Source organism: Lygodium microphyllum, chromosome 5 (assembly GCF_053477565.2).
Source record: "Lygodium microphyllum isolate KBCC chromosome 5, Lygodium_microphyllum_v1.1.10, whole genome shotgun sequence".
Classification (NCBI taxonomy): Eukaryota; Viridiplantae; Streptophyta; class Polypodiopsida; order Schizaeales; family Lygodiaceae; genus Lygodium; species Lygodium microphyllum.
This window is the reverse complement of record NC_141139.1, coordinates 79,634,527-79,778,705: the sequence shown is the minus strand read 5'-3', so window position 1 is coordinate 79,778,705 and position 144,179 is coordinate 79,634,527. Positions and strand designations below refer to the sequence as shown.

Here is a 144,179-nt window from a genome sequence, read left to right as displayed (position 1 = left end):
TCCATCCAAGGTGTCGAATGCTAAATGAGGAGAGGAAGAAAAAAATAAGTATTCACAAGTTGAACACTAGAGAAAACCTCAAGATCTCTGCAAACATTTTACGAAGTTCAAGAAAGAAGATCACATGGGTTTCTCAATGCTAAAAGACGAGGACAAGTTAGTGAACCAATTAAAAAAACCCACCAAGTTTAAGAGAGGCAACTTGGTTAGAGAAGGGTAAAAGCCTTCAACTTAGTTTACTTTACACCACTTTAATGTCACATGTGTAAGATAGAGTATTGCCTTAATTTTGATGTATCCTTGGTAGGCATATATCTTCATGGATTAACTTCACCATTGCACCTTTCAATGATTCTAATAGGCATGATTGTGTGTGTATATTTATGATATATGGATTCTACCTATGTTTCCAATCTGATGGGTAACTCCCCATCAGAAGACTCACACATGGAGGCATGATGCCATTCCTTATGGAGCCATCAATTTCATTGACAATTTTTGGAGGAAAAGGATATGCTTTCATGTACAAGTTTCAAAAAAAATTATGTGGCATTTCCAATGCCATCTATCAAACGTTATTGTGGGGGGAATAGGTGTAATCCAAGTGTATATTCCATAATACTGATGTGGATGCCTATTGACATGATGATGGATTTAGACAAACGGACAAACAAACAAAGGAGTGAGAGAGTGTGGTTTTAATGGCATGTACTTATCCATTATCCTTGGCTTTACTACCAGTTTGGAGTTTCCCTTGTAGCATCACATAGACAAGTGATTGCTTAATTAGGATCTCCCATAGAAAAAAATATCTACAACTACTGCTTAAGGTAGATCAAAACATAGCTCGTGAACATAATCTATCGGATGGTTGAATATGTTGTACTATCTTATCAAGCCATCTCTTAGTATTGTTCTTACTAATTTCCTCATCTTGAGCATAAAAGCATAGGAAAAAAAGTTTCATAGCACTAAAGAGTGGAAGATCTAGTGCCCCATCATATGCCAAGCTAATCATTCTATGCTTATATAGGCCTATTCCATTAAGAGAGTGCATCAAAACATCATATATGGTCCTTCCTTTTCCATTTGTTAGTGTCATAATACCCATAAAACTTATCTACTTACCCCCTATACCTTTGTATGCAAGATAAGTAACATATACTATCAAATGTATCTCATGTACTCTATCTATACTCTTATCCCACATCACTAAGGAGTATGGAGATTCTAGCATAGGTACAATCTACATTTCCAATAGTTGACTTGACATTGCCAAAAGGAACTCAGTGTTCTGCATATTGACTTGTGTAGGAATAATACTCTGTAGTCCTTGGCATATTTGCAACATTTAGAGACATCCAAGTCAAAATGATGTTCAAATGAATCAATTGAGTTGTCCTTCTTTGCAACAAAATATATTAGTTTTCATAGTGGTAACGATCCTTGCATTATTTGCATCATGTATTGATGGAATTTGCATTAGAATTGGCTTTGCTTTCTTTTCTACTTCACAAATGTAGTTAGACATTGCCATTTTATGACAGTTAAGCAAAGCACGTACCTTGATTGCATCATGTTGCATAGTAATACATCCATCTCCCATACTCGATGGACCATGTACTTCATACATTTTGCACCATTCACATTTCATTACTCCTTTTTTGCTATCCCATAAAACATATTTGAGCCAAAGAGACTTTGCTTTCCATTGGGCTCTAAATTTTCTTACTAAACCTTGCCCTTTCTTTTCTTAGGCACATACAACATGTCTTGTGTTTTCCAAAGAATTTCCCCTTCCAAGCCATGAATATTACTTGAATTTTGTGTGGAACTTGACCCTTCCAAGCCATACATTAACATGGTAATCTATACCCCTCTACGTTCTTGGCCTATGACTTACATCAATACCTATAGCTTTAAGGAGTCTCTTCATGACTGCACAATGAGGCAAGTTTCTTACTTCTCTAGTTTATTTCCCATGTCTCCCCTCTTTTGAATTTTCTTTGGTGTGTGTGCTAAACTTTGCCTCATCAATTCCATCTAGTGAACCCTTATTAGATGCTTTTGTATGGCTTTGTAATCACACCACACTTAACATATGTATACAAACACAAACATGAACACACACATAGAGGTGGAGGCACACATACACATCAAGGGAACACTACCTTGGACCATGCTATGGCCAAGAAGCCTAGAGTTAGTACGCAGCCATGGCTAGCCTGTCATCTCGACTGTCGTCTCATCATCTGCACCCCCCCTCAACACTATCTCCCATGGGGTCTTTAAGACCACGGGGAGTTGGGATCAACGGATGTGGTTGAGGCCCATCCTCCCGACCACATTGCTAACGTTGATCCATACACAAGTAAACCCATCCCAAATTTGTGAACCAACCCACAATTTTAAACTTGTCCAGTCGAAAAAGGGCGGGTTTTATTGATTATAGCCAAAAGCTAGAGACGCCTTAACTCCCTATAATTGGTGTCATCCCAGAGAATATAGCACTGCCAACGAACTATAGATATGTTTTTTTCTCGAAAAGCGAAGGTTATTTTTTGGCTTTGTTCTCTGTGTTTGTTATCTGCATTTCTCCTTTGCTTCGTCCATCTCTACGCCCTGTGTTTCGACAGGAGGAGTTGTGGTGTCTCTACGTTCTTCTTCACCTTCTCCTCGTGTTGAGGTGGAGCCTGCGCACATCCTCACTGCACAGAAGGAGCTACGTGTTTTGCAAGAGAAGACCTGTGGGAGAAAATGTATTCTTATATGGTGAGTATCTTTAGTGTTAAACAAAGGTGGTCTCTTTAGATGCAAACGATGTCTAATGTTGTAGTAGAGTGGTTGATGGAGCTTTGAGCACAGAGTTGGACCTTGTGGTAAGAGAAGATATGGAATTTGAACTTTTTGAAGCAATGAATTAGCAAGGGACAAGTAAGTGCTCATCTCTATCTTGATTTTGATTTGTTGTTGAGCCTTCATGGCTGTGATGATAACCAGGTATGATCATAAAGTTTCTACTTGATAGTCATACTGGTGAGGATTCAAGTGCAAGTGGGTATTGATATGAGGAAACTCTTACAATGATATACAATTGGACATTTGCATGCGTCTATGGGCATCTTAAACATTAGTGTTGTTCTTGTATAATCTAGTGATCTAGGCAAAGAATTTTATTTTATGCATGATGCTTATGTTGTGAAACTTCCCCAAGGTCTCTCCCCTCATTCAAAGAGGTAGAGATTCATGTTGACCATTTAGCATTAATACATAGAATAGTAGAGGTTGATGCAATTTCTAGCATTTCTCACAAAGCATTGATTGTTCATCAAGAGGAGAACCCAATACAATGGATCTTGATTATGTAGTGGATGTGAATGGCGTTGATAGTGAAGTTGCCTACAATTATTATGTGTGGCATCAAAGACCACTTCAATTGTTGTTGAAGGATGCCAAAGGGTGTTCATCTTACATTAATCAAATTGGCTTATTTGAATCTGCATCGTACACCTATTATGTTTTTCTTTTCATTTAAATAAGCTCTTTTACTTTGATTGTGGAGAAAGTAAGTTGTTTAGGTGAGGGGTTACTAAAAAAATCTCCCCATATTTATTGGCTAGATGTTGCAAGAAGGGTTGTTTTTAAGTAGGCACAATAGACTAACTTGTAGAAGGGGGGCTCCATAATCAATGAAGGCTATTGGAAAGAGAGGGCTACGATAGATGATATAGAGGTGTCGATTCCCCTATGTTTGGAGGACACAATAGGTGAGGAGAACAGTGAAGAATGGGATCAATTGGGTGGTTTGAAAGGAGGCTCAATGGCCTGATTGGATCTAAGCACATCTGCATGTAGGACTACTATCATAGGTGTATTCAAGGAGAGTGTTGAATCAAAAGGGCTGTGGACATCATCCTTTTAGAAATGGAATTGAGGCAATAAATGAACAATATGTGAGTGGAACAATAGTAGAGCAAGTTTGCAGGTTTCTTGGAGTATCTCATTGAATCTTAGATTAGAAGTAATGTTTAAGCATATGTACTAATAATTATTCTTGGTTTCTCACTTGAAAATATTGGCAGTTGCATAAGAATGTTGGCAACATGCTATAGAGTGGACAATAGAGCAAAAAGCAAATAACAAAACTTGTGGATGAAGATGACTATCGAAAATAGGATAAGAATGGTTGCAACAACAAGGAGTTGGTATCTTGTATGTATCCAGAAGGAAAAATGTACAACATGCTACGTAATGAAGACTATTGCAACTCATGACATCAGCCTCCACAAGCCACAAGCAAGTGACCCAAAAAAAAAAAGAAGTCATGTTCCCTCGACTTTTTGGTTGCGTTTCTTCTCTTCTCTCTTTTCTAAAATTGTTGTCTCTTCTTATAACATAATCACTTTAAAGGAGGGTGTGTTACAACAATATCTTTTCTAGATGAAACCACATAGGTTTGTTGCATGATATAACCTTGAGAAATTATGTGAGTATCTTGCATTTCATATGCCACACTTGATGATACCATAGGACAATATATCAATGCTAGATTTACCTGCTCAAGTCATTGTTTCAACATGACCAAGGGGATCTTAATATACCCATGACTTTGCATTGGCCTCCTATATATGCTAGGGAAGAGCTTTGTGGTGGTTTGCCAATGCTTGATGTTTGAGTTGGGCCAACATTGTCTTTATCCACCAGGTTTTTCTCCTTCCAAGTGAACAAAATGAGCCTCTTGATTCTCTCTTAGTAGCAAAAAATGATGTAGGAGTTGCTAGCTTGAAGTGTAACTAATTATGGCTTAGGACTTTACACCACTAGTTTGTGAGATTTAGCTAGGCCTCACAATAATTTCTTTAGTGCACTATAATAAGGAGAGCATTGGGCATTAGTGTGTTTCTAAGAGGTGCAATCTTTTAAATAATTAAAGTATCTATTTTGACCATGTTAATGACTAGATTATTTTCCTTGGATGCATGTGTTCTATCCCCCATGCAATCTATATGTTAATGACAATATTATTTTCCTTGGATGCACTTGTTCTATCCCCAATGCAATCTATATGTTGTCCAAGCTTTGTGGCTATAGTGCATTATAGTGTGGTAAATAGATTTGCCATGTTTCTATCTTGTTTAACCTTGCCTTTTGCACAATAAGAATTAGTAAAAATGTTACTCTTGATGTGTTTTTAGCTAGACCATTGCATGCTACTATCTCGCTTTGTCCTTGGAAGTCTCTTTGTGTCTTGAAAGGTTTTTGAAATATTTGAGCTATAGGCAAGGGCACAAAATTGCAAAATTTATAAGCCAAGAAGCCACTAATGTAGAGATTCATATGTAAAGGCCAAAGCAAAGGATCCAATGATGTATAGGTCCATTGCCTCAATAGGTAACAAGAGGTAGTCCCTTAAACACAATTGATGCAACAAGCTAGATTTGTTAATGTAGCTAAGGATGTTTCCATAGGGAGCTTGTATAAAGACTAGGTAAGGAGTGTACCTTGTAGAGTAGTTGTTTAGGAAAGACCTCAGTGCTTAATGGCTTTGATCGATTGAAGGACCAGTAGATATATGGTGAAAGACAAGGTGCAATACATATGGGCCTCTACTGGAGACATTGGTTGCACTCAAGAACTATTTTTTGCAACAGCAACAAATGACGATAGAAATCTCCTAGCAACAATACATTTTCTTTCTAGTTTTCGTATTTTCCATGTGATGAAGATTGCATGGCCATTCCTCACTGTAGCAAAGTTGCTCCGAGTGATGTTGGCATAATCAATAAAGGTAGGAATACAACCAGTCCTCATGAATGCCCTTTATTGAGCGCTCTACTTAGAGCACATGCATATGAAGTATGCCCATGAGTGCAAATAGCTAGATTTCCTATGTGATTCCCTAGTTTCTCTAACTAGGAAATGTTCCATTTTTATTATTATTTACTTTCCCTACTTATCTGTATTTTTAACTAGGCAATAGATAGGGAATTTCTTTTTTTTTCCTATGTAGGGAATGATTAAAAAGTTCATTGTGTAGTATTTTGTGCAGCTTGTAGTGCATGAGTTAAATCCATGCATAAATGAAATTTATGTAAAAGATGCAGGATGGGATGAGTTCAAGAAAGCTATAAAGGAGAAGTTTTTTTATTGAAGATACATATTTGATGACTTGTGGGATAGGGTGAGGGGAGTAAGTGATTCACGTCGCTCCTCATCTCACCTCGACCCACCTCAATCATCATCTCCTCCCCTCTTGAGTATCCAAGCAACGCGCCCCATTGCATATTCACGATTGGATATAGTTCGGTTGACATATTTAAGAATGGCTCTCATGTTAAGACGAGGGGGCAAAAAAGTGCCACCTCAATGTGTGTTCTTATTAATTGTAATGCTTTCTATGTGTTGTATTTCTTGTAGTTGTGCTTGGTTGCATTGTGTGTGGTTGCTTTATGGTATCATTTTAGATTAGAGAGTTCCGTACATACCGACTTCATGGCTTTATATTCAAAACTCTGTGTGGATGTCGACTGGGCTTTGTTGGATGCATTGCGGTGCGTAGAGGAAGCATCCACCCGTACTATGAATTTGTTTGCCATGTAAGTTTACTAAACTGATTACATCTTTCTTGGTGGTTGCTTGATGATTAGGGCTTGGGGTTTTATTATTTTACTAAACTAATTTTGGCTTTCATTCATAGTTGGATGGAGTATGTGATTCCAAGAGAGCATGTGCGTGATGTGTGTTTCGTGGATAGTTTGTGGTTTCCATACATCAATATAGTCGAGCCACAAGACGATGATGTGTCATTGAGAAATTACTTTGATGGTTGCGATCCCAGGAGGGCCACATTTATATTTCTTCTAGTGCTTGTGAGGTTTGTAGTTCTTGCATGCATACTTAATGGAAATGACAAATCATAGCCCTTTGATGCGCTGAGTTTAATAGCAATCTTTGATGTACAGGTCCCATTGGTGCTGCCTATTTGTGGTCTTCAATCCTATGTTAAAAATGCTTGACAAATTACCTGGTGATCAAGGTGTCATCCTGTGCCTTGACTCATTGGGATGCACTGATTTCACGGAGTGTCTATCCTATGTACACAGGTATCTTAACAATCTATATGCATCCATGTAATATGTTGTGTCATATGTGTATTCTGTTCATTGCTTTTGTGTGTGTGTTTCAGGGCCATGTTTGCATTATTGAGGCGTTGTACAGACCTTGAGTGTGCCAAGTTTCTATCGGATGTGGATAAAATGAAGCTCGTCCACATTAAGGTGTGCCACTATAGTGTTAAAGTAATATTGTCACTTAGAAATGTAACATAGGATTGTTCACATAAAGATGAAGCAGTTGTTCACATAAAGATGAAGTGTTTCTTTTCACAAGCCCCTCAACAAACAAATGCAGTAGACTGTGGATTCTAAGTGATGGCTTACATAATACTACTCATCGAGGGTAGCATGGTTGGGAAACCAACCAAGATTTGTGTAAGCCTACACTGATATAATTGCCTTTTGCTATGCGACTTTGAATAGTCTAGTGTGCATTTGGCAATCCATAATCAACTTATCATATTGCAATTAACAAGAAAATGGTTCAATGCCGCATATGTTACATCTTTGAAGGAGAACCTCCACCAGTGGGCACTTGGAGTGTTGGAGAGGTGATCTTGTGTGGATTATTCGATTGTGGACGTGTACTTGGTTTGTGGCAGTCATGGACTACTCACTTGTCATGGGTTATGAGTACTAAATGTGGATTATGTTATGGATTATGTTATGGTTATGATTACTTTTTGTTTTCATGTACTTGTCATGGATTATGAATACTTGATGTGGATTATGCCATGGATTATGTTATGCGACATGGATTACATAAGACTACTCATCAAACTACTTATTGTCATGTTGTTGTGACAGATTTTGGTTGTTGTGGTGTACTTGGTTAAGGCTTTATGGTCTCTTATATAAGGATACTTATGCAAGGTTTCTTATGTTAAATTTTTTTATGTCAAGGTTTCTTATGGATCTTGGTTAAGGCTTTATGGTTTGGATTTAATGCTTTATGGTTTGAGAATAGTGCAAAAATGGTTTCTTATGTTAATGCTTTATGGTTTCTTGGGTTATGCTTTATGGTTATTGCAATGAATAGAATGAAGGGTCCATGCTAGCAACGAAATTCCTTACATCCTTACGCAATGAGCACGCAGTTTAGGGTTAATGCTTTGGGGTTAATGCTTTAGGGTTAATGCTTTAGGATCTTGGTTAATAAGGCTTTAGTATTTGGATTCCTGTTTCTTATGTTAAGATTTTTTATGTCAAGGTTTATTATGAATGCAATGAAAGCAACGAACATCCTCACATCCTTATGTAACGAGCACGTGGTTAATGCTTAAGGATATTATGATATGGTTTAGGGTTAATTCTTTGGGGTTAATGGTTTAGGGTTAATGCTTTAGGATCTTGGTTTAGGCTTTAGTATTTGGATTCCACCAGGTCTTATGTTAAGGTTTTTTATGTCAAGGTTTCTTATGTCAATGAATAGAACAAATGCAACGAAAGCAACAAACATCCTCACATCCTTACGGAATGAGGTTAGTTTTCTCTGTCTTTTTTCCATTATCCTCATTTTTCTTTTTTCCCTTTTTATTTTTCTTCCACTGGTATTAGTCCTTTAAGATGTGTCCCTTTTTATTATACAAGAAGTATTTTACCTCCTTTTTGCTATGTAACTTGCTTCTTAACTTGCCTCTCTCCCATGAGAGTTCTCCTTGGCATTTGACCTTCCTCTCACCATAAATATACTAGAGATCTTTGATCTTGCATTGTTCTTTCTATTCACCTCCCCAATGAGTAAGATGCTCTCAACATTAGCACTTATAAGACCACCTACGAGTGCAGAGTTACCAATAGCAGTCTTGAAAGTGTTCTAACTCTAAGGCAAGGTGACTAACAAGAACATGGCCTTCGGTGAATTGTGAAAGACAATCTTTTGATATGTCAATTGGTTCAAAATAGTATTCAACTCATTGAGGTGAGAAGCTCCTCCTCCACATCAAGATAAATGAGTTTTTGCAATCATAAACCTCTGAGGCTACACTTTTTTTTCACATACATCACCAAGATTTTTCCATATACTATATGCACCTTCTATGTTTTTCATATTAAGATACATGGACTTTGAGAGTGTTATGATAATAGTGGAGAATGCTAACTCATCTATTTCCTCATCTATGTTTGGATTCATGTCCCTAGGCTCATAAACAAGACACCAAAACCAAGATCTCAATCTCTCTCTATTGAACAAACATAAAACTCGGTTTACCTTTCAACAATAGAGAACAATCTAATTTCTCTCTATTGAAGAGACGTAAAGCCCAACTTAGCTTCTAGCAAGTATGCCTCCTACTTTTCCACTTAAGATGACCCCTTGCTTCTCGAAAACAAGCTGCCCTTGTGCTTAAGAAAGCCATTTGCTTGCATACATCAAAACCTTGTACCAAGATCTCTTCTTGAAAGTCCAAAGTCCAAAGCTATTTTTCTTCAATCCCACCCACTAATGGCTACCCAAATCAATGTGAAAATTGGTTTTTTCTACCCCAAATTGAGCCTTGGTTGCTCAAGCATCTATTGACTTAGATCTAGATCTTGACAATGAGAATAGTACCTTTATTAATGTGCGAGTAGCAAGCATCAATGTTGAAGAAGAAACTTGAATCCTCAACCTTTATAATAAAGCTTCACTCCTCATCCTTCTTGCTCCAAGCATAAGCTTCCACAAACATCGAATGTCGCTTTCATGCTAGTTGAGAGGGAAACAATGGTGAGATGCAAGTTATAAGCTATGGAGAGCAAGAGGGTTGAGAGAGAGAAGAACACAAGAGAGTTATGTGGGTACAAAATGAATGGTACCCTTATTCTTTGTTATTTTCACTTCTATATGATTGCATAGGGTGTACATGTACATGGGGTGCCTACTAGGCTATTGGTAATTGTCATTTACCCTAACATACTTATTTGTTCTTCCATAAATCCCATAGTAGTCTCCATAAGGCTATAAAAGAATATATAATTACAAGAGGCTATCTCCATGCAGACTACATCCCCTCCTTGACTAATGGAATTTAACTTGCATTATTTATTCAAAAAGCAACAAAAAATTTGAAAAAAGGGAAATAAAAGAAAGAGAAATGGAAGAGATAAGCTAAAGAAGAAGAGAGGCTGAACACATGCACGACACCTAGGGAGTTACCAAACCCTAGCCTCTCCCCATACTTCACCACCTTAGGCACCTCAAGGGTAGGATTCCTTCATTGTAACTAAAGACTTGTCATCCTAAGATGCTCTAGCAATACATTGCACAAATATTCACGCAATTGGGTCCTCAAGTGTGAAAGAATACCGTATGCTAGTTTGATCCAACTTCCTATTGCACTATACATGTACTTCACACTACTAGTAAGGGAGTGCACATGATTACTACTATAGGTACATCACCACCCATGAAGAAAACCCAAGGACTTTAGTGATTACCTATACTTCTTCCATCTCCCATCCATTCTATAGCAACACTCTACCATATGAATCCATCACTTGCATCCTCAAGTGCCATCCTCCATGAAAATGAAGACAACCCTAATTCCTACACCCAAAATGCTACCACCCCTTTGACAAGACACCACATCAAGTGCATTCCTAGCAAGAAGCATCCCATTGTCGTGTTGAGTACTAAGGGACTGGCATTCATCTTGGAGGGGGTGATATTAGCCATTGAGAGCAACAAAGCAAGAGCAATGAGAAATCCCAATACTAGAATTCTATGGATTATTTTTTTGGGAATATCACCCAACTTTGACAGCTAATGATTAATTGGCTACAATGTAGTTCATTGTAAAATTCTTTCAAAGAGAGAGGGCTCACTCCCGTGAGAGTTGTCAAATAACTCCCATAGAACTTTAGACAATAGAATTTGTAGTCCATGAAGGCAAGTGCTTAGAAAGAATGAGCTAGAGAAGTGGATGCCTACCAAAGGCTATAGTAGCCCATATATACAAAAATTTACATGTTTTGGCTTGAAATTCACTCAAAAATAGGGTTTTCTCTTAACATTCACCCAATTTTCTAAACTCTTCATTGTTAATCAACCAAGCATCACCTATCTACAAACTAGAAACCATGGGTCCCTTATTTTTTACCTTTGTGCCAGGAGGACATGCAAAAAAGAGAGTCCATATATAAGCCAAAGAAATTAAAATAAAGGCATTCTTGGGTATATGCCAGTTGCTTCCATGGATAGAGAGTGAGTGAGTTGTGGGGGGGGGGGGGATTTGAGGTTGAGATTGCGAGGCACAAAAGTGGACAACTTGTTGACTTCTCCATCTCCTTCTCCATCATCATCATCTTTGTCTCCTTCTTATCCTTATTTTGCAATGGTGGCTAAAGCATGGAATCGTTATGTCATAGATCAAGCACTTGGAGCGAGAGGACCATGCAAGGATCATGAGACTACATCAAGCTATGGATTAGTGGATTAACTACAATGAGATAGAGAACAAATATTGCTAATTTAACCAAGGTGTGTCTACTACAACCTTGGAAACACTTAGTCTCTTACTTGCTTGAAGGGGTAAACTTGATCATTTGGAGAGTGGAAAAAAGCAATTAGGTGAGAGCTAGTCCATTGAAGTAGCTTGAACTCTTGCAAGAATAAGATCTCTGCTCACATCCCATTGTTCATTGTGTGGGAAGGTCAATGGTACTCTAGTGATGTTCTTGCAACATTGAGATTATATTCTCCTTCATTCCATGTAGATTGTTGATGTGATTCCTGCACAAGTCTTGGACTCTCCTTAGGAATCACTACAACAACCTTCATTCCCATGTAGGTTGTTGTAGTGATTTCTACACAAGTCTTGGACTCTCCTTTGGTTTGTTATCTAGTCACATCATCATCCATTTGCACAATGACCAAGTTATCTTTGAGACACTTAATTTTTGAGGTCTCTTATGGACTCCAGGGACATGCAATCTTGGACTTTTTCTAATTCCTTGGCCAAAGCAACTTGTCTCATCATGCATGCACTCTAGATGATTGAACTTCTACATTATCCAACTTCTTGCCTTGCAGAACCCAAGAGCTACTTGAGGATACCATCGTCGAAAGTGAGGTCACTCCTTTCCCTCTCACACAACCACATTCCTTGTATCTTTGTACATTTTTGTATAGAATTCATGAATCTTTCTAGGGGTGATCCAACTTTGAGTTTATATCCTTCTTGAGAGCTTCTATCACCCCTTTAGCCATATATTTGAATTCTACTTGATTAAAGTAGTACTTGATGATGTTGCCACTATGAAGCTCAAAAGAGATGAGATATAACAAAACAAGAATATGATAAGAGAGGAGGAAATCAAAATTTGGCCCTTCACTCTATGAAAGAGATGAGATATAGAAAAATAAGAATATAATAAGAGAAGAGACCATCAAAATCAACTTAACTATTTACCATTAAGTAAGCCATGTGCCACCTCCAAGGCTAGAATAGTGATCAAGTCTAGCCTAGTAGCCAAGAAGGCTAAATGAGTTGAAAGGAAGAGTTGGTAGTCCTTAGCATCATGTAATATCTCCCCCCCGTGCCTCCCCCATGAGAACCCCCCCTTTAATTTTTTTTAAATTTTAATTCAATTGTTTTTACTCTCCCTCTCTCTCCCTACAGACAGCATGTCGGGCAGAGAGAGAGAGAAAGGGAGTAAAGAGAAGGAGAGGGGGGCATGTAGCCCCACAGGTGGAGGGGTGGCGGCCGTTAGACGGCCATAATCCCCCCCATATACCACCCCCCTCCCCATTATAAATGGGAGCCCCTCCCTCCCTAGTGGACAGACAGTGCCCCCCCCTTCGTCGTCAGGAAACGCCCCCCCTGCCTGACAGCAACCCCCCCTCCTCATCATCATCGCAAGGAGATGCCTCGGCACGCTGCTCTGACGGAGAGTGCAAGAATTATATCTCTCATACGTGCATCTTCGAGTATGGCCCCGAAGCGTAGATCTACAAGGATAGCTGAAAACCCCGCAAGAGTGGATGGCGGCTTGAATCAAGATGGTACCACAACCACGAATGGTCTATCATCAGGCGTAAATACCACTAGAATCAAGACATCACTCCAAACCCAGGTTGCTCTATTATTAAATCATAGATTATAATTATCATGGTGAAAATCATATTCACATGCATCACATTGATTGCGCGATTGATGGGTAATTGCCTTGGTATGAATTTAGTTGTGATGTTTGTAACAAACAAGATAAATTTCGTTGTAAGATGACATCATAATAGGTGAAATTCATTAGGTAATTGCATCGTAAATTACCAAAAAAAAATATTGCATGAATTTTGGCATAAAGTGCATTGCTCCTTGCACAAGTCCTTGCAAAATACACTTCAAAAGAAGCAAAGTGCATCTCCCTATCGCAATATGGATTCTAAGGTACATGTAATAAACTATAGAAAAGATTAAAGTGCAACTAGACTCATACAATAATCACATAAAGTTATAAAGATCAGATCATTCACGAAGGTTATAGATCGTGTAAATAATTACATAGAGGATAATGTTAAGATTGCATACATAGAAAGTACCTTTGCATGTGTGGCATAAAATATCGTATGGATTATATCAAAATTGTAAGCATTGAAATGAAGGCATGGCATTACGTTGCGTGCATTAAAGTTGTTGGAAAAATTCAACGTTGTTTGTAATTTACCAAATGGGACTAAGATCCATGAGTCCCATGTCAAAGTCCTTGGTGACTTCAAGAGGGATAGTAGGTAAAAGCTTAGTGCATGTGAGAATTATTAAGAGGGCTTAAGAATATTATACTTAAGACGGAGCAGGAACTGTTCTAAACAGAACCATTTTGACCAACCATGGTCAAGGGGATAGACAATCTTGATCAATTAAGATCAAAGATAAAGGTACATAGGTACTTCAAGGGATCTAGGAGATAACCAGAAAGTTGACCAACCAAGGATGACGGGGTCGTCCATGATCTATTTTACAAGGAGATCTAAGGTAAGGATAATTAGGGTTGGTAGGGTACAAACCCTAACCCAAAGAGAAAGGGAAAACAAGCAACCTAGCTTGCCAAGCCCCTAGAATCTCACCTAGTCGCGAATGATCTTGGACCGAATGCTAGGAGCATTCGGGAAGAAGGAATCACACCTTAGCAGTTGGTCGTACGAACGACCACTGAAATGATCGTGATTGTACACTTAGATACATTGTTTGAATTTCTTTGCTCAAGGAACTAATTCAAGGCAAAACACTTAATGCTTCAAGTTAAAATCTTGGAGGGAGAGGCAGGTTTCATTACCTCCGACTACCTGCCTGGCCCTATCCAAGGGGGTTACTAACCGTGTCGGGTATATGGACCAAACCCACCACGAGAAGTCTATCCGTGGGTGCTGCTTGGAGCGAGAGGATGCTTGGGTGCCAGGAGAGGCTCTGGCTATAAATTCATTGCCTCCGGATCATGCACAAGAGGCCGACATGACTTGAGATGGGATCTCGAGGCCCGTGTACTAGTCTACGGTGAAACTTGGAGCAGCAATCCTGTTGATTGCTGGGATAGCCTTCGGGCATGATACTTGATGTATTCCAAGACTATGATAAATAAAGATCAGATATTTGAAAAAGGAACTTGCTTGATTTTTTTTTTAATGTCAATGCCTAAGTTGCATGAAGAAACATGTGTTTAAATTGATTAATTAAGGAAGCTGCTTTTGCATATCAAACATAATGCGGTAGGTAATTAGATAACTAAGAAACCCGAGGAAAGTGCGGTGGGCGTGACTTGGGTCCGTCCTACGGAAGGGTGGTCCCGGTTAGCTGGAAACTTTTCTCAAAAGACGTGAAAACGATACTATGAAAACCTAGAGTCAGTAGAGTTAGAATCCCGATTTATGTTGTTTTAGGGGAGCGGAATGGGACTATGCCTTATGGGCAGAGAGGTTGAGCTTCGTATCCCTCTCGTTTCCCATTCTCCATGAACCAAGTGCAGCATAAATCCGCTTCGACTTAGTTGTTCCTATGCAAAAAGTGGTTCATCTAGGCTTGACGCTAGCTACTCCCTAGAGACTTGGCTGATAGGAAAGAAACCTTGACTTCAGGTCGGTCCTAAGTGGGAACGGCCGGATACTTCTGCTTCGGGGCAGACTCGAGAAGACCTAGATCGCAAACCCTGTGACATTCCTTGCGAGTGCCAGGTGGTGCTTTCTAGACTCCCCTCCCGATGGGTTGCAAAGATGTTCCCACAAGTGGTCAAGCGGACACATCACAGTTGGTATCGAATCATTGAGATCTAGAGATTACAAGGGAACTTAACAGAGGAAAATAAAGGGGATAAGGGGATAAACAGGGGAGGGCGAGTAGAACAGAGCAATGTTTTCTGTTGAAAATAATTTTTTACTCACTTATGGATGTTGGATTGTAGAGTCACGAAGCATAGAGCAAGTTCTTAGTGTTCCAGGTCATGTTCATGACTGCAATGCATGCTTCGAATTATTGTCAGAGGCTTGGCATGATGAATATTCTGGACCGCATCTATAATCCTTCACCCCTTATGATGAGCGGAGATGAACAGGAGACTCAGGAATATACTACATAGCAGCCCACCGACTCGCGTATCTTCAGACCACCTTGAAGAGAATCAAGTGGATGGAGGATTCAAAGATCGTGAAGCTGTTTATCTTTGTCGAAGCTCGTGTAAACGCAACTTTTCATGTTAGCGGTTGGCAAGTCAAGAAGAACAAGTATGTTTATGAAGGAGTGACCCAGGTAATCTCTGTTGACAAAATCAAAGTGTTAGGGTGCTATGAGAAGAACGGGTATCAAAGGAAGGGATACCCCAAGCTTCCTTTGACTTACCGTTTCCTGAAAATCCATGATCCCACACCATATTATTATTTCGTCCCTATAGCCGATTGTAACACAATCCTAGTTTCCCCAAACTGATGTATCAATCAGCCTATCCTACTTATCCAAATAAATGTACTCAAAGGGTTATGCCCTCATGAATAAATAAGACTTTTTACCATTGTCTACCTTGATCATAAATGTTAACTAAGGTGTTAAGTGATTAAATCACTTAGTTTTAAAAAAAATTGTGCTAGTCATATTAACGTAATATGAGAACGTATGATAAAGATGTTAATGTAAAGAATCTTATTGTTCAGACGCAACCCCAAGTGCAGGTTCCAAATCTGACTCCTGTACTAAGTCCAACTATGGCTCAAGAGAAGAAATTCCTTCTCAAACAAATTAAGCCACCCGAGTTTGATGGCAAGGGAAGGATTGTTCAAGCTAACGTCGAGATCTGGATTGAGTCCATGGAGGACTATTTTGAGGCAGCAGGAATTGCACTTGCTAACCAAGCCATGCTCACCAAACTTAAGCTTACATGCGAAGCGAGACTTTAGTGAAAATAGTGGTGCAGAGACCAACCGATCTGAGAGGGGACAGTCACTTGGGATAAGCTTAAGGAAGCTGTGCGAGGGAGGTATCTGTCACTTGCCTACCGCACACAAAAGATGAATGAATGCTATGACTTAAAGCAGCTAGGATTATCCCTTGAAGCATATTATTCGAAGTCTGTTTCACTCCTAAAGTATGCACTCCTAAAGTATGCACTCCTAAAGTCCAAATCGCCAATTCTTGGTGATTCAAACTCCATCAAAATATCAAGGTAAAAGCTTCAAAACCCTGATTGACTGTGGCAGTACACATTCCTTCATCTCACCAATCTGTGCAAAAAGATTAGGGATGGCCACAATAGATGCACCTACCTTACTTGTGGAATTAGCAAATGGTCGTGAGGTCACTTGTACTAGGAAAACTGCTAAGGTGAAATTCCTACTGGATGGGAAGCCAACTTCTGTGAGATTCAGGGTAATGAACCTAGGTGTCCACGAATTTTTACTCGGAATGGATTGGCTAATACCCAATGATGCCCACATCCACTATGGGAAGGGCCAAGTCTCCTTCCGAAATTCTGAAGGGGAACTAGTCACGACTCAAGGTGAGGCTGGTAAGCCAAAAATACAGTTGGCAAAAGCAACACGGACAATAAAAGGTGTTCAAAAGGGTCTACCTGACTATCTAATTAAACTAAATAAGCTAGATCAGAATCAGGAATCCGAAGAAGAACCTTCATGGTTAAAGGAATACGCAGACGTATTCCTTAAAGATCTAATGGAACTTCCTCCCCAAAGGGAAGTCGACTACGAAATCAAACTTGTGCCAGGAGTTGCAACGATTGCAAAGAGGCCGTATAAGATGTCCATTCCGAAAGCTATCAAACTAAAAGAGCAACTCAAGCAACTGTTAGATCAAGGCTATATCTGACCTAGCAATTCTCCATGGGGAGCTCCAGTGCTGTTCCAAAAGAAGAAAGATGGAACGCTTCACCTATGCATTGACTACAAAGGATTGAATCAAGCAACCATAAAAAATAAATACCCCATTCCAAGAATAGATGAATTACTTGACCGTCTTCAAGGGGCGAAGATCTTCTCAAAGATAAATCTCAGATCTAGATATTATCAGATAAGAATCAAAGAAGAAGATATCATGAAGACTGCGTTTAGTACAAGGTATGGACACTTCAAATTCCTAGTGATGTCATTCGGGCTGACGAATGCTCTTGCTACCTTCAATATAGGTTAATGCAGGATGTCTTTAGGCCCTATCTTGATGACTTTATACTCATCTTTTTTGACGATACCCTAGTCTACTCAAAACAAGGAAAGGATCATGAACCCCAGCTTCGCATTGTTCTTGAAACAATGAGAGCACACAAGCTTTATGCCAAGAAGAAGAAGTGCGCATTTTTCAAGCGACAGATTGAATATCTGGGATTCATTGTATCAGTAGAAGGAATTTCAGTAGATCCAGCTAAGGTCAGAGATGTTCTGGAATGGCCAACACCAGCTTCTGTCAAAGAAATACAAAGTTTTCTTGGGTTGACTGGGTGGTACAGGATTTTCATCAAAGATTATGCTTTGATTGCATCACCTCTGATATGACTGATCTACTAAAGAAACAAGTAGCAATTGTATGGACACCTACTGAACAGACCAACTTTGACAAACTAAAGCAAAGCTTAGTATCAGCACCCATCCTAAAACTTCCTGATCTTAGTAAGGAGTTTGAAGTGGTAACTGATGCTAGTGCACTTGCTTTAGGATGTGTACTTATGCAAGGAGGTCATCCCATAGCATATTCTTCAAGAAAATTGAAGAGCCATGAAAGGAATTATGCTACCCACGACCTGGAGCTGTTGGCTGTCATCCATGCTCTCAAACTTTGGAGACATTACTTGCTACGTAACAAAATTTCTTTAGTAACGGACCACAAGAGTCTTAAATGTATTTTCACTCAGAATGAGCTCAATATGAGGCAATGTCGATGAATCGAAGTGCTGGAAGAATATGATTTTGAAATCAAATATAGGCCTGGAAAAGAGAATGTAGTTGCCAATGCACTCAGTCGCAAGGCATTTCTAAATTCTCTCATTTTCCAAGATCCGTCAACAGCAAGATCTCTAGCCACAAAGATATCAATGTCAAAAAACCCGATTCTTGAGCTAGCAAAAGAAGGGGCATATCATGACCCAGTCTATCAAAAAATGCTAAGGGAAATCCCCATCAAGGATCAAGACCCGAAGCTAAATACGAAGTATGAAGAATTCTCCATCAATAGTGGACTTGTCTACTTTAGGACAAGATTGTGTATCCCTGCAAGCCAAACTCTCAAGCAGAAGATACTTTGGGAAGCCCATGACTCCCCTTTCTTAGGACATCCTGGTTATGCCAAGACCCTTAATACGATCAGAAAGAGCTATTATTGGGAAAGGCTCAAGGGAGACATACTCAAATATGTCACAAAATGTTTGTCTTGTCAACGCATTAAGGCAAAACATGTTAAAATGCCTGGGAAATTGCAACCACTTGACATTCCATAAATGAAATAGGAGTTCATTAGTATGAACTTTATTGTTGGCTTACCCCAAGTTCAGGGAGGATATAACTCTATTTTGGTTGTAGTAGATATGCTCACGAAGGTCGCACATCTCATCCCTGTCAAGACGAACTATAAAGCTTCAGACATCACAAGATTATTCATCAAGGAAATATTCAAACTTCATGGGTTACCCAAAAGAATCATTAGTGATCGTGACTCTCTTTTCACATCACACTTCTGGAGGGCTATCTTTGAGGCTATTGGAACTCAACTTTGTTTCAGTAGAGCATACCATCCCCAAACTGATGGTCAAACAGAACAAGCCAATCAAGTCATTGAAGATATACTTAGGGCATACTACTGTCACGAACCCAAAAAGTGGATTCAATACTTACCCCTGGTTGAGTTTGCCTACAATGCTTCTTACCAACAGAGTATTCAGATGACCCCTTTCCAAGCATTGTATGGGCATGATTGTTGTACCGCTTTGAACTTCTCAGATCCAACTTTGAGGGTAGAAGCTTCAAGACAGATGCTGGAAGACATGGATGATCAACAAGACATTCAAGCTGCCAAGGATAGACAGAAGGCCTACGCTGACTCAAAATAACAAGACAGATCCTTCGTGGAAGGTGATATGGTCTTCATCCATGTACGCCCTAAAAAGAGTTCACTATCCTTGGGAGAGTACAAGAAGCTAAGTCCGAGGTATTGTGGACCTTATAAGATCATCAAGTGCCTAGGGCCTAATTCTTACAGACTACAGCTACCCACAACTCTAAAGATTCATAATGTATTCCACGTTAGCCTATTGAAAAAGTATCTACCTAATCTGAATCATGTACTTGACGATCAGCAAATTGTAATGCCTAGCCAAGGAGTCCTTGAGCTACGGCTTGATAGAATCCTAGATGTTAGGGAGAGGCATTTGAGATCAAGGACCTTGAGAGAATACCTCATCTAGTGGAAAGATTATCCAGAAGAGGAAGCCACTTGGATGGATGAAAATACTCTCATCCAACAATACCCCCAGGTTTTCTCGAGATGAGGACATCTCAATTCCTCTAAGGGCCCTATGCCTCCCCCATGAGAACGCCCCTCTTTAATTTTTTTTAAAATTTTAATTCAATTTTTTTTACTCTCCCTCTCTCTCCCTGTCGATAGCATGTCGGGGAGAGAGAGAGAGAGAGAGAGAGAGGGAGTAAAGAGAAGGAGAGGGGGCATGCAGCCCCCTAGGTGGAGGGGTGGCGACCGTTCAATGGCCATCTCCCCCCCCATATACCACCCCCCTCCCCATTATAAAGGGGAGCCCCCCCCTCCCTCGTGGACAGACAATGCCCCCCCCTCCTCATCATCATTGCAAGGAGACGCCCCGGCACTCTGCTTTGACGGAGAGTGCAAGAATTATATCTCTCGTACGTGCATCTTCGAGTATGGCCCCGAAGCATAGATCTACAAGGACAGCTGAAAACCCCGCAAGAGTGGATGGGGGCTTGAATCAAGACGGTACCGCAACCACGAATGGTCTATCATCAGGCGTAAATACCACTGGAATCAAGACATCACTCCAAACCCAGGTTGCTCTATTATTAAATCATAGATTATAATTATCATGGTGAAAATCATATTCACATGCATCACATTGATTGTGCAATTGATGGGTAATTTCCTTGGTATGAATTTAGTTGTGATGTTTGTAACAAACAAGATAAATTTCGTTGTAAGATGACATCATAATAGGTGAAATTTATTAGGTAATTGCATCATAAATTACCAAAAAAAAACTTGCATGAATTCTAGCATAAAGTGCATTGCTCCTTGCACAAGTTCTTACAAAATACACTTCAGAGGACATCAAAAGAAGTAAAGTGCATCTCCCTATCGCAATATGGATTCTAAGGTACATGTAATAAACTACAAAAAAGATTAAAGTGCAGCTAGACTCATACAATAATCACATAAAGCTATAAAGATCAGATCATTCAAGAAGATTATAGATCGTGTAAATAATTACATACAGGATAATGTTAAGATTGCATGCATAGAAAGTACCTTTGCATGTGTGGCATAAAATATCGTATGGATTATATCAAAATTGTAAGCATTGAAATGAAGGCATGGCATTATGTTGCATGCATTAAAGTTGTTGGGAAAATTCAACGTTGTTTGTAATTTACCAAATGGGACTGAGATCCATGAGTCCCATGTCAAAGTCCTTGGTGACTTCAAGAGGGATAGGTAAAAGCTTAGTGCATGTGAGCATTATTAAGAGGGCTTAAGAAGATTATACTTAAGATGGAGTAGAAACTGTTCTAAACAGAACCATATTGACCAACCATGGTCAAGGGGATAGACAATCTTGATCAATTAATATCAAAGATAAAGGTACATAGGTACTTCAAGGGATCTAGGAGATAACCAGCAACTTGACCAACCGAGGACGACGGGGTCATTCATGATCTATTTTACAAGGAGACCTAAGGTAAGGATAATTAGGGTCGATAGGGTACAAACCCTAACCCAAAGAAAAAGGGGAAACAAGCAACCTAGCTTGCCAAGCCCCTGGAATCTCGCCTAGTGGCGAATGATCCAGGACTAAATGCTGGGAGCATTCGGGAAGAAGGAATCACACCTTAGCAATTGGTCGTACGAACGACCACTAAAATGATCGTGATTGTACACTTAGGTACATTGTTTGAACTTCTTTGCTCAAGGAACTAATTCAAGGCAAAACATTTAATGCTTCAAGTTAAAATCCTGGAGGGAGAGGCAGGTTCAATTACCTCCGACTACCTGCCTGGCCGTATCCAAGGGGGTTATTAACTGCGCTGGGTATATGGACCGAGCCCACCGCGAGAGGTCTCTCAGTGGGTGCTGCTTGGAGTGGGAGGATGCTTGGGTTCCAGGGGAGGCTCTCGCTGTAAATTCCTTGCCTCCAGATGCCGCACAAGAGGCGACATGACTCAAGATGGGATCTCGAGGCCCATGTACTAGTTTATAGGCGAAACTTGGAGCAGCAATCCTGTTGATTGTTGGGATAGCCTTCGGGCATGATACTTGATGTATTCCAAGACTATGATAAATAAAGATCAGATATTTGAAAAATGAACTTTCTTGAAATTGTTTTTTTATGTCATTGCCTAAGTTGCGTGAAGAAACCTATGTTTAAATTGATTAATTAAGGAAGCTGCTTTTGCATGTCAAACATAATGTGGTAGGTAATTAGATAACTAAGCAACCCAAGGAAAGTGCAGTGGGCGTGACTTGGGTCCGTCCTACGAAAGGGTGGTCCTGGTTAGCTGGGAACTTTTCTCAAAAGACGTGAAAACGATACTATGAAAACCTAGAGTTAGTAGAGTTATAATCCCAATTTATGCTGTTTTAGGGGAGCGGAATGGGACTATGCCTTATGGGCAGAGAGGTTGAGCTTCGCATCCCTCTTGTTTTCCATTCTCCATGAACCAAGTGCAGCATAAATCCGCTTCGACTCTGTTGTTCCTACGCAAAGTGGTTCATCTGGGCTTGATACTAGCTACTCCCTAGAGACTTGGCTGATAGGAAAGAAACCTTGACTTCAGGTCGGTCCTAAGTGGGAACGGCTGGATACTTCTGCTTCGGGGCAGACTCGGGAAGACCTAGATCGCAAACCCTGTGACATTCCTTGCGAGTGCCAGGTGGTGCTTTCTAGACTCCCCTCCCGATGGGCTGCTAAGACGTGTCCCACAAGTGGTCAAGCGGACAGGTTACACATCAATTAGGACAAGCTAAACCAATCCCAAGCCTCAAGCTCCACCCTTTATGCTTTAGAAGCTCTAGGAGAAGCATCTAGATCATCTAGAACCATGTTAAAAGTCTCCTCCCAACAAAGATATCTCAGAATAGATATTTTCTTGCATAAAATACTATTTTTTCCTTAATCTCACATTATTATATTCATATATATTGATGACCACCAACAAGGCATCTTCCCAATCCACTACTACCTATAAGAGCTTGCCGTCTTGTGCATTAAATTTTAGTTTAGATTGTCGAAAGCTTTTGACAATAATGATAAAACCAAACTCATTTCCTTATCCTCCTCCAACAAATCAAGTACAACCTTGCTTTGAAAATATTGAGTCACTTTGATGATGAAGTTTATGCTTTTGGATCAACGCTAGATCAAATTGGTGTAGGTAGATCCACTTCAAAAAAAGGAATATTTTAACCTCATATTTAAGTCCCTTACATTGAAGGTTGGCAAGTTAACTTACTCTAGCACCATCACGCTTATTGGATTTGCACATTTTCTCAAAATTGCTTTCTACATTTTCTTGACTTTGTTCTTTGAACCATGAGTTATCTCAAGCCCCATCTTGCTTGCCAACCTTTTCAAATTTAATTTGAGTAGTGAACCAACTATGCTATATTGCCCCATACAATGTTGCACCATCATAACTTGATAACATGTGGAGCTTAGCATCCATCATAGGATATTCTTGCTCCATCTAATCAAGTGGAATTCCTTGCTCTTGAACTTTCTTTGTAGCTTCCCTCTTCCCAAACACTCCTTTGAGGAACCCTTTGGTGATGTAGTATATGTGGTTCATAAAACCTTGATATTTGAGCATTACATTAAACCAAGTCACCACATTTATCAATTTTCTTGTTAAAAAAACTTAACACTACCTTTCTATCAACTCCAAGAATACTTCAAAAACATTTGAACAAAATTTGGCAACATCAAGGGCCACCTTTCTTGATGAAGGCCACCTTTCTTGATGAAACGCATTCCCTCTTCTCCATGTTTCTACAAAGTGATCTTGCCAAGAGTTTAGAGACAAGATGGGGGTTGGCTTCAATTTGGAGCTTGACATCTTCATTAGTTGCAATTGATTGGTCATGGGAATCTTGAGTTCCTTCCAATGGAATACTTTGAGTAGTTCTTCCACCAATACCTTTTTTGTTTCTTGCATCCCATGTAGACATGAGAATTAATCTTGTAATTACATTCCAAAAAGGGATAAAACTCAAACTCATTTTACCTTTAGTTCCTATTAATGCTTGTTTCCATATGAATCTATTATCCAAGGCTATCGTAACTAGCCACTTTCGGGTTTTACTCCAAGTGGCTCTAGAGTGCTTACATTCCCACAATAGGTAATAGACACTCTTATTTTAGGTGACAAATCATGCATACATTCCCACAACAGGTGATAGACTCTTATTTTAGGTGACAAATTGGGCATACATGTAAGACAAATACCCAATTCACTAGCCTACCTTTTGTGGATAATTACTTCACAACCACCTTCTAGAGGAAGAAGTTGATTGTGGTGAAAGGGGTGGCCATCCATGCCTTGTTAACTACTTTCTCCATGGCTTGCATTGACCAATGTGGATCCTACCTCTCCTAAAATTCACATGCAACATGTATTCATCTAACATCCTAACTCTCCAACTTTAGCTTCACCTTTGGGAGTCGAGTCTCATTTTCCTTATAGAACTTCAATCAAATCATGATACGAATCCAAGATGCCAAAGACTTGTGATAGCCATGTGTATTCAAATTCATTCTTTAAAGAGACTTTCTTAGCAAGCACATCATCAATAGCTAGTCCATCTCACTTGGATTCCATAAATCCTTTTGGACTTTGATACCCTTACCAAGAAAAGAACTAGAAAGCTTATAGTATTGACAAGTATCGGCCAACCATATTTGCTTGAAAGAAAATTGCGCCAAATAAATGTTATTAACTACATATAATTGCTTAATCCTTGACAACTAAGATATACATATGATCATGTCCCACCAATTGAAGCACAATCATGTTCCACTAGTAGTAGCTAAAGCATGATCCACATGCACCCACCACCACAGGAACCTTCTTGACCCCCAAAAAAAGTGCAAAGCCATTTGCACCCAAACATTTTATCCCTCTCAACCAATCTTGTAACACCAAAATGGGTTTATACAATACCAAGCCTTCTTCTTCACTTAAGGGGGTATTATTCCAGACATTAAAATTTTGCTTTCAAAAGTAAAAATGAAAAAGAAAATAGTCATTAAGCTTGAATGATGGGGGACTCTTATAAAGTTTATCACTAGTTAGACATATAATCCTTGACAAATTTAGGAAGTGATTAGAAGTCAAAATCTTGGACATCACTTCAACATGATAGCAAGTCTATCCACCACCCCTAGAGAGCTATAAACCTTGTTGAGATAGGTTTCTCTCCATGAATCCCCTCCATATGAGTTTCTTCAAGTAAACTACTTGAGTCATCACCTTCATAAATATTTTTGATAGGTGTACTAGCTCGTGGCTCTACTAAAAATTGAATCATGCATCCAACTCAAATTCCCCTAGTAGATCTTGTTGAGATTTAGGCAATCACACCCAATTGTGTGCATCTTTGTATGGAGTAATGGGCAATGAAAATACTAGCAGTCCAAGAAGAGGTCCTGAATCCCATAAGCAATATGGTGCAGAATGCTACCTATGGAGTTTCTATAAAGCATTGTACTTGACTATCACTTTGATAATTAGTAATGCAATACCATGATGCTTTCCTCTTTCAGTTAGTGTCATTGTCATTGTCAATCCATTACACAAGGTTTGTGTTTATGAGTCCAAGCTTCCATCTTGGAACCTAATTCACTTGTGTAACAATGTCTCTATAGCCTCTATGTCAACATGAATCTAATCTTCATCTTCCATCCTCCATAGCTCTTGCCATGCTCTAGATAGTGCATTTCCACATGGTACCAGAGTGCAATCGAGCATGGCCTAGCTCATCTCACTTCTCTCTCAACTTCTCTTCACTTCTGGTCAGCTAATGACTTCACTTCAAACTCCATTTTCACTTGTATCTTCAATCAAGCCTGTGGCAGCCATAGCCAAAAACCAATACCCTGTCACATTGGAGCTCCTGGATCTCTCAAAGTAAGCCATATCAGCTCATGATTTCTTCTACGAATCTCTTCATCACTTCAGGATGCTCCTCCCCGATACATCACAGTATGACATTGGGCCTCCCTAACTCCAGCATTGCGTGGATTTCCTAATGCTATCTAAAGTGCACTTGTTGGTGGCAGTACCATTGAATCTGTGTTGCCTATGTGCTGCAATCTACCATGCACCTATAGGGCATTTGAAGCCCACCACATGAGCTTCCTCCTAAAAAAACTTGAGCCCAAATGCTTCATTGTAGTTGCTGCAATCAAGAAAAAACAAGTCGCCTCCTGCAAACCCTAAAGGGTAACCATAGCTTTTTTATCACAAGCTAATAAAACTCTTCAATTTCTCATTCCTTTGGACTCAACCAACTCTCTACCACTCTGATCCACTGAGTTACTATAGTTCCAAGAAAGATTTTCCCTCCAATCAACAAGAAAAATATTCAAGAAAAGATCAAGCATCCATAGCCACTAAGCTCAAGTTCTTCTTCACTTCATAATCCATTGTCACTCTGATCTATCTATTTCTTCATTCAAATCAACAAGGGAATGGATAAATCAAGTTGCTCAAAGTCAAGAGTAAGCTCAACAAGAATATCAGCATTAGCAAGTCTCATCAAGAATAGTACCTCTTGATACTACATAGTGTTTTTTTCACACTACCTTCACTTGTGTCTTTTGACACATGGAAGATCAACTTGGTTACCAATTATTCATAGAGTTGAAGCTAATTCCTGGTCACACTAATGCCAAACATGAAGATATTTAAGTGGATGCTTCTCATGAAGAGTAACATGACTCATGTTGCTCATCTATACTACATGGAAGAATTGTTTGTTCCACTTGCAGGGATAGATAGACTTACTTGTTCTAAAGTGCAATCAATTATCTTATTTGAAGATTTTGCAAACATTCCAACTACCTTGGTGATTATGCAAAAACTAAAGATTGTGACCTCTTTGCTTGAGGGGGACATGGACATGAAGACCAATGCAAGCAAAGACCATAAAGAAGAAGATCGAGAAAGAGAAGACTAAGAGGACCATGAAGAAGAGGACTAAATGATCAATACAAGGAAAGAAATGGAGAATGAAGACCAAAATATCTATGCTAAAAGAAAATCCAAAAATGAAGAAAACCACAAGGGCATGTTGATTCTTGACCCTAATTTTAACTAGACTTTTTTATTGAATGTACTTGCCATTGATGCTCCTGTCATAAGCTTTGTAAACTCCTCATGTAACCTAGCATTACAGCCTCTATACACTTTGTGAGGCCCCTATTACAGCCTCTGGATGCCCACCATGTCTTTGGTACCCACACTTAGCTTTTTCTATGATAGCCTCTAGTGTTTACCATGTTTGTGGTGTGCCCACACTTTGCAGGTGGTTGCTCACTAAAGCCTCTACACACTTTGTGCCTTCTTGGTTGTGATTGAGGAGGAGTGTTTAGATTTAGGCAATCACACCCGGTTGTTTGCCTCTTTGTATGGAGCAATGGGCAAGGAAAATATTAGCAGTCTAGGAAGAGGCCCTGAATCCCATAACCACATTGGTGCAGAGTGCTACCTATGGAGCTTCTATAAAGCATTGTACTTGACTATCATTTGATAATGAGTAATGCAATATCATGATGCTTTCCTCTTTCAGTTTGTGTCATTGTCATTGTCAGTCCATTACACAAGGTTGTGTTTATAAGTCCAAGCTTTCATCTTGGAATCTAATTCACTTGTGTGACAGTTGTCACTATAGTCTCTATGTCAACATGAATCTAATCTTCATCTTCCATCCTCCATAGCTCCTGCCATGCTCTAGATCCATGCATTTCCATAGATCTTCTCTTTGTGAGTGACTGTCCTCATTTAATACCCTATTCCAATCTCCCAGGTAAAGTGTCTCCCCCATCCGCATGACTTTAACCAATCTAATCCATCAATCTCCCCTTGCATTGCTTTGATTAGGCACATTAACACGGCTACATGTAATTTGAGGCCATTAGGGTTAATAGTGATTCTAATAAACTCACATATACCATTAATAATTGATAACATTGGTTTAAGAAAAAACTTGCAAAATAAAAATTTATCCCCATCACTACCCCTTATTGGGACATCAGTAAAACACTCATAATCTTGTAGCATCAAATCATGTTGGGGGCCACTTTCCACATCTTGAAGACGCAAAAATTTTGGCTTGTAAATCATGCACAAATTATCCTTCCTCCCAATGGAGCACAAGCCCCTAGCATTCCAAGAACATAGATTGAGCTTACACATGAAAATAGAGTTAAGAGCTAGTTAATTATCAATCTTCTTTTTAGCCTTAGCCTTTCCTTTCTAGTCCTTCTTTGTGAGAAAGAGAAGAATATTTTCTGTGTGTCTTACTCACCTCCCAACCAAATATACCCTCTTCCCACCTTCTAATCGGGGGGCTCTAGGGCTTGTTTTCATGGTGCACCTGACCGGTGTTCCCAAATAGACAAGTCCTGCCCAATTTAGCAGGAAATATGAGGGTATCCCCTGAGCATTGGACCATGGCACTTCTTGCCCTTGTCCGGGACACATTAATTAATGGCCATCTTGGGCTACTTGCCCGGTCGAAGGTTATTATGTATGGCATTCTCTCCCCCTTTCAAAAAATCATTGTCCTCAATGATTAGTGATGGGAAGTGTCATCAAATCAGAGTTTTTGATTCCCGTGTAGATCAGTAATTGGTAGACCCTTCCAGGCAATTAGATACTTGTGGAGAGTACGATTACGCAATTGTTTCTCTCTCCGATCTAGTATCTTGTCTGGTCCATGGTCAACAACTAAATCTTGTTCCTGCAAAGGTAGCATACCATCAATTAGATTATCATCACATGAGATATACTTTCTTAATTTGCTAACATGAAACACTGGATGAACACGGCATCCAGAAGGAAGTTCCAATCGGTAAGCTACATCACTCAGCTTCTGAATAATTTTCCACGATCCACAATATCTTGGAGATAACTTTGGACATTTGCTAGTCAATAAACTAAACGACTTGGCTAGTACTTGGAGAAAAAAAATTTCTCCTGATTCAAAGATCCTACTTGACCTTTTCTCATCTACAAAATGCTTAGCCCTATTAGCAGCTTGCTATAACTTGGCTTGAGCAATTTTAATATTAGCATGTATGTCAATAAGAAATTCTGTCGTAGCTGGGCATTTCTCATCTAACCTTACTGTACTAGGAAAACTTGGATTCATTCCATAATTTATTTCAAAAGGAGACAAACTTGTTGCCTTATGAGGTCTGTTGTTATACGCAAATTCTAACAAATACAAATGCATATCCCAATCTGTTTGTTTATCAAATACATATGCTCTCAGCATGTCTTCTAGTATCTGGTTGACTCTTTCTGTTTGACCATCTGTTTCTAGGTGATCACCACTTGACACGTTTAAAGACACTTTTAAACGACCAAAGACATGATGCCGAAAATGACTAGTAAACATGACATCCCTATCAGACACAATGGACGTAGGTAGACCATGCAACCTAAACACATGATCAATAAACAAATCTGTGACTTGTGGAGCTTCCACACTTTCGTGAGTGGCTATAAAATGAGTCATTTTACTAAAGCGATCCACTATCACTAGGATAGTGTCTTTTTGTCTCTGGGTTCTATGTAAGTCGACAATGAAATCCATGGAAATACTTTTCCAATTAGATTCTGGAATTTGTAATGGCATTAGCAGTGGCATTAGTAGACCTGGTGGCTTCACCCTTCTTGAAGCAATGAGCTTTCTAAAATTATAAAGCTCGTTTGATACATTATATGAGATAATGCATCAACAATAACATTATCCTTACCCTTCTTGTATAGAATTTCCATATGAAATTCTTGCATCATTTCAACCCATCGAACTTGGCGCCCTCGAAGATCTGGTTGACTACAAAAATACTTAAGGGTATGGTGATCTGTATAAACTTTAAAATTTGCACCATATAAATAGTGCCACCAGACTTTAAGGCAATGAACAATATCATAAAGCTCTTCTTCATGAACTGGCCAATTCTGTTGGCTTGGGGAAAGCTTCTTGCTTTCAAAAGCTGCAGGCTGCCTTCTTGGCTAAGGACTGCACCTATCGCGATGCTACTTGCATCTATTTCTAAAACAAATGGTTTCTTAGGATCAACTATCTTGAGAATAAGGGCAGTAGAAACTGCTTGTTTCATAGCCTCAAAACTTTCTTGTTGCACTGATGTCCACACATAGGGCACCATATCTTGCAATAAATCTATCATAGGAGCAGCTATATACGAGTATGCATGTATAAATCTCCTATAGAATCCTGACAATCCCAAAAAGGAATGAAGAGTTGTTTCATTTTGGGGTGTCGGTCAGTTAAGTATCACAACAACCTTCTTGGGGTCCACCTTGATCCCATTGGCAGATACGATATGACCCAAATATTCTATCTCTACTAAACATAGAATCATCTTGTCTGGGTTAGCATAAAGTTTTGCTTCTCGCAAAGTTTCAAAGACTGTCAACAAATGTGACTCATGTTCATGGATACTCTTACTATACACAAGCACATCGTCAATAAAATCTACAACGAACTTGTCTATGTATGGTCTTAGTGTTGAGATATCGAGCTCCACTCGTGATATGCCAGGGTGACTATTATGCATTTATGTCATCGACTTGTTAGCTGTAGATGCGGTTGGTACATGCCCGTGAATAATAGCTAGATGACAGCTATCCTTATCTACTCTAGTTCATGGCTCAGTTAGTATGCCACCTTAGTTAGTTGAGTTTGGTTTGAGACCCATATATAGGGTTCTTCTATTTTTCTGTACTAGAGTTCTTTTTTGCTTACACAACTAGCAAGAGAAAAATTGTTTTCAGCCTCCACCTTTGTGTGAATTCCCCCATTGTGTAAGTAAGAAAGCTACAAGTGATACTCCTTCCTTCTCTCCCACAATCTTGACATGGTATCAAAGCCTGGTTCGTGGTAAGGAGCTCAAGAAAGTAAACCAAGTTCGCAGCATTCTGGTAAGAGGACCAGTGTTGCTTTCTTTTTTCGAGTTTTGGAACCAAGTCTCTGCAGGTAGCACAGCCGAAAAGTGCAAGAGTGCATTGTCTCAGATTGAGAGACCCTTCGTGGTGTAGCAAGAGGGCAGTATATGCTGCGGGACAGGGCTTTAGCTGCATTGTCTCAGATTGAGAGACCCTTCGTGGTGTAGCAAGAGGGCAGTATATGCTGCGGGACAGGGCTTTAGCCCCTTAGTTGCCCTATTTTTTTGATTCGAGGCCATTTCGGTGCCTATTTTGGAGGCGGAAGTTTTTCGCACGCACTAAAAAAAAGGCTCTGTTTTTTGCTGTGTGACCACTTTTCTACAGGTCGGTGAAAAGTCACTGTAGAAATTGCATCATATGCCTATGCGTAGAGACATTGGGAGTTACAGAATCATCATTGTTTCCTGTTGATGCAAAATCGTCACTAGGAAGTGACTGTGTGGTCAAATACCACTTTCATCAGTTTTGCAGATTTGCCCTTGTGAGACTGAAGCTGTGTTTTTTGCAGTGACAGAATTTTTTGCAGTGTTCTGTAATGGTGTCTGATTCTCTATCACAGATTGTCACTGAAAAGCTTGACAAGAACAATTTCCAAGCATGGAAGTTCAGAATGATGAATTTCCTTATGGGAAAATGATATTGGGAATTTATTGCAGGAAATGAAGAAGAATCAGTTCTTCCTGATGTTCCCAATCAACAGCAAATGCATGCATTTAAAGGATGGCATGAGAGAGCCAGAAAAGTTATGTACTGGCTGTCTATCAATATTTCAGACTCTATGATTGTGCATATTCAGGATGCAAGTACGCCAAAGGAGGCATGGGATACTTTGTCAAAAATGTATAGCACAAATACGGAAGCCAGGAAAATGCAGCTCAAGCAAGAGTTGCATAATGTGCAAAGAGAAAGTATGAGCATCAATGACTCCCACATGAAGGTGAAGAAGATTGCAAATGCACTTGCTTCCATTGGGTCGCCAGTGGAAGATGATGATTTAGTTTCTATGACCTTGAATGGTCTAGGAAATGATTATGCACAGTTCCGAACATCCATTTCTGTCCGTGAAAGATTTCCTAATTTTGAGGAGTTGATTGCTCTTCTAATTTCTGAGGAGCAGAGAAATGGTGGTGCATCTTCTTCAGGAGAAACTTCAAAAGAAGCTATCTTCTATGCAAATGCTGGAAGAGGTAGAGGCAGAGATAGAGAAAGCCGATTTGGAGACCGTGGTAGAAATCAGAATATGCAGCAAACTCAAGAAAACCAGTCCTATGGAGGAGGACGTGGTAACTCTAGAGGCAGGGGGAGCCAAAGAGGTCGTGGTGGATGGCAAAGAGGCCAAAATGCAAACAGCAACGTTGAATGCTACTACTATGGTAAAATGGATCATATGGCTAAAGACTGCTATAAAAAGCAGAATGACATCATGAATGAAAAATTGCAACAAGGAAATTATGCATCTTCTAGTAGACAGGGTGATGACAAAAATGAGCATTTGTTTATGGTGCAGCACATGACCAATTTTGTGACAAGTGCAGAAGAAAGCAACGATGTGGTACGTTGACTCAGGTGCATCAAACCACATGACAGGTTATGCAAAATGGATGCAAGATGCAAGGAAAACGGAAAAACCAGGATTTGTGGAGACTGGTGATGATACTGCACATTCTATTGTGCAAATTGGAAAATTTCCTTTGTCTATGCAGGATGGGAAAAAGAAATACTTGTCGGATGTATTTCATGTCCCGAATATCACCAAGAACCTAGTTTCTGTTGGTCAAATGGTTGAGTAGGGCTTGCAGGTCAGATTTAATTCTCATGGATGCTTTGTTGATGATATGAAAAATAAAGGTCGCTTGATTGCAAAAGGAAAGAAGAATGGCAGAATGTTTACGTTGGATGCAGACATGCCTGAATTGAGTGCAGCAATGTTTGCACATGGGACCGGTGTAGTTGCAGATATTGATATCTGGCATAAACACATTGGTCATGTTAATGTACAGCGACTTAAATCAATGCAAGCCCAAAATATTGTTGCAAATTTGCCTAAATTCAAGGTTGCAGAAATGCATAAGGTATGTGAAGCCTATCAATTTGGAAAACAGGCAAGGAAACCATTTCCTAGACATGTTCAAGAGAGTAAGAAGCCATTGGAATTAATCCACTATGATGTGTGGACTACTAAAGCTGCATCTATTAGAGGCTGTCATTATTTTATCACTTTTATTGATGACTATAGCAGAAAAGTTTGGGTGTATTTTATAAAAAAGAAAAGTGAAGTGTTTGGGCATTTCAAAACTCTTAAAGCTATGGTTGAAAAAGAAACAGGCCTGCAAATAAAATGCCTAAGGTCAGATGGAGGGGGAGAGTACCTCTCAAATGAGTTTGCAAGGTTCCTGCAGGAGCATGGCATAAAGCAGCAATATTCATGCAGTCATACTCCACAACAAAATGGAATTGCAGAAAGGAAAAACAGGCATATTGGAGAGGTATCTCGTGCCATGCTCAATGAAAAAGACTTGCCAGATTTTTACTGGGCTGAAGCAGTTGCTACAGCAGTCTACATAATGAATAGAACTCCCACAGCAGCAATACATGGGATGACTCCAAAGGAGAGGTATACTGGTAGGAAACCAAATATTTCTCATTTGGAAATTTTTGGTTGCATTGCCTATGTCCATGTGCCAGATGAGTTGAGATCCAAGTTGGATCCAAAAGCTGAGAAGTGCATCTTTATTGGTTACTCTCTGTAGAGCAGAAAGGGTATAGATGCTATAACCCTTCTACTCGTAAGTTTACAGTGAGCAAAGGTGTTGTTTTTTATGAGATGAGTAGCTGGTATAAACCAGTAAATGTGATTGATAATGTAGATGCACAAAATGGTAATGCTGCACAGAATTGAGATTAGTGGACCTAGAGTCCATGTGTAGATATTAGTGGACCTGGAGTGTTCTCTAGCAGTGGTTCACATTCTTCGCCATGGACAGGAAGATTGACATCAGGAGAATCTTCTCAAAGAAATGCAAATAGTGGTATGCAAGTTTCATGAAAAGGAAAAGAGAAGGTAGATCAGCCCATGTTTGATGTGAATGCAGGTCACTCTTATGTGGATGGTGAATCCAGTGGCTCAGAACAGAGCATTGATGATGAGTTGGGTATTCCTTCTATCGTTACACCTGGAGTAAGGAAGACCATGGATGATTTGAGAGCACCTAGGAGTGAACCTACTTTGCGCAGGTCTACTAGAGCTAGATATCATGTGGATAGGCTGAAATATGATGGATTTACAGCCATTCACTATGCCTATATGGTCAAAGTGATACAGGAACCAGAACCCACTTCTTTTGAGCAAGCCATGGGAAAATAAAAATGGGAGAAAGCCATGGATGAAGAAATGGATACCTTGGAAGCAAATGCTACATGGGAATTGGTACCTTTGTCTAAAGATAAGAATGCAATTGGTTGTAAGTGGGTTTATAAGGTGAAGCACAATGCAGATGGTTCTGTGAATAGATACAAGGCAAGTTTAGTAGTCAAGGGGTATGCACAAACATATGGCATTGATAATGAAGAAACATTCAGTCCGGTTGCAAGGATGGCAACCGTAAGAGCAGTCATTGCTATAGCTACATCAAAGGGATGGTCTTTACATCAGATGGATGTAAAGAATGCTTTCTTGCATGGTGATTTGCAAGAAGAGGTCTATATGGAGCAGCCACCAGGTTATGTGCATGCTGTTCATCCTGAGTTTGTTTTCTGGTTGAAGAAAGACTTGTATGGCTTGAAGCAAGCACCTAAAGCATGGTCTGACAAGATAGGACAGCATCTTGTCACTATTGGCTTTCAGATTTCCAAGGCCAATTTCTCACTTTATGTGAGAAAAACAGAGAAAGGTATTATGCCACTTGTCATTTATGTTGATGATTTGATTATGACAGGTGACAGTGATGAAGATATCCTTCATATGAAAATGCTATTGAAGCAGAAGTTTGAGATGAAGGATTTGGGAGAGCTGCGTTATTTCTTGGGCATTGAGGTGATTAGATCACCAAGTGGGATACGGCTCTTGCAGAGGTAGTATGGATTGGACATGTTGTCCAAATATGGGATGATAGGCGCCTATTTCAGTTCCTTTGGAGCAGAATGTGAAGCTAAGCACAGATGTAGGTGAGCTTCTGAAAGACCCTACTATGTACAGACGCATAGTAGGAAGTTTGATTTATATGACTATTACCAGGCCAGATTTGAACTATACTGTTGGATTGGTAAGTCAGTTTATGCAGGCTCCAAGGAAACTGCATTTGGATGTGGCTAAACGCATACTCAGGTATGTGAAGTCCACATTGCAGTATGGACTACTTTATGAGACTAGGGTTCAGATATAGTTGCATGGATACACTGATGCTGATTGGGCTGGTAGTATTTCTAATAGACGATCTACCAGTGGATATGTGTTCTCTTTATGGAGTGCTGCAGTCACTTGGAGTAGCAAGAAACAGCCTACAGTTGCCTTGTCGAGCACAGAGGCTGAGTACAAGGGTGCAGCAATGGCTGCATGTGAGGTAGCTTGGTTGCATAAGCTACTTTATGATATGCATCAGCCTACAGATGGGCCAGTTGTCATTTATTGTGACAACATGAGCAGTATAAACTTGGCAAATAACCCAGTCTATCATGCTAGAACAAAGCACATTGAGGTGCATTATCACTATGTGCGAGAGAGGGTTTTACTAGGTCTTATTGATCTAGTTTATGTCGGCATAGAGGATCAGGTAGCTGACATATTCATGAAGGCATTGGGCACAAAGAAGCTGCACAAGTTCAGAGACCTGCTTGGTGTGCAGGAATTGGAATTGAGCTCGAGGGGGAGTGTTGAGATATTGAGCTCCACTCGTGATATGCCAGGGTGACCGTTGTGCATTTATGTCATCGACTTGTTAGCTGTAGATGCGGTTGGTACACCGCCCATGAATAATAGCTACATGACAGCTATCCTTATCTACTCTAGTTCGTGGCTCAGTTAGTATGCCACCTTAGTTAGTTGAGTTTGGTTTGAGACCCATATATAGGGTTCTTCTATTTTTCTGTACTAGAATTCTTTTTGGCTTACACAGCTAGCAAGAGGAAAACTGTTTTCAGCCTCCACCTTTGTGTGTATTCTCCCATTGTGTAAGTAAGAAAGCTACAAGTGAGACTCCTTCCTTCTCTCCCACAATATTGACACTTAGTAAATCATTCATTAACATCATAAAAGTAGCAAGAGCATTTGTTAAACCGAAAGGCATAATCAAATACTCATATTGACCAAATCTTGTTCTAAAAGTAGTTTTAGAAATATCTTCATCTCTTACTCTAATCTGGTGATAACCACTTTTTAAATCAATCTTACTAAAGATAGAAGCACCACCTAGAGCATCCAAGAGATCATCAATACGAGGCATAGGATATCTATGTTTGACAATTATTTTATTTAAAGCCCTGTAGTCTACACACATTCAAAAAGAACCATCTTTCTTTTTTAAAGGTAAAACAGGGGCTGCAAAGGGTGAAAAGCTAGGTCTAATCAATCCTTTGCTTAAGTACTCATCCACCACCTTACAAACTTCATTTTCCTCCTGTAGACTCATCCTGAATGGGGGTCTAGCAACTGGATTAGCTCTTGGGATGAGTTCAATCCTATGCTCCACGTTCCTACGAGGAGGTAAACCAAGAGGTAGATCATATTTAAATACATCAAGAAATTGGGATCTTATTTTACTTGATAAGGTCGAAGGGATACTTGTGGAACTTCCACCTTTATCCGTGTCATCCTTTGACAGACATTTAGAAATGTTTAAAATATAACAAAAGTAAAGAGACTTACAATCAATTTGAGCGCCTTGGTCATCGAGAGAATCTTCGCTTCTTGGAGATCTGGTTCTCCGTGAATCAACAATCGTCGGCCCTTGTGCTCAAATTGATAAATATGAGAAGAGAATTCAATGCTAGGCCTCTTCTTTGCGTGCCACTGCTTGCTCAACAGTAGGTCAAATCTTGCAAGCTGTGTAATTTCAAAATCCAATCTATCCTCATAGGACTGGATCTATACAGGGAGATCAACAACTCGTTGATCCCATGTCTTTGTACCCATCCTGTCAGCTAGCTCTATTGAATAACTATATTCTGAAGGGGTAATCTTGATCTTTAGCTTTTTGACGAGATTAGAGCTAATAACATTATGTGAAGAGCCCGTATCAAATAAAATATGCACAGGGCATTCTGCCACTATGCCTTTCATTACAATGAGCTCAATGTTAGCAAATTGGTACCCATTTTGTGCCTCAAGCGATAACACAGGATCTGGTACAATTGGTACTTTCTTTGTTACTGTGACGGCTAGGATCCGTTCATGATAACCAGAGTCATGTGGAGGTGACTCATCTAGGTCATCTCTTGCCTTATCCACATCCTGCATTGGATTAAGCACCATTTGAGCACTAACTCTTGCATTCTTGGGACAAGCCTTAAATTTATGCTGCCCCAAGCATCCGTTAACAGAGTCCTTCTCTCATTGCTTTCTCCCTTTGCTGTGGAGTGAGCATGGATTTATTGTAGGCTCTCTCAGCCATAGCAGATACCTTCCTCTTGGTACCTATCACAGTCTGGATCATATGCACTTCTCTAATGTCCTTTGCACAAGGAGCACTAGGTGCAACTGCAGGAGTAAGGACAGGGCGTGCACCTCTAGTCCAAGGAAATCTCTGGGCCTTCCCATCTTCAAGGACTAATGCAAGCTCCACTGCCTCATTCAAGGTTTTACATCTCTCCTTTCCTGACAAGTGGTCTTAAGGTTTCTTTTAAGCCCATGAAAAATTTATGCACTTGCAAAAAGTCAGGAATATGTTCATGGACCTTTAATAGAATCTCTCTATACTTGTCCGAATATTCATGGACAAAGTAGCTCTTTTGAGCTATGAAGAACCACGCATATAGAGCCCTTGTCTGCTCATCTAGAGGGACAAAATTATTATAAAACAATGGCTTAAATGCAATCCAAGTAGATGGCTCTGCATGATCCTGTTCAATTTTCCGCCACCAACGGTGAGCGGCATCCATGAGATTATATGTAGCTTGCTGTATCTTTAAAGCATCCTCATGAATATGGCATAACTTAAAACACTGCTCCCATTTAGAGAGCCACTGTTCCACTACATCTGCAATCCTTTGTGCTGCCGTGCCATTGAACTTAGGCGGCTTAAGGTCTTTAAGCTTCCACTTAGCTTCTGGCAACGGAGGAACGACTACGGAGGAGTCATGTATAACTTGTGTGTCATCAGGTAAACTCTCATCTAAAGGTCTCTTGCCTTTATCCAAAGCATTTTGAGTTAAATTTTGCATTTGTTCAAGCAAAACTTGCATAGTGCCTTCCAAACTAGAAAGACGATTATGCACATCATTAGATGAAGAGGGCAATTTGTCATCATGCATAAGAGGTTCTTCCTCTACATCAATGTCATTCAAAGGCATATCTTTAGTGCCTAACATGATTGATTAATTGATGTTTTTTTTTTGTTTTTTTTGGATTGATAATTCAAACCAACAAAAGCAAGACAAGCGTAAATATAATGTACTTTCAGAAAACTGCTATGTTTCCGCACAAGTACTATCCACAAAAAGCATACATGTCAAAAGCAAGCCTCTTTGTACATTTCGAAAAAAAGTGCAAAGCTGAATAGGTCAGCAAATCCTCTTTGAAACCATGCATAAACATCCAAATACACAGAATCCACACTCTCAAGTATACATAGACACACTCAAAGTAGTGAATTTTAAGCCCCAAAAGGTAGAGATAAAGCGTATCTGGCACCACGAAAGCAATTTGAAATGTCCTCGCCAGTCAAAACCAAAAGTGAAATATACTGAAATTCGATACTCATCAATGCAAGAATACCACAAAAACTGACAGCACTTGAATCAAAGTCCGTTGGAGCCCAAAAATCCCAATTTTTGTCCACCTCAAGAGGTCACTTTGGCGCGAAATTTTGAAAGTGCTCCCAAGCTCAATTGGCAATGATAATACTTCAGAAGCTTGTTTTCAAATCATTCTCAAAGCTCATGAAATCGGTTTGCAATTTGGATGTTGTACCAAGAAGTTATAGATCTCAGAAAATGTTCTCAAAAAGAGGAGAAAAACACCCTTTTTTTTTACAAGGGGATGGAGGGCTCATAAGCTTGGTAAAAATGGGATTCTATCCCACATGCAGAGTGCCACAAGGAATTTACTAAGGATAAAAGGTGGAAGGGAGATAGTCATTCTCTCAAGTAAAAGAGAGAAAGCTCTCTTGTGTGATGGAGTGTGCCTTGGCCTTGGTGGTGCTATTGGAGTGATTTTGGGCTGCTGCTGGGCCCTTGTGGTGGGTGCCGCCAAAAAGAGGTGTTGCACTATCTTCTATGGTGTGTTGCAGAAATGCCTTCACTCTACCCACTCCTGTGCGCTCTCATGACTGCCGCACGATCTCACCTATGTGGTTGTAACAAAATCCCCCAAATCTTTTTTTGGAAACCCGCTCGCTCTGATACCAAATGTGAGAAAGAGAAGAGAATTTTATGTGTGTCTTACTCACCTCCCAACCAAATATACCCTCTTCCCACCTTCTAATCGGGTCTCTAGGGCTTGTTTTCATGGTGCACCTGACCAGTGTTCCCAAATAGACAAGTCTTGCCCAATTTAGCAAGAAATCTGAGGGTATCCCCCGAGCTTCAGACCTTGGCACTTCTTGCCCTTGTCCAGGACACACTAATTAATGGCCGTCTTGGGCTACTTTCCCAGCCTAAGGTTATTATGTTTGACATTCTTAATGCATTCTTTAGGTGCCATATGTTGCTTGTTGGCCCAACCCAAATCCCTCCTTGCATTACCATCCTTTAGTTGCAAATGTTGCTTCACAACACATCTTGATCCCTCATTGAGATTTGTTTGTGATTATGCAAGAGAGTGCCCAAATAAAGCTAAAGAGAAAAAAATCAAAGGGATCCTAAGTGTGCACCTTCAAGGGCTCAACATACTAATCCAAGAGGATAGATGCATGCCTATTTCCCTCAAATTGATTGTGAGAGGAGATGCATACAAAACCTTACCAAGGGATCTTGCAATTTTTTTTATGTTGATGTCAAAGATTAAAAGAAGACCTATGAAAGATAGGGACCACCTTTGGAAACTCCTCCTGTATCTCTAATCTTCCCATTGAGAACACGAATAAGTCACCATAAGTAGCAAAATTGTAATAGTAGCTAGCACATAGATACTCCATTGGCAAGGTGCAAGAGAATGGCATACTCCTCTTGGCCTCATCAAGCTTTTGCATATTTTGGTTGGGAGTGCTTTAAAGACTACTTGAGTATCAATCCACTTACACATTTTTCACTTGGGGAGCATGTAAATTTCCATGTTGATGCTATTCCCATTAGCTCTCATAGCTTTTTGTACCCTTGTTGAAAAACTATCCCATCCCCCACCTACAAGCACACGCAACAAATGGCATGCTCTTCCTACCCAAATCTAACTCCTTGTCTTCCACACTTTCCCACTCACTCCAAAAGATTTTAGTGCACTCTTTACATTAACAATATCAAATCACTCCACTCTTTTCCAAGTTCAAATTCATTATTCCACCATGCCCAAGCGCAATGACATGGGCATGTAGTAAATAAAGTAAAGGTGTCGTTGCGCCAAACTCTTGTAAACTTAACCTGGATAGGAGGGAGGCATAGGTGAGGGAAAGGAGACTTGAGGAGAGAGAATGCAAAACCGATCAATTAATGACCACCATGTCATTTTAACTCTAGCTACTTCATGGAACAACTCTATTTTTGGAGGTACTCCATCAATTCCAAAAGTTAGGGCACAAAAGTTAAGTGTGGTTGAGTCAACCATCCAAGCATTTTTAAACTTAACTAAAACTTGTGGAAGTAGAATTTGCCTAGACATGTTCTAGTAAGTGGCTTACCATGTGTTGACATTGAAGATTAAAAATTCATGGAAAATTAATGAAAAACAGTCACTCATACAACATCATTGCCATGGAAAATTAATGAAAAATAGCCACTCATACAACATCATTGCCATGGATTTGTCTTCCTACAATGCATTGTTATACAAATAGTAACAAGAACACGACAACAATTAGGAGGAATAAAGGTGTTGTGACTATGTATAATCTTCTTTTTACATTGCAAATACTTATACATTTAATCAAGGATTTGCTACTTGTGAAGGAAGGACTATGTATAAGCTTCTGTTTACATTGCAAATACTTATACATTTAATCAAGGATTTTCCACTTCTGAAGGAAGAACTAGAGGATTATCTTGTTGATTGGGATGAATACTTGGTAAATGTGTTGCTTCTAAGTAAAGGCTCTCTAAAGGTATTACATCTATATATTTCTTGACACGTCGAACTATAAGGTATAAAATGGCAAGAATGTATATTAACATTGCACCAAATCCAATTATCCCAATGAAAACAACCAAACCACGTGCTAAGCCATTGTTAGATGCAAGCCAACCATAAAGGGAACTACCTAAGTAATATACGTTCACTCCACAAATTGCAAACCCAAGTAACCAAGCACATATTGTCACCTGCATGTATCAAGTAAAATCCCGTATGTTGTGAAAGTCGACAAGGATTAGAAAGATGGAAAGTATGAAAATTTTGATGTTATGTATGTTATCAATTGGGAAGAATTACCAAATAATTGAAACTTTTGTACTAGAGAAAGGAAATCCTTATATTACACTACCATTTTACTAGAGAAAGAAAATCTTTATATTACACTACCATTTTAACATTTTAGTAGGGAAAGGAAATCTTTGTATTACGCTACCATTTTAAAGGGCACAAGTGCCTTAGCCCCTTAAAATTGATAACGCACAATTTTGGTAACTATGTGTTATCAATTGGGTATTACCAAACAATTGAAATTGTTGTACTAGAGAAAGGATATATTTATATTATACTACCATTTTAAAGGGCACAAGTGCCTTGTGGGGCTAACATAGATTAATGTTTTGGTAAGAAAAAGGCCCTTACCACAATGTGATTTTTGTGAACTCCCATCTTAGCTTTGCTGCTTGTAAACTTGAGGAGTGGGATAAAAGCAAAGGGCAATTCAAATGATAATACCATCTATGCACAAAAATAAACCTCATAGTGAATAAAAATTGTGATGCAATATTAGAAAATTTGAGATCATGTTGAAATTCTTACCGATGATATGATTATCAAGCTCCCAGCACCATGTGGACCTCCAATTAAGGCAGCTATCAAACTTGGTACAATTGCTACTGATCGAGTTAATAGATTTCTTGCCCATGGAGTCAATCTTATATTTATGAAGCCCTAATACCACAAGAAAACAAAAACATCTAAATCAAAATCTCTCTCAGACCCTCCCACCCTCCCTCCCTCTCTTTCTCTCAATGGCTATAAATGATGAAGATTGGGAAAGTTATATTTAGCTTACCCTAAAATTTGCTATCCTATATATGTAATCAAGCATTTTAATCATCATATTTACAATAATGAATTGATACTTTGATCAAAAAATAATATAATTTGTTTCTTTAAACAAAATCTAAACAAATGAAATAGGGCAATATCATAATCACATTATCTTGGTTAAGTTTTTATTATAGATTCTTCAATTCTTTCTTTTAACATATTTTTTAGATAAAATGAGAAAACAAGAGGGTATGCCACTGTGTTTTTTTCCTCAAAAATTTTCCCCCAAGTTTTTTTGTCTAGACTAAATTGTGGTTTACTTGACACAGTTTATAACATTCAAGAATAGTCTTCTTGAAATACATACAACTTGACCTAGTTTGGAAATCCTTGGGCATAGTAAAATACTTGAAATATAGAGAATACATGAATCATCACATATGTATAAATTTGTTGAAGGTACATTGGCTTGTGGATAGATTTGTGCCAAAATTTCATTGATTTTATAGTCCAACATACCATATTCAATTGTTTCCCTTTATGTAATGTGCACAACACATGTCTCATTTATTGTCTAAGAAATTATTAAATATATATAATCCTATAAGTTTTGTGTTCTTTACTTTAGTAGGGGGGGGAGGGGGGGGGGGGGGGGGGTAATTTTTGTCTTTTAAATATGTTAAGGAGACCATAGGTACATTCTAATGTCGAGTTTATGCAAGTGAAGTAAGCTAGCAATTAGCATTAGGGTGTTGCAATCTAAACCTACATCTCTCACAAGTAATTAGTCATTTCGTAATCTTTGTTTATGATACCAACATTCCAACACTTAACAAATTCCTAGAGGAGAGTCTCCATAGCAAGAGATTGCATTGTCATAATAGTACTAGATCAATGTCTTGGCATCCATTCTATAGGAAAAAGTGACATTTTTCTAAGTCATCATCTTAGGTTCCTAGATATGTGGTGACAAGGTTCGAAAATCTACTTTTGATGCATAGTGTCTCCCCATTTTCACTTTTAAATTGGGATTTTATGTTAGTTGACTAATCACCATTATAGTATAGAAGAACAAGCTTAAACCATAATGAAACAATATTTTTGAGTATGAGTAGGGATATGAATTTCAAACATTAACATACTATTATAGAAATAATATAGAATTGTCCAACATTGAAATATCTTATGAATGCATCCTCTAACAGGATTATCTTGAAATTTGCAAAGCCTTAATTTTATTGCATCATTGTTATTTTGTGTGTGTACTTGACCTAGAGATGTAATTCCATAATAAAGATTCTTAACCTTTTGAAAATCATTGAAATATTTTGTCATGAATAAAAAGACACAAGTGAGGATGTTCTAGATCATTAGCAAGTCCTTCACTTGCTTCCCAAGCTATTTCTTCCATCTTTGCCATAGCATCATTAGTTCAATTTCTCAAGGAATGATTCCTTTAAAAGTGAGGGGGCCCTTGTTTCCAAGGGTTTTGATTTTTGGGGATCTTAGTAAACACTTATTGAGGGGTCACATGCAACCAAAGAGCTAGAGGCAAGGGACTCTTGTTGTATTCTTCACTACTATCATAGGAGGAAGGGTTAAAGTTCTAGAGATCGTTCTCATAAGAAGGGGAGACAATTCTTCCACACCCTTTATATGGATCTCACCTTCACAAGATACATAGCCATCCAACCACTCCTTAACTTCTTTCAACATAGGGGAAAGGCTCCCATGTGGTTTCAATTGATTATTGTAGGTTACAATGATCACACAAATGTTTAGGGCCCAAGTGATTCCATAAAATTTCTCCACACCAACATCAATCATCCTCCTTTCATATGAGACATGCTTATGTTGATGCATTTCATCTATAGAAGACATCATATGAGTGCCTAAGTGGTAATGAGTTGAAAACAAGTCATTGGTAGTTTCATACCATTACATGAGTCTTACTAAAAATATTTTTGCACAAACAAGGCTATCGATGGGTGGATTTTAAAGTAAAATTCAAATTAAATCATACCTTAGAGAGAGAAAAGTTGGTCTTAATGAGCTCAATTCTACACACAATAGTTGTTGGTTGTTTGAAAAACTTTACACCTACAACTCATATGATCATGTAGTTTTGGATAAAGATGAAATAGTTTATGTATATGAACTACTAGAAGATTTTATGATTCCAAGTATATAAAGATAGTCTACCACCTATCAAAGATCTTGTATCTAAAGCAAGTACCTAGTGTTTGGTATCAAATCCTTTGACATTGGCATGAGGATTTCAAAGGTGTCCACTAAACTAAGCTTAATTACTTGGGTACCAATAATGCACTATGTTTTATAAGTTTGTATGTTGCCCAACATCAAAATGAATATTGTTTTTCCATTGATAGTGATTGGCCTAGGCTAGCCAAAAGCAATCTATAGTTTGTGGTATGTTCTTTTATAAAACCACAATATCAAGGACTACATCAAAAGCTCTTTACTAAAGACAATCCTTGGCAAAGTTTAGGTATGTTTTAGTTGGTAGTCCATTATGATCTACCATTGTGCATTCCATTTGCACAAAATAAACCTTTCATTTAAGGACCAAGCATGTCAAAATCCAATATCACGAATTTTAATTTCAAATTTCTTCTTCAAATGATATCACTTATAACTTCACAAAGGCTCTTAACAAAAGAAACCTTCTAAGCTACTCTTTGTTGTTGGGATTGGACCACCACTTCTTTTATCCCTCACTTGTTTTGGATTTTGTGCCATTAATATTGTTAAGAGGGATGAATGTCCAACTTAGTTTGACTCATCAAATCTCGACTTAAGAACAAGAGTGAAGATATTTCCTTGTTTTTAAATTTACAAATAAGACTCAAATCAATAAAACTAGAGCACATTATATTAAAAGAAAAAGTAAATATTTTGTACATGTAGTTTGTGACTATGGAAGTGTCACTATATATTTCTCATGTGCCTATAAAAGAAGGCATTATTCCAAAGTATGTAAAGGGTGTAAAGTCTTAGAAAATCGAACTTTACCTTGCTTCTTCATACAAGAAAGAATTGACAATAGAATAACCTAAGTTTAAGAACATAATATTTTATTTTTCTCAAGACAATAGCACATTAGAGGACGATTGATGCTCAATGGAGACCTTGAAACTTAAAAAATAATTTAAAAACTCCAAATGGGACATCCTTCAACAAAGTTGAATGTGTTATTATGGAAGCTAGTTGTGTATAAGGTTCCCACTAAATACTACTTGGCAAGCATAAAAATGTTTCTCCCATGAGTGTTCTATATCTAGCTAAGGATAAGAATATCAAACATGTACTCTAGGATTGTTAGGAGGTAAAAACTCTTTGGGAGAAGACATATGAACTCATGAGGAACTTAGGTTTCTAGAATCCACTTACATTGAAACAAGATCTCTTTGGGGGTTAGCGGTATATCTGAATAGGACTCTAGGCTCCGATGGAATGTGGTCAGAGCTATGGTGCTAAGGAGAATTTGGAATGTCAAAAAAGGTTATCACAGAAGAGGATATGGCAAAGTTGTGTTAAGGATTGTAAAGATGTGTTCCATGAGCTAAAAGGTGCTACTTACTTTGTTGGGTAAAATAAGGATATCTTTCAAGATTAGTGGCAATATCCTATCCTTTTAGATGATATAAATAGTGTTTTTCTTCTACAATATATTTCACAAGATTTCCATTTAAAAATATAATGATGACTTAGTGATCTTATAGGAATTCTCTAACCATAAGCAAAAGTGAATGGCATAGATAACATGGAGCAATGCATTATAGCTTTAAAATGGCCAAAGTAAACTCAATCCCACAACATATACACCACACATTTGGAGTGGAATAAGTATTTAAGAAGTAAATAACACTATCACATTTGAGTAGAGTTCAAAAAGAGAAAAAAATCACCTTATTATTACAAAGAGTCTCCTAAGCAATATTAAGTGTCTACAAAGGCACATAAGAAGTTTAATTAGTAAGTAAATTTAATATTTAGTTTGATAAATTAATATAGACTTATATTACAAGTCTACATGAACACATACACAAGTGGTGGCTATATATTTATGTGGGGGTATGGATAGCATATAGATCAATGTCTTAAATGATAATAGTTTGTTCAATATTTACATATATGTATGTAATGTGTACATACATATGTATACAAATGCATACATACAAGTTGGGAGACTTAGAAGTTACCAATGCACAACACCACCACCTGTGACAATCCTCCCTTGTGTGTGGAATAGCAGATTTCATGAGTTTATATTAGTATCATTTCAAAAAAGGATAGAATGTGGAGGGTATGAGGTGGCTACAATCCACTAAATACAATGATTAGATACCCGTACATGTATGTGTATATGTACACGTGTAAATGTGTAAATATGATGGTGATGATGATGATGATGTGTGTGAATGTGTACATGTGCATGTCTATATTTGTGTCTCTATGAAATATACAAACTATGTATGTATGCATGCATGCATGCATGCTACGAAATAGTTTGTAAAGTAACAAAAAAGTTGTGAAAGTATATCTATATGAATATTGAAAATAAATAGATATAAATGAAGCACTCTATCAATTATGCTTTATAAAAGGAGAGGAAAATGAGTGCAAAATCACATATGCATGCACACATATATGCAAAGAATTATTGTATTAAAAAGATCATAAAGATGAAAAACAGAAAAGACCATCATTGCTATATAATAAGTGCTTTAAGCATTTCTTTTTCAATAATGCAAATGCAAAAAGAGTTAAGTGTAACCATAATCTCTGACTAGCTTTTAATACACATGTAGAATGCTATAGTTAAGCCACTAAGAAAAACCATATTTCTGAAAATGTAGAAACAAAGGAGAGTACTAATCATGAAAAGTTAAGAAATTGACATTTTTAATTCATAGACTACTGAAGGAAGATAATCACTTTGGTAAAAAGTGACTATTTCATAGTACCTATTTGTGCGATGAGCAACCTATTGTAATTGTGTGTGTGTGTGTGTGTGTGTGTGTGTGTGTGTGTGTGTGTGTGTGTGTGTGTGTGTGTGTGTGTGTGTGTGTGTGTGTGTGTGTGTGTGTGTGTGTGTGTGTGTGTGTGTGTGTGTGTGTGTGTGTGTGTGTGTGTGTGTGTGTGTGTGTGTGTGTGTGTGTGTGTGTGTGTGTGTGTGTGTGTGTGTGTGTGTGTGTGTGTGTGTGTGTGTGTGTGTGTGTGTGTGTGTGTGCACGCAAGTATGCGCACATATGTGTACATATACATATATGTATGTCTATATATGTATGTATATAATACACGTGTGTGTGTGTGTGTGTGTGTGTGCGTGCATGCGTGCGTGTGCGTGCGTGCGTGCGTGCGTGCGTGCGTGCGTGTGTGTGTGTGTGTGTGTGTGTGTGTGTGTGTAATACTTTTCCAAATATTATGATATGGAAAAAACTCCTCCAACCCATTGGAAATATTCAATGTGCTTATCCAATTGAAAGAATTATCAACAAAATATCATAGTTTTCCAAACCGTTTTAGTCCCATGTGTATATGGTTCATATAGTTGGAGAATATCATAAATATGGCAAAATGTATCATTGTAGTAACAAGCTTTAATAAAATTTCCCAAATGCTTAAATATGTTTTACACAATATAGACAATGGTCACTATTATAGAAAAAATATTGTACAATCAATAACATCCATTTGATCATCATGTCTCTCACAAGAAGATCATGGGCTACATATTTGCTCTTTGAAAACAGTGATAAGCAAAGAAGATTCTAAAACTAAGGGTAAGTAACTCCACTAAGGGTAAGAAAAGGTTGTGTTAAAACAACATAAATCAATGCACAAACATTTGCAATGAAACTCAAGCTTTACCATTTGATCTTTACACACATGCCACTAGCCACAAAAACTTACCTTTAAGAAGTGACTTACCTATACACCTATACTATAAATTATAGAGATTATGGCTTAAGGTAATGGCCAAAGCATCAAATTGTCCCAATCCTATGTGGAACTCATTTACTAATCCCAAACTTGTAAACTTTAAAATTTTCTTATCTTTAAATTTTTACTTTTTAATACAAAAGCGTGCCAACATTTGGTCTTTTGGTTCATTTAAAGGGAACGGCTACTAAATACAAATACCACTTTGAATGTGTTAAAACTAGAAACCATACAAACCTTATTATGAGACTCTAAGATTAAAAGGGTTAAATCTCTCTCTCTCTCTCTCTCTCTCTCTCTCTCTCTCTCTCTCTCTCTCTCTCTCTCTCTCTCTCTCTCTCTCTCTCTCTCTCTCTCTCTCTCTCTCTCTCTCTCTCTCTCTCTCTCTCTCTCTCTCTCTCTCTCTCTCTCTCTCTCTCTCTCTCTCTCTCTCTCTCTCTCTCTCCCTCTCTCTCTCTAAGTTCTTGTCCTAACAATGAGATGTACCCAACGACTTTCTCAGCAATCTTGGCATCATTGCCGAAACCAAATCAAGAGTCCATCCCATGAAAAGAATACTTACATTAGCAAGTTCGCAAATTGGAAGTAGAGAATGTGGCTTTGAAAGGCTGGCTAGCCATAGTGTTTATAGAAGCCAAGGAAATAATGACCAAATTGTAAGAGGAAGTATAGAAAGAAATTGGAATAATAATAAAGGAGGCAAATAAGTAAGATATAATAGACACTATCTTCTTAATAGAAGTTGCATTGCAAAAGAAGATTTCATTTGCCAATGGAACCAAAACCTTGATTTGCATCTAACTAAAATCTTTATTTGTGTCTCTTTTTCCTACAGAACTTTGAGGCATCTGGCAATAAGTTAATACAACTCTCTCTCTCTCTCTCTCTCTCTCTCTCTCTCTCTCTCTCTCTCTCTCTCTCTCTCTCTCTCTCTCTCTCTCTCTCTCTCTCTCTCTCTCTCTCTCTCTCTCTCTCTCTCTCTCTCTCTCTCTCTCTCTCTCTCTCTCTCTCTCATATCTAACCTCTTTTGCAATCCACATAACCTTATGTGATGTAGTTCATGTGCAAGCAATGCGGTGAACTCAAACCCAAGCTTCCTTGAAGACATCTAGTACACATACCCATGCCCCCATCCTATGGACATGGTCAACTATAGAACTTCATTCTATGTCCCCTTGAATTGGATGACAATAAAATTATACCATCTAGAAGTGAGGACTAATAATGTTTCCCTTTGGGACTCTTACTACTAGTGGTTGATGCTGATAATATGCAAGGATGCCATGTAGCAGTCTACAATATGAGTGGCAAACCAGTACTTCCCTTAATCAACACCACTAGGTATCAGTCTCCAATTAACAAGGACTATCATCAATTGGACTTGAACTAGAAAAAAAAAACATTGGTATACAAATCAGAATCAAGTGAGGTTCTCCCCAATTGCAACAAACTAGACTTAAGTAATATATGGAGGCATTGCAAAATATCCTTCAAGAGGAAAATTCTAAATGTGATGTACTTCTAATCAACACATTTGACTCAAAAGTCATGTTTGAATTTGGAACTACATATGCCTATGGTGCAATTCTAGTACCACACTCTACTTAGTAGCTTCCAAGCACTTGAATATCACTAACACCAACACCAACATCATCAAGTTGAGTTGCAAGATAACATCCTAGCCACAATACATGACAAGACGATGGCCATCATGTCATGGTTGTAGCCCATGCAATTGCAAAGTCATAGGCCCAATCACACCATCTTGGAATGCACATAGACTATGTCATCTTCTTCCATGATGCATGTGTCCAATACATGTTAAAGTGCAGTGGTTTTTGTTAGGGATTTTCGTGAATAGCTATTGTGTTTATGATTTTACTTGCAACTTACTCTTAGCTAAATCTTCCATTGTGTAGAGAGAGACAAAGACAGAGATTTTGTTTGTGTGCATGCATGCATGTGTGTGTGAGTGTATCATACTATTCATAATGAATTCAATTTTTTTATAATGACCATGATAACCAATAAAACAGAATTTGATGCTTTGATCACTTGGAGTAGAGGAAAGGCCTTCTTGAAAGTGCCTCTCGTATATGAGGAGAGACTCTTGTGTGTGTGCGTGTGCGTGTGTGTGTGCATGTGTGTGTGTGTGGGGGGGGGGGGGGGGGGGGGGGGGCGCACTCGTGCGAGGGTGTGTTTTACTTTGACAATGTTGACAGATTTCACTTTCCTTCTTGTCTTGGGAAGTGTATCACATATCAAGGCATAAATGTTGATTAGTCTTGATCATCCTTTCACTCTTGCTTTAATCCCTTACGTTAGCAAAATTATTAAGCCTTCAAAAGCTATTTGCATTGTGGATATTGAGAACTAGATTTTTACATCTATTGAATGTATTTAGTGATTATGGCTATGAATATACACACTTAATATATGCCTCCAAACCTATGTATATATCCAAACATCCCCAGACAAGCATGTCCCCCAACATGTACATATGGCCGCTATACACTATAGACGAACATCAATCATGCTCCATATGCATCACTGTTTAATGAACCATTATCGCACTTTGTAGATCCAAGGAAAAAGTGTGTGAAGATGAGTGCATTCTATACCCACCTACCAATACTCTTTTCCAGTTTTGGTAACACTATGTCATTCATACGTGTGGTTTTTGAGGAAGCAAAATTTTCTAAGGTTTCATTGAGAAAGAGAAAGCTCTCTTTTGCTTAGAAGAAATAATATATGTTTTCTCTTATAATCCGTTTTTACTACTTTACAATTTATTTTAAGAAAGATGCAAAATGGAGTGATTCTTTGATCTATTTTTTGTTGAACAATGTTTGTCGAACACAAATAATTTATCGTGTGACTAATGTAACTTTGAAATCACTAAGGGTTCTACATTACTTATAATGTGAAATCTCTTCTTATTTTCAAAAGTGTTTGTGCAAATGTGAACGTTCCACGTGTGTGATCACAAAACAATTTCTCTTCCTTTCCTTTTCAAATTATGTGCACTAATCTATACTTCATATGTGTGTGATTATGGAATTTGTTTGCACAAAGGAAGCAAGTTTTCCATGTGAACCATGAAGTTTCCACAAAGCACCAATGTTATCTTTTAATGGTATTTAGCAAAGCATGCCATCACATCAAACAAAGTAACCCCTTTCATTTTTTGTGAGAAAAGGAAAGCATACACATGGGTAACACTTCTCCTTCAATTTGCTCCCAAGAAACATAATGTGAGTGAGGCCCATACTCACAAGCATTGCACATCTACTAGCGCATATAAAGTGCAATAGAGCAGCAAGCTAGCTAATCAACCTAGACACTAGCACACATCATCAATAACTCAAGAGGAAGAATTGGCTCAAGCCAATAGTAAAACCTCTATGTCTAAGAAAAGCATACTTCAATATAACATTCTATTCCATGAAAATAGCAATTTCAAATTGCTTTGTACTAGAACCATAGTGCTTTTTATTTAAAGTTTCCCTAGCCACATAGTAATATCACAATATCATTAAATCCAAAAGATTTGAAATAAAACATTAAATGAAACAATGGAATAATATGTCACTATACTTTCATTCGATCCCCTCTTAAATTGTAATGATATTATTCATAATGATCACAACTCTCCACACAGCATTGCACTAAACAATACCACATAACCTTCATTGAGCATTTCATAACACATTACTTGTTTGACATACAAATATGGACCCCAATTAAGAAATATTTCAAAAGCTTTCTATTGAAGTGGTTTAGGGTGATCACAAGTCAACAACAATGTACATACATAATGACCCATTTAAAAATTGAATTTATTTGATAGATGCTCGAATCCACCCAACTTGGAACATAAGCATGATGTATAACCATGTGAATCAAGAAGAAAATCAAGTTCACAAATAAGTCAATATTGTTTTCTCTTTTAAAACCACTAAGCCTAAGAGAGTCTACTCTGATGATCTCTAATGGGTGAATAATATACAACCCCAAGCACATGAAATAAATGCAACCTAGCCAAATGATGGAGCAAGTATGATCCTCTTAGTGAAAGTAATAGCACCCTAAGAATATAGGGGTAATTATTTTTTATGCTAACTTGTAAGCTTCTACTACAGTTCATGACTTAGCGAAGGCTACATGTTTCTTTATACATTTATCGAAGGCAATTTAAATTTCTTTAAGGCTTTTCATGTGGAGCATAACCACTACAATCTCATGTTGAGAAAGCAACAAAAGTAAGCACAATAGCATAATACAATTTATTCTTTCAAATCCATAATCAATTTTAAGGACCTTATCTTTTTCAAGTTAATTCAATATATTCTTTTTCTAAGAAGTTCTTGAAAATATCCTAAGGATCCATTGACTGCCCTTTTTATTAAGGCAAACATTAAAATAATCAAATTTAAGCAACCAAATTTTTTTTACAATTGTTGACCTTGATTTTCTTTGTCACTAGTTCACATCAAATTATGTAGCTAGGTGGTCCCAATGGACCCCAACCACATATATTTCAAAATAACAAGCATGCCCAACCACATGCCAAGCCAATCCACTTAATTTTAGCAATAAAATCCCCATACAACCTTATAAAACTATAAGTTAAATTTCATACAAAGACCTCCACAAGTACTTGATAAGATAATTTCTTACTTTTTATTAGATTATACAAAAATAATTGAATTGCCTAAGAAACAAAAGTTGCTCCATTTTTTAGATGTAAATGCACCAAACTAACCTCACATAGGCACTAAATTATTAGGCACATGTTCTTTTTTTATAAAAATTAAATAGACAAATATATCCTCACATTTTTACTTTTGTGAAACCAATGTACATTGTCAATTGCTCACTTTGCTTTTAAGAAAAATTTATAACCAAAATTAGTTGAAACAAACACAAAGATCTTAGCAAAGCTTACCTCCATAACAAATTGGCCAGCATATGTACCAGTTATTGTTGAGCTTTGGCCGGCTGCAATAAGTGTAATTCCAAATAGTATGGAGCTCCAATTACCAAGCACATTCTTCAACCAAAACAATTTGTCAAATGTCAAGTATATACTTAAACCAAGACATTATCAATGACTACCATTGAATCCAAGAAATTATCAATACCACCATTGAAGATATAAGAAACAAATATCCCTAAGAATGTTGCATAGTTTAATGTGAAGCCTCTCAAGAGAAAAGTTCCAATTTAGTAACAACAAATCTTTGGGTGATGAGTTGAGAGCACTATATTATGACAAATCAAAGTTGCATTCATCAATTTTATTGGTCATAATATAAAAAGGAACACAAAATCAATGTAATCAAAATTACTAACATAGAAAGTGGAATAGTGGTTGCTATATGTAGGAATTATCTCTATGTCTACTTTGTCAGAGTGTCTAAAGTATCAAATTCTTGCTAGGCTCTTACAAAATCTTGAGGATTTCCTTGAAAAATAGGAAAGATATGTAGTCTAAGAGCTTGGATTCAATTTTGAATAATTGGTTATAATAATGAGTTGCCACAAGTTTCTTTTCAAAATCAGTGTGGGAAAGAGATCTCATGATATTGTCTCTAAAGTAATTGAGAAGCTTGGGGTTACCCAAAATACCTAAGATATATTGTAAGTAGTTATTAGGCATTACAAAGGATGAACATAAAATGAATTGTGCTTATATTTAGCAAGTCACTAAGTTTTATGTAGGATTATTGAACTTGGTAAAGTTATCCTTATGGATAGACTCTTCTCTAAAGGAATAATTAAAAATAGATATTTAAAAGGAAAGGTAATAAAGCAATAGGATGTGATGGATACCCAATGTTGATTTTCCAAACTTTTTGCGATCTTTATAATAACAATAAGTGCAATAGGATCAATGACATTGGAAATATTTATCAACTCTCTTGAGTTGTTAATACTTGGCTAATTAAGCTCATGCATAAGACTCCCCAAAGACATGTCTATAAGGATTGGTACCTATTTACCACATGGTCACATTTACAAAATCTTAGCAAAATCATTGCTCATCCTAAAAAATTCTTGTTTGTACATGGATAAAAAACACAATAGTTATTCTCAAAGTCACACGTGTTATTGATTTGTTGTTAGCCTAGACACTAAGCCATGTTGAATCTACATCTAGACAAAGCTTATGAGCCTCAAAACGTCCACAAGTTAATGCACAAATTTCACTTGCAATGACAGAATGTTTTGATAGCAAAAAGTAATGCTAAGCTTGTTGGTCTAGAAGCTAAATTTGCCATGTTGAATCACGTTTTGACATAAAAAAACAATGCTAAGGTTTATGGAAAATGCATGGACAACAACAAGAATCAGTACCTCAAGTAATTAGGAGTTGTGAAGTAGCAACTAAATGTTGAGAATAGCCACATCTCACTATCTTTAATAATAAAAGGTTGTAAATCCTTTTGGTGAAGAGATAGATTTCTCTTTAACTGTGAAGTTTCTAAGCTATTTTGTAATGTAAAAGTTTTCAGAATGTGAGATTGAAGTCAAGAAAACAATGCTAGATAGGATTTAGAGGGGTTCCTCTATTGTTTCAAGGTCAAATCAAATGGTTTCTTATTTATTATGCTTATAAGATTTGCTGGTTGATCTAATAGTGGAGCTAATTGTACCAAATATAGTATTTGGGTCAATAGTCTCCAAAGGATTGTCATTTAGAATAGTAATTGATTATAAATCAAAAATTTGTAGTTGGAGTAATTTCTTTATTTATCTAAAGAAATATTGCTAGGAGCACCAAGCTTAACGTCAACGAGCATCATTAATCAAGTATGGGAACACTCTAGTTCCACATCTATGACTATCTATTTATTGATTTCTATGTTTTCTTAATTTTATTTGTAATTTAGGTTTTTACTACCCTGTGGTTTCACACAAGGTTAGTTTTATGCTTTTGATTGTGGGAAATAACCATAACTTTAGGAGCCTCTGATTGGCCTAAAAATTCTTATCCTAAAAATAGGGTTGTCATTCTAAAAACGGCTAGTCTATGCCATAATAGTTCTTACTAACTTTCAGTTGTTTCTACTCTTGACAATTTTCTATCAAAGAAGGAAGTCCTCAAGAGACAAGTGGCTAGTAGGACACTTGTCATTCAAGCTTTTAAGTGTTCCACCAACTTTCCCACTTCATGACATGTGGTTGTTTGTACTTTCTCTCTTTGCACTAAGTCTACCTTTTTTCTATAAAAGGAGCTCATTTTCTCCCACTTGACTTTGAATTCCCTTATTATAAACTCATGTGCAACAATTTAAGTTAGCCCCAAAGTTGGTCACAACCATCTCCCTCTTTATTTCCCACCATTTCATCATGAAATCTCTCAATTTCTCCTCTTCTTCCATTACTTTTTTAAAGAAAAGCTGACCTATAAATCCATTTTCAACACTTATTTCCAAGCATTTTCTCTTTCTCTTCATCTTCTTTGAGATTATGAAGAAAGGCATGTTGATGTATGACTCTATAGCTATGCAAAAAGACTAATCTTCTCTCTCTCACTTTCCAATTCATTAAAAGTTGGTTGACTTGTTGCATCATAAATTTATGTATGTTAATATGTGTGCATTTCTACATCTTTACATGATCTATGAGAGTGAGTTGCACTTTTCTCACTTCTCAAGTTGATTGCAACAAAGGTCAATCCTAAGGGACTTGGATTGAGTAGTAATACATTCCTTCGGGGGGGGGGGGGGGGGGGGGGGGGGTTGGGTTTCCATTTTCAACCCTATAAAAATTCCCCTCTCTTTTGTGTGTCCATAGTTATAACTACTTTTGAATAATTTATCATATTCAACTCAAGTATCCATTCCATCCATTTCATTGTCAATTTTAGTCATGAAGATAAGCGAACATTTCCATCATTAATGATACTAAGTTGTAATAGGCAGATACCAGAGCTTTGGCTTGATCCTCACCACTTACACATAAATTTCTCAAAGTTTGAGAAGCCTAAAGAATCCAAGAATGGAAGCTCAACTACTTCCAAGAGAGAAAACCATAGCAACAAAATGAGCTGGTCAAGAAGCCCATCTCCTTTTAGGAGGTGAACTACTTTTGAATCATTTATCATATTCAACTCAAGTATCTCTTCCATTCGTTTCCTTGTCAATTTTAGTCATGAAGTTAAGTGAACATTTCCATCGTTAATGATAATAAGTTGTATTAGGCAAATACAATGGTATTAGAGCTTTGGCTTGATCCTCACCACTTACACATAATTTTCTCAAAGTTTGAGAAGCCTAAAGAATCCAAGAATGGAAGCTCAACTATTTCTAAGAGAGAAAACCATAACAACAAAATGAGCCAGTCAAGAAGCCCATCTCTTTTTAGGAGGTGAACTACATCAAATGAAAGGATAGGTGCTACTTTGAGACAAAGAAAAAGATTGTGACAAAATCCATCCTCTTTATCAAAGTCATTTGGTGCCTTTTTGGATGAACCCTAATTCACTAATAAAGAGACACACCCTTCTTGTTGAAGGTTTCATCATTGACAAAGGCATTGCAATTCTATACCTTCATACCCATCAACAACAATATCTCCTTTAACCTCAAGGGGTGAAGGCATAAGAAGAAGGCCAAGTTGCTATCTAGGCTTCAAAAGAATATGAAATTTGATATGTATGATAATTCACATAATCACAATCTTCTTCTTAAGTTTATTTGTCGATTCCAAATCTTGTATGGTTGAATTTTAGAGTCTCTAGAATTCCCTCTAAATCTTCTCTAAGACACTCCCCACAGACTTCTCCCTGACCTTGTTGGGCACTTCTCCACCTCCACTATGCATTTTAAAGGCATACCAAAAGGTGTTGAGTTCAAAGCAAACATACAAATTTGAGGAACCCAATTGCACCTCACACACATCCCTCACAAATTGGCAACCATAATGAGACATGAAGGCTCTTCAAGGCACTTCATTATTGGAAGTCCATAAGTTTATGCCTACAACTTGATCCTGAAAATCCTCAAAGATAACTCCTATCTCCACTTTGAATTCTCTTGTTTGGGTTGTTAATAGATGTCAAGTTCTAGAAAGCCTTCATCCTCAGCAAACTAGAAGGAAGAGATGACTGGCACTCTAGCTTAGGATCTAGTAGTGGGTCTTGGAAAGGCAATGGGGAGCCTTGAGCCTCTCCACAAAGCATCTAAAAGAATAAGCTTCCCACCTTCAAGGGACTAACCATGGAGGATCCTAAAGACCGCATTCAATGATTCCAAAGCTTATGTCAAAGTAGATGTGTGTAGATAGAGAAGATGTCTTCCTTGTACTCTTCCCTTATACCTTGGAAGATTTTGTATACACATGGTATAGCCAATTTTCCAAAATTCACTTCCTTGCATGGACTTCTCCCAAGGACAAGTTTCTCAAGGCATACCACCCAAGAAATCGCGATGACTGCATCATCCAAGAGTGTAACTCTCTCAAATATACTCATGAAAACACAATTTTCAATCTCATCACCCTACCAAAGTACTAATGGCTCACCTTCCTACCTACTCGAGAGACTTTGTGGTGCATCAACCATGCACTTTCACCAAGCATTCAACAAAAGATTCAAAAGACTTTGAATGCATTTGTTGACCTTGACATATTTGAGCACAACTAGAGGTAAAAATCAAGAATGCATACAAGCGTTCCTTACAAAAAGGTACCTTCTTACACCCATCTTCTTGTATTTATAATGATATTGTTGCATAAGTAGCAACAAGGAATTACAAGACCCAAAAATGGAGAGAAGTTGTTTACCGCAGGACAGAGGAGCGAAAAAATGGAAGAAGGAGATAACCGAAAGGGCACATGACAAAGGAAGGAAAAGGCACCCCGGATGGAGGTCAAACCCTGGAAAATTTGAATGATGACCTCTCCAAAAGGCCTCAATGTCGCCCCAAGAAAAAAAAAGAGTAAAAGCGTGCCATTAAATGTGAAGGCACTCCCGAATACTTGTAAAAGAGTGTCGGGCTCACTTCCATGCAAATTGTATGCATTAGATGGGAATAGGATAAGTTAGAACGGTGGAAAATAGGAAAAGAGGGCCTAGGCTAATGGCCGGCCATGTAAAAAGTAGGGATGACCGCCCAAAAAGTAGGACATGTATATAAAGTTCAAAAGTGAATGAGAAGCTCATTCTTGTGTGTGGCCAAAGCTTCTTCTTCTTCTTCTCTTGTTTCTTGCCTTCTTGCTTGTGCTTGAGTGAGGGATTGAGGGAGTGTGAGGGAGTGAGGGAGTGAGTGTGTGAGAGTGAACGATCGTGGAGAAGAAGCTCCCCATCTTCTTTCTTCATCTTCTCTTCTTCTCTTCTCTTCTCTTTTCTCGCACGGCTATGGAGAATGGAGCTTGACGAAGAGGGCTTGAGGTTTCTTGAGCTTGCGGCAAGGATCGTGGAGCCACCGGAGTGCAAGAGAGAGGAGGGAACTCAATCGAGCATCAAGGTAAGCTCACTACATCCGTAAGGTAGGCATTGCGCGTCGACTATGTGAGAGATAGCCATGGCCACTCGGCTTGAAACGCTTGATCAATAAGCGGTCCGTAGGTCTCGGGGTAGAGCTCTGAAGCTCCCCTCCATTTTGGTTCCGTTGCCAAGATCGACAGAATCGAGCCTTGAGTGCCACACACATCGAATCGAGCATAGAAGTAGGGTTTGCAGCCTGAATTGATGCTCGAGATAGTTAGGAGATTCAGGAGGTTTTAATCCCTCGAGCAAGTAAGTATTTTGATTTGTTGTCGAATATTAGAGTAGGACCATCCATCTCCATCTCTGGTTTTGATTTTGGTTGCATTAGGTTAAGATTAGGATAGGAAAAAGAAGGAAAACAGAAGGGTTCTGTTGTTGCTGGAAACAGGGAAATAGGGGCACAGAGTCAAATTTCTGGCTAGAAGAGTATGAGGGATTAATTTCTGAGGTTACAACAAGCTGGGATGGGGCAATAAGAGACCCATGGAACTAGGAAAGACCACATTTGACATCCTGCCTCCTGAGAAGAGAGTGAGCTTGAGAGCCAGGGAGAGAGCGAGAGAAAGAGAGAGCTGTGGAAAGATCGTTGAAGCGCAGATCGATTCAAGCGTCGCATTGATTCCAGGTATGCCTGGCAGTTCCTTCTATTGTTTTGCACCTATTTGGAAGGCACCGGCACGATTCTGTGGAGTAGGCATTGACCTTGAGGCATCGTGCACAACCTGCGGGCCGTTGTCCGCGCCGTCGGACCAGCCCGTCCGAGTCCCAGAATAGGACCACTCGATTTCTCAACTCGGACCGTCCGACTCCGAAAATCGGATCACTTTTTCTGGGAGTCGGACCGCTCCGAAAATTGTACCACTCCGTTTGACTGTTATAATCGGACCCAGTGTCAAAATCGGACCCAGTGTCAAAATCGGACCACGTGTCCTAGTCCCAGATTTGGACCACTCCACCCATTGCAATAGTCGAACCTCCCCTGTCCGACTAGGAAAATCGAACCAAAGTAGAATTTGACCACTGTTCCTAGTGTGAAACTCGGACCAGCCTGTCCGATTCCCAGGATCGGACCAAACCGTTTGACTCCTAGGATCGGACCAGCCCGTCCAACTCCCAGGATCGGACCACTTCACTAGAATTTTAAATAGAGGGTTTTCAAACCTGCCGTACAGTCCTGGCCACCCTGTTCACATCTCTGATCCCCCAGGAAACCCAATTTAGCCCTTAGAAGCTAGAGGCCAGATAGGATAACTGAGGATTCACCCCGAACAGCTAGACACTGAGCGGACCAAATCTAGAATTTGACTTGACTTTCGGTGACCAACCAACCAACCCTGGAGCAGAATAGAGAATGCAACATGGACTTTTAGTAAAACCTTAGACCAGCCAGAACCTACGCTTAGAGCCATATCAGGCCACGAACGTGAGGGGAAGAGTGGAGTTTGCATTGAGCATTTCTTGTATCTACACCTCACTTTTTGATTTTATCACCAAAGGTGCACTACAAGAAAAGGAAAAGCCTGTTTTCACACTGAGCACTAGAAAGCACGAAGCACAACTTGTGAATAAGATTGACGACTGCTTTCAATAATAAGGAACTCATCAAGAGACATAATAACATCAAGGAACCCACTACTAGGAGAAGATCCCAAAACATAGTTGGCTACCTGAGAGCCCCATCAGTAGGACCCTAAGAGGACACGAAGATCCAAAAGGTGACAACATAAAGGATCAGATGTTGTCGGAGCTACTCAAGTTGATCGATGACCTTGTGGAGCTGGAAGTGGGAACAATGTAAGGATCACGAGGCGGACAAGGAGAGGACTGACTGGACTTGGGAGAATTCCCAGTTTTAGTGCAGGAGTTAGTCAATGAGTATGACTTGTTGACCAGGACAGTAGTTCAGGGCAGACCAGTAGAGGAAGTGGTAGCAAACCTAGAAGAGGAAAGAAATGCGATTAAAAAGGCACTAGAGAGCATAATTGCCTATAACCACGAGCAAAAGGCTAGGAAACTCCAATAGGATGTAGACATCTACGAGGCTCGGCGTATGCTAGCCTTGGCCGGTGCAGCCAAAGTAGGACCAAATGCAGAGAGAGAGAGCGAGCAGCAGAAGCTGACTTGACATTGAGTGAACTTGTAGCCAAGCGGCTCATGGACAATACGTCCGCTGAGCAAAGTGTAACATCCTTGCCATAGAATTACTCTCGAGATTAGGGGTCACGCAAGGGGTAAAGGGGCAATCTAGGATCCCTATCGTAGCAAAGCAGCTAGACAAGTATGAACCTAGCAATGACCCATATAGCTTTATGGAGCAATTTGAACAAGTTTGTGAAGCAAACCGTCTCATGGACCTTGCACAATGCTCTCAAGCTTTCGGGCTATGTTTAGGCGATAAGAGAAGAATTTGATACACTAGTCTAGATGCAGCTGAGTGCACGAACTTTGCCCGTCTTAAGGACCCCTTTATCAAAAGATTCTCTGAGGCAGGGTACTCGGACAATCTCATCGTCCGATTGATGAATGTCAGTCAGAGGGAAAAGGAAGACGTAAGGGACTATGTCACTCATGTGCGTAGCCTCTTCAAGAGGATCCTTGCAAATGAGCGATCTAACGAGAAGGTTGTGTCTACCGGGTTTATAAATGGAATTCGAAGCGAGGAGCTCTACAAGGCTTTGGCTAGTAACTCCACTCTACACAGAGATGTGTTAGCTAGAGTTTTTGAAGAGGCAATAAGGGTGGACGATTAGCTTAGGGAGCGAAGCATGAGGAACACCAGTCGGGACAATACAAGCTAGAGAGCTCTAGAGCGGACAACAGCTTCAGGAGAGAGAGAGAACACTAGCGTACGGGATAAGGGAAAGGGTGTTGACCAAGGTCAGGAGCTGGTTGAGGTAAGAATGGAGCTTGCAAGATTGCAAGAACAAATGAGGAAGCATGTGCGGTCGCATGTGTAGTGTATACACTGTGGTGGAAACCACCTCCCAGCCGAGTGCCAAGATCCTAGATCTAGGCCATGCTCGAACTGCGGTAGGTTCCGTCATGATGCATTACATTGCAGATTGCCAAGGAGATTCCCATACACGCAGCAATACAACCCTCCATACTTAGGCAACAGGCCACCTAACCTCTTTGGCAGGGGAGCCTAGTTGGCGCTTCCAGCACCATGATGCAAGACCAGCCATTCCTAGGCTAGAGATGAACCCAACAAGCATATCCAGACCACCAGAGCCCTATGTAACCCATCCATCGAGTGATGCTCCTATTCACTATGTGGAAGAACCTAGTGAAGAGGAGACCTACATGAACCCATACATATCCTATGACGAGGAAGGCAATCCAGTCCTGATGGACTACCGACCAGTATCGGTAATGGCACTAGGTAGAGGAAGAGGCAGAGGCTTTCGAGGACCAAGCCAAGATCCAATTTCATGCTAGACTTGCGGTCATCCAAGCCATATTTCATCACGTTGCCCAGAAAGGGAACAAGCAAACAAGGACAAAGCTGACCTTCGATGCACCAAATGCGGAATCACACACTTATTTCCTAACTGCCCTAGACAGAAGCCACCAACTAGTTCTTCCATCAGTACCCTTGGGGCTGTTCGGTGTGGAGACCTTTGGCAGTGAGGATACGCCCATCCCACTGCATGTCATGATGCGAGCATAGACAAAACAAATAGGCATCTCATTTCCTGGGCCAAGTAACCTGGATGCAGCCTCGTTGGGAAAGAAAAGCCAAAGGAGAAGGAGAAAGAGAACAGATGCAAAGATTACCCTTAAGACTGAGGAAGCTACAACTCTAGTGACAGGAAAGAGGGTCACTGATGCAAAGGCAGAGACCTCAGCTCCTAAGATAGCAAAACTAGGGAGTGTCAAGGTAGGAGAATACCCCCACCCCAAACAGCAACTCAAGGCTATAGCCAAAGTCAAGGAGTGGGTCAAGGACGCCCAGGAACACCTTAAAGACGTAGAGCCCATACTGGAAGACCGAATAGAAGACCTCTCTAGTGTGAGTACACCCGTTTCACCATCGCGATCTCAATCGAGAAACGTACCCACACCACGTGAGATGCCACAGAGGCAAGACCAGGAAGAAGCATGTCAGTAAGCTAACCATGGCACACGGCCAAAGAATGCTGACCAAGGAGGAAGGCAACCACCCAGCAACCTCCTCACCACTTTAGTAACCACTCTAGTAACCGTGAGCCTAGGAGATTTGCTTCGGCAGCACCTTTCCTTATGGCAAGAATTAAAGTATTGGGTGGAGGGAAAAGAGGAGCATGCTACCGCTGACTTGCAAGAGCAGGACGCAGTCATGAAAATTCCAAGCCTAACGCTATACTCAATTCCAAGGTCACTGCATGTCAATGCTTTCTGGGAAGGCACTGAGATGCATGTAGTCTTACCTATCTTGCCCTTGGGGGATGAAACATGAAAAGGAATCGTAGACACAGGCGCCGATGTCAGTGTCTTGAGTCACGCAGTTCTATAGGCCTGGGGAAATCCACCTGTGGAAACGGCTAGGTTCAATGTCACATTGGCCAACGGAATGAAGGTCAGACCATTCGGGGTCCTAAAGAACTAGCCAGTGAAGGTCGCAGTGGTGCAATTTTCTGTGAACTTCATTGTCATGAAGGGAGTGGACTACGACATACTGCTAGGATGACCCTAGATGAGGAACGCACAAGTTATTGAAGATTGGGGGAATAATCTCATCTTCTTGGGGAATTGAACAGAAGCGGTGAGGGTTGAGATGGATACCTGGAAGACTACCCCAGTCGACCTCGATGTTATCTCAACCATGCTAAAAGGTGATGCACAGGTAAGCAAACCCTATGGGTCATTGATCAAGTACATCCCTTGCCCTGAGGATGAGCGGGATTGGATACATGTCTTGGCAACCGTTGACCTACCGTTCTCAGATGAAGAAGAGCTATATAGGCAAGCTGCTAAATCCCCAAGCATGTCAACAAGGGAGCCCATCGTGCCACTCTGCATGATGGCAAGAAGCTCATGTGATCCAGGGAAACCAGTCTCGTTCCATGTCCCCACCAACAAGCTTGGGCTTCAGGAAATCATAAAGTGCTTGACCGATAAACTAAAGGGCAACATGGCTGCTAATCTAAAACCCCTAAGTGATCTCTTGGCTAGGCCTGAGTGGAAATTGACTAAAATTCACGATCTTAACCTGTTATACAATTGGGCTTTAGTCACTGATGAAGAGGAGATTGGAGAGGAAAACCTAGGGGATGACGAGCAGTCAGAGAGGCAAGACTCTAATGATGAGGAGTACGAGGATTGCCGCTCTATTGGGGACGAGAGTGAAGAAGAGTTAGACACGATAGAATATGACACTGAAGGGAGAGCAATCGAACAGATCAAGGCAGACTCTAGGCCTAGAAGGGAAAGCGCAAGCCGGAATGAAAGAGAAGTCATGCGGATGGAGTGCGATAGATCTTGGTTGGAGCACATGGGAGCCATGGATTACGAGCAGGCAAGGGTGGCGCAGCCATTGGTAGTTCCAATACTGAAGACGAATACACCTATTGAATTACAACCCCCTAGCGAAACTCCTTCCTCAAGCAAGGGATGTGAGTTTAACTCGGAGTTTGAAGTCCATATGTAGAGTGATCCCAAAATACCCCAACCCTCTAAGGTTAGACGCACCATAGAGGACTTGCCAGTCCACCTAAGATGCAGATGGCTAAAGGAGGAGGCATGGAAGTGAACTAAGAACTCAGAATTAGAGAGGCAAAAGAGGCCGTAGGATCTCCCCAAACGCTTCACGAAGTTTAAGAAGGGTGATAGAGTGGTGATTCTGCTAGGAGCAAAGAGACAAGGGCAAGCCAGTGAGCCAATTGAGGGACCCGCCAAGGTCAAGGAAGTCAACTTGGCAAGGGAAGGCGAGAAGCCCCGACTTGTGTTCATCACTGACGACTTGACCAAGGATGAGGACGCTAAACTTGTTGCTCTCCTATGAGAGTATGTCGACGTGTTTGCCTGGTCCTTGGAGGAACTTAAAGGAGTAGATCTTAGGGTTGTGACCCATAATATCGCAATGGTTCTAGATGCGGTGCTAACAAAGCAACGACCTTACCCTATGAACCCCAAACACGCCCATGTGGTGAAGGAAGAAATCGATAAGCTCATGGAGGCGGGATTTATATATGAGATTAAGCACACGGATTGGGTATCGCCCATAGTGATCATTATGAAAAAGAATGGTAAAATTTGAGTGTGCATGAATTACAAGAAAGTTAATGCTGCTACGAAGAGGGACAACTACCCCTTACCGTATACCGAGTACATGTTGGAGAGGGTGGCAAGCAAAGAAGCCTACAGCTTCTTGGATGGCTTCTTTGGCTATAATCAAGTGCAAGTGCACCCTGACGACAGGACGGCCTTCGCCACAAAGTGGGGTGTATTCGCCTACATCGTTATGCCCTTTGGGCTAATGAATGCGTCTGCAACCTTCCAACGATTAATGTGCACCATCTTCAAAGATATGCTCAGGTGCGAGTTAGAGGTGTTCGTCAATGACTTATGCATACACTCTAGTTGAGCCGAACATTTAGAAAAGTTGAGAGTCGTCTATGAACGGTGTCGACTATACAACCTCTCATTGAACCCCTTAAAGTGCCAGTTCTGGGTGAAGCACAGATGTATCCTAGGGCACGTAGTGTCAAGGAATGGCATTGCCACAGACTTCTCAAAAGTCAGGGTCATTGTCAACCTATCACCACCCATTAACTACAAGAGCATTCAGTGTTTCTTAGGCCATACAGGATACTACCGACGCTTTGTACTAAATTACACGTTGATTGCTAGACCATTGTACAAGCTGCTAATCGTATTCGAGTGGACTGAGGAATGCAAGCGTGCATATGAACAATTGAAGAAGGCTCTCACCACTGCACTAATCTTACGAACCCCAGACTGGAGCATAACATTCCATGTACACATAGATGCCTCTAAGTTTGCTATTGGAGCTGTTCTATGCCAGCCTGATGAACATAACCTTGATTACCCCATGAGTTTTGCCAGCAGGCAGCTCACCGAAACGGAGATGAACTATTCCACTACAGAAAAGGGAGGGTTAGCCATGGTGTTTGCTGTAAAGAAATTTAGGCATTATCTGTTGGCCACACCCTTCGTCTTTCTCGTTGACCATCAAGCCTTGCTTTAGCTTGTGAACAAGCCGTGCGCTACAGGTCGCATAGTGAGATGGTTACTCCTCTTGTTGAAATTTGATTTCACTGTGGTTGCACGTAAGGGGAAGTAGCACTACATGGCTGATCACATGTCCCGCATACCCACAGGAGAAGTTGTTGGACAAGGCATACATGACGACCTACCGGACGCTCATCTCTTTGGCCTGTCTAGCGAAGGAGACTTGTTTAGGGCTGATTTGACGCCATATTGGGCCGATAATGTAGTTCAAGTGCTAGAGAACGGTCTACCTAAGAGACCTATTGAGAAAGCCAGGCTAATGAGACTTATCTTAAAAATCCGGCCATACCAACTGATCGCCGGCCAACTCTATAGGTTAGGACAAGACAGTTTGTTGCGTAGATGTGTGTGTGAGCACAAGATGCATGATGTATTGAGAGAAGCGCATGGCGGGATAGCTGGAGGACATTTTAGTGGGGATACGACCGCCCGTAAGGTGCTACAATCCCAATTATGGTGGCCCACCCTATTCTGTGATGCTGCTAAGTTTGTCAAACACTGCGATGAGAGCCAGAGGACTAAGGTGCCCATGCGCAAGGATAAGATGGAATTGACCCCCTGTAATAGCTCGACAACCCTTCGAAAAATGGGGCATTGACTTCATTGGACCTATTAGTCCTGTGGCACAATACTCCCAAGCACGCTACATCATTGTGGCAACTGATTACCTGACGAAGTGGGCGGAGGCAAGAGCCATTAGAAAGAACGATGCTAGAACCACTGCGAAGTTCCTGTGGGAGCAGGTATTTTCACAGTTTGGTTGTCCAATTGAACTAGTGAGTGATCAGGGCACGCACTTCATTAATGAAGTGATATCCCACCTGCTCTCAACCTTTCTAATCATTCATAGAAGGTCCTCGCCCTACTACCCTCAAGCAAATGGCCAAGCAGAGTCCATGAGTAAAATCCTAGTCAACGTGCTTACTAAAATAGTATCCACATCACAAAGAAACAGGGATAATAAATTCATGGCAGCCTTGTGGGCCTATCGTACAGCTTATAAGACGGCTGTAGGACAGGCGCCCTTTAGGCTGACTTATGGAAGGGAGGCCACTCTACCCTTAGAGTTCTTTGTCCCTAGCTTAAGGGTAGCAGCTCATGAGCGTTGGGAGGGAAGATGAGCTTGGACCAACCACTTAGTGGAGTTAGAGCGTCTCACGAAGACCCAACTCTTAGCCACCCACGCTCTGATTTGCGAGAAGGCACGACAAAAGATGTGGTTTGACAAGCATGTCACACAGCGCAACTTTGATTAGGGGGACATCGTTCTACCATACTCTGTGAAATGTCACAAATAGAAAATGAAATTTCGAGGACTGGGACCTTTCCGGATACGTGCAATTAGTAGAACGGGAAATGTTGAGTTGGAGACACTCAAAGGTGAAGGAATAGGCTTCTTCAATGGCAGTCGCATCAAAAAGTACTATCCTTCTTCCCATCCGTTGCACGAGCCACCTATGCTTGAAACCCCTGTCAACGTCTGCCTGGCCACAATTACCGAACTGATAGATCAAGATGAAGAAGCAATAGCACCCGCCTACCTACAAATCACGGTCACTGCAAAACGGACGTATTCTTTTGATACCTTGATCAACGAAGGTGCCAACTGTAATATCTTGATGCATGACCATTGGACACACATTGGTCAACCTAAATTACAGCCCACAAATGCTAAACTCAGTCCATTTGGGGGCAAACACTTACTCACTCTTAGGAAAATGCAAAGTAGTTGTCTCCATCGAGTCTGAAAGTATCCCAGTTTTCTTTTATGTGTTGCCAAACACTGAAGGGGCAGGTAATAAGTCACTACTAGGTCGCACTTTTTAAAAGCAGATGAAGTGCAATGTGGACTACAACCTAGATCGCATCCATCTTGATGTAGGCAATGTGCGCATAGTAACTACTTTCAGAAAGGGTTATCTTGCGCCTCCTACAATTGCAAAGCCACTGATAGAGACCTCTACGGCCATGCCCATGACTAAGCTTAAGGAGAAGGGCAGCGATATCTCACCCCGCGCTCAAACTGCTAGAACCAAGCCCACTCAGGCCATTCACAAGGCCAAAGAGTCCACGCTCATATGGGTGCCAAAACGACAAGGGCCACCTCCTTGTAAACCGCAAAAATGTGCTTCTAAACGCAAAAACTATCAGTCGCAGTCTAAGAGGCAGCTTAGATGCTATCGACATAGGCGCACTACCACGCCACGATGGATCCCCAAAGATCTCTTGCAAACACAAGGATACTATGAGGGCAACCCCTGAATATGTGTGCCTAAGAGTGGACATTCAAGAGACTCAACTCTAAGCAACCCCACTCCAGCTAGACAGGCTGGCACATACAAAGCACAAACTGCAAAGAAAGCTGAACCAGCACCGGTTGTGATTAATGAATCCCAACACATTTATTGTCCCAAGCTGGATGCCCCAGCATCATCCAAGTCAGAGGAGTTGCGCACCCCCATGATGGCTCAAATAGAATGCAGCGCACCTCCTATGCCACTGAAGCCCATTGCAGCATCTCAAAGTGCTCCAGAGTGCAAAGTCCCATCTGTGACGCCAATAATGGAGTCACCACTATCCAGCCCAATTGCACCATCACCACCACCAGGTCTTAGGCCTTCGTACGAAAGACGATCTTTCCTTTCAGTGGCCAAGGATCTCGTTGAGACCTCGGGAGATGATGTAGTGACATGCATCAAGGAGTTGGATGACACCTTCACCACATTCGCTAGGAGCTATGAGAGGCTTGACCTAGGACTTCTTGACGAACCCCTTACTTCTGATGTTTGTGCGTTGCCATGCACTTGGGAAGACTATGAGTTTATGACTATCAAATTTTCCAAAATTGCCGCCGAGTTAATTGCTAATGGAGAAATCTCAAAGAAGCAAGCTGTTCTCAGAAGACTAATCACCTCTTACCGCAAGCTGCTCGCTCTACACCTGAACAAGAACTGGAGGAGCTCACACAGCTTGCCAGCTCTGCTTCTTTGTTTTTATAACTGTGGTATGCCCTACGACTGCAATGGGAGAAAAAAGGTTGTCGTATCATGACCAATGCTAAGCAACGGAGGGTAATCAAAACAATTGAACATGACCCTACTTATGTGGCACCTCTTTCATTTAGGGTTTTGGCCATTACACGCAACATACACTTAGATGACCAGGTGTTGGCCCACCCTTACATTGACCAATTCCTCACGGAAGAGGAGTTGCACGTTGCTAGTCACCTCAACTTCGAGGACATCTTTCATGATGTCTTGACCTATATCACCCAAGCTTCCATACGACCATGCGAACTTGATCGTCATGCCTAGCTTGAATACAAACCTCACCTTTATACTTGGCTATTGGCCAAGTAACTCACCCCAAACAATCCATGCGAACCCTCTTTCTCCCCTTGCTAATCCTAGGAAGGATTCCCTTAAAACTTAAGGAAAAAGGGGGGGAGCAAAGTGAGAGCCAAGGGATGTAGCAAAATGTATAATGGATGAAAATGATCAACGAATTCAAATAGAAAAGAATACAAGAGAAATTAGATGTTGCTTGTGAATTATTTCCAAGTTTATGCCTTTGAATCAGCACTGCAAATTGTCAGATGTATTCTTTTTGGGGGTTTTATTAGTGATGAGTCAATTTATAACGCTAATGTTGGCTTGGTATGATGACAGGCACCTACCATGGCAGGACAAAGTAAACTCCCATTCACTGAAGCAAAGCTGACAAAGTATGGAATCAGTGTCGAGATGCGTGGATTTAGCCAGTTCACATTCAAGCATACCATGAATTTAGATGAAGCCATCCTGGAAGAGCCTATCGTGAGGGAGTTGGTGGACAAATTCAACCTCCAAAAGTACATGGAAAAGGTCGAACATGCTGTGGACTACAGCATGTACGCTGACTTCTTAAGGAGCTTTGATGAAGGGAGGAGTTGTGGCACGGTCACAGTAAGGACTGGTGACCAGGAAAGAAGGGTGCAAGTGCCCCTTAATGCAGATATTGTCGAGAAAGCCCTGGGGCTTGTGTCCAAGAAAGAGAGGCGCCCAAAAAGAGATGTATACGCCATGATGGGAGTAAAAAAGAGGACGTGCACATGGTGGATGGAATTAGTTTGGCTGACATTCTAGACCCTACGATAAGGATGCAAGCTAAAATGGTCCACGCCCTTTTCTCGGGCCACAGATACAACGCATTAATGAACAGAATTGAGGTACCATTGCTGGAAAGCATCGTGGCAGGAGTTCCAGAGGAGGTGGATTGGAACAGCTTTGTCCAGAAAACTATTAGGAGTTCAGCCGCGCTCCTGGCGCCAGCCGCAGCACGAGCTGGTGGGGAATCTCCAGTCTCTACCGCACAATCCACAAGAAAAAAGCCTATCACAAAAGCCTCTACAATCAAATACGGAGGTGTCCTAATGGCAATCATCGACAAGGATATCAAGGATGCCGGCGTAGATGAAGAGCAAGCTATGCACCAAAGCTCACCTCACCGCGAGGAAGAAGGCTCGAGCGAAAAGACAGTAAGCGACAAAGGAGAGCCGAAAATACCACCCACTCAAACGGTCAAACCACAAAAGCAAATGAAGATTGACAAGAGCCAGAAGAAGAATGAGGAAAGACTGAGCAAAGAAGAGCGAGCTGAGGTGAAGAGGGCTCAAAGAGAGTCAAGGAGGGTGGAGGAAGAATGAAGGAAGAAGGAAGAAGGAAGAAGGAAGAGGAAGAACTCGAAAGAGTTAGAGAAGAGTCAAAAAAGGGCAGAAGAAGAGAGGCAAAGAATGGCGGAGGAGAAAGCCAATGATCTAAGGATGAAAGAACTGGCTGAGTTGGCAGAGGCCACTCACAGATCTGTTGAAGAAACCCATGGGGGAGGAGAGATCGACCCTTTGAGTCCCCACCATGAGGCTGAAGCAAGCGGCAGTGTGGAAGCGGCACCAGTGGTTGTAGGCAAGGGCAAGTCCCTACTGCACCCCTTGCCTTCCTCCTTCGTGCCGGTGCCAACTGACACCACAACCACCCCGCAACCCATGCCCTCTCTGGACACGGCCCAACTGATGAGCATGATGCAGATGCTTGTCAATAAAGTGGCTAAGATTGTATCGAAAATCGGAGCGAAAAGACCCGCTGCTGCAGATGCTGAGTCCAGGAAAGATCCAAAACAGCAAAAGCTAGAGGCGTCAACCACTACAGCTCCTACTCCCATGCCACCTGGTACGGACTACGACGCTTATGTGGCTGAGCTCCTGGCACAGTTGGACAAGGCAAAAGAAGAAAAGAAGGTGGCCCTGGTGGAGCTAGAGAAAGAAAAGGAAACTTCGGCAGCCTTGAGGCTAGAAGTTTCAAAGCAATAAACCAACCAAAAAAGGGAGGTGAAAGTGCTACAAGAGCAACTGGAAGCAAAATCGAAGAAAGCCCAGGACAATGAAAGCCGCCTAAGACAAAGGCTGGAAGACAAAGAGCAAAACCTGGTGGCAGAGTAGCGGAGCTTAAAGTTGCTAGTGCAGCAGTATGCTGACCTGGAATAGAAAACCGCCAAACTAGAAAGGTACAAGCAGATAGCAGCTCCAGAAGGCGAGCCAAGCGAGCGGCAAGAGGATACCATAGCTTTTCAACTATGGTATGGACTTGAGGATAAGACAAACTGGAGAGAGAGATAGAGTTCCTAGCACAGGAAAGACCGGCAATCCCCGCAGCAGAAGCACAAAGGTTGCAACAAGAGGCACAATGACTACAAGGTGCATTGGAGATTGCCAAGGGAGACACAGAGGCCCTCATGGCCATGGCCTTCACACAAAGAAGACTGAACCTTGCAGAAATCCAAAGCTACGAACAACTAGCACAAGAAAAGTCTGAACTAATTGTCGAGGCAGAACAGAGATTCAACATTACAAATCAAGCAAAAGAAATTGCTGAAGAATAGCTGGCTCGGAAATCCAGGGAGTGGAACCAATTTTGGGTCTAAAAAAATGAATAGCAAAGCAGGTGGTAACCACCTTGGCAAGTGAGCTGGAAGAGGGAAGAAAGAAGATGGATGAGAGAGCCAACAAGTGGGAAAAGAATAATTTTGAAAGGGTTAGGCAATTAACGGAACGCTTGGCGGTGGTTGAGTGTGAGAGAGTGCTTGCCGAATCCAAGGCAGAAGCAGCTGATGTATGCGCCAACACACACAGGCAAGCCTTTCTCAGCACAGTACTACATGTCACCCAAGTGGAGGGCAATGATTCAGTGGAGAAGGTAAAAAGGAAGCTAGAACTGACTACCTGAGCACTAAGGTATGGCCTTCAAGAACGGAAGCTTTCAATAGGCACAGGAATCACAAAAGAGCAACAATTTCACTACCTGCACTATGCCGGCCTCTCCATTGTTGAGCTTAAGGAACTTGGGTTCGAAGAACGGGCACAGCCAACACCACCACCACAAGCAGCCCCAGCAGTGGCTGAGCAGAATGTCGAAGAGGGTCCGGACTTGGAGCAAGATGCTCCAGTAGCCCTAGCAGGCCGAGCAGAATGTCGAAGAGGGTCCGGACAAGCAGCCCCAGCAGTGGCCGAGCAGAATGTCGAAGAGTGTCCGGACTTGGAGCAAGATGCTGAAGATGAACAACAAAGAATGCCTAATCCGCATCTACCAAACCTCCCGCCTAACGAGCCCGAAGATGCCTACATGCCCGAGCGCATTGTGGCAGCCAGAAGAAGAAGGTAGGAACTGGTAGAGGAAGCCCAACGCAGAGCACAGTCACTGCCCAAACAATTCCCTAAAGAGCCAGTGCCACTATGAGGGGATCCCAACCCTTTCGATTGGCCTTAGGAGTTGGTCATATGGCATGACCGAGAGTTCCAGACGAGACCATTTGAGCTTTCATTTTCTTATCCATGCTCTCTAGACCGTGCGTTGCCTCTCAGCATTCTAGCCAAGATCAAGGACCTAGCCAATAATCTTGCAAACATGTGGATAGAGCAAAGGAGCCTCGTAATAACCAAGTGGAGGCAAGAGCCTGCATATTACTGGCAGGACAAGGTAAACAATGTTCCCAAAACCGTCCAAGGCTACGAGGCACAGCTGAAGTAGCGAAGGAGGATTTGGGATACCAATTTTGACGCCTAGACCGCCTTCTGCAGCTCACTTCCTGAAGAACATAACGACCCCATCTACATGCCCTACCCCCATAGGCATGGAGTTGACTATGACCAAAACATTCATGGGGATTTTGACTTTCCTAGGATATATAACGTAAATGCCTGGAGTCCCTAAGAATGCCTAGTTTTTAGAATAGAGGATCTCCTCCCATCTATTGATCGCTTTCTCGCGGATTTTTTTCTTGCTCGGATCCAGCTTTCTTAACCACATGTAATTATCTTAGGCTTATCAAATTCCTATTAATGCAAAGACCTACAGCTGAGGAAGCCCACCTCCCTCCACTCTTTTTTTATATCAACCTAGGGATAGATAGTAGAGCCATGACTAGATTAATGATGAGAGCAACCCTACTTCCCTCCTTTTGCCTAGAAATCTTAGAAGATATGAATGATACCCGCTTCACGAGGTGCAATCATCATATCTTGTCATCCACACTTCTGAAGGCCCGGACCGCTATTAAAGAATATCTACAAAGTCGTGCATTCCTATCCCAATGCTTGCGACCACCCCGTAATCCGGCCGAATGTGACATGCATTAGCCGGAATGCCTTACTTGTATGCAATTCTCAAAAAAAAAAGAAGAAGAAAAAAAAAAGCACGAGGGCTCACTTTGCTCACTGCACCTAGGGTTCACCCCTAGCCCCTCCCCCACTTCACGCTTAGGGCACATCAAAGGCAGGACTCCCAGACCTGTCCCCCTAAGTTTTGCACTGCACCTTCAATGACACACGAACTGGGTCCTCAAGTGTGGGACACTACCAAGGGCTTACCCAAGGTTAGACACATCTCCCAATTTCACTACACATGCAATTACACCACACTGCGAGACAAACACTGCCAAGAATTTTTCTCTGCGTCGAACAGTCCACCACTACAATAGCTTCAGGAAAATCTTCTGCATCTTTCGATGGTTGGATGGACCAACATACTTAAGGTAGCCGACCATGACTAAACCGAACCAAGCAAGGGGAAAACCCAGCGATGAACCCACCATTGACATAGATCTTGGAACCTCATATTCTCTAAATGATTAGAGATCCCCAAGTTCAACAACCGTCGCAGAATGGGAGCTACCACTCTGTGACAAATGCCGAGCATCTTCATGAAGTCTAAAGCATGCCAGAATCTCTCCCGGTCATCATTAATCAAACTCCATCACGTCTCATTCACAATAGCACCCTTTGATTGTGGTCATCTACCCACCAGTTTCATTTAGCAACCACCCCAATGCCATGGGACTGGCACTCAGCTAGGAGGGGGGTAATGTTTACCGCATCACAGAGGATCGGAAAATGGAGCAGAGGAGCGGAAAAATGGAAGAAGGAGATAACCGAAAGGGCACAGGACAAAGGAAGAAAAAGGTGCCCCGAATGGAGGTCAGACCCTAGAAAATTTGAATGATGACCTCTCCAGAAGGCCTCAGTGTCGCCCCGAGAAAAGAAAAGAGTAAAAGTGCACCATTAAATGTGAAGGCGCTCCCGAATCCTTGTAAAAGAGTGCCGGGCTCACTTCCGTGCAAATTGTATGCATTAGATGGGAATGGGATATGTTAGAACGATGGAAAATAGGAAAAGAGGGCCTAGGCTAATGGCCAGCCATGTAAAAAGTGGGGATGACCGCCCAAAAAGTAGGACATGTATATGAAGTTCAAAAGTGAATGAGAAGATCATTCTTGTATGTGGCCAAAGCTTCTTTTTCTTCTTCTCTTGTTTCTTGCCTTCTTGCTTGTACTTGAGTGGGGATTGAGGGAGTGTGAGGGAATGAGGGAGTGAGTGTGTGAGAGTGAAGGATTGTGGAGAAGAAGCTCCCCATCTTCTCTCTTCATCTTCTCATCTTCTCTTCTCTTCTCTATTCTCGCACGGCTATGGAGGATGGAGCTTGACGGAGAGGGCTTGAGGTTTCTTGAGCTTGCCACAAGGATCGTGGAGCCACCGGAGTGTAAGAGAGAGGAGGGAACTCAATTGAGCATCAAGGTAAGCTCACTACACCTGTAAGGTAGGCATTGTGCGCCGGCTATGTGAGAGGTAGCCATGGCCGCTCGGCTTGAAACGCTTGATCAATAAGCGGTCCGTAGGTCTCAGGGTAGAGCTCTAAAGCTCCCCTCCAGAAGTCAAATAGAGGAGTAGCACACAATGGATCTTTTGAGGAAAGCAAGGAGTAAGGCCAACCTTTGTATGGATTCAACTTTGTGTCCATTGGCTATAGTTGTAGTAGTTGGCCTAGGTTTTTCCAATAGCAATGAGGAAGTGTGTTATAATCCCATCCCTCATCAATAATGCATCAACTATTACTAGCTTAGTTGAAGTAAGGAATATTGTGGAGGTATGCTACCAAAATAACGGGCTCATCTCCCATTTATAAGCTAATAATGATAATAGCTTGGACATTTATAATTGGATCTGAGGAAATTGGTGTAGAGTGTGGTATAGGACGGTGTTTCTTTGCTACTGTTGCTCAAATTGTTCATAAAAGGTTTGTAATATACACAATAGAGGATTATTAGAATTCACCATGGGTGGTTCATATGAGGGATATTTGGTTGGGACCATATCTCTTTATTTTATGACTGTTAAAATGGCCGATGGGTTGGCCATCTAAGGTTTCTAGCTCAACATTCCTTGTCATGCTAATTACATGAATGCAAAAATGTCCAATGCCTCATAGTTTCAACTTTTTCTTATGGCCTTTGATTGAGTGAGGAACTCAAGAGTGCATTTTTTTCTAGCTTAACTATTGCCACCCCTCAATGTATCTATTGCCAACAACAAGAGCAATTGCCACCCCTTGATGTAACCATTGCCAACAACAAGGGCATGTACCCAATGAGTACCTTGGGCAAAATATTTAGATCTTCTACCTCAAGGTGGGCCATGGGGATCATGAATGTCACTATCTTGAGGGCCTCAAACCACTTCCACATATAAGTCTCCTCCCCTTTCTCATTGGACTACCCCTTAAGTTTCCCAAATTTTGCAAAGTCATGGCATGTATCATTTAGCATCCCATACCCCTTTTCCATCCTCTTCCATCAAATCTTCTTTATTATCCACTCCATTCCCACCTACATATGCCACCTTTCCTAAACCTACTTCTATAAGACAGAGCACCTTGAAATCCCCTAAACTGTCCCATGTTGTGATATAGAAGTGGTTGAATATGGATATGATCAAAGTAGATACACTCTGCTAGAAATTTCCCCCCTCTCCCCCTCAAGCACCCCCCTCTATAGGTTTTTCCAAAATACTCAAAACCACTATACTTGAGATTTACCTAACAATAAAATTCACGAGCCCTTCAAACCACAAACTTGATTAATATCACTTCACCCACCACTAGTGCACCCTTCCTCTTGGTTTCTATTCTCACAAGAGCATGCACACAAGTTGAGACCCTAACAAATTCTTCCAAGCCCATTGAAAGTTCCTCTAGGAATCCTTCCACTATCTCTATAGAAAACTTGCAAATTTCCCTAAGAAAACTCCAAGTTCCAACTTTGGTAGGCGAGTTTTAAGCAAGGGAAAAATACTCCCTATGTTTTCCAAGAAGGATCCATGATGGTTATACCAAAGAGAGTGCTAATTTAGCACCGAGGCTACAAGAAGGCTACAAGATTATAGAAAATGCTTTTTGACAATCCCATGAGCAATGATGTCATCCATCCTTAGCAACAACGATGGCCAAAGCTCTTGATGATTGGCCATCAAGTGAAGCTTTACTATACGAACTTTGCAACAATACATGGATTTACCTCTTCCTTCTTCAAGCTTGTGTTTTCAATTGTCTAGTTCAAGAATATGTGTGAAATATCCTAGATCAAGTCAAGGACTCACAATCAAGCAAATCTCCCCAAACTAAACACCAATACCTACTAGTGTTAGCTATACTTGATAATGAACGTCCATGTCATCATTGACACTCATAGCCAATAACTCTTGATAGAGATTAAAGGGCATGGGCATATACCATTAAGAGTGATAGAGTGGATAGTGGCTTAGGACTAAACATGATGACCAAAACCACACCCTTAACATTAGGACTTACGATTACTAGATCCACTTCTTTTTCCATTCAACTAGTATATCAACAAAGTAAAACCAAAGGGGTCTTTGTACACATATAAGACCTTCAATTCCATATGTTCTTCCTCATAGTGGGTATTCCAACCATGGAAGAATCATATCCACTACTAATTGGCCATCCACGGTTGTGCATAGCTAAAGTATGCTAAGATTAGGACACAAATGAGTTGTAGATCGACCATTTAATGGGCTAACAATGCTACAATTAGAATTCAAGGGCCAAGCTCTTCTTCTATCATGGTATATGAAGTTGAAGCTGCCACACACCCAACCAAATAGTCCCCAATGCTTAGATGATTTTGCCATTTTAGTTTAGCTAGGGGCATTTTCATGCAACATGGTACAAATAAGTGACCTTCCCCCAACCGCTCTATCAAATGAAAAAGAGCAACAATCTTAACACTATGACCAAGACAACCAAGATAAAGCCATGTTTGACTAGTAAGTGGACGAGCATATAAGATTAATCCTAAGTACGCATTAGAAGTCAATAAAGACTTGGATAGAATGCTTGATGTAAATATCATCAAGCCTATAGAAAACTCAAAATGGCTTGTACCTACTCTAATTGTTTCTAAAAAGAATGGAAACATCCAAATTTGTGTTGATTTTCGTGCATTAAACAAGGCCATGATTAGAAACAATTTTCTTTTGACTTACATTGAGAGAGTATTAGAAGACGTGGTGGTCCATGCTCTTTATAGCTTCATGGATGGCTTTAGTAACTACAACCAAGTAGCCATATATATAGGTGATTGTGCAAAGACCTCCTTTGTTAGACAATGGGGTACATTCCAATACAAGCAACTTGCTTTTGTGTTTTTTTTTGCCCTATCTGTTATTCTAGTCATTTGCTTGATAAGACCAAATACAAGTACTCTGCAACTGCACACAAAGTATTAGCCATCATATATGCTTGTATGAAACTTGGTCGTTATCTTTGGGGAAATCATTTCATCATTATTTTGGAATCATCAAGCTTTAAAATGTTTACTTAACAAATCTCAACCTCGTGGTTGTATTTGGGGATGGTTGCTCCTTTTGCAATAATATGTATTTGAGTTATGGATTTGTCTAAGAAAATGCCGCAACATGGTTGACCACCTTAGCCACATTAGAGTAGAGAGGCACAATTGCATAAGCATCTCAATCCCAATTTTTCAAACAATAAGCTATTTAGGATTACTTGCTCACTCTTCCAAGTGAATGCGGTATTCACTTGGTACAAGGATATCACAAACATGTTAATATATGGCTCATTGTTCCCACCCCAAGCTTCTACGTGGCACAAGCATGTCTTCTCGTCAAGAGCCAATAAAATCAATTGTGTGGTGATAGTTGTATTGTTCATGCCCAAGCATGATTCTTAGAAGATCTTGTGGAATTTGCCCATTCTAATCCTAGAGATAACCACAACTTAGCCCATGACACAACCTTTAAAATCTTACAATCCAGTCCTTGGTGACCTAGTTATTCCAAGATTGCAAGAAATATATTAAGAGTTATGATTCCCATCAAAGTGTGGACCTACGCCTACCAAAATGCATTACTTACCACTTAACATCTCTACCAACTAGTGAGGCCATCAAGTATATTTTGATCACCACTGACTTCATTACCAAATGAGTCAAAGCACTTTCCTCTAAGGTTACCACTAGTTCAACAATTGCTAAATTCCTTTACTCCTATGTGTTCTCTCATTATGGTTGTCCCTCAACATTATGACAGATCATGGCACACAATTCAATAATGCTGTCATGAATGACCTTCTTGTTTATTACAATATTTTTCACTAACAATCTTGTATCTATTATTTTCATGAAAACGACCAAGCAAAAAGTACCAACAAAACATTGTGTCACATCCTCCTTCACATGTCACTCATATCCATAACATTGGGATGAGGCTTTGCTTAGCATTTCATGGGCATACCATACAACCCATAAGATGGCAGTAGGTCACACACCTTTTCAACTAGTATTTGGCATGGAGACTGTCATGTCCTTTGAGTTTTGCTATACTTACACCTCACCTTCTACAATACCTTGACATCATGGCCCTACTGTATGAGCCCTCGTTATGCTTACATCATTTGAACAAGACTCACGTGCATGTCAAGCAAGTCCTCAATACAATCCAATAGCAATGTTAACCCTCAAACGAACAAGGTGGAAAAGATTGAAAATCTAAAGCAGAAGAGAAGGCCAAGGCAAAAGTGAAACAGAAGATGAAGGCACGCCAAGAAGAATCTGGAAACACAAGAAGTGCAGAAAAGTCCTAAATCAAGGAAAAATGCGCATGAGAAAAAGTGCAAGTTAATATTTTTGTAAAAAAAGCACAGGCCGCACCATGATTTATTTTAAGAGTGCCAGGTTCTCACCCATGCAATTTGTAAAGGTAGATGGGTGGTAGGAAGGAAGCTAGGAAGATAGAAGGACAATGGGAAAAAGGACCTAGGCCATGGCCGGCCATGTAAAAAAGGGGATAAGGGGATGACCGCCCAAAAGGGATTTAGGGTTTTGTATATAAAGTTGAAAAGTGAACGAGAAGCTCATTCTTGTGTGTGGCCAAAAGTGGCTCTCCTCCTCCTCCTCCTCCTCTTCTTCTTCTTCTTCTTGCTTGCTTGAGCTTGTGCTTGAGGGAGGAAGTGTGAGGGTGTGAGGGAGTGAGTGTATAAGGGTGAGGGACTGGGGAGGAGAAGCTCTCCATCTTCTCCTCTCTTCTTCTTTTCTCATCTCTTCTATTGTCTTGCTCGCGGCAATGGAGCTTGGAGCGTGGAGCTTGAGGATGGAGCTTGCTTGAAGCTTGCACTTGGATTGCGGAGCTACCGGAGTGTGCGGGAGAGGAGGTAACTCGATCGGCATGGAGGTAAGCTCACTACACTCATGGATAGGTAGCACGTCGGCTATGTGAGAGGTATCCATTAGTGCTCGGCTTGGAATGCTTGAAGCAATAAGCGATCCGTGGGTCTTGGTGGTCGAGCGAAAGCTCCCACAAGCAACAAAAGATATCGCATAATCAACACCTCTATGAGCTAGGCTTCCAAGTTGGGGACTTCGTTCTAGTCTTCAACACTAGTTACCTTGACAAGAAACCCAACCTAGTTCCAAGTTAGAAAGGATTGTACAAGGTCATGGAGATACTCTTTGATAGAGAAGTGGAATTGGAAACCCTTCATATCACATTCTTATCCTTGATAAATGGATCTCAGGTTTAAAAAAATATTGACCCAAATTGTAGTTACACTCTAAGTAGCCCACCTATATCACACATGCCCTCCACAACTCACTCAAGCCATTAATTCAATTGGAGGAAATAGGACATTGCCGCTGTGAAGAGTAAGAAGAGGTAAGAAGTAAGGGGTAGCCCTATTGGACAGATTCCCCAAAATGGAACTCTATACACCCCCATTCCCAATAATCACACATTTGTTGGCTGACCTACATAGTGGAAAGAAACTGCCAATCTACTAATGAGGAAAGCCCAGTCCATGGTGCCCTCTAGGAAGTCCCAATTGACCTTGTCATAGGCTTTCTCAAAGTCCAAGAGGAGCATTATAATATTTTGGTTGCTATGTTGGACCCACTCTATTATCTCAAAGAAAGTGAAGATGTTGCCCAATATGCTTCTACCCTAGACAAAGCACCTATCTATGTGTCATGAATGATATCTAGAAGAATGAGACAAAACTGGTTGATTATCATCTTTACTAGTGCCTTATTGGTAACTAATAGTAAGGTAATCTATCACCACTAGGTGAGCTCCAAGTGATCCCCCCTGGAGGAGATAAACTAGCCTAGTGGATAGGCAACCTAGCATCCTCTGTGAATTGAAGATCTCCTAGAATAGTTGTAGCAAGGAAGCCTTCACCTTGTCCTATTAGTAGTGAAGAAGTTCCTAGATAGCCCATCATCTCCTAGTGGGCATTTGTGCCCATCATTTTTTTGGAAAGAACAAAAGAATTGTTGCTCGGTGAAAGGCATAAGGAGCAACCACCCCATCTCCTCTATCATGAGGAAAGGGATACAATCCCATACCTACTCCTTGCAATAGAGCACCCAAACTAAGACAATCTCATCCTAAAAGCCATGTTTGTAGAAGTTGGTGGCAAGCCCCATCACTTGATTAGGACATATCTCTCTCCTATATTGTTCATGCAAACTATGGATCTAGTCCCCTAAGGTGTGGGGGTACTGCATCTAGAGAAACTCTATGCACATGGTGTCCCCTTTTTATTCCTAGAAAGTGGCTAAGGTGCAGAAACATGACTCTACTCTCCTATCCACTAAGCTCTCTAGAGTTACTCATGTCTACAACTTCTAGGCATGGAGGGTGTAGTCACAGGGAGACTCCTATAGCAACCTTTGGATGGCCACTAGATCTCATGTGGTAAGGCCCTCCATATGAGGCTACCTCATCACAAATCCTACACGACTCTCATACAATCTATGCCACCTCCTCTACAATCCCTTCATCCTATGTCTAATCCTTGGCCTAGATCTATATCTGCACCTCCTCACACTTGTAAGTCAAAATCCAAAATATGATATGACCAAAGGTCAAGGGCTGAAACAAGTGCATTTAGAGAGAGGAGGATTGGAGCATGATCTAACAATGTGGTTCATACCAACTATCCAACATGTGCCACCTCATGGATAGCTCCAATCCCCCACATAGAGCTTGCCCCACCTGATGGACAACCCTGCTCCCCCACATAGAACCTATCAAACTGCTCTAGTAGAATACCACCCAACTACCTATACCCCCAAGAGAGGTCCAATAAACCATCACATCTATGAAAACATGAGTCCCTTTAGACTTCCCAAGCTCTATTATAAACATGAAATCCAAGCCTCCTCTTTATCATCCACTACTCCTAGAAGTCCATACCTCTACCCTCTACCCCTCAAAGGTCTCCAGGTTTATGAAGTCACCTCCAACAATATAAGAGTCCTCCTTAAGAAGTCCAACCAAAATCTTTATCCATAAACCACCACATGCTTGAACCTTCATGGGTGCATATGCATTGAGGATTCCAACCCAAGAACCCCCCAATATCAAGCATTCCCCATAAGGCCCTACTTGCAACAATAGTCCCATGTTCCTGCACATGGAACAATAAGCTTAGGCCAATGGAAGTGCATACTCCTCCATTACAGCCATGAGTACTAATGGAGCACTCCCAAAAGATGTGAGCCTTATTAGAAGCACCTTCCCAACTTTATTGGCCTTGGAATGCCATAGCTTATGCTCCTAAAGAAGAAGGATGTCGATGCATCCTACTAGGGTTGGTCGTGACTTTTATTGGTGGACAATCAACTTCTTGGGACCTTGTGCTCCACTGAATTAGAGGTTGTTCATGTTCCAAGATGCTATATATATGCTCATGGGGGAACTTTACGATTTGCTAAACACACTCATGCTCATCGGCATAGTCAAAGGCAAAGAAGATGCGGAACTTGAGGACATGCATTGGTGATTCGTAGCTTGTTTATGGGGTGAACTCCACTCCCCCATGGCGGCTCATTGGCATAAAAGGGGGATTAATGTTTGCACCTTGAATGGCTAAATGTGCCTCTAAGGGCCATGCTATCATGTGAACCTTTGAGACCTAATAATATTGGGTAGCCTGGACTAGCGACCACTCGATCACATCCGATGGTGAGCCTTTGAGACTTGATAATATTGGATGGCTTGAGTTACCAATCATTCGATCGCATACAATGATAGGCACCACTACGTTGTGGCATGAATGAGAATGTTGAGGTGAGGAAACCCTACACCAAAATGCCAATTGACTTTCATCATAAAATTGGGCTACTACTTTGATAATAACTCTATCTCTACCTCTCCTAGCCATTGTGATACATGCTTTATCACATGTTCTTATATGACATCCACCTAGGCCTCAAACTGTCCACCAATGTGGGAAGACTAGAAGTAGTAGTAGTTCTGTCCATTCGGAGGAGCCAACATGTGCATCTTGCCATTCAGAGACTTATGAATCACAAAGATTCCCACCTCCAATGGAAGTGAAAGCTCCTTGTGACTCACAACTCTCATATATGACCAAGGCTCTCAATGATTAAAGTATTGTAGCAAGAGTTAGACGTGGCAAGGAAAGGTATACCTTGTTGCAAGTAGTGATTTTTTTTTTCAAAGACACCTCTTCGAAAATTGATCAATATTTGGTGACAACATCCTAAACTCAAGAGGTACCTTATCATATGTTGCTATATATTTTTGTATGAACATTTGTGGATATCTATACTTTTCCTCTATAGAAATAGCCATTTTAGGCGATCAAATCTCAATTTTTATTCCCAAATTTTCAATATTAGATGATCATTATGATTTTAGGGTCTTGAAAATGACTTGCTTTTCGCCCATTTTATTTGGGGAACCTAAATCTTTAGCCTAAAAAGTGGAAATTCACCTAAAAGAAAAACAATGGTTGCAAGTGGGCATACCGATTTGGGGGGGGGGGGGGGGGGGGGGGGGGGGGGGAGGATACTAGTATCAAGGGTTGGGATAGGTGTGTGGTGTCTAGCAAGTGAGAAGATGATCTCCTCTGCTATGGGGTGGATTGTGGGGAGGTGGGGGGGGATAGGGGTGGTTTTTTTTTTTTTTTGTGGGGGTGGTGAATCGGGGAGGGAGCTGGGGTGGAGTGGACATCATCTAGTACACCCGTTCATGGCTAGGGCAGAAGGGGGCATACTCCACTATGGGGTGGGTTGTGGGGAGGTGGAGGGAAATGGGGGATGAGGGTAGGGCTTTTTTTTTTTTTTTTGAGGGAGGGGTGTGTGTAAGGGTAACGGCTTTACCTACGGATGCACCTATATATGGAATAGTAGTCACTCAAGATTTGCTTGGGTTGTGCTTCTACATGTGATTTCCTAGGCTCCATGGTGAGCCCTCACATGTGTGACATCAAAAGGTGTAATCCTAAGACGTGGCTCAGTGTTATATCTTTCTATATCATGAATACAAGCATTCCATATATTGATATATCTTATGCGCCTTTCTTTTGTGCCATTTATGTACCTCATGATAGGTTATGACTTGAAGTCCCATGAAGGTCCATAGCACTTGGTATCAAAGTAACTCTTGTGCAAAGTAAATTGGCTCGATAAGGGAGCAAGCTCACATACACAAAGAAGATCCTAGCACAATATGAGTAATGGTCCCGATATGACACAACACGACATGACGTGACATGACACGACACAATGTGATGCCCCCCTCCCCCTTTCTCTCGACATGATACCTATTGAAAAGTGAAATTTCACCTAATGTGCTAGCAAAGTTGAGAGGTAGTTGTAGTGTGATAGGGATGCACAATATACCATTCAAAATGACAACTGGAGTGAACTGAAGCTATGAAAGGACAATTTTTTTAGGAGGAAGATGAGCTATGTCACTGGCTCAAAACCTCATACAAGAAGGAGATGTGGCTCAAACATGTGAAGCAAATACAGACGACCATCAAAGAGTTGGAGAAGACTCACAAATGAATCGAGGGGGTGCACAATTTGAAGGAGAAGGTTAAAGAGCTAAATGAGGATCCAGAGAAGGTTGACTACCAACTAATCACAGTGTATCAGAGAGCCAACAAGTTGTCGCAAGTCAAGATGGCCGGAGACCTCGATATGAAGCTATAAGGAGACATCATGTTAAGGTGGGACTAGGAAACTCTTTGTGAATTTGAAGAAGCCAAACGAACCATACCTGAGTAGATGAGAGCCGAAAAAGTCCAAGAGTTGAAAAATGGGATGAAGCTAGACAAAGAAGAGTAGAAAAGCCAAGAGAAGCCAAAGAAGAGCAAAGAGAAGAAATAGGTAACATGTAAAGATGAGTTACGAAGAAGAAGAAAATGAATACTGGCAACAAGGAGCCAACTATTATCTTGAAGACTACTATCAAGGAGTAGAAGAGCTTGAAGGAGGCTACCTCGAAGATTAATACCCAATGATTACTACCTAGAAGAAGGTGGATACTACTACCCTAAAGAATGCCCCATCGGCTACCACCCAAGAGAAAAATACCTCTACAACGACTGCCCTCCAAAAGGAGCAAAGTGCTACCCAAACAAATGCCAACTTGAGGGAGTTCAAGAAGAAGGAGAAAAGATAGAATACTATGTGAAAGTGGAAGTGTTAGCTCAAAGATAGATGAGATCATGGATTTAGGATATAAGAATGAAGATGAAGATAGGTGGATATGTGAGAAGGATGAGCCCTTGCACCCATAGGTTATAGCCGAACTTGAAGATGAACCAATGTTAGAGGAGACAGAGTTTGAGAAGGGGGAGGAGATGCCTGATACCAATCAAGAAACACCTTGACCCAGGAGACAAAGTTTGAGAAGGGGGAGGAGATGCCTAATACCAATCAAGAAACACCTTGACCCATTGATATTTAGGGTGAGGCTAGGATGGTGCCCTCCTTTGAGGCACAAGATGCCTTTGTTGATGAAGATGATGATGAGGATATAGATGAAGAGATAGACTTGGAAGATAAGAATGGAAGGGTGAAAGCACCTTGGGCAGGATATCCGCTACATGGAGCCAATACTTCAACATTAGATGATGAGATAGGTAAAGAATAAGAAGAAAAGAGAAAAGCATTAGAAGAAGAAGAGGAGTAGGAAGAGGATGAGATCGACCCTGATATTGGAGCATCTTGTCCCTAACAACATGAAGAAGAAGAGAAGAGTGAGGATGAGGTCAATCCAGATCTTGGAACACCTCAACCTTGATGAACTAACCCCAATAAATTCACTAATGATAGGCTAGAAAGAGAGTTGAATAAGATAATCATAAGAATATGGAAAGAGATCAAAGAAGATGATAGGAAAGAAGAAGAGAAAGATTTGCTAGATGGAGCCATTGAAAAGATAAAAGAGAAATTAAGACAATAAAGGAGAAGAAGAGATAGAGTTAGCTAGGAAGAATGAGAAGGAGAAGATAGAGCAAGATGAAAAGAAAAAAGTAAAAGAAAACAAGAAGAAGAAAGTTGGGAAGAAGAATGATCAAATAGAAAGAGATGAAGGAGCCAATCTAGTTGAGAGAGTGTGGAGAGCTAGAAAAGCAGAGGAAGAAGACACAAAGCAAGAAGAAGTTAGGGTAAACCAAGAAGAGCAAGTCAAGATAGATCTAGCCATGAAGGCCAAGGAAGAGAAGATGTACAGAGAGTTAGACTTAGATGAGAAAGAGAACGAGAAGAAGAAGGCAAAACCAAATGCTAAGAAATGAAGATAGGCCGCTAGAGCTAAGATGAGAGATAAGCATGAGGATGCCTCCAAAACCCCCCCCAAGCTAAGCTAATGGCTAAGGATGAAGCAATCCTTGCTTTTGATCCAAGGCCACATCCCTTCCCAACCAAATCAAATCAAAGTTGGAATCAAGTGCACTTCAACAATGAAGTTATTGGCTATGCCTTTGAGCCTGAAGAGGCAAACGCTTATGAGCTTCGACAAAATGAGTTAGTGGATGAAGCCTCAAAGAAGGGAAAGTGTGAGGGAGTGCTTGCAATATGGGCTAATCAAGATGACTTAGTGCTATGGAAGGGAACCTTGTTGGTTGAGTATCAGAGAACTCTCCAACTCACTCTTAAGGTGAACATCTTTGGACTATGGAACTCGTTGGGACTATACTCAATGCTGGTAAAGATTGAGAGATCAATGTTCAGGCCACCCAATCCTGTGGATTCATGACATGCTAAGTGCTTCACACATGGGCATCACCCCAAAAGACAACTTGATACCTCTACTTCTGATGCCAAGAATCCAATCTATGTGCGATGACTAAGTCCATACCCCCCAAAGAACTTCAACTCAAAATGAAACTAAGAAGAGCCAAAGAGGTGTCATGCACCAAGACTGAATATTTTTTTGTCATGGGACTTTCAGTCTAAGATTTGAAAGTGGATGATTGCCTGTATCTTGTAGAGTTTTATGCATTGCTTACAAGACATGAGGAGGCGCTTATGGGAGACTTTATTCAGTGCATGGACTTAGCTATCAAGAAAACTTAAATGTTCGAAAGTCATCTATATTGACAAGTCAATAGGATGTCTTGGTAAGAGGCTACAAGTAACTTGATATAGGACTTAGGGGCGGGCAACTTATAAAACCTTGGCAATGGGGAGAAAGCGAAGTAAAGTGGAGTCTTTTGGGAGCAGCTAATGTGGAGAAAACAAGCTTATTTTTGCTAGGTGGAGGGTTTCTCTAGTCATGGAAAAAAGGGGGAGAGATAGAGCATGCAAAGGGAGAAAGAAGGGGAGGAAACATATCTCTAACATCAGGGAAAGCAAGGGGTGTATGTTGGCAAGAGAGATAGAAGTTCTTTGTCTTCTTCCTTGCGGGAAGCTCGCTATCCACAAGGTTTTCTCTATATTCTATTGATACAGAGTGCATCTATGCAAAGGATTCTACCCTCTATGGTCAGGGGATGCTTTGTACTTATCAAAGACTTTGTCTTTAGAGGGTTTGACGTAATTATTGAGTACTTTATTACTACTATAATAAATAGGAAAAAGAATGGATGAACCACAAAAAATAGGCCCATATACGATTTCCTCCATCATCAATCACTTCTACCAATTGGTATGGCTTTCGAGTGATTAAGGCAACACTTGACACTTGTCAAGGACATAATTTAGAGAGATTTCAAAGTAGATTAAATGCATTTATTTGCCATTATAATAAATAGTAGAAACAAGATTGAAGTACCAGATTTAGGCTCATGCAAGGTTCAATAAGATATTGATTTGTTCATATTCAAGGTTAAGATATATATTGGACAATTGGTTTTGAGTTGATCAATTGCCCTAACAAGGGTTGAATTGATCGGGTATTATTGTACTTGGTAGTAGTACAAAGGCCATGTATTTGTTTTATTTGGATTGTGATTTGTTTCTCCTTTCTCTTATCTTCTTCTCTTTAACTCTTACATCTACATCTATAATTCTGAAACCCCCATGGTTCCGACTTTCTTCTCTTTATCCCCTAACACTGTATGAAAAGACAAGCTAAACTAACTGATTTGTCTAAATTCAAGGTAAACAAGAAAGATCCAGTAAAGAGGCCAAAGAAGATAGCCAAGTACTTGACTTGGCTATGAGGGCAAATCATCTTGGCAAGTGAACCAGGAGACCCAAGTCCCCAAGGCCCAAGGCAAAAGCTCAAAGAAAGGGAGAAAGAAGCAAGTCAATGGATTGCCTCCCTTAAGGTGTGGCACAACATCATGGAGATAAGCAATCCAACACGCCTTGACCCTAACAACACGACTTGGGTTGCGCCTACTACAAAGCTTGGTATACAAAGCCATAAGAGCCAAGCCAAACAAAGTTAGGACTTTGAAGCCTCCACTCCTCAAATGTAATTGAGTCAAGGGTGGACTAGAATGAAAAATAATAAAGAAAAAGAGTCCAGATGGGTAGACATTGGCCAGCTTGATAGGAAAAGCTATGTTAATACCCCAAGTTGTAGTACAACAAACACTAACTGGCTTGATAGAAAAGGTTGTGTTAAGACCCTGCTAATGAGTTAAGTCCTAGACTGGCACATATTGATCAACTTAATAGTATGCGATGTGTTAAGATCCTGGAATGAGTCAAGAAAAGTGCCCTTAGATTGTTGAGGACAGTAATCCATTGAGTGGGGGTGAGTGTAAGGGTAAGGGCTTTGTAAGTTTGTCTACAGATGCATCTATAAGGGATTAGTAGTCACTCAAACTCTACTTTAGTTGTGCTTCTACATGTGATTCCCTAGGCTCAATGGCAAACCCTCACATGTACGATGTCAGGAGGGTGTAGTCTTGAGATGTGCCTCAATGTTGTATATTTCTATATCATGAATACAAGGATTCCTTATAGATATATATTGTATGTATTTTCACTTTACCATTTTTTGCCTCATGAGAGGTTATGACTTGAAGTCTTGTGAAGGTTTGTAATAGGGGAAGGGGGGAGACTGTGGAGAGGGTAGCATTTAGTGCACCCACTCATGGCTAGGGCTTTTGGGGATTAGCTCCTATCCCAAAGATGTTGAACTCTTGTGAAGGAGTCCTTATTGCGCGTCATGTGTGCCTTTGACTAAAGAGCAATCTCCTACTATGCAAAGCTTGTGCACTCAAAGGTCTAGTGTATGAACGCATGGCATCTAAGGCACTTTCCATGTCTTACGAGTACGACCTATTGATTGATAAGCGGAGTTTCATCCGCGGATTGGGATAACTTTAGGTTTCTTCTTTACGTCTGCCACACACACTCTCGGTGCCAACCTCGGTCCCGTTGGCAAACGAAGCGGGGAGCACTTTGCCAGAGAGTCACCTCCTTGAGCCTGTTTCTTACAGGTTGGGTCAGATTCCTGGTTTAGACAAGTTGTGTATTCGAGAGAAGTCTCTTAATAAAAGATCTGGAAGCATGTGGATCACTCGTTGCTAAAAGCCAAGGGTTTTAGGCTCAAGCAACATAGATTCATAGAGCTGGAGACTGTCATTAAGGCTGGAAGGCTAATCCATATGTCGTCAAGCCAAGTGATCATTTATTACAGTGGATGACAGAGCGATAGGTCTGATCAAGACGATGAAGCCTGAGGACCGTAAGCAACTCGTACTCTCTAAGCTTTTAATCTCCTCTGAAATTTGTTACTGCAGCATTTTGGGATGCAAATTTTCCTGAATATATAATCTTTACCATGTAAATTTAAAAAAAAACTGGCCTCCAATATAAAAGTGGATTGAAGGGACAGGAGCTTGTGTATCTGATAAAGCTTGACGAGCAAACGACAGAGACAGGGATGACAGGCAATTAGGGACTATGAATCGAACAGGCTTGCTGAAGCATATATTGGTTTGGGTGCATGTCATGACAATGCCTGAAATAAGCATTAAACATTGGGTCAATTCTTCAAGGTGAAGTTTGGCCTTCAGTAAGCAACAGGCATCTTCAGACTCAGCTGACAGCCATGCAAGTTTTTGGTGACCTAATAGAGCTTAGGATATATCTCAACTTACAAAAAACAGTACAACTGAAAAAATTTAAAATTTTGAAGTTTCACTGGAATATAACTGCTGACCGCCGGAGGGTACCGAAACCTGTCGTCTGCACTGTGGTATCTTGTCCTCTAGGATATCATGAGTATACTCCTGGGAGGTCAGATTGCTGGAATACCTAAAAGCATCAATTGGGATTCTTTTCTTGCATCCAGCTCTACTCTAGCATAAATAAACAACAATGCTCCAAGGAAAGAAACAAAAATGCATATTTACATCATTGCAGATGAAAGTTTACTAGTACTTTGTTTACTTCTTAATACACACGTCTAACCATCTATGCCATTTTCATGCAGATCTTCACATAGTGGAGGTTTCAAGATTGAACTCTACATACTCTCAATAGAAAGGAAGCTTGATTTAAATCCAGCTCATTGCACTTGCTTTGGTCACTTTGAGATAAATAGGGATTGCTGCAGACTGCTCCGCTTATAGAGACAACAGCCAAGTTGATCATAAATGACATAAACAGAGCAAGGCCAGTCTCCAGAAGGAAAAAGAAACGTGCTTCCTGTACAATTCCAAGGCCACATAAGCAGGTAGATTAGATTTTCAAAGGAGGAAAGTGTTGACTTTAGCATTGCTTTCCAAAGACCTTGTTTGCCCTTACAGAGCATACAGATCAGCCATAAAGTGTCAATTTTTAAGTGCTACTCAGTACTTGAATCTTACAGCTCGAATTGTTCATTTTAGGCAGAATCAAAGTTTCATATACATTGCCTACAAGAAAACACCTTTATGCCAAGACTGTTTTGAGAATGTTTTCGGCTCAAAACGAGAGCTGAATGCAGATAAAGATTGTGCCTGTAAGATGCAGATAAAGATCCAACCCTCAGAATATCATCTTGAAAAGTCAGTGTTCACCCCTTAAGCAAACAAAAGCCTGAAATGTTTTCAAGAACTTGAACTTACGGCATCACAGTGGATCCAAGGAAAGAGATTGCAAGCGCAGTTGCACCTGGACCAGCTAAACGAGGTATAAAAACTCCTTCCAAAACTTCATGTGAATCTGGTTTGGCATACCCAAGCTCCACAAAGAAGCAGATTGCCATCGCAAAAACTAGACTTGCTATGATGAGTTCTAGCTTTCTTGCCTACAAAATCAGATAACCTTTCAGGTGATATTTGCATCATCCTAAGATTGAAAATTTTTTTGAAGATCCTCCTAAAGATTTAGTGGCAGTAGGTACCCCCCAACGTTGCAATCCCAGAAAAGCAAGGGTAATGACTCCTGTAAGGAGAACCCCAATCCAAACAGGGATTCTGAAAAGCATATTGAGAGCGAGAGCTGTTCCAAGAACTGCAATAAGACAAGCAAAGGTCAGTTTTAGGGGACATGAGTAAATAATAACTCGAGGAATAGCAATCTTTAGTAAGCAATAAGAATGCTTTCGCTGCATGAAATTTTGGGAAACAGTCTAACCAATGATGAGATAAGCCATGGAGTTTTTGTTACCACTTCCGTGTCAGATACATATGCTTTCCATCTTCTACAGAGCCCAAGTACCATAGAATCTTGACATAAGGCCAAGGACTAAGAAGATCTATAATGATCTAATATTTATACAGCCATATGGCTTTTGCGGCTGCATTTGTAACAATTCTTCAATTGGTTAACGGGTCCCCGATCCTTGCTTGACCTTTGCTATCATCATTTTGATTGACAACTAGAATCCCATGAACATAATAATCATAATTGGTGTCGAGATGTACAGGGCAGTGCTCGAATCAAAAAACACATGCATATGCTAAGAGTTTGGAACATAGAGCAAAACTCAACTATGGATCACATTGCCATACTAAGTGGTCACTTTTGACCGGTTGATCGTGGGGTGCAAAAGTACAAGGCTTTGAGAGCCGATTAAGATTTGAACCCCAGGTCCCAAGTTTATGCATGCATGCTTCCAAAAGTATAGTTTAGGTTTACATCTTATACTAAAGCATGGAGAAAAGAGGCTTAGCAAACACCCACACTACCACCACTATCACATATGCGCCCCCCCCCCCCCCCCCCCCCCCCCCCCCCCCCCCCCCCCCCCGGGGTTAAGGGCTTTGTAGCTATACCATGGTGTTGTTGCCAAAAAAACCTATGTAGGTAGTGGTAGTGGCTCTGAGCCCTGCTTAGTATCCACTATATATGTGATTCCCTATACCAAGTGGTGAACCCTCATATGTGCGGTGTCACGAGGGTGTAGTCTTGGGATGTGCTTATGTTGTAACGTTTTTTTTATTGTATAAATCAAGAGTATATCTTGCTCTCATATATCGTATTACCTTTTTGTGCAGTGTGGAGTGTCCTTTCTATGTCCCTTTCTCGAGACTCCAACTTTTGCTTCTCTCTCCCCCATCCATCTTATCTCCTTTCTTCTCCTTTCCTTTAGGTTCTCATTCTTCTATGCAATTATCCCGGTATCCCTATCACCTCCCCAAAAATGATTGTCCTTCCATGCTTTCACTCACTGCATCTGTTTCGACAGATTGGTAGCAAAGTCTAGATGCTCTTTCCTTTTGCAATGGCCTTCCTTTAATTGCAAGTAGCTTTACGTAAGGTTCTCTTGACATGTAACGATGCATCCACTAACAATCGTTCTACATTGGAGAATCCCCATGTTCCACAAATTGTGTGGTGTGTGCGACAGGATCCATATCATTGCGGGAATATTCCTGTGAATGCATAAAAGCATCAAAATTATGGTATTATTTCCTAGGTGTCTGCTTAATGTAATAAAGGCTCTTCCTCAATCTACACACTAGGTGTTCATTGCCATGTTCTGTAAAGCCCTTAGGCTGCTCCATATAAATCTCATCATGCAAGTCCCCATGAAGAATAGCTGTCTTAACATTCATTTGATAAAGAGCTAAGTGAAGCTGAGCAACCAAAGCCAATACCAAGCGTAGGTAGTCATCTTCACAACAAGAGAAAATATGTAAACGCCCCGAACAACGTAGTATGCTTAACAATTATGATGTTCGCTTGTTTTCGAGATTTAATATAAAAGAGAATGAAGTGAAAAATGAAAATTACTCACAAAATTATAGCCATGAAAATGTAAAAGTAATGGAGACAAGATTGAGGGTTGAAGATGGGCACTCCCCCCCTCTCCCCCCCCCCTCTCGCTCCCCTTCTCCCCCTCCCCTCCCCCTCTTTGCTCAACCCAAATTCCTTAGGGAAGAGCTCAGTTACAACAATCAACCTTGAGAGTAAGGAGAAGTAATTTCTCTCTCACAAGATCATGCAAAGATGTACAAACACACATGCATTATCTATTATGCAATGATAAGAACTGATTTCTTTACAGTATGAGAGAAGAAAGAGGGGAAATCAGCCTTTCTCCATTGTTGATTACCAGTACATGGATAGGGCTTTCTTCTTGTTGCTAAAATGGAAGAAAGAGCTCGAGAAGGAGATGCTGTAATGAATTTATAGGCTTGCTGTTCTGTAAAACAACAGTGATAGAAGAGGGAACATGGAGGAATTTGATAATGGAGAAGTGGGGGATGATGATGGGGATGGATGGGGCCAGTTTCTGGCTATTTGTGGGTGCTGTACATGAGTATACAACAAAGAAAAATGATGCTGAATGAAGAAAAACAAGCTCTTATTTATAGGAGAGGGAAGAGCTAGTACAAAAGGGAAAAGTGGAGTAGCACAAGACAAGTGTCCAGCCACATGTCATGAGATGTGACAAGTGGTGGGACACTTGAAAACTTGTGTGACAAGTGCCTTGACACTTGTCTCTTCTCTATGGCCTTCCTTTTTGGGCTGAATACTGTCAAGAATAGAAACAATCAAATTTAGTAAGCACAGTCAGAGTACATAATTTACTATTTTTAAAATGACATCCCTATTTTTTAGGACTCGCATTTTTAGGCTAATTTGAGGCTCCTAAAATTTAGGGATCTCCTAAAATTTAGGGATCCCCCAATATGGGTGTCATATGAAAGCTTTTTCTGTGTACATCGCAAAAACGGTATCAGAATCTTCATGTGACTTTCCTATGCAAAGAAATGTACATTTTAAGCTTTCAGCCCACACATGCACATTGTACAAGCATTTCATGATTATGCCATCTTGTTGATTGTAACTGTCTGTTTTGGCGGATCTAGCCCACACTTCAAGGCATCAATCCTTTCTATGTGCGAGTCTAACCCTGATATGCGTGAGTTCTGGTCACAGGCGCCCAATCGGGCCATATAGGTGGAAGTGTGAGCTATCTTTTCTCTAACCCACCATGTGGGTCCACCATAACCTGTGACCACTCATCAGTGGCCAGCTCCAATGCACTTTTCTTTATATCTAATTAGTGCAAAGAAAACAAATTTAATAAATCATTATATAGACAAATTAATAAAAAATGATACAAATTCTGTTTCTATAGAGTTGTGACAGCCCTCTGGTTTTTATTCAGCTGTCCTCAGCTGAAAAGCTTCTTGATATGGCTGAAGAATGTCTGGGTAATCCTTCATGAATTTTTCATTTACCCACTGTGCATCTGTTGTGGGTAGATTCTTGAATTTTAGTAAGAATTTTCGTGTCACAAGGCCACTTTTCGTGGTTCGATCCTTGTGAAACAAATTCTGTTCAGGTTCCAGGAGTTGTTCTGTTTCTTCAACTTTTGGGGGATCTTCAATAATGGGTTCCTTTGGTTCTGGTCCTATGTAAGGTTTTAGCAAACTTACATGAAAAACATTGTGTATTTTCCAATGAGCAAGAAGCTCAAGTGGATAAGAAACTTCATTTATTTTCTCAATCACTTTGAAGGGTCCAAAGTATCTACTGGAGAGCTTTGGAAAAGATGAATTTTGACCGGAACCTTGTTTGAGCATGCTTTTATCAAACTTTAACAAGACATATTGACATTTTTCAAAAGCCAAAGGTCTTCTTCGTTTATCTGCTTGCTTCTTTTGTCGCTCTTGGGCAACTTTGATAGTGGCTCGAACTTGATCCATTGCTGTTTTTAAATCTGAAGCAAACTCATCAGTAGCAAAAATCTTATCTTTAGTGCGAATAATTGGAGGAGGAATCACTTTACCCTGTACTATTTCATTTGGAGCTTTCCCTGTGGATGAGTACACTGTATTATTGTAAGCAAACTCCAATAATGGAAGATATTTCTCCCATTGTGACTTATGTTCGCTAACATAAGCTTTCAACATATCCAAAAGAGTGAGATTCATCACCTCTGTTTGGCTGTCAGTTTGAGGATGAAAAGCTGAGGAGAACTTTAAAGTGGTTTCCAAATTCTCAAATAAAGCACGCCAAAAGTTACTTGTGAATTTGGAGTCTCTATCTGAAATGATCTCAGAAGGCATACCATGTAATCTGAAGATATGTTGAATGAAAAGTCTTGTAGCTTGTGCGAATTTCAATGTTTTATGACATGGAATAAAATGTGATTGCTTGCTGAATCGATCAATTATGACCCAAATCATATCATGACCTGGAGGTGTTCTTGGAATACCTGAGATAAAATCCATTGTGATAGATTCCCATAGATCTTTGGGCACTGGAAGAGGTTGCAACAATCCTGGAGTCTTTTACCTATCATACTTGGATTTTTGGCATACAAGACAAGTCTCAATGAAGTTATGTGTATCTCTTCGTAATGTTGGCCAATAAATGTAGCGCTCACCTCACAACTAAAGACACACAAATGAGCATATGAGGGAGGTTTTCTAGACCATATCTTCTCTGCAACTTGATAGTCAAGAGCAGTACATGGGGACTGATTTATTAAGCGTATGGTAGTAGTTGTTAGCAGATTAGTCAGCTCATGGTTGAGTTTGTACTTGTGGTATAATAGGGTGGGCTTAGAGATTATATAGGCATTTTATTTGCCATTGTTTATTGTGGTTTAGGCATTATTTGCAGCCAGTTAAATGCTGGCCGACCAATCATATTTTAGGCATTTATTTGGCCTATCTATTGTCAGCCTTCCTCCTCCACATTATTTATCACTTTACAGTTTCTAGGAAGAGGGAGCAGGTGGCAATGCCTCCATAGTCGGTGACTCACATTACTTCTGTAATGTCTCATGTTTTGGTATATGGATTCCATTTCCCGAGCATACATCTGAGTTCTCATCTGTATTGCATTCTCTCTTTCTTTTCTTTTGTCTTGTGTTCAGCAGTTTATTTCAGCATATGTTTATGTTTCCATTGCTGCACCACTTTTGACATGGTATCAGATTTCAGGATTTGTGTTTCTGCTTTTCCGGCTGATTTCAAGACTGTTTTCCCTCTTGCTGATCAGATAGCTGCTACTCCAATCAGGCGACCGGTTTTGCCTGCGTTTTTTGCTGACATCAGCATCTGTACAACTTATGCATCCATTTCAGCTTGCATTTTGGTGTCTCTGCCTCTGCTGTTGGTTGGGCGCTTGCATTATTAGGCTGTTTTTGCTGTTTTTGATAGTTTTTGATTGATTTTTTGACTTCTTACAGCAACTTTTGTCTTATTTTGATCAGATTTTGGGTTATACTATATGTGCAGTCTATGCTCGTGGTCTAGCTATGTTCCCTCTCCCAATCATTTCTTTTCTCTACTTCTTTTCTAAATCCTCTCCAGATGGCTCCTCCATGCACATCACTGATGATGACAAGGTCCATGGACCTGATTATTACATGTGGAGTGCAGTGATGAAGGCTTGGTTTATCCAAAAGCGGTTATGGTACGTGTTTGGCAGAACTATGGCACATTCTCAACAACCTTCTCCTGTTTCATCTAATTTTGATGAAGACAACCATGAGGAGGCAATCCTTACATGGGATTGGGATGATGCCTATGCTTATTTGGCATTACTTCGGTGTATTTCCAAAGAAGTCCTACTGGCAGTCACCTCTTGTACGACAGTTTCCGACGTATGGTCGAAGTTACAGTTGATGTACGAGGCTCCTTCCACCATGAAGACTGTTACTCTCTATAGCCAGCTCCAACAATTGAAGTTTGAACCCAAGGATACGATCCAATCATTTCTACTTCGAGTTCCCCAACTCCAAGACCAGCTTTGCACTATGTAGTCTGCCCTATTAGAGGCACATCTTGTTGATACGGTACTCTACAAGCTTCCTCAGGAGTTTGATGGAGTGACGAATGCTTTACGAGTGTAGATATCTACCACTCTTGTCAGTTTTCTTCATATGTCCTCGATGCTACTTGAGCATGAGGCTACTTTACGACTATAGGGGAGGCTTCTGTCACATTATGGTGGTTTAGGTGAGGCTCTTGCCGCTTCAGAGAGGGGTTCAAAGATGAAGAAGTCGAAGGCCCATTGTTACCACTGTGGCAAGAAAGGTCATTAAGGAGGGATTGCAAAGAGGTAGCGGCTTCTAGGAAGAAAAAGAAGCAGAAGATGACGCGTGATGTGGACTCCTCTGACAAGTCATCATTTGCCTCAGATTCCGACTCCGCTCCTCCGACCACAGTGAAGTCCAAGGCGCGGAAGGGATCCTCTTCTTCGGATCGTGGGAAGGGCTTAGTGGCCCCTTCCTTAGTTGCTTTCTAGTGGTGGTGATGCAGTCATCCCTCATGACTCTATAGTGCCAGAGAGAGAGAGAGTGTAAGAGGGTGGTGAGATGGGGCAGTTGCGCCTCATCTATATTTCTATATAGATGCACATGATCTAGAGAGGGACATTCCTGACGCATCAATTGAAGTCTAGCAGGTACGAATCCTGGAGCTAGGATTGACATCCAGGTTCATGATGGACTGGTTACTTGACAAAGAGGGGGTGGCTTTCATCTGGAGCTCACATGAGGGGACACTTTGGCGGTTTGGCCAAAGAAGGGGAATCCATGGTCATTTCTGCACTGCGGCATTGGTGACAGGATGGTCACGTATGCTACATCAGCGGCATTGTTGACAGACATTGAGAGCTGCTATGATCTTCTCTCTCTTCAGGAGCTGGTATGATCGACATCGATATCAGGTTCTCTCCGGGGCACCTAGGTGGTGGCTTGCGTACCCACTACTTGGGTATATATGGTTCTACTATGATGGACATTGTTGTATGTACTATAATGTGACATTATCACTGTATATTGTCTTGTATCAGATCACCCATGATCTGAGAGAGGGTGTTAGCAGATTAGTTAGCTCATGGTTGAGTCTGTAGTGGTACAGTAGGCTGGGCTCAGAGATTATTTAGGCATTTTATTTGCCATTGTTTATTGTGCCTTAGGTATTATTTGCAGCCAGTCGGTCAACATTTAATGCTATCCGACCAGTCATATTTTAGGCATTTATTTGGCCTATTTATTGTCAGCCTCCCTCCTCTACATTATTCATCACTTGATAGTTTTTGGGGAGAGGGAGCAGGTGCCAGTGCCTCCACAACCAGTGACTCACATTGCTTCTGTACTGTCTTATGTTTTGGTATATGGATTCCATTTCCCGAGCATACATCTGAGTTCTCATCTGTATTGTGTTCTCTCTTTCTTTTGTTTTGTTTTGTGTTCAGCAGTTTATTTCAGCACATGTTTATGTTTCCATTGTTGCACCACTTCTGAACAGTATAAATTGCCTTAGCCCAAAAATGCTATGGTAAGCCTATGAGGCTAAGCATATTACGAACTTGTCCTGAATTGTCCTATTCATGCACTTAGCCATACCATTTAAGGGTGGAATGTACGGGGTGATCAACTAACTTTTAATACCCCTATTATCACAAAACTACTCAAAGGCTTTAGAGACATACTCACCTCCATTATCTAACCTTAGGCATTTCAGCCTATACCTAGACTGGTCCTCAACCAAAGTAAGCTGACACTGAAGTGTAGCCAAGACTTCCAATTTCTGCTTAATATGATATGTCCAGACCTTATGTATATAGTCATCAATGAAAGTAACAAAATATTTTGCGCCACCTAACGAGTTGCAGGGCATGGAACCACATACATCCGAATGAATAAGAGCGAAAGGTTTACCCATGTATATCATACCAGACTTTTTATACGTATTGCGTGTTTGCCTGTCATATTTACAATGATCGCAAGACTCAAAGCACTTATAGTCAAGGGATGGAAGATACTGGAAATAAGTAAGCATTTTCATTCCTTTTAAGGACATATGCCCAAGGCGACGATGCCAAAGAGATACATGTGGAATTGCATCCACTGCCAAAATATAGTTAATTGACTCAAATATAAGCAAGGGGTAGAGTATTGGATGTAGCACCATGTGCAATGACAAGATTTCCACAAGTAATCTTCCATGAGGAATCACAAAAAGAAATTACATAACGTGTATAATTCAAAGTGCCAACAGAGAAGGCTCTTCATGAGAGCCGGTACATGACGTACATCATGAAGAGTAAATATACAACTTGAACCAAAGTGCAACTGGACATCACCAATATCAACTATCTCCAATGCCAGGTCATTACCTAAACGGACAGATTCACAGTCATAGTGCGATAGGAGTGAAACAACTCTCTATGAGAGGTCACATGAAAAGAAGCCCCTGAATCTATCAGCAAACACTAAGTATACCTTGACAAAGCATCAGTTAGTTGTGAAGTATCAAGAGAAGAAGATAGTATGAAATCATCATTAGAATCGTTTGCACAACATTAATCTCTTCAATCTTAACACTGGACTTGCTAGGGACAATGCTACGATCATCATTTTTGTCCTGTGCTTTACCCTTGCCCTTCTCTTTGTGATTGTCCTCATGCATCTTATGGCACTGCAGCCGAATATGCCTTTCTTTCCCACAATAATGACAAGTCAATGAGGTCCTACGACCATGGGATTTACTGCGAGATTGTCCACGTAACTAAGAGCGAGACTATTGAGAGTCTCTGCCATGGTGGTCATTGTTGCTCCTACCATTATTGTCTCTAACTGTCAAAGCATGAGAGGTGTGGGAAGCATCGACATTCTTGTTAACCTCTTCAGTCAAGAGTGCACCCTCTACATCTTGCAATTGTAAGCCATCAGTAGGTATATTGGTACACATAGCAGTGTGAAAGGTATCCCATGATTTAAGCAATGCAACTAAGAGAAACAGAGGAAGAAGAGTGCTCTTAAATTCAATCCCTTGTGAGGACAAATGACTGATAATGGAATGCAACTCATTTAATTGGGCTGACATAGAAGTGCCCTCCATGCGAAGGTCCATGAGTTGCTTCAACCAATACATTTGAGAAGTGGGGCTTTGCTTGTTCATAGACATTGCGAATCTTTTTCCATAATTCCCATGTGGACTACCCATTAGAGATAACATTATAGAACACCTGTTTAGAGAGGGATAATATGATGGTGGACTTACATAGCTAATCTAATTTAGCCTAACCATCTGCATCAATAAGTTTGGGCTTGGTACCCTTATGTTTCAAGGGCCTAACCTGCATTTTTTGCACTAAAATTTGCTAGATTTGGGTTTTCTAGTAGCTATAGTTAGTACCATTCAACTTGTCAATATTAAAGATAGCACTATCATTCGAGCCATCAACCATAATAAAGGCAAACACGTGCACAAATTGTCAAAATAGGCTGCTGTAATTACTCCAAACAGCCCTAAAGTCACTGCGAGATCAAGCTGAAAACAAGGGGTATTAATGAAGTAATGAACTGTCGGTAAACTCAATGCAAAGAACTATCAAGTGAGGGTGACTGCTCGCATAAATAGTGTAGTAAACTGCAATTTCAACATGTTGAAGATGAAGTACATCAGTAAGAAATCAATGCCAACGAGGGGCAATCATTGATATAAGTCAAACTGCAACTGCGAGGGAATAGCTCCAACTAGCAGTGAGTGAATATGTGACTAGCACCGAGAATTGTCAAAGAATCAGTGTATCAGACTGAGATACATCCCATAGTCATAACCATTGTGCATAGAGTGGGTTTGACGGGTAATAGAAGAGACTAACTAGAGGCACAATGGACTGAGCAATGTAATGGAAGCTTAGTACATAACCAACCAAGATGCATACATCACTGACAACATCGTGACAGAGATAGGTGCTGGCCCAAAAGTAATGTCAGATCAGCCCACTAAGCATCAACTACGTACATAAAGCATGACAAGAACATGTACATGTCACCAAGTCCCACGGTCTTAGTGTAAGACCCTCAAGCTCAACTACGTAACCAAAACTCAATGTAATCTCCAAATGTCAAGAAGTGGCTCCTATTGGAATGAGAGTCGAATGCTAGACGAGCAAACAAAGCTCAAAACATCATGTGGAAGGCATCCGTACATCTAAGATCCAAGTAGCATATATCCGAGAGCATCAAACCCAAGTGTTTTGCAAGGCTCTTACTGGAGCATCAAATAACCATACATAACAATGAATGCCACTCAAAGTCAAGATTCAAAGCTCCAATCTCTTTCAACTCAAAAGCAATCTGGAAGTATAACAAAGCATGTATTATGAACTAGTATATCACCGGGAATAATCGGTAAGCACTCGGGAGCAATAGGCATATGCTTTCACTGATAAAATAGCATTCAACCCTTTTATAAAAGATAATGAAAAAACCTTGTAAACTTAGCAAAAGAGTGCTTAAATCAGTCCCAAAACATTTTGATACATTGGCATAACATCCCCAGATGATCTGACATCAAATAGACATCCCGAGAAGTATAAGTGACCTCCAGACAATGCATGAAGTGCTGTCCTGAACTGTATGACAGCAAACTGTCACAAACTATGAATCAATGGCTGATCCTAGGAGCTCCAATTGATGTCCAAACTCATGTCAGAGATGTCAGGGAAGTTTCAAATGATTGCCAAGAGCCAGGAGGAGTGCTAGGAGCTGGAGGATGAGGCAGGCTGATCAGGAAGGAGGGGGCAGCAAATGTGTGCAACTCATGCTGATGTGGGAGCCCTTGTTGCTGCTCCTACTGCTGGTGCTGAGTGCTACTGAGCCTTAATGAAGCTCGGGCAATGGTCTTGAAGCTCCAGAACAAGCCTCAAGTGGAGGGAGCAACCGGGAAAGAAGCGGGAGCAAGATTCATACCTCGGGAAGAAGAGGACTGAACTACCATGGAACTTTCAAGTTGAAGCTTTTCTCCACAAGTTGAAGCAATGCTGGGTTGGGCTCAAGATCTCAGGGAAGATGGCTCTAATACTAGTTGAAGGGAGTGAGCCCTGAAGTGGAAGCACGGAGTGGAATCAAGAGCTATGGTGGAAGAGCAAGAGTAAGAGAGAGAGAGAGAGAGAGAGAGACACACAGATGTGGGAACTCCAACAGTCACAATGTGTGACTGGCCTTCCCTTTATTCAAATATCATCGAAAGAATAAAGAATGAAGAGACAGTGATGGGCGCTTGCCACCTGTAGTGTATAGATATGTGGATACTGTTAGTGTAACTAATACACGGGCGGCTAAGCACAGGCACCTTTACTCCCAACAAGGCTATCGAAGTAATCACTAGAAAGTGAAGGATAGCTGTCGAGGGAGCGAACTGCAGTCCTCTGATACTATCGAAGATATGGAAGATGATCACCAACTATTGAGGGAGCGAATCGTAGTCCTCTAATGCCTGGGAATGACTTGGGCAATAAAACACAAATCCCAAAGTGTCAGAGCTGTCAAACATAGGGAGAGCAGCCTAGATGTTGACGCTAGCTGGATAATGATGAGGCCAGATATGATAGAGGATGAGCCAAGCTGCAAAAATGCAAGTCCCAGCAGTCTTTGTGATAGACGAGTGTTGTCAGGTGATGGAGGAGGAGCCAGGCTACAAAACATAGATCCCAATAGTCCCTGTGATAGATGAGTGATACGAAGTAATGGAAGAGAAGCCAAGTTGGAAAAACGCAGGACCCAATAACCCCTGCGATAGAGGAGTAGTGAAATCACTGACGCTTGGTGATAAAGATTGTCGCCAGAGGCTAGGATGCTGACGCCAAGCTGGAGATGATGACGCTAGGCAAGGAGAAGATCTCCACATTGAAAAATGTAGGTGAAGGTGTAGCGTGATGGAAAAGGTTGCTGATGCCAAGCAGATGATGGCGGTGATAGGTGGAAGATACTCCAAACGCAAAGCTTGATGCTAGAACAGGGCTCCTGAAGCAAAAGAGGAAGGGTGAAGGCAACCACGAGCTATGAACCGCAATGTCCTCCTGAAGGGGTGTGAGGGTAGTGGAAAGGTTGGTGAGAGAAGGGAAGGGTATTTGATAACAGAGAAAGAGGGGTGAAGAATGATTGAAGAGAGGGATGTGGAGTGGTAGGAGTGTAAAGAATGAATGAAGTGACTGTCTATTTATAGGCATAAGCTGTCTAGGGTGGTGCACCACTGTATAGGTGTTTGCGAAAAAAGTTGCCAAAATGTGAACACTGGCTTTTTCTAGGGCTATCATTGCGAAACCCTATATGAAGTGTGTAAACTAAAGAAGTGCTTTCTCAACACCCTCTCTTAGGTCCAAAAAAGGGATGAAGAAAGAGGAGCGAAGACAGATACGATAAAGATATAGAGGATCCTGGAGATCCAAGATTTCCACCTGAAAGGTAACCTGTAGTAAGGAACAGTGGATGGGATGAACTATAGAACCTGACTCCATCTCGAGAGAGAAGCCACTAGCTCCGTAGCTCCATGCTAGAAGGAATTTGAAGGTCCCGTCACCAAGTCGCGACTAAACTTCCAAGGTCTCGATCTAGGTGGTCTTTGAAGATCTTGGGTGTCAATAGGAGAAATGACTGCTCGAGGACAGCCATCCCAAAAGAGTAAAGGGTGGGTGATGAACTTCATGATGAGGAGGTGTCCCCCTTGAGGGTGGAGGGACAAGGGCCCCCTCTGAAGCCAAACAAGTAGAAGCCCCCTCTAAGGGCAAAGAGAGTACATCCCCCTGTGAAGCCCCCTCTATGAGAGAGAAAACTCATGGATCATAGACTAAGAAATATTTGATGACGTAGAAAGTGCCGTCGGCTGTGCCGAAGAAGGTATTTGGAGTATCAAAGATATCGAAGAACTCCTAGAGGTGGCCTCTCGAATCTCCTTTGAAGCTGAACAAGTAGAAATCCCCTCTAAGGGCAAAGAGAGTACATCCCCCTTTGAAGCCCCCTCTACGAGAGGGAATCTGAAAACTCATGGATCACAGACTCTGAATCATTTGATGACCAAGAAAGTGCCGTGGGCCATTCGAAGAAGGTATGTGGGGTATCAAAGATATTGAAGAACTCCCAGAGGTGACCTCTCGAACCTGAGTAGTCTAGGGTGGGGAAAAGGGAGGCCAAGGGTGGGCAACAATCACTGTCTCTCAGTGGAGCAGAATGCCGAGCCGAAGTAATAGAAGGGGTCGATTAATCATTGTCTCTCGAAGAAGCGGATTGTCGAGGGGACGGTATCCAACAATCATTGTCTCTCAGGGGAGTAGAGTATAGAACTGCGGTTTGTCGAGATAGCATTCTTGAAACCCTAGAAGAAGTAGAAGTAATCTCTGTAGCGCATTATTACGGCATTCGCGAGGAGGCCTCGAGCATAAAAAGCTGAAAGCCAGTGCAGAATAAACTCTGTGGCCCAAAAGGGAGAGGTGGTACAATGAGTGTTGGGAGTAGACACATACTTCGGTGGGGTAGGGAGCAAAGGTCCATAACGGCAAGCATTGGAGGGGGTTCCAATGGTGCTAGAAGAGAAGCACTGAGTGGTCTATCCATTTGCCTGTGGAGAAGTCATAGCACTGGAGTGTCAACTTGTAAAAGGGTGGGTGAGGAAGAGAAGGGTATCTCTGTTTCTTGGTGATGCAATGGAAATGAAGGAAAAATCAGTAGATGATGCCAAACCCACAACCTGTCTTTGCCTTCTCTGATGAACAGGGTCTTTAGCTCTCTGAGCTTTTGTGCTGTGATACCATGTCAAAAAAATAATAGGTATTCTTTGATATCATGTAAAAAATAAGCAACAGTGCAAAAGAAAAACTTAGAAGCATAAGAAGAATACGGTGATGATGCACTGAATCATGCTACGAGAAGAAAAGTTGATATAGCGGAGCCGAAGCTCAAAAGAACTGCAATGTCGTGTCTGAATCAAGTAGCAGCACATGTGGGAAATTCGCACAGTGAAGGGAGCAAAACGTAGTCCTGCGACTAGTGGGCTATCAAAGTAATTACTGGAAGGTGAAAGACAACTATTGAGGGAGCGAACCATAGTCCTCTAATGCCTCGAGGAATGACCCGGGCAACAAAACGCAAATCCTAGAGTGTTGGAGCTGTCAAATGTAGGGAGAGCAACCCAGATACTAACGTCAAGTGGATAATGATGATGCCAGATGATGGAGGATGACCCGGGCTAAACGAAGGTCCCAACAGCCTCTGTGACAGAGGAGTGATGCGAGGTGATGGAGAAAGAGCCAGGTTGCAAAAACACAGGTCCCAACAGTCCTTGTGATAGATGAGTGATGCCAAGTGATGGAGGAGAAGCCACGTTGGAAAAACATAGGTCCCAGCAGCCCTTGTGATAGAGGAGTAATGAAGTCATTGACACTCGGTGGTGTAGACTGTTGCCAGAGGCTAGGATGTTGATGCGAAGCTGGAGATGATGATGCCAGGCAAGGAAAAGATCTCCACACTTAAAAATGCAGGTGAAGGTGAAGCGTGATAGAAAAGGGTGTTGACACCAAGCAGATGATGGTGATGCCAAGTGGAAGATGCTCCAAATGCAAAGCTTGATGCCAGGACAGGGCACCTGAAGTAGAAGAGCTTAGGGTGAAGGTAGACATGAGTCACAAACCACAATGTCCTCCTGAAGGTGTGTGAGGGCAATAGAAGGGGCTGTTGAGAGAAGGGAAGGGTGTTGATGATGGAGGAAGAGGGGTGAAGAATGACTGAAGAGAGGGATGTGGGATGGTAGAGATGTAAAGAATGAATGAAGTGACTGCCTATTTATTGACATAATTGTCTAGGGTGGCGCACCACTGTGTGGGCGTCCACTAAAAAAGTGGCCAAAATGTGAACATCGGCTCTTTTTGGGATTGTTAGTGTGAAATGCTACATGAAATGTGTAAATTGAAGAAGTGATTTCTCAACATGTGGGATTCGGGGATACCTGATTCCACTTCGGAGAGCTCTAGAAGGTCTACTCAACTCTCCCCTCAGGCTGTGTATGCATCACTATTTACATTTGATTACATTACACATTCCGAGGTAGGCAGTTGGTAGGAGGTACTCTAGGACTCTCTATGGCATGAGGCCATGGAAAATAAACTCGATAGTATCGACCGAAACAGGACTTGGATCTTGGTGGATCGTCCTTGTCACAAGCTGGTCATCGGGACGAAGTGGATTTTTAAGACCAAGCTAAAGGCTAACGGTACTTTAGACAAATACAAGGCTTGCCTCGTCGTGCAAGGTTTCAGGCAAATTCATGGCATTGACTATGAAGAAACCTTTACACCTACCGCTCAATTTATTGAGCTAAAAATGTATTAGCTTGACTTAAACAACCCTAAAATACACTTAATTAATTTAAAAAACCTCTTATTTTAAAAAGAAACATGATATCCTATATAAAACCCTAATTTGGGTGCCTCAAACTTTCTATAAATAGGCATGCAGTCCACCACTCTCCTTGAATCTCGTTTTTGTTAGTTTCAAGAGCTGTATCTCTCCTTGAATCTCGTTTTTGTTAGTTCCAATCAGAGAGTACTCTTTGATAAATAAGCATTTAGAGCATTTCTTTACATGGTATCAAAGCAATGTACTCTCTGATTGGAAAGCTCATTCGCGAAAGCAAAAACAACAGAAGGGTGAGATGACTTCGAACACATTCATAACACCGCTCTAGTCTCCATTGCGAAACATGGACAGAAATGATTAGGAGTGGGCCTCCTAGCTTGCTACTACTCGATTTGACGTGGGCGGAGAACCATCGAACTATCATGGAGTCTACAAACCATATCATATTTCTACTGTTGAGTATGATCTCATGCTTATGCATAGGGCTTAGCAGAAGGTTGAAGATAAGCCTGAGTTTTCTCATTTAGATTAGGTGCACAAAACTAATGATCTTGTAGGATCTTCGGAATCTCCACTACAGTCCGGCCATCCACAAGTGGAACCTGGACTCATCACTTCCACAGTTTTCTTTTCTCCAATGCCAAGTATGAATCCTACTATTTCAGATTCTATGCCAACTAATTCTGTATTTTCTGTTGGATCGGGAGATGCTCATCAAGAAGAGACTCTTCAAAACAAGCTTTGGTTTGTGAGTAATGTGAGTAATGAGGAAGACAAGTATTTCTTCATGAACTCAAAACTAGGTAAGCTGCTAAAAGAACTCGTAAGTATTTCATCCCTTCCTTTTCCTTCAAATAATTTTATTTCTCATGGTCAATATGGAGAAGATGCATCTTTATCTAGTGCATCTAATGGACAAAAGGAACCAACCATGTTTCCCACAACATCCATCACAAATTCATTTGGGGTCCCTCCCATCCCTCCCTCCCTCATCTTCTGTTGCACCTTTCTTTCCACTTCCATTAAGTGTACCACATTACTCACCCCACACCACACCGGGGAGTTTTGTACATTTAGGCACCGCCTTTAGGACCTCTATATACCCATTTTCGGGTGGTGTACCTGTGACAAAGGCTTGACCTCCCATACACACTTTCGGGTTATCCCTCTGGGAGTGCATCTCAGATATACTTGAGTGTGGATCATTTGGTATCACAATTTTTCTCTATGTCATTACCTAGTGGACCATCTGATCATTATGTTGTGTCCCAGTCAACATTTGGATAAGGCTATCATGTCCTAGTGCCTCCACCTACATCTACGATATTCTATAGACCTATGTTCGTTTTGTTATCTCCACATCAATCGGCACTCTTTGGACATTAGCAGCCTATTTCTGCCTATCTATCTTTACCCCCTCCTACTTCTTATCCACCACCACCAATATCATCTTATCCCATCTATCCATCTTTACAAACACCTCATAGTTCTAGTTCCTTATCCACCAAGCATGGATTTAATGGCAAGATTCGTTTCAATGGGTCAAACTACACCACTTGGTCAAATTTGATGAGGCATGTCTTAGACTCTCAGAACAACCTATGGGGTTTAATGTAGGGGTTGGAACCCCAACCTGATCTCTCCCCTGTTCCATACATGGTCATCCACTCATGGAAGGCTCCTAATGCCTCCGTTACTGTTGAGCTTATGCAAGGCTTATCACTTGAGTTTCACTCTCAGCTTCAACATTTCAACTTAGCACTCGAGTGTTGGGCAATACTTGACTGACCGCTATGTGGCTCGAGATAGGACCCATTGCAATTCAAAATCAGAGACAAGGATGATTTCAAAGTCAAGTTGGTTGAGTATCGGTGTCTCCTCGCCAAGTTTTTAACCACTGGGGCTCCCAAGTCCTTTGATGATCAAGTTACATTGTTTCTTAACAAGCTACTAAAAAAATATTTTCATTTTGTGCAGTAGGTGATTTCACAACCTCAGATGCCTACATTTTATGAGTTTGAGTGTCAGTTGTTGCGTTACACCCGGTTGCGTTACTCTCAGACTAGTTTAGTGATTGTTCGCGGTAAGACATAGCCGAATTGCCTTTACCACATGACACACTTTCTTACCAAGCCGACTGCTGATTATTCAGAGTTTTATCACTTCCAAGCTATGGCCACCACATGGGAGTTCAAGGACTCTGAGCGTCTCTAGCATTTTCGCTTAGGACATATTGTCTACAACACTCTTTATGAGTTGTTGTGTCAAGGGATGGTTGAGAGCCTTCCACACCTAAAACTATCTCGAGAGGTATGTAAAGCATGTTAGCTAGGTAAACAACATCGTACACTTTTTCCTCCACAGTCTGTCACTCGTGTTGTAGAATGCCTTGGGCTCATTAATGTAGATCTTTGTGGTCCCAAATCCATTGCCGCCTTAAATAGTGCATTGTATTTCTTTTTGATTGTGGATGATTTTTCTAAATACAAGTGGTGTACTTCCTCAAGCACAAGTCCAATGCCTTTACTTATTTCAGTGCTTGGATGTTGCTAGTTCATAACCAGACTGGTTGTCATGTGGGTACTATGAGGAGTGATTCTGGTGGTGAGTTTACCTCCCAGGAGTTTTTTGAGTTTCTATAGGAGCAGTGGATTGCATGCCAGCTCACCTCTAACAACTCCCTTGCATAGAATGGAGTCATAGAGCGTAGGAACCATACAGCCATGAATATGGCACACTCTATGCTATTCGCTCTTGACCTTCTTGCAGATTCTTTAGCTTCCAAGCCTTCTCCGCGAGACCCGTTACCTTGTTGGTACTAGCAAATCATGAGGGATTCGGGGATTCTTCCACGGGATTTCACTCCAGAGAGCCCTAGAAGGACTGCTCAGCTTGCCCCTTATATTTCATATGCATCGCTATTTATAGCTGATTATATTGCACATTCTGAGTCCTAGAGGCTCTCTTGGATAAGGCCATGGAGAAGGAACTGGATAGTATTGGTCGGAATGGGACTTGGACATCAGTGGATCATTCCGATTATTGGTACGAAGTGGATTTTTAGGACCAAGCTAAAGGCTAATGGTACTTTAGACAAATATAAGGCTCACCTTGTAATGCAAGGTTTCAAGCAAAAGCACAGCATTGACTATGGAGAAACTTTTGCTTCTAGCGCTCAATTGATATCATTTCGTCTGTTGATTGCACTTGTCGCTCACCACGGTTGCACGATCTATTAGATGGATGCCAAAAGTGCATTTTTGAACTGTTATTTGAAGGAGGAAGTCTATGTGGAGCAACCTCTCAACTTTTCTTCTATTGACCGGTTTGACCAGGTATTTTGCTTGTAGAAAGCTCTTTATGAGCTGAAGCAAACGTCGAGGACTTGGTACCACAGGATGGATGAGTTCTTATGGACTCATGGATACCATTCTACCCTATGATCCGAATCTATATGTACATACCACTAGAGCGGGGGTTAGCTATATCCTAGTGTATGTTGATGATCTATTACTCACTGGTTCAGATTTTGCGTCTATAGCAGAAATTAAGACGCAGCTTTGCTCTACATTCGAGATGACAAGACTTAGATTTGTCTTATTTCTTGGGGATGGAGATTGTTAGATCCAAGGGACGTATCTTTCTATCACAACAATACGTCCTACAGTTGGTGGGATAGTATTGCACTAATCAGACACGGCCAGTGACTACGCCTCTAGATACAATTATCTTTCTACACAAGGTTTGATGCTCATACCTATCGTTCTGTTGTAGGAAAATTACTCTGGTTGATTTATATTAGGCTAGATCTTGTATTCTCAGCTAGTTTGCTTAGTATTTTAATGCATCTAGAATGTCTTATTGGATTACTTATCTTCGTGTGTTAAGATATTTACGGTATATGTATAATTATGGTCTAACTTATGGTTCATGCTTGTAGGGATACACTGATTCTGATTGGGCAAGAGATTCTGACACCGAGCATTTCCATGGAGGCTATCTCTACACCTTGAGCATGACACCTATCTCTTGGATCAATCATAAGCAGAAGACGGTGGTGGCTTCCACGGTCAAGACAGAGTATCAAACTCTTTTCGATGACACTATGGAGGCCATCTATTTGCGGAACTTGCCGGACGCAATACAATTTTCTTGCGAGTCGCCAACAGTTGTCTATTGTGACAACCAGAGTGCTATTACCCGTGCGGGCAATCACCCCTCGAATATGACACGTGGTGGTTTACTACCACTTCACCAGAGAGCAGATTGAGCTAGACACCATTCGCCTAGAGTTTGTGCCATCAAGTGACAATTTTGCAAAATCTTTTGTCTTCAAATTGATGAGAGGAGAGGGTGCTTTCCTCTTACTTTTCCTTTTAGTTTGAGAGGGGGTGGTTTTTTTCTCTTGATAGTGATAGTGATGATGTTTATAAATTTTCACTTTCAGATATTTATTTATTTTGTAGTGTATATTATAGACATTTGTAACTTCATCCGCACTGTCAGGATGACCTGATTGTAAAAGAGCGCTTGGGCAAGTGAACAATTCCCCTGCGAGAGTATTGTCTAAGTAGCATCGTTGCATCGCATTCTGCATATGCATAAATACTTTTATTTTTCTTTGCATTACTCTATGCATCAGCATTTTGTTCATGTAAATATGCATTGGTATACATTTATCCCTTTTCAGTCACGCTTGGAGTGTTCGACTCTAGATTCACCATAATCATGGCATTGCACATGGCAATCTCCAAAGGCAATTTTCCCTTTGCTTGTATGCTGGCTTTGCTTGTTTTTTCGCTTACCTGTTTTATTTTTCTCTCCATATATTCTCCGTAAGATTGACACACACAAACACGCACACGCACACACTCTCTCTTAGGAATCCCTTGGCACTTACCCTAGTAGTGTGTGGGATTGTTTTACATGTTTTATGAAGGTTGTGGAGCTATCCATTTTTATTTTTCACTACTCCAAGGCGTAGTGACTCAATGGGACAAAAATTGATTTAAAACTATCACTTAATGCTAAATATTTTGAACAAATCACATCAAAAGTCATTTAAAAAAAGAAAGTCCATTGTTGCTGATTCCATCCACCTTTGTAGGACTTGGCATGCCCTTGGGCAGTCGATGAGCACCATTGATCCAATGACCTGGCCTCTTTTGGGTGATCACTTGGGCTCCCTTGGTAAGATAACCATCGCCTTTGTAGTCCTGGTAGGTCATTGGGCAGCCAATATGCACCCTTTGCTCGATGCCTTGGTTGCCTTGGGATGGGACGCCTTGGGGTGCAAAGAAAATCTATATCACGGGCTTATTTCTCATGGCTCAATTTTGGGTATCCCAAACTTTCTATAAATAGGCATATAGCCCACGACTCTTCTAGAATCTCGTTTTTACAGGTTTTAAGAGCCGTATCTTTGCTGCCAACACCCCGTTCGCAGAGGACATCGTGATCAAAGAGTTTTCCCCAGCCATGTGCTACCATTTGGCACTTGATTCTAGCCTTCGCCTGGTGTTTGTAGTTGTAGCCTACAGTTTGCTGCTATGTTTGATATTGACGTCAGCATTTGGTGATGTTACCATCAGCCCGGAACTGTCACCTTGATTTTCTCTCTTCTCTGAATGTTGCATTTTCAGCCTTTGACTGCTGCCTTGACATTCTCTCATCTCTGTTTGTTGCATTTCCACCTAACAACTATCGTTCAGATTTTCTCTCTTCTCAGGTGCCTGTTTTTTTAGTCTTTCTCTCTCTTGCATTGTTGTCTATATTAGATCTAGTCTTCCTTCTAGTCTTCCTTGACTGCGTTTGTTGGTGTTCGACACTCGGAGGTTGCATTTATTGCAATTCAGGATCCGTTCGGAGTACGACACACTTTACAGCTCATAATCTTTGCCTTGATCCTAAAAGATACGAGAGTTCGAGGTTTAGTATTCATTGCATAGGGTGTTTGTTGCATGAGCACTGCATATTCATTATTCCTTTACTTTATTATTCATTGTGTTCACTGTGTTTGAGTCACCCCAAGCCTAATCCGAATTGTGTTCTAAGTTTAATGGTTTGTGCTGTGAAGGAAACTGCCAGGGTTTGCACTGAGGACACATAGAGTGTATGACCATGATAGAAACACAAAGAGATAGACACAGACACAGAGATAGAGGATAAAACTCAAACCCTAAACGCAAAACTCAAAAACTCAAAAACTCAAAAACTAAATGCAAAGCTCAAAACTCAAACACAAACAGAAGAAGGGAGAGAGAGAACACAACTCTGAAGTGAATGAATGCTGTAAATGAATGTAAGAGTGTACAGTGTGCTCAAGGGCAGAGCAATGTCGGAGTGTGACGTCCACCGAAGACGGATCCCAAGTCTGTGACCACCAATTGGAGTGTAGGAGTGCTGAATAGTGAATGGCAGCAGGCTGGTCACCAAAACGCAGCAGTCTGGAGGCTGGAAACTGGTAAACGCAGCAGTGTACCACCGATCAGAGGCTGGAAATTGGGCACAGTCTGCTATAAACAACAGGTTGAAACAGTGTCTGAGAGTGTCAGGGCCTGCAATGCTGAAAACGCAAGTTGGCTGACCCTGGAGATGATGGACAGTAGACTAAACAAGAGTCTGGGATAGTCTGGAGCAGTCACCAGAGAGCTGTCGCCTACAGCAATGGACAGGCTGAAGATAATGTGGCTGCAGTTGATGATGGTTGGACTGCAGATGGAGGCGGGCTACGGTCTGGAAACTGGGCGCCAATGGCAGCAAAGGGTGTGTGGGCTGGTGTAACTTGCAAACAAGGATGATGGCTGAATGGGGGCAGCCTGTCTATTTATAGATGTGGAAGGGTGCCCCAAAAATTAGGGTTTTCACTAAACTCTCTCGAACTGCTCCCCGTTTTAGGGTTTCCACTGAACTCTCTCGAACCGCTCCTCGTTTTAGGGTTTTACTCTGAAAGAGCAAGGTGTAACCCAAGGAGAGTGTGAAGACGCACCATAAGCTGAGGATGGAAACCCCTGCATATGAGTGGTCATGGGAGATGTAAAGCTGGGGATAGTGAGGGGATGCCCATCACAGTCGTCCCGTGAGTTATGGGTGTGCTCATGTGCTGAAAGGTGAGAGACACTGTGTTAAGGGTGGCATTCCCCCTAACAAAGTACCATGGTGCAAAGAGGTAGAGAATGGGGTGAAGGAAAAGATGCTAGGAGTGGAGATGGAAGATCCAAGCCCTAGGATATGTGATACAAATGTGGAGTGTAATACAAGGTTTTGGAAAGATGATGAGAGAGGTGATATAGAAGAGGGTGGGATGGAAGGGAAGTCAGAAGTGTGTGTGATATGCTCAAACAAAACAGAAGCTGTAGATGTACCTGAATTTCGTCTGCTTCATGAGCCCTCTCTATTGAAGTTCACATACATAAAGCCATCCGGATCTTGTACCTCAAAAGAAGAAACATGCGAGGGTTTTGATTCATGAAAAACAAAAGAATTGTACAAACCTGACATTGGACCTGGCTGAGATAATGAAGATGGATCGCCAGACATTCCGAATGCTGTATGTTCTCCATGATTGGAGAGGTGGCTAGTCTCACCAACCGGTCCGGATGTGGTAGCAAAACTGGTAGGAGGGGTGTAAACATCACCATACTTATTGCAATAGTACTCCTCAAAGTCCTCCTTTGTCATGTTAGTGAAATTCGGTGAAAGTGGAGTATCGTCCTCCTCACTGAGTCCATAATGCCGTCTCACGGCCTCCAATGATAGAGAAGCCTAATAAAACATCATAGGAACTGGAAGAGAAGGTGTCTGGGACATTGTGATTTGGTTATGAGTCGTATTGTGTGCCTCGCACAAAGACTAGCTCTCCATAATATCCGCAGGATACTCTTTACAAGAGCACCGGCTTTGATACCATGTGAAGGAAACTGCTAGGGTTTGCACTAAGGACACACAGAGTGTACGACCACAACAGAAACACAAAGAGACAGAGACAGAGATAGACACAAACACAGACACAGAGGGAAAAGCTCAAAGCCTAAACGCAAAACTCAAAACTCAAACACAAACAGAAGAAGAGAGAGAGAGAGAGAAAACACAACTGTGAAGTGAATGAATGCTGTAAATGAATGTTAGAGTATACAGTGTTCTCAAGGGCAAAGCAATGTCGGAGTGTGACGTCCACCGAAGACGGATCCCAAGTCTGACCACCAGTCGGAGTGTAGGAGTGCTAAATAGTGAATGGTAGCAGGCTGGTCACCAAAACATAGCAGTCTGGAGGCTGGAAACTGGTAAATGCAGCAGTGTACCACCGATCGGAGGCTAGAAACTGTGCACAGTTTGTTGTAAACAGCAGGCTGAAACAGTGTCTGATAGTATCAGGGCCTGCAATGCTGAAAACGCAGGTTGGCTGACCCTGGAGATGATGGACAGTAGGCTGAACAACAGTCTGGGATAGTCTGGAGCAATCGCCAGCAGCTGAGAGTTGTCGCCTACAGCAATGGACAGGCTGAAGATAATGCGGCTGCAATCGATGATGGTTGGACAACAGATGGAGGCGAGCTGCAGGTTGGAAACTGGGTGCCAACAGCAGCAGAGGGTGTGTGGGTTGGTGTAACCAGCAAACAAGGATGATGGCTGAATGGGGGCAGCCTGTCTATTTATAGATGTGGAAGGATATTCCAAAAATTAGGGTTTCTACTAAACTCTCTTGAACCGCTTCTCGTTTTAGGGTTTCCACTAAACTCTCTTGAACCGCTCCCCATTTTAGGGTTTTACTCTAAAAGAGCATTTTTAGTGTGTTTTGAGGCTGTTTAAGAGGCTAACCAGCAAGTAATGTATACTTTAGCTCAACATATACTTTGTCGTACAATTGGTTTTGTGCTTTTTAATGACAAGGTATTTCACTTGCGGAAAGCTCTTAATGGGCGAAAGCAACTACCAAGGTCTTGGTGCGATACGATGGATGAGTTCTTATGGACTCATATATACTGTTTTAACCTTATGATCCAAATCTATATGTCTGTACCACTAGCGCGGGGGTCAACTGTATCCTGTTGTACGTTGATGATATGCTCCTCACTGGCTTAGATTCCTGTAGCCATAGTAGAAATCAAGGCAAAGCTTTGTGCTATATTTGAGATGACCACCTTAGGTTTGTTTCTTATTTCTTGGAAATAAAGATTCTTCAATCCGAGCAAAGTATATTTCTGTCACAACAAAAGTACACTCTACAATTAGTAGAACAACATTGCACCGATCAGACACAGCCAATGGCCACACCTCTTGATCCCATTGTCTATCTGCATAAGGATACCTCGGGTCAGTCTCTTGATGCTTACATCTATCACTCTGTTGTAGGAAAATTACTTTGGTTGATCCATACTAGGCTAAATCTTGCATACTCAGTTAGTTTGCTTAGTTAGTATTTTAATACACCTAGAATGTCTCATTGGATTGCTTGTCTTCTTGTGTTAAGATCTTTAAGGTGTACCTATAATTATGGACTCACTTATGGTAATGGTTTATGCTTGTAGGGATACGCTAATTTTGACTGGATAGGAGATTCTAACATAGTTCCATTGCCCTTGCAGACAATCCGATCATCACACCTTGGACATGGCATGTGGTGGTTCACTTCCATTTCACCAAAGAGTAGGTTAAGCTAGGGACTATTTGCCTAGAGTTTATAGCTTCCAATGACAATTTTGGATTATTGTTTGCTACTATTTGACACCTGATTTGAGTCTCCATCACCCATATCTAGTTGTTACTTATTAATTCATCACTGCCAAATTTACGTTTTTTGCCAGGCGTCCATCTCTAATTGTTGGCATCATCATTCAAGCTACGTTTACTATCACCGGGGCTTTCTGGAGTTGTTGCCATCATCCAAGTGCTATGGCCTTGACTAGACTGTCTATGTTTTGATCTTTTCTCTCCTCCACGGGGTCATTCACCTTGTTGCCCACATCAAACTATTTGTGTTTGCCTCCTGCAACGGTCGCTAGATTTTCTCTCTTCTCTATAATGTATTTGTTGCATATTCTCTCTCCTACTGCATGCCTACATTAGATCTAGTCTTTTGTGGCTACGTTTGCTGGTGTTTGATACACAAAAGCTGCCTTTTGCATTTCGAGATCCGTTCAAAGTATGACACTCTCCAACTTGTAACCTTTGCCTTGATCCCAAAGATATGAGAGTTTGAGGTTTAGTATTCATTGCATAGTGTGTTTGTTACATGAGCATTGTATATTCAGTAGTCATTCACTTCATTATTCATATCCGATTGGTCCACCAATGCCACTATTTTGGACTTTGGTCCTCAGGCACTCCTTGTCTCCTTGGGGAATAGACTTGATGAGTCCCCATCTATTCCTAAGTTGCCCTCTATATCGAGTGTGTAGTCAGAAGGAGTTGAGCCCACTTTCCCTAGAAATCCTTTGATCCAGAGGATTATGGAGCTTCTTCTGGTTCAGATGTTGGCGATGGTGACCGTAGACCTATCACCCCTCCCGCTTGCACATTTGTTGATTCCTGCAGGGTACACTCTAGCCTCGCTTCTCTCTTCTGTTGTACATTCCTACTCTTACTTTCCTACATCTTTAGCATGCCTACCTGTTGGTAGTGGGACTTCTCCAACCCAACACATTGCACTCACAAGCACTTTTCATTGAAGTTGAGGTACGCATGTTTTATGGTTCTATGTGGTATTTTTATTCCTAACTTATCTTTTGCAAGTTGACACTAATCCTTACAAGACTTACAGGTTGATTGGAACAAAGGCTTGGATCATTCAACACTTCTTGGTTTCCCTTCATTGTGAGGGCTTCACACTTTGGACCAACATGGAGTTTTCCCCTTCTGAAGCAGAGTTCTTGCCTTCCTTGAGGCAACCTTGGAGGCCATTCATTTTTCAAGTTTTCAGCTGGACATGCAATTCACTCTTCTTTCTTGGGTGCTTCTCCTTTTACCCATCGACGTCGATATCTTGGGGAGAGAGGGGTTGCTTACTTCTCCTTCCATTGTCCGATGGTGAGAGGAGGTGTTCTTCTACTCTTGGTGCCTATAGGATTTTGATTACTTCAAAGATATAATTTTTGTACTTTTATCATTATCCATATCATCAGGATGATTATATTTGTAAAAGGGCGCTTGGTAAAGTGAACAATTCCCTTGTGAGGACACTATCCAAGTAACACCATTGCATAGCATTTTGCATGAGCTTGCATTGCCCTTTGCATTACCCTATGCATTGACATTTTGTTCACATAAACATGGATATGTACACATTTATCCCTTTTAAGTCAGAGAGTGATGGACTTTGGATCCATCATATTCATGGCAACTCCCATGGTAGTCTCCTTGCTTCCTTCACCACATGGATTGGGATAGCTTGTCCATTTTGTGATGTGTTGGGTCTAACCATCCTTTCTATTCTCCCCTAGGGACACAGATTACTCAATAGGACAAACATTGATTGAAAACCTATACTTAATGCTAAATCATTTCAAAGGTTAAAACCCCTAAAAAACAAACAAACAAATTCCACTATGATTCCATCTGTCTTTGTAGGTCCCAATAGGCCACTGGGAAGCCAACAAGTACCCTTTATCCAGCCTCTCTGGGGTGATGACTTGGGTTCCCTTAGTAAGATAACCATCGCTTCTATAGTCTTGGTAGGCTATTGGATAGCTGACGTGCACTCTTTGTTTGATGCCCTGGCTACCTTGGGATGGGATGCCTTAGGTTAAAAGAAAAAAAAAATATGTGGGTTTGGGCATATACAGTGTCTTTCTAGTTTCACTTTTAGGCTTGAGAGGGGGTATTGAGCTGGAAATGCATTAGACGCTGATTAGCCACATTAAACAACCCTAAAACAGGCTTAATTAATTAAATTTCCAAGCTTTCATAAGATGAAATGCATTCCTAGAGAGTGTCTATGTTCCATAAGCCATACCCTAATTTGGAAGGACCAAGCCATCTATAAATAGATAGGCTTCCCACCACTTAGACTTAATCTTGTTTTTGCAATTTGCAGGTGCCTTCTCTCTGCTATCCACACCCTCTTCGTGAAGGATATCTCAGTTCTAGCTGCTGCCCATTGCTATCCAGCCCCTTGCTACTATTGGTTGGTGAATTGTTTCCAGCCTGCTGTCATCACAAGAACAGCTGTGTTTATTGCTACAGATCATGTTCCAGCCTGCTTGTATCCACTCCCTACTGTTGCCAACGCTGCTGATGGCAGGGTTTGCTGTACCAGCATTGCCATGGGTCAGTCAGATTTGCATTTTTCTGTTTCAGCCTATCGCGCAGCTGCCATGTCATCATCTGATCGGTGTTTTGCTGATTCTGCCCTTGATTGCTCCGCTAGACACTAATCCAACCTCTCTCGAGCCATATTTGCTGCTGTCTAGCATCTCCGAAGGCTGTCTACTGCGTTTTGAGATCCATCAAAGTAAGACACACTCTTCTGCTCATACTCTCTGCCTTGGTCCTTGAGACACGAGAATTCAAGTGTCAGTACTTCACCTTTGCATAGTGTGTTCGCTGCATTGACCATCGTATATATTCAGCATTCATTATTCATTGATTATCTTCTTCATTGTTCATTGTCTCTAAGTTACCGTAACCCTATTTGTGTTCCTTATGAGTTTGCGCTTTATTGTACGATTGTGTTTGTTATTTGTAGATGAGTATTTCTTTACACCCATGCGTATACCATGCCCATGCCCAATCAGCCCATACCTACTTTTGGATCCATTGTGCACCATCCTGCATGCATGGTGGGCACTCAAGGGTTAATCCCCAAGTGTAATCTACTCCCCCATCCTACCCACCCTATTCGCCCTATTCCTCATTCAACACTACCACTCTTGTTGTTATGGCCAAGAATGCCTTCACAATTAAGACTTGTTTTAATAGGTTAAATTTTACCACTTGGTTTACCTTTATGCAATGAGTGCTTGAATCTCAAGGTCTTTGGGACCTAGTCATTGGTCTAGAGCCTTCGATTGACTCATCTTGATCACATCTGTCAATGGAAAGCTCAAAATGCCATAGCCAATGTTGAGTAAATGCAAGGATTGCTTTCTGAGTTCCATTCTCAATTACAAGACTTTCCCTCCCAATTGGGCATTGGAGTCATCTGCTTGACCACTATGCTGCAATAGGTCGAACCCAACGTATCAATCTCAATTTTGAGCTTCAAGAATTTTCTATTAAGGGGATGACATGAAAGTCAAGCGGGCCAAATATTGGTGGTTACTCACTAAGTTTGCCAATGCTGGCTCACCGAAGTCAAATGATGATTAGGTTACATTCTTTTTAGACAAGCTGCCTGAAAAATACTTCCACTTTCTCCAGCACACTGGGATGCTAAGCTGTTGACCCAAGTTCAACTTTCACTCCCTTATTGTTCTACATGATTGTGCAGAGTGTAGGGGTTGAACTCCAGACCTAACCAGTCTCTCTCTCTCTCTCTCTCTCTCTCTCTCTCTCTCTCTCTCTCAGAGTCTCAGTTCTGTGGGGACCACATACCATTATTTAGTTAATCCAAGTTACAGCTAGCCATAATTGATTTAAATTACTCTTTCATGTGTAGCTCACATTTGTGAGATGTTCCATTTGGTGCAAGAAGGGGCTACTGCAGCTTCAATGTTTGAAGCTATGCAAGGAAATTTTCTATGATGTAAGGGGGGTTGTCCTAGTGAGAGAACTTACAATGCATTTGCAACTGAGACAATTATAAACTGTCTGCTTCCTGAGCCGTTCCAAACAACTAAACAGATTGGATCAAAAAATGGGAATAGACAATGATTGTTCAGTTTCTAAATTCGTACTGGTAAAGAGGAAAGCAAGAAAAAGGGCACCTTCAGGAACATCACTGGCAACAATTGCAATCTCTGCAGCTATCCAAAGGAAGATGTTCAATTTTTGAGGATACTCGGCTTTACAATGCTCTGCCAAATGCTTTCCTGCAAGAAAGGCAACATCCACATCTATTAGCAACAAAAACTTCTTTGACTTCTGATAATGAGTCGATTGACTCACCATTTATTGAGGATAGATATGCTGCAGATAATGAATATGTTCATCATGTGAATACATTCAATCATGACTTCGTGTATGAAAAAGTTAATGATTTGGTGAGTAGTGTTGTAGTTGAGAATCACATGGTGGATGATGAGATGGCAGCATGCAGCTCTCAGAAGTGATACAATGATGTGAGTGAGATAACAATGTTTTGATAGGTGAGGGTGATGAATGTTGTGGACAATTTGGAGTGGCTCAAGGATTGGAACTTGTGGGTTGTGTGAGGTTGAAATACAAGTGTTTTTCTCATGATCAATTGTCTTCAGCAGTCTTACAAAGTTAGCTTAGGGTCCATCAGGTGCCAAAACTTATTTATGTGCAGATAACTAAATTAAAAGAAAAAATGGAGACAGAGAAGCCTTTCATAATGTTGCAAGATGAGAAAAAGAATGGATTCGGTGCACCACTTGTATGAGAAAATGAAGGGCCATTTTAGCTGTTGATCAAGAGCTCAATGGGTTGCATTGAAACATAGTCTGTTGCAGTTTCTTGGACATTGTGGCTGAGGTACATATAAATCTGAATAAAATTCATTGCACCTGCTTAAAATGGATGCCTGATCTATTAACTAGCTCCCATCCTCATTTTGCAAAGTCACAAATGAACATCTCAATCTTTTTATTCCTCAAGCATAAATCTGATGAAGCTGCTCCAACAATAATGGATATCTACGAATTCCTCGTATCGAACATCAAAATATATAGTTTTCCATATCTCTTGCAGCTTGTTTAGGAGTTTCTGTCTGCTTCAGCCTGCTGAAAGATCTCAACTATTCTAAACAGGCCATGAACGTGGAGAGTGTTGATAGCCTAATCCTTTTCTTGCCTTCCCCTGTTGTTTAAACATAATCCTTCTAAAGGCATATAGTGCAGAATAGTGTTCACAAATTCTGCCGAAGGGTCAGCATGTCCTTCCTGTACATGAAGACATAACATATTCACGAGCCCAATAGCATTAACCTCTCAGAAGACTGGGTATTGGTTAGAACGCAGAAAATCTACAGTCAACCTCCATGGTGATCAGAGCCTGTCAACCCTAGACCAGTAAGACGGGCTACTGTGTGCATCCTGTAAGCATCAAAAGCATGAATGTCTTGCAAAACCAACTGCCCTCCAGCAGAAAGCCAGGCAATCAAGTCCTTCCCATACACGGACAAAGTTAATAGTAGCATCCTCAATTTCTTCAGTCTTATTGAATCATCCCCAAGTATTGCCTCATCTAGTTGAAGCTAACTCAAGTTCCTACCATAACAAGCATTTCTCTCCCTCCTATCGTCATCATAAACTTTCAAAGCAAATGTTCTAGCACAGCCCCATTTAAATGATGGCAACAACAACCTTGCATTCGGTGAAGAGTAACAGAATGGGCTGCCTAGAGGCTTTAATCAGAGCCCACCACCTGCATGACAAATGCAATCCCTGTTTAAAAATGATAATCCACTCAGTGTGCGCATATTTATGTACTTGAATCTTCACCACTTCAGAACCATTCAACAGTGCCCAGCTCTAGAATAGCGCTCTTGCTGGGAGCATTTAGGCCCTTGTTGATAGAGTTAATCTGATTAGCCATTTAGGCAATTCGATTAGCCGTATCACTTCTCTCAGCGATTTCTGCAACAATCCAGAATCTTCCAACCAATTCTTCTTGGACCCATCATTACTCGGACTAAACAGTTTGAGCACTAGCCACATGAGGCATAAATCACTCCAATTCCCCTTTAGACCCCTTCAAAGCTTCCAACTTCCAAGGTTTTGCCCTTCATGGGCAGACTCATCACTATGGAACTAACCTCTAAAACATCTAGCAAGGAACAACTTCAAGTAATGCTTAAGTACCTAGGGAAAATGGCATCATTATTGGTTCATGTTAGGAGTTTTGGGATTTGTTGCAACGACATTTGACTAGAGACCAATAGCACTCTTTTGTAAGATTTTGGACATGGCTTTGGTCAACAGTCTTACACGTCCTCCAATCTGTAATTAATCCTCACCAATATGGTTTTATAAAAGGTAGGTCCCTCCTAGACATTGTGTTCAATGTAATCATGATATTCCCTTCACTATACTTTAATAAAATTTAACCAAATAATTGAGGGAACACTTTACTTTTTGAATGTTGACGATAGTCTATATTGACGTAGCCAAGTGGATCAAGGCAATGGATTGTGGAGAGCAAGAGAGAAATAGAGACAATTGTACAACATGAGAATGGGTACAATCACCCCCATGCATGAGAGCACCTCCCTCGTGCATGTGTTTAATAATTTACTAGTGTTTCATGCAAGGAACACTAAGTCGCTTTGCGAAGCAAGTTTGTGACAAAAGTAAAGTTGCCATGTAGTGTGTCTTGCTACTACATGGCAACTTCAATTTTCTCACTTCTTCCCCATGTATTGTATTTCAGTTTCATGTTCTTTCTCTTGCATTTCTCTCAACTTCTCTCTCTAAGTTTTTCTCTCCATTCTCTTCTTTTTCTTTTTCTTTTTCTTTTTCTTCTTCTTCTTCTTCTTCTTCTTCTTCTTCTCTCTCTCTCTCTCTCTCTCTCTCTCTCTCTCTCTCTCTCTCTACTCACTCACTTTGTGTGTGTGTGTGTGTTTTGACATTGTCATCGCCCACATGGCTTTGTAGCTATCGGCTCCATAGCTACAGTTGGATGAGGATAAATTTCAATGACCCCCTTGTTTTGCTTGATGTGGAATTTTGTTTTTTTTTGGGGGAGGGGGGGGACTATTGATGCCACTCGTGCTAAGGGTGAGAAGATAACTTTATCGACTCTCTAGCTCCACCACTTGACACGTAGCATTATAGTTCCTCCCTCTCTCTCTCTCTCTCTCTCTCTCTCTCTCTCTCTCTCTCTCTCTCTCTCTCTCTCTCTCTCTCTCTCTCTCTCTCTCTCTCTCTCTCTCTCTCGTGAGAACCAACACCAAATCAATTTGTAAAGTCTAAGAATTTAAATGTCACTTTTATTATCACGTATTTGTTTATATGTTGGATCATATGCTAATGTGCATTGAAGGATCTAGTTATTTAGAAAAAGTAAATTGGTTGAGATGAAAAGATTTATCTTTCTTATAGGCCTTTAAGTATAGCTAGTGCTTTTGGAATAGCAATGTGTTGCTTTATTATATGGTGAGGATGATAATTGACATGTACTATTAGAGCATGCGACTGCTTTGTCGAATGGGTTTGTGTATAGATACAAAAAATAGTTTTAAGTACTACCTTTTAGATGTTTGTAATTAGTTAGTAATTGGAGTTTTAGAAAAAAAGGGTCATGAATGCATATGAAGGTGAAACCTTCAATCATAAGCCAAAATTACAAAAGAGGATGTTGAAATAAGATGTGTCCAAGGGATAATCTAGATAAACAAAGCTTCAAGGGGTGTTATATGTGGAAAAAATTAAGAGGTTATAAGTTGGCCTAGGGCTATACTAGAAACTTCTTTGAGCACTTGCCTTTCACCCCAAAAGGCAAATAAACACATCACAAAAGAAAAAACTTCCCTGAGGCTTAGTCATCATTCAGCCTAAGATCCTTAGCTTTTTTCTTCCTTAGGTCACTTGCTAGGGAGTGTTGTCCTATCTAGAAAAGACGTGATAACATCTAGGTGCAATTGGAGAGATCTCTATGATTTTTGCAATGTTCTCATGAAGCTCTAGAGAAGGAATGGAGCGCGTAACCTCTTATAGAGCTGGAAATGCGTAACATGATTCTTGCCTTCTTTTATTCAAATGATCATGATCTTGATACTTTAAGAGAGTAGGTTAACATTGTGATTCAAGATTATCCAAGTTGGACGCATGTGTCTCTTGATTAAGCATGATCCATGTCCCAATGATTGTGAAGGCTAAAGTGTAATATAACATGATCCATGCATGTCTGAATGATTGTGTCCTTTTTATGACTAAGTGCATTGAAGAGTAGCTACACAAAGAGAAGGAAATTTATTTGCTTATGGAGAAATAGACTCCATACTAACATAGAGCCAAAAAATAGCAAAAATGGAGGGAAACACAATGTTGTAAACGATGAACAAATGTTAGAGAGAGAGAGAGAGAGAGAGAGAGAGAGAAGAGAAGAGAAGAGAAGAGAAGAGGGAATGTGTGTAGTATTGCCATATACAAAGTGAAAAAATATTAGACACTACTCATATACGATTGATATGATATTCTTCTTTTCAATAGTATTATCATTGTCAATTGTGAGATGGATGGTTTGGGATCAACATTGCAAAATATTTTCTTGGAAATGATTAACCACATCTGCTTGGGCTGAGGAAGGATTCCCTTCTATTGACTTTTATAGAACTATGACAATCAAAATGGTCAAATTGTACATAGATTGGAAAGATTCTATGGAGCTGTTTACAACAGTGTGCTCTTTGCTGGACAAAAAAATCATTTTTATCAAATTCACTTGATGCAACCTTTGTGAATCCCCATGAGATAGTGTGTTACCAATAAAGTCAGCTAAATTTGATGGAGAAAAATATGATTTATATCTAATTCACTTAGTGCAATCCTTGCAAAACCCTACAAGAAATTGTGTTCCCAAACAATAAGCTAGTTAAATGTGATGGACAAAAATATAACTTTCATATTCAGTTGGTGAAATCCCCTAAGAAAGTGTGTCACCAATAAACTAGCTAAAATTTAAAATCCATTTGCTAAGGCCTAAATCATAAAGCTAAACTTACAAAAATAATTGCCTTGTTTTAAGGCCATAATACCAAGCTCAAAAGAATAATAAATAATCCTACAAATAAGTGCACAAATAAATGTGCACAATAATAGTGTCCAAATTAATTATCCAATGTACTCGCAACTCCACTAGTAAATACAAAAAACATTGCATTTGCAATACTTTGGCTAATAATTTGCTCATTAGAAACATTAAAAAAAACTAATTCCCTACCTATCCGCTTGGCACAATGTAACTAGTGCTATACACATACGTGTGCAACAAGTCACTTTTATAACAAATGATATTTAATTGGTCGCAGATTTGCCCCAAGTGCTCTAAAATCAGTAGGTGGTTTTCATACAACTAGATGTTGAAAAACATTTAATGAAATTAGGGATTTCTCCAATTAATCATGGATCACATGGGCTTTGATGAAAATATTTCTAGAATTATTTTCCTCCTTGAAAGAAACTATTTTACTCTCTCCTTTTATTAAGGAAGCTTGATAAAGCAAAAGAAGTTAATATTATATCTTATTAGCTCTAAAGCTCCCAAAGTGACATTAAACAATTTTGAGTGCTAATATTTAAGAATGACCTTCAATATGTTCCAACTACATTTTTATATGAACAATGTTAGTCTTTGGATACGAAATGCACCGATCTCCCTTTTTTGAGATTCTCATTTTCTAGTCCAACTTCTATTAGATTTTGGAAAATTTTGAGTAATCAAAGCGTCTATGAACCATGATGCTAGTTTAACCAGATCATTTACCATTCAAAAAAATAAGCAAAAAGTAACTTGAATTTTTTGTCGATTACCTTACCTTATGAAACTTGCACTATCATATCTTTATGACTAGCATTGCTAACATATGTTCTCTTTGTTTATCCTTACCTCACAAATAACTTAGTATGTCTTGCCATTTATTAAAGGACCAAGTTGTGCTTGAAAAGTAGCATGAATGTGTATAATATATTAGAAAGAGACCACAAGGTGGCCTTCAAAATGCAACGGTAGGGTAGGGATTCTAACCTGTTACCACGCCCAAAGCGGATGCAAGAGATTGGATGAATAAGGCAGCACATGTTGCCAAAAGCACAACCCAAAGAAGCTGAATCACAAGGCTTATAGATATCAACACTTCACTCAAGTATTTATTGCTTTGCACATGAAAAGAGGGTTTCTTATTGTCTCTTGATTAGTTAAGTATTTTTATTAATAACTTAGTTACTTATAAAAAAGGAACAAAACTTTGATAGTGGGCTTACTTTTATTTCAAGTTTTTGGATTTGAAAGTAAGAACCACCTCTTGAACCAAATATTGATACATCACATCATCACTATATGTAAATTTTCTTTTGCATTTAGGTTTGGAAAACAAAGATTGCATTTTGCATGATGCCAAATGAAAAGATTGAACATTTAGTCTTTACCTCATATTTGTAATCAGCTCCTGCTTGGAGGTCAGTTTCAACTACAAGTATAAAAAGGAAATGAGAAAATTAAATATGTTTTTTATGGGAGAGTAATCAAGGAGATGAGATTTGGGATGATGCTTAAAAATGATTAGTACATACAATTTCCTGGATCAATGTAGCCGATGCAGACTAAGAAACCTGGGCCAATGTATGAAATGAGATTTCTCACTTTCCCTTTCTACAAAAGAACATAAAAACAATTATGTATATTGATATAGAATGTTTATGTACACACACACAACAATAACTTCAAGAACATGCCAATGTATGAAAGGAGATTTCTCACTTTCCCTTTCTACAAAAGAACATAAAAACAAGCATGTATATTGATATAGAATGTTTATGTATACACACACAACAATAACCTCAAGAGCATGCCAATGTATGAAAGGAGATTTCTCACTTTCCCTTTGTACAAAAGAACATAAAATCAAGCATGTATATTGATATGGAATGTTTATATTTACACACATAACAATAACTTCAAGAGCATGCACAAATAAACATTGACATACACCTAGATGCATTTTTTCTTTATGTTGTGTGTGAGATATGTATGAGATGAAAACCACCATGAAGAACCAACCAATAGAACTATAAGACATTGCTTATTCGAGAGGCTAAGGGCTAAAAGTAATTTGGCAAAACAATCTTCCCCCCCCCCCCCCCCCCCCCCCCCAACAAACAAAAAAGAACCCACAATGCATGTATATGAAACAAACCAAATTTAAACTCTTAACTAAGGCTGGTTACACACTAAATAGTGGATGTACACTTTTAAGTGTTAACCAATCAAAATACTTATTTAGGGGTTGTGAAATGTGTCCTTTTGGTTCCTTGCCCAATTTGTAAAGTGATGGACAAGGGTGCACATTTTGCATTTGTAGCCAATCAAGAAAATAATAAACATATTGTTTTTTCACTTTTTTTGCAATATGTATCCTTTTGGTGTGTAAAGGATTTATGCCAATGGTTGCACTTAGTTTCAAAAACTACATGCCCACAATTTGGGCAAGGGTTGGGCGTCCATCATTTGGTGTGTAACTAGCCTAAGTTGGGAATAAAATATAGGAAAAGTATAATTGTGCATCATTTATATCAAGTTCTAAGTGTTATAATGAACTAAAGCTACACTTCATTACCTAAAACAAAAGTGCAAAATAGCTTAGGGGTCAAAATAAAAAAATTGCAACCTTGTCGACAATAGTTCTCCCTAAACACATATCTATAAATTTTTATAACTCAAGGGACTCAAGGTTCTTTGCTAATAAGATATCAAATATCTATTTCTCTCTCTCTCTCTCTCTCTCTCTCTCTCTCTCTAAACCATGTAGTCCTACTTGTAAAGGCTACCAAACTTTATTAAACTTCTTCTTTCACATCCACATTAAAGATAGGTGCACAATACTACCATAAATTGTTTTTCGTTTTATATGTATATATTGTTAAAAAGGTAGAATGGGCTTCTTACTTTGCTCCTTGGGCAAGGAATGGTATTTAAGAAAGTTTGAACCAAGTTGCGGACAACTTATCAAAATTGTTCAACTTTGGACCTATCTATAATTATTGAACACACTAAGACAATGAAAGTTTAACAATCCATCTTTAAAAAAAAACAAGACACAAATACATCAATTATGGGCACATATTTCTTCTACTAACACCTACCACCCATCTAATGCTTTTGAAACCTTTGTTCAATATCCAAAACCCATTGTGAATCCTCCTAAAGCTTGCACAATCAATGAATGGCAATTCAAGGAAGGGCTCCTTAAGAAGTTTTGATTGATTGGGACTACTATTTTCATTGAATTGCATGAAACTTGAGAGGGGCTAAGAATTTAAGTTTGGTAGTAGTCCCCCAATAATGCCTAGTGAGAATATTTCTTATAGGCTCAAGAACACTTATAATCCCCAAACTTTTTGTGGAACTGGGCTCTAGTTGATATGTTGGAGGCCTTGATCGAGGTCATAAGCACAAATCCCCTTCTACCATTGATATTTTTACCTTTTATTTGGCTAGCCCCTCCTATGTAGCATGGGTAGAAGAAGGATTAACTTGGGCTTTGATAGTTTGGAAAGGTAAAGTTAGGGTATAAGGTCAAAGAGTGTAGAGTTAGAAAGATAAAGTTCCATTGTGCTCTCTCTCCAACTTATGAAGTTTGAACGCCTTGAGTTAACTAAGTATTTAACTCCATTATTGCCATTACGGTTGTAGAATGGTTAATGCTACAAGGGTTGACACTTGAGAGAAGCAAGATATTCCTTGAGGCAACTTGGAGTCTCTCTCTCTCTCTCTCTCTCTCTCTCTCTCTCTCTCCAAGTTTTGATTGGAAGGGCTTTGAGCAACTTCCTTTTCCTTCTAAAGAGATTGGAAAGGCATATAGTTATTTTCTTAAATTTGCTACTAATCATTCTAAGGCTAAAATATTTGCAGCCCCCATCTTGGTAATAGGGAATTGCATTAATCATGAAATATAGTAAAATAGTCGCATGAAAACTAAATATTAGATAGGGTGGTAAGCCGGATCATTCTTGGAAAGAAGACCTCTCTCTCTCTCTCTCTCTCTCTCTCTCTCTCTCTCTCTCATCTACACACACTCTCCATCTAGGGGCAAAAGTTAGTAAGCTACATCTACATTGGTTTGCTCGGTGCAGCTTACTTGAGGTAAGTCGAAGACGGTGAGAAGAGAGAGAGGGTGTGTGTGTTAGCAATCGACCTCTAGGCTCTCACACAATCTCCTTAAACAGCAGCTAGATAACCTGAATGCATGGCTGCAGCTTGCTTCCGGCGCCCAAGACGTCAGAGACACAGACAGAGAGAGATTTTCTTTTGGGCGGGGGGGAAGAAGGTGCAACTCCATAAGCTTTACTGCTCTAGAACACACACACACACACACTCTCTCTCTCTCTCTCATACACACACACACACACAGTGTCTCAACCAGAGTAAGCGCTGCTAGTGTAATACCTTTACTGAGATGGGCTCCAGGCCTTGTTCTCTGTTGTCACCCTCAGTATTATCGAGGGGCGCAGGTGCTACCTGCGGGGTAGATTCGAACAAGAATGCAGAAGCAGCAGCAGCAACAGCAGCTGAATAAGATTTAGCTGCAGAAGATGCATCATCAGGAGGAGCAGCAGAAGAAGAAATTGCCATTATGGCGCTTCTCTTGTGAGTTCTCTCTTCCAGGCCAACCACATTCGGTACATATATAATACACACACGCACACACAATACAATACATCAGCACCTTGTTTCTTTCTCACGCCCTCATGACTTCAACCTCCACGTGCATGTAAGTAGCCATAGCCAAAGCCTCAAGATTCTCTCTCATAAAGTAGTTATGTCCCCTGGCACTAATCAAATACAAAATGGCCTGTCATGAGAACTATAATGAAATACGAGGATTCCCCACTATCATAAGAACTGCAATTATCAAATGCAAAGGTTCCCCTTAATCATCAACTATGAGCGTTCCCTCTTAATTGAAGGACTAAGCCCACCCAATCAATAATGCATGAAACATTATGCTCCATAGAGCATGATTGGTCCACACAACTAGACGTTGATCTTGTGACATCTATCAAAAAGTTGAGAATAATTTGGTACATTTTTTAAGTAAAAATGATTTGCCGTTGTTCTCAATCACAACATGTTGCTCAACGGGGTCATAAAAAATATATAAGAATATCATATGGATTCACTAAAAGGGATTTTTAAAATTCTCTTCTATAGTATTTATACTAGCACTAGGCAACATCACAGCCCTAAAGCAACAAGCCGTGCAACTTTGCTCAACAATCCATTTCTCATCTTTCTCTCTCCTCTTTTCCCTCTCTATTTCTAATTTTTTTCTTTACTTTCTCTCCCTCTCCCCCCAAATTCTCTCTCTCTCTCTCTCTCTCTCTCTCTCTCTCTCTCTCTCTCTCTCTTTCTCTACTTTCTATTTTAGTTTATTTTTTCTCCTCTCTTGGCTCTCTCTCTCTCTCTCTTTTTTTTCTCCCCCCTCTCTCCTCTCTTTTCCTTCTCTCTCCCTCTCCTCTATTTTCCTTTCTTCTTCCTCTCTCTCTCTCTTCATTCTCTTTTTTAATAAATTTTTCTCTCTCTCCTTTTCTTCTCTCTACGCTTCTCTCTCTCCTCTATTTTTATTCTCTTTTAAAATTTTATCTTTCCTCTCTACAATTCTCTCTACACGTTTCCTCCCTCTCTCTCTCTCTCTCTCTCTTCTTCTTCTTTCACTTTCTTCTCCCTCCCCATCTCTCTTAAAGTATATAAATTTTATCTTTTCCATATATATAATTCTCTCGCTAAATGTTTATATTCTCTCTCTTCTTCTCCTCTCTCTCTCTCTCTCTCTCCGCTCCCTTTTCTTCTCTTTTTCTTCTCTCTCTCTCTCATTCTTCTCTCTCTGAAAAAAAAATTAAATTTTAAAAAGACTTTTCCCTTTTTCCCCATCTCTCTTCCTATTTTTCTCTCTCTTCTTCTTCCATTTCCATTTTGGAGTTTCCATGAGACTTTTGAGAGGCTTTAGGTTGGCAACAATGTTCTCAGCTAATTTCCTTGTCAAATACTCAAGGATTCTATGTAACTCTAATTTGTTTGATGGAACATGGTAGGTCATAGAAGGTGGCTTCTTACTTACGTTTCTATCCATCATGCAAAGAGGCAAAGAATATATAGGTCATTTTTCCTAGGAGCACTTTCTTCTACAATCTTATTTTAATCATCCTCATCATTTGAGATTGGAAAGTCAATGGTTGCAAGCACATGCATCTAGTGATGCTCATCCTCTAGATATGGGATGCACTTTGTCAAGGGACCATAGTTGAGTTTGCTATGTGATCCACCCTTGAGCACTATAGAGATGGGATCCAAATCAAAAAGTGAGGTCTTCTAGGTTTCCATTTCTATTTGGACTACTTTAGTTCTATTCTTGAAGAATATCAATCCATTACCCCAATCTTCTACACTCTCGCACCTCTCATCCAAGGTCTTCCTAGAAATATATCATAGTATGTGCCCTTCATATGACAATGAAGCTTACTAAGAATTAAATCTGGCTATCTTAATCAGCCAGCCCTTTAGCACTCGAAATGGACAAACTTTCATGCTATTAACAAGTGTTATATTGAATCAAGTAGTTCTTCTCATAGGGGGACCACTTGAAGCCTCCAACAATGTATGGCTAAGAACATTCACTCTTGCCCCATACCCTTGATTCCCTTTCAAATTGTATCACCTAATGCCACAACTAGAAGAATTGCATACATTTTTGTAACTTCACAGAAGGCATTAATATGTAAGGATGTTACACTAGGAATGTGATATTTTCTTGTAACACATTGTCTTCCCAAGGTTTCCATACTCAGGCGTGTAAAAAGGAGGGAGTTGAGCATATAGTGACCCAAGGAGAATAGGGCATTGGCCTCAGGTCCTAACTCGGTATCCTCAGGTCCTAACTCGGTATCCAAGAGCCTAACAAGCCCTTGAGAGGTGACACTTAATCCTTTTCTAACGCTCACTTTTATTTTCGCTCCAACATTCCTTCTTTTCCTTCTTTTCTGGCTAGATGCCACCATTAGGAAGACAAGGCATTGGCCCCAAGACTTGACTCGTCCCCAAGAACCTACCAGGCCTTTGCAAGGCGATAAGCAACTGCTTGTAGGAAGTTTCTTCCTTTTTCTTTTCCTTTTCTTATTGAGGGGTTAGAACCCCTTTTTACACATCTTTGTAATTTTTTTATTTTTAGATAGATTCAAAACTTGCTCTTCTCTTTAATAGTTTGGCAGGCTTCTCTGATTGCCTCACACGAGCAGGGACTCCTAGGACAACTGTTGAGCAAGCAGGAAGGACAGGGTCACAAGGACTACCCTCTATCACAGGTCTTTATCGCTTGACAATGTCCTAACAAGAAGTAGACAACTACTCAAATCTCCCCCAGATATACATGGCCAAACCTGAGGACATCATGCCTTAATCACCGATCCCCAACAACAAAAAGAAGATAACCCCCACATACACATATAACACTATTAGCTTAAGAGGAAAACTCGAAAAGGCGATGATACCACCTAGAGTGGCCACAAGAAGCTTCTGCGCAGCAAAGGCTCCCTCTAGGCACTTCGTCCAACCTGTGTGATACAATCACTAAAACAGAAAACCATTAAACGCACCTGCACAAAAAACAAACATATGGCCCTCTTTACCTAAAGGAATATAATAGTTCACAAAAGAAATGGCCCTCTTGGCCTAACATAAATCATTTTGTTCTAACCAAATATGGTCTACTTAGCATGTAGATTATATCTTGTCAAACTAGTCAAGCTAAACCAAAGTCACAAGTCCAAGCCTTCCTACTGATATAACCTTGGTATAGGCTATTCCTCTTTGTGTGCTATTAGTTGAACAAATGACCTCCTTAGGCTTGGGTGCCTTATAATCCAAATAGACTGGTTGTTCCAGCTTTCCAAAGGCCTCTCCTATAGAGAGATTTGTGGTTTTCGACTCATTTAACCCTTTCCTATTTGGATTTTTGAATGTTTCATTGTTACAACCCAAACTAGGTAAGGATTGAATCCTAGGTCCGTCATAACAATGCATCCTGGAGCGGTGCACATTTTAGATGTATTATTACGGCCTCTAGTCTCATTCACTTGGAAATTAACCATGGTATGTCCATTTGGAACTCTTTTGGGCTTCCAAACCCATCTCCTTCTAACCTTTGCATGGCTCGATTGGCTGCCACCACTCCTTATATTTGTGTGATCTTTCATAGTGACCGATCTATCTCAGCTTGCTTGCTGCCTATCACTTCCACATAGAGGCTGGGTCGTGCGCAATGGTCGGCTTGGAGGCTCTACCCATCCGCTAGGTACTGGAGCCCACAGTAGACCACTCTGAGGTATGGGAGATCGTAGGGAGTCTTACTGGATGGCACATCTGGAAGGTGGGGTATCAGGAGGTTTTTGGCAGGGAGAGACTTTTAGTACATGCGACTTTGGCAAAGCTCTGGACCTCCATCATCCACTCCCTCCACAGTCGATGGGACCAGGTGCATGGCGAGTCTCAAGCTCTTCATCAGGAGCTTTGTTTTCACTTTATGCGCACTTGGGGTGGCCAGGACTTGTTCTTCATGATATAGGTAGCCAACCCTAGATGGCTACCCTAGATGGCGATATATCCCCCCCCCCCCCCCCCCCCCCCCCCCCCACCCCACATGGCTTCTTGCCCCCATCTCCCCGAGACCGCCTTGAGAGGCTTGTACACATGATTTATTTATGACTGGGCATAAAACTTCTTCTTGAACATTTCCCAAGTCATAGGTATCCTTCCCTCCAAAATGAGAGTCAACCCTAGTTGTGAGGCTCCTACAAGATAAGTTCTCTTCCAGTTCTTGTCTTGTTCTAGTCTTGTCTTGTAATTAAGCCATGATTTTGTGAGCATTTCCTTCTAATCAAATTATCTAGCAATCAAGTTCTAGTTCAATTTCGCTTTCAATTTCTTCTCATGTAAGTTGTGAGAGCAATCCTCACTCTGGAAGAGCACTTGCCATGCTATACTTGCGAAAATGGCATAAGTGTGGAGATCCTATTGCTTTAGGAGTTTGACCATCCAATGCAAACTAGCTCTCACCTAATCTCTCACCTCTCTCTCATAATTATTGGCTACCCTAACAAATGGTAGCATCAATCAATAGTATCAAGATTGTAGTAGTAGGCACACCTCAAGTTTTCTCATCATTGTAGTCTCTTACAAGCCGAAGAATATTTCACAATCCTTGTGCAATTGTCTTGTTATGCAAGCTCTCAATCCAAATGAGCATGATGCCATGGGACTCAAGTTGCCATTCATTCTGAGAAGAATGTAGGGAAAAGGAAAGAGCAAAGAATCACCAAGCACTTCACATCACATCCCTTGTGCTCTCATTGTCACACACTCTCTCAAACTCCCTTTCTCAACAACAAACTCCCTTTCTCAACAACACATAGGAGCTCAAGGTAGTAGACGGAAATTGAGAGAAAGAAAACTCACAAGAAGTTGTGAATGACTTATTTCATTATCTTTCCTCCATTTTATGCACTCTTTTAATGGTTTCCATACTTTTTTATCTCTTGGGCATGTAGCCCATTCAAATGGCTCCCAGATGGATTTTTCCAATGCAAAAGTATAGAAACTACATCGAACTCTACTCCACAAAATGTTACTAGTTGCATAGGAGTGAGCATGGCTATTAGTTTTTACATGAATATTTATTGATGTGGACAAAAAATTTAATGCTTCCCATTGTTGGTCACTCCCTTGCTTCTCTATTTTCTTGTGATTATTGATGGGGTTAACATTACCCCCTCCTAGACTTGTGTCTTAGTCCCATGGCACTTCTTAGGAGTAGGCTATCATGAGGAGCACTCTGATGATTAATGTTGGGACAAAGTTCAAGATTGTGGATGTTGTTGAGATTTTGTGGATGTGTGTTGGATGAGCTAGGTAAATTTAAGGGTGATATGATCTTTAGGTAGGGTCATGAATGGTGGATGATGTAGTGCCACTAATGTTGAGGGACCTTTCAGGATTCTTATAGTATTATCGAATGTACTAGTACTATCTCTAAGGGGTGTGTCTATCTCAATGGTGTTGTGGATATGCTTGTGTTGGTGCAATTGGGAGTTGGGTTGAATTCCAAGTAAACTCAAAATGTTTTCCCATACTTAAGGACCCAATTGGTACAAGGTAAGGTGAAATGCAATGCTTAGGAAGACATATCTACTAGGTGACCCGAGATGTTCTGCCCTTGACAAGCCCTGAGTCTATGTTGTAGGGACAGGGCTAGGGGGGCTAAAATTGCCAAGTGATCCAGCTCGAGGACCCCCAGGTGGAGTGACACTGTAGCTTACCTACCTAATTTGATCTCTTTTTTTTTCTTTTTTCTTTTTTTTGTGGAGGCATGACTATCATGCCTCAAGAAGCAGCTAGAGTGCTCTCATCAAGCAACCTTTTCTAAGTAGGTAAATCTTTATTGATAGCCTCAAGTTGAGAAGATACTTCAAGTAGAATGGATGAGTGCATTTAGCGTGTCTTCCAAAATACTTATGTGCAGTAAGAAGAAAGGAGAAGTGCATGAAGATGTAGTTGTACCATAGCCACTCTCTCAATCCCAACATTCACATCAAAGAAGAGAGAGGGGTGGAAGCCCATCCTCATAGGGGATGTGTGGTTGTTACACGATGTCACCAGTAGTCATATGTAAATATTGATAGTGATGAATGATGCATTTGGATATTTTTAAACTGGATCTCCTAATAAATTTTATAATGAGGAAATCATGTCCCACTGCTAAAAAATATATGTCTTCTCATACTCACGAGCCCAAACACTAGGAACCTTAAGAAAATTGTACATGTCCTACTCTTTCTCATTATACCTATTATTGTGCTTGTAAGGATAGGAATAATAAGTAGGATTGATTGGTTGTGCTTCATGTGTATAGTAGTAAGCATCCCAAGCAATCTTCACATTTTCTAAAATAGGGTAGCACCATTCCGGCTACCTTGGGAATGCTTCTCTAAACCTTTATTCAATGTTGTAAATTTTACAAAGGGCTTCCATATCCTGCTATTTAACCATCTAGGACCATTCTTTCCTTTGTCTTAATGAGTAAGTGTACTATTCTCAAGGGGAGGGGTCTCCTAAATTTGAAATCCTCATATACTTTAAAATCAATTATCATCATTGCACTTTGTTCCTACCTCTTATTATACCTACCCACAAGTTCCTCTAGACTTTCCCCTTATTCATCTATTGCTTGTATGTTCAAAGGGGCATCCATCACTTTTTGTGAGGACTGGACTCTCCATATCCTCAAGATCTTCTCATAGGCTTCTTGCTACTTTGGGGTGGCTTCTGTGTCTTATTGTGGATTTGGAACCTCACCATTGGTTGCTTCTGATGGGGCATCATAATCTAAAAACTTTTCCTAATCCTCTAAAGGAGTCACTATTAAGTGTGGCTCCCATGTTTTCTCTATCAAAAATTGATGTTCTTCACTTGTTGGTGAAGAGATAGGTATCTGGAATCCCATGTCCTTCAATTTATGCTCATCATACCCCACAAGGTAAAGATGGGCCGCTAGTATCTCCTTTGTAGGCACATAGGTTATCAATTTGAATTCTATGCCAAAATCATAACTTTCCAAGGCCTTTATGGCCACTTCCAGTTGAGACTTGAACTCCTCAGCCTACTTTTTATGGAGCTTTACAAAAATGGTTTTTGCCTCATGCTACATTCTTTGTTGACATCCTTGCATATAGCTACCTACTATTTGTATTGACTTTCTTACAAGAGGGCACTACCTAGATTAGCAGCCATGCACTACATTGTGTCCACCAATTGAGCTTGTTTGGGTTCCCTTGCCATATTTTCTAGTCTCTATAATAACATTAGTCTCTAGGATGGTTTGTAGGCTCGTAAAGACAATTTGTAGTTGGGCATGGGCTTGTTGAACATTTGCACATTATTTGGTGAGTCCTGCCACCTTGTTCCTTTCTTGTTCCATCTATACTCTGGTTTCTACCAGTTGTATTCTAGAGTCCTTGGCATGCTTTTGCACATCTTCCATCCCTTGGACTTGTATCTTTAACTATTCTAGTTCCTTGTTTTTACTCTGCATCCAATTTGCGGAGGTCTTGTTGTTACATTATGGTTTTCTTCAAATGTTTATTGGTATGTTTCTAGTACTCCACCTAGCCCAGCTTGCAATTTTGAGTTGTCTCTAAGTACTTGGGATTTTTGCCTCTTTATCTCATCACATAGTTCCTTGTGTTGGCTAGTTTCCTTCTACATATACTAGTTGACTAACTCACTTGTAAGAGCCAATTGTGGAGTCATCTGGCTATTGCCCATCCTTCTTGGAGGCAAATTTTCCTTAAAAATTCCATTTCTTTAATTCCAATAATTATATTTGCATGGTTTAATAGTTAGTTAGCATTAGCTATAGCTCTAGTTGTCCTTCAATAACTTTCTCCTTCCCTTTGCTGATAGTTTCACTTCCCTCTAGTAAATGTGCATCAGTCTTTCTTGCCAACTCCTCCTCCCTCCTAGGTAGGTCTTTGTCCTTTCTGTGTAGCTCTTCTTCCCTCCTATGCAAATCTTCATGACATGTGTAATGATCCATGTCATGTGGATAGATGCCAATATCAATTATATAGATTAGGACATCTATCAATACATCTCCATAACCTATTCGGTTAGCAATATGAAGCTCTTCCTCATCATTGAGAAGTCTATTTAGGTAAGGGTGGACTAGAATGTTCTCATCGATCAACCTATTATTATGGATCAATGCAAGGATCCAAAATAATGTAGGGGCAACATAAGTTGGATCGTACTCAGAGGTTTTAACAACATGACATTGTTTGACATTGGTCATAATCTAACAACCAATAGGCTCCCACTTGGCATGTAGAGCGAGCCTTTGTTGCAAGAACGTGGATTCCGATTTTGTGAGTCCATCTAGATCTGCAAGATCCTTAAGTGAATTTTAATTGTGTTTAAAGGAGATGATAAAGCATTCTTGAAGGGTTTTCTCTCCTAATTCTTGAGTGGTGATAAGTTATTCAGTAATAATAGAGGATGTTTTTGTAAAAATGAGCCCACATTCTTCCCAAGAGCATGGTAGACATTTCACTACTTCCATTGTGTTTTCATCTGAGAGACCAAGGTCTAGTCTCACCTATTTTTGAGGCTGTGTCAATAGCTGATTATAAAATTGATGGTATTTTAAGAGGGCCTTAAGTTGGGAAGTCTTTTTGGTTTGATATGAACGGTTTGGTTCATATGGCTAATTGGTTACATTCAGGTGATAAGTCGAGTGGTTTGGTTCATATGGCTAACTAGTTGCATTGAGATGATGGGCTGAGTGGTTGCAAGGATGGAGTTAGAGTTAAATCAAAGGGGGCAAACATGTATGCAAAAAAATCAATCATGGCTCATAGCTCTAGCTTCTTCTCTCAAATTTGGCATCATAGCATGAATGCATTGAATGCTACTCTATGGTAATAAGAAGCTATTAGGGCTAAGAGACACAACCAACTAATGTCCAAGTTTGATTAGCTATTGGATCAAATGACACTTGTTGATGATCAATCCATGAAGGATCAATATGGTCAACAACATCACCATGAGAAATGGTACAATCCGTATAATCAACAACATGAACATTGTTATGATGCACACTATTATGGGTATGAACACCATGAGTATTATTAGTAGCATGATTATGAGAAGTAGCATGACCATTCTCATGGGAATTATGGACACCCTTGGTATGGTCAATGAGCAAAGGTATCATCATGTGCATACTTAAGGTCAACATGTATATGGTGATTGTGCATATTATGAGAAGTAGCATGCATGGGTAGCATGATGCTACTAATGGTAGGTACCTCACCTGTGATGACATAAGAGAAATGCATGAGGGGGGAGGGGGAGAATAAAAATGTGTAATTAAAAAAAGACTATTCTCTTTCCTCTTTTCCCCCCTCCTCTCTTCGTCATTTTTTTATCCTTCTTCTTCTTCTTATTCTTGTTATCCTTCTTCTTCTTCTTCTTCTTCTCTCTCTCTCTCTCTCTCTCTCTCTCTCTCTCAAAGTGTGTGAAAAATATGTTAAAAAAATTTTAAAGATTTTTTTCAAAAAAATATTTAATTAAGAGAAAAGTTAAAATTAAAAAGTTTAATCTAACCTATGAGAGAGAGAGAGAGAGAGAGAGAGAGAGAGAGAGAGAGAGAGAGAGAGAGAGAGAGAGAGAGAGAGAGAGAGAGAGAGAAACTTTTGATGTAAAAAGAAGTTTGATTTAATTAAGAGAGAGAGAGAGAGAGAGAGAGAGAGAGAGAGAGAGAGAGAGAGAGAGAGAGAGAGAGAGAGAGAGAGAGAGAGAGAGAGAGAGAGAGAGAGAGAACCTAGGCCCTACACATGAAAGGGAGGGGGGGGGGAGGAATTTAATTAAAAAGGGGAGGGAGAAAAGAAAGAGAGAGATTATAAGTGAGAGAGAGGGGAGGGGTTTTAATTTTAAAAAGGGAGGTGATAGATGGGGGGGGGGGGGGGGGGAGGGGCTTTTAATGAAAAAAGGGAGGGGGAAGAGAAAATGAGTTATTACACTTGAGAAAGAGAGGATGGGATGGGGTTTTGATTGAAAAAGGGAGGTTTGGAGAAGGGGGGAGGTTAGAGAAGCCCTCTAGAGGTTCGAGGCTTTCCAAACCTACTACAAAAATATTATAGTAGTAAAATACAAATGGGTGATATTTAAAGGGGGTATTCACAGATTGAGTTGACAAAGGGTATGCTTGACATGTTGTAGCTATTGGCCTCCTCCCATCCCCAATCCTATCAAATCCAAAGGGAATTGCCATATTTTGGGCAAAACCCACGAGTTGACAAGTTGAGGATCAAATTATAGGCTTACAACACTTAGAATTTGTAGATATATGAACACCTCTAGTTTCCAAACATATTCATCCAAGAAAACCCCTTAGAAGAAAGTTGTCAACCTTTTTTAATGTAAGCATAACTAGATGATGACATTTTTAAAGAAGGATAACATCATAGAGATACTCATACTAGAGGAAGTTATAATTATATATGTGTCTTCTTATTGGAATTTTCTCAAAGGATTCAATTATGAGTTAAAAGCAAAGCTTATCATGGTCATAAAATACTTAAAAGACCAATCGCAATAATGCTACCAAAAAAGGGTGTAAATGTTAGCATTCAAAGTCACCTTAAGGAGTATCAAATTACATATTTTTCAATTTGGACTTACTATCATGTTTTATGTGACATCTAACCAAGGAAACATACTCATTGGGGGTCTAGTAAATGTAAAATCTTACTATCAAGTGCATAAGAGGCACGACTCAATTAGATCTTGGATGTGAAAGGTATGGCACTTTGAACTTCATCCCATGTACTTTCATCAATGAAAGTCTTGGGAAGCACTAATATAAATCATGCTAGATTAGGTCATATACATTGTGTCCATATTGGAGACATTTTCTCAAAATCTTATTATATGGAGAAGTAGGGGAGTTATAGAGTTATGGGTAAGTATGTTTATTTTCATTGGTCATTTACAAGATTTACTTATAAATAACTTATGATTCATGGGCTCAAAGAGAATACGAGCCAATCAAAAGTATGTTGTGAAAACTATTTTTGTTTTATACTCACATTTCTTGAGGCAATATATGAAGTAACATGGATTAAAAATGTTAGCTCAATGGTTTTAACTTGGTAAATACACATGTCTAAATCCAAGCAACAAAGGGTTTCCAAAATTTGCAAAAAAAATGCACCTAAAGGTAAAAAAACTTGCACTTTCTTGGCTCTTGTCAAAGCAATACCATGTATACTATTATATTATTTTGCTTGTGGCTAGGTGTTTTTTGAACCACCAAAATGATTTCGAGCCTTAGCCATGGTTACCAAGCCTAATTCTAAATCTCCCCCCAAAATCCCACATATCAAGGTCTTAGATTCAATCACTTTTGTTAGGCTTCTCTCTCTCTCTCTCTCTCTCTACACACACACACACACACACACACACACACACACACACACACACACACACACACACACACACACACACACACACACACACACACACACACACACACACACACACACACACACACACACACACACACACACACACACACACACACACACACACACACACACACACACACACACACACACACACACACACACACACACACACACACACACACACACACACACACACACACACACACACACACACACACACACACACACACACACACACACACACACGAGAGTAAACAACTAGCTAGTTAGCTAGCAATCAACAAGTCTCTCTCTCTTTCTCTCCATGCAGTTAGTAGAAATGTTACAGTAGCACACATAGTAGTAGGGTTAGCACCAATAACATGTAACAATGTCAGAGATGATAGTGGCAATAGTGCCAAAAACAATGGTGACTGGGTAGGCCATTGCGGTGGTAGTCGTGACCAAGTAAGTTGTGGTGGTGGTGGCATCAAAGTGAGCAATGGTGGCATCAAAGCATGTGGCCACATAGTAGAGGCTACCCCTTCTCTCTCTTAGGCCAAAAATGACCTCTCTGTCTCCTGGAAGGGTACAATAGGCTGAGTAAGTGGTAGTGTTTATGTAGCTGAGAGCAACAACAAGGCGAGTGGAAACTAAGAGATGGAACCAAAGAGAGGTAGGACAAGTAGGCAAACACGCAATAGGTGGGCGCACTTGGTGGTTGATGCACTAGACATGTGGGAGTGCAGAGAGGCAAGAGCATAGGAGGAGGCCTGAGACATGAAAACTTCAGAGAGAGAATGGAGAGAGAGATAGGTTTTACTTACACACATACACACATATGTATGTATGTATGTATGTATGTATATGTATATGTATATATTTGTGTGTATGTATATATCTATCTATACATATATGAGAGAGAGAGAGAGAGAGAGAGAGAGAGAGAGAGAGAGAGAGAGAGAGAGAATAAAAAAGTATGGATAGGAAAAGAGAGCGGGGAAACTTTAGAGAGAGAAAGGATGAAGAGAGAGAAAGCTAGAGTGGAAATTTTAGAGAGAGAAAAGCATTTGGGGGGAAGCGAGAGAGATATAAAGTGAACAAATTTTAGGGGGGGAGAGAAAGAGGAATTAAGAGATGAAAAAACTAGGAGTACAGAGGGGGAAGAATATAGAAAAATATTAGAGTGAGAGAGAGGCAAAGAGAGAGGAATTGAGAGAGAGAGAGAGAGAGAGAGAGAGAGAGAGAGAGAGAGAGAGAGAGAGAGAGAGAGAGAGAGAGAGAGAGAGAGAGAGAGAGAGAGAGAGAGAGAATTTGGAGAAAGAGAAAATAAAGAAAAAACTTATAGAGAGAAGAAAGAGAAAAGCTAGAGAGAGAAAGAGGGAGAAGAGAGTAAAGTTAAGATAAATACAAGTGAAGATGAGGAAAGTGAAATACAATGTGTGTGTGTGTGTGTGGGGGGGAGTAAGGAAAGGGAAGCTTCACGACAATTTTGCTTCCCTCACGAAGATGCTTTGTGGAATCTTGGCATGCTAACGCGATGAAAGACATGACAATGTGAAGCTATCACAAAGTGGCCTAGCATTCTTTGCACCTACTATATTGTTATTGTTGCCACTATTTAAACACTACACTCCAACAATGTAGTTGCACTTCTTAGCTATCATTTTTGTGCATAGTTTCAATATCACATTCGTTCAATAAGGCCCACAATCTTTCGCCTTTTGGTTCACCTTGCTTCTAAGAGCCCTTTACATGTAGGTATCAACCATGTTCCTTGGCATAAAAAAGGTAATTCTCCTCATGAATCTCTCAAGAGAGTCAAGTCCTTGTTAGAAGTTCTTTCAACAATGGTGTGGTTGATATCAAGCCTCTTTGAAAAGTTATGTGTTCACTTCATTTACACTTGTCCTTTGTAACCATCTTGTCATTGACTTTATATTCCTAGTTATGTGGGATTTTATTCACACTTTTATTTTCAAGTCATTGGCAAGTCACACGTCTCATGTTTGTCATCTTGTATATTTTAGTCCTTTGTCATATTGTGTCAACTCACATGTTATCTTTTAGTTGCTTTGTCACATATGATTGTCACTTAGTGTGTAAGAAGATTCTCAGTGGCATCAAAATATATCAACCATCATGTAAGCATTCCCTTTTTTAGCATTGCCTATGTAAATCTGTGGTACAATCTACTGCCTTTTAAGCCCCAAACTTAATTCCATGAAGAATAAAATCACTTTTATAGCTATGCTTTTCTTCTTTTACAAAAAAATATCAAATCATCTAAAGATGACCTACCTTTGGATCCACAACCTAGGGTTGGAATTCATGCACTTGGAATACCATTTAGACATAAACCAACCAAGTTATGACAAATCTCCTTCTATTAGTGTCCTTTCCATACATTTTTGTAAGGTGGTACTCATAATATCAAAAAATCGAGTGCTAAAAATCCTTTTGGATAAGGCATCCAAAATGCATAGCTCAAGG

At 40.5% G+C, this 144,179-nt stretch overlaps 1 protein-coding gene and 1 long non-coding RNA gene across 2 annotated transcripts; one reads left to right on the top strand and one right to left on the bottom strand.

Annotated features, from left to right (window-relative positions):
* Nucleotides 1-41,173: 41,173 nt before the first annotated feature.
* Nucleotides 41,174-130,351, bottom strand: LOC148036034 (metal transporter Nramp6-like). Its single transcript, XM_087678040.1, has 13 exons — nt 130,081-130,351; nt 127,209-127,287; nt 127,065-127,105; nt 126,664-126,742; nt 120,723-120,827; nt 91,648-91,757; nt 91,370-91,551; nt 91,192-91,261; nt 90,795-90,968; nt 53,412-53,516; nt 42,263-42,394; nt 42,086-42,181; nt 41,174-41,634 (listed from the first exon to the last, which is right to left on the bottom strand). Exons 1-13 carry the CDS (start codon nt 130,264-130,266, stop codon nt 41,317-41,319), a joined length of 1,677 nt encoding a protein of 558 aa, XP_087534166.1. The 5' UTR covers nt 130,267-130,351; the 3' UTR covers nt 41,174-41,316.
* Nucleotides 89,608-111,433, top strand: LOC148036035 (uncharacterized). The gene is made up of 3 exons (XR_015690886.1): nt 89,608-90,003; nt 90,754-90,996; nt 110,801-111,433. It is a non-coding gene; the product is annotated as an uncharacterized LOC148036035 (long non-coding RNA).
* Nucleotides 130,352-144,179: the final 13,828 nt, after the last annotated feature.

What these genes read in the sequence shown, in the direction of transcription:
- LOC148036034 (XM_087678040.1), bottom strand. Translation starts at nt 130,266, where the DNA reads ATGGCAATTTCTTCTTCTGCTGCTCCTCCTGATGATGCATCTTCTGCA. An exon ending in CGCTTTGGGCGTGGTAACAG is followed by an intron (nt 120,828 to 126,663) that starts GTTAGAATCCCT and finishes CCTTTCTTGCAG; the next exon opens with GAAAGCATTTGGCAGAGCAT. An exon ending in TGCCAGTGATGTTCCTGAAG is followed by an intron (nt 91,758 to 120,722) that starts GTGCCCTTTTTC and finishes GTCTTATTGCAG; the next exon opens with TTCTTGGAACAGCTCTCGCT.